Raw genomic sequence first — 144,179 nt, forward strand, 5'->3', positions numbered from 1 at the left:
AGCATTTTCAGGTCGACGCTTTATCCACTGTGCCACCACAGGTCAGGCAGGGACTCAATATTATACAGATATAAAATTCTCATCTTCAATACTCCTTATCCTATGGGGAAACTATGTTTACGCCTAGATTGGAACAGCCAAGAAGCTCTGTGCACCAGTGAAAATAGTCTGCCCTTTAGGTTTCCACATGGATTTGGGAAATTTAGAAAACTTGTTGGGCTAGGCTCTTTACAGAGTCTAAATACAGGCCCTGCCTGGACAGTGGACTCTCCAGACTCTTGGGGAAGGCAATATGAGGGTTCATCAGAGAGGGTAAGCCTGGTATTAATGTTCTTTGGGTTACAGGTAACAAAAAGATGACTCTCCTTACCTTGTATGAAAGAAAATATATTGGCGTATAGTAACTGGACTATCCTAGAGCCTCTTTACTCAAAAGTGTGGTTGATCCTTGGACTAACAGCATCAGAATCATCTAAGAGCTTGTTAAAAGTGCAGAATCTCAAACCTCACCTTGGAACTGCTAAATGGCAATATGTATTTTAACAAAATAGCCAGGTGATTCATCTTCATAGCAAAGTAAGAAGCATTGACATGGGGTGGGGGTGGGGGTTTCAAGGAGCTGGAAATAGCTGCAAACCAAGACTTAAGAAGCAAGAAACAGGGTGGTTCAGGAGCTGCAGAATCACACAACACTTCCTGTTAGGTTTATCATTAACACAACTCAGCACAAGTACTACCCAACTCTGGTCTCTGAGTTCAAAATTCTCAGTTCCTAGTGAAGTAGATTCTGTTGGTATCCCACCCATGGCCCTCGGCCCACCTCAGAGATCACCTGACACAATTTCCCTATACAGGGGGGTCCTTGGGTTACAACAGTCTCGACATTCGACATTTCGAGTTTACTATGCTCACGTACTGTGTAAGTGAACTAGTTTGGTTGTGTGTGGTGGAAGAATGCACAGTGTTCTTTTTCTGTGGCTTAGTTGTGTTTTTATGTTCTAGATTATGATTCAACAATTGTGTTAGGATAGGTAAGTGACTTAGGCTAGGGTGTGGTTTGACTTACACCAAAATTCGGGTTATGTCACTGTCGTAGGAATGGAACTGTGTTGTAACCCAAGGACCCCCTGTATGTTCATGGCTTTCTACACCCTGTCTTTGCCCAGAGGGATTCTCTGGCCACTGCTTCATGTGGGGCAAGGCAGCTCATTTGCAAAGTTTATGCCGTAGGAGCAGCTTTGAAAGGATAAGAGATGGAGTTAACCAATAAATGCCTTGTCAGGACAGCCTTGTGTTCTACACAGCCCTTTGGTGGGTCCCAGTAAGTTTGACCCCCGCTGACCACAGCAGTAACTCTGTTTTGTGTGGCATGCTGGAGCTGCCTGATACTGAGCCAACTCTTACAAGAGCCAACTGTTACATTTTCAGAAATTTTGCAAACCCAGAGCTAGAATTAAAATAAATTATATTAAAAACAAAGGTAATCAATACTGAAAACCCATTTCCTAATTGCTCTTGAGGTTATTACACCTATCATATGGAAATTCTATATAATGGTGTGCAATTGCGCATTTCATCCTAATTCAACATTCAATAATATCACATTGAGAGTTGAAAAATGGCCATGATAGGAGTCTTTACACCATAGAAACTGGCACATGCTACCAATCAGATTTTTTTTTTTTTTCTGGAGAGCCCATTGTTTAACATTTACTCTTAAACCATTAACTTACATATTTTTTACTGGTTTTTCTCTCTCCTCTGTCCCCGTCCCTCTCCCTCACAATACTTTCTGAGATTGCTGCACAAATAAACTATTGGCATATAAATCTTTGTCTCAGAGTTTGCCTTGGAGAAATGCAAACTAAAAGAATAAGAGAGAGAGGCCCTGGCCGGTTGGCTCGGTGGTAGAGCATCGGCCTGGCGTGCGGGGGACCTGGGTTCGATTCCCGGCCAGGGCACATAGGAGAAGTGCCCATTTGCTTCTCCACCCCCCCCCCTCCTTCCTCTCTGTCTCTCTCTTCCCCTCCCGCAGCGAGGCTCCATTGGAGCAAAGATGGCCCGGGCGCTGGGGATGGCTCCTTGACCTCTGCCCCAGGCGCTAGAGTGGCTCTGGTTGTGGCAGAGCGACGCCCCGGAGGGGCAGAGCATCGCCCCCTGGTGGGCAGAGCGTCCGCCCCTGGTGGGCGTGCCGGGTGGATCCCGGTCGGGCGCATGCGGGAGTCTGTCTGACTGTCCCTCCCCGTTTCCAGCTTCAGAAAAAATAAATAAATAAAAAGAAAGAATAAGAGAGAGAAATGTGATTGTTCCAAGCTATCACTCTTTCTCACCTCTGGATCCGTTAGCTTCAGCCAGGGAGGCTGGGTCTCTGAGCACAGAGCTGGCCAGCTCTTATCCACCCTTATAGATGAACAGAGTTTCCCAGCCAGGAAGAATTGCTGTGAGCCCCACAGTCACTGCAAGGGAAGCCAGAAGGAACTCTCAGCCTGTGAACATTTATATGAAAGGAGACATCTGAGTGGCAAGAAGCTGTGGTGGAATCAAAAGGAATTGCGTCTCCTACTCAGAAAGGCTTGTGGGTGTGATGTGTGTGAAACTCATGGGCTTTAGTGTGCTTAGGTCAGTGATTTTAATCAAACAAAGTAAATTATTTTTACTTTAATTTTTATTTTTTAATCAATTCTGTAGAGAGAGAGAGAGAAACATTGATTTGTTTTTTCACTTATTTTTGCAATCATTGGTTGCTTCTTGTATGTTGCTTGATCAGAGATCGAATCCACAGCCTTGGCATATTGGGACAATACTCTAACCAAGTGAGCTACCCAGCCAAGGACAAAGTAAATTTTTTTAAAATTCTGGATCTAGACATAGGATTGCCAGCTTTTATTTATTTATTTTTAAAAGATTTTAGTTATTGGTTTGAGAGAGAGTAAAAGAAAGAGAGAGAGAGACAGATAAGAAGCGAGAGAGATGAAAAGAATCAATTTATAGTTGTGGCACTTTAGTTGCTCATTGATTGCTTTCTCCTATGTGCCTTGATCAGTGGGCTCCAGCTGACCCAATGACTCCTTGCTCCAGCCAGCAACCTTAGGCTCCAAGCCAGCGACCTTGGGCTTCAAGCCAGCGAGCGACCTTGGGCTTCAAGCCAGCAACCACAAGATCATATCAATGATCCCATGCTCAAGCTGGAGACCTCAGCATCCCAACTCGATGCTCTATCCATTGCACCATCACCAGTCAGGCTACCTCTGTAACTTTCAAAATAAATTTTTTAAGTTGAAAAAGAAAAGAAAATTACTAATCTGGGTTCTTTATTGTAGTAATGGGCAGGTTAAAGATATTTAAAAAAAATAAAAAGCATACATCAGCACCTGAAGGTGTTGTGTGTTTCCATATCAGACTGAAAGAGTTGAAATACAAAAAAATCTTTCTCTGGAGTTTTGTTTTGTGGGTTTTTGTTTTTGTTTTTGGTGGGGTTTTTTTGTTTTGTTTTTTGCCATTCTTGAAATTCCTTCACACTTCAGCTAGGAAAATAGGCCTCAGGACTCCCAAAGCTAAGTTATAAATTATTACCCCAAAATAAAAAAAATAAAACCTGAATTTGAGCCAGACCAGTAAATCCATTAACTTTCGGTCTGGGAGCTGTGATGTGTTTGTTGGTAAATAGTCAAAAACTGCTTCTCCAAGGGGAAAGGCCCTAATTTGCAGTGTTGGCTGGATTTTGACTTCATGGCTAATTTCAAGTTACCAACCTGAGGACAGTGAGCTTGAAGTTGGAAGGAGAAGTGCACAACTGACACTCAAGCTAGCTTCTGCACGTTACTGTGCAGGCGTCTGTCTTAATAGACACACTTGACAGCTGTAAAGAACTTAAAAAAATTGCTTTCTTTTATGCCAGGTGTTTCACACAAGATCTCCTCGATAGTTGACATTCTTTTGTAATCCTTATACTTGACGAGGTAGATATTATCTGAATTTTATAGGCCGTAAAATTGTGAGCCTAAGGAACTAATTGCTTTGTGTAAAATAAAGTAGTCAAGCTGAACTAGGCAAGTTATTTTACCTGAATAGCCTTTGTTTCTTTCTCTGCTAAGTGGGTTATAATGGTACCTCAAAGATGGTTGGGAGGATTTAATAAAACAATGCATGTAAATTTCTTAACTCATTGGCTGGTATGTTGTTTTCGCCAATAAATATTCATTGTAAAATATTAGAAAGTACTAATACGCAAAAAAGAAGAAAATTTTAAATACTTCTGACTGCTAACAATCTTGATGCAGAATTCTGGATCTAGCTTAATTAGATTTATGAACAGCCGTCCAAGGCATATGAAATAGTTTTTTTAGTAATGAAGTATTTGAGCAATTGTTGAATGCAATTCTGTTTGGATCATGATTGGTTGCATACTAATGTATGTAAATTACTTTTAAAAATAAATTAGAGCAGGGATAATATGTCATTGTTGCTCCGTGTGCTATGATGTTCTCTCGGAGTGGGAGTCCTGAAAACGGAAATGCAGTCAAGGCCCAGGGCATTTAATAACCATAATGGGACATCCCCGGGGACCCATGGTATCTGTAAATTATACCTCTCATGAATGCTACGAGACAGATGGAGAGAGAGCTGAGTCGGACAAATTCACAGTTAGGGAGAGCTAATGTGTTCCTTGCAAGCCTAGTCTGTTGTCAGTGCTCCCTGTAGCACTGCGTTGAGAAGGGCAATGAGGTCTGTCCTCTGGGGCAGGATGGGGGGTAGAGGGGTGGGGCTTGGGAGGCAGCTACAGAAGAACTGTGTGTGCATCACGCCCACACTGGCCAGAGGATAGGGAGCAGGGGTTTGAATGCCAAGTAGATACTATTTTCAGTAGATGGATATATCCCTACCTGGTGTGACCAAAATTTTCAGTGGATACAAAAAGTGATTCTTTTCTTTTGAAATTTTCATATACTCTTGTTTTATTTTTCTATCCTTTGTTACCATAATTCAGTATGTCTAAGATGGGCTTGTAGTTTCGCCTGTTTGTATACCAAAAAACAGCTTTTTTATTGAATTAATGAGGTGACACAGGTTAACTAAATTATACAGGTTACAGGTGCACAATTCTACAACACATCATCTGCACACTGTATTGTGCATTCACCACCTCAAGAAAAGTATTTTCTATTGTTCTCAGAGACAATTAAAAAAAATTAGCACATATTCACATAGGATATTTGAAAAATTAGAAAAAAAGAAAAGCAATAACTTCATATATTCCTGCTACCTTTTCATGCATTCATTCACCCTTTTAAAAAAAATGCTATATCAACATATAACTCTATAAATATATACATATATCAACCTAGACTTGAAAAAACATGGGACACTATACACTCTACCATTTACTTTTTGTTTTTTATTTAACAATAGACTGTGGATATCTTTCCAAGTGGGTATATAAAAAGTAAACACATTCTTTTAGTGGCTGTGTATTTCTGTGTAAATAAATGAGCATCATTTGTGTAACCATTGTCAAATATCACATTGAGGGATGTTTACATTGTTTTTACTTAAAAAATTTTTTTTTTACAATTTCAAGCTATGCTACATGAATATTCTCGGTATACCTACATGACTATATTAGTATTGCTATAAATACACATTTTTAGAAGTATAATCTCTGGATTGAAAGCTATGCACACTTAAATTTTTTATAGCTATGATCCCAATATTCTCCAAAAAAGTGGTTTGGGTTTTTTTAAAGATTTTATTTATTCATTTTAGGGGAAAGAGAGAGAGAGAGAGGGAGAGGAGGAGGAGGAGAGGAGCAGGAAGCATCAACTTCCATATGTGCCTTGACCCGGCAAGCCCAGGGTTTCAAACCGGCAACCTCAGCATTCCAGGTTGACACTCAAAAAGTGTTTTTTGATAAACACGCTTAGCATAAATGTGCCAGATAATTCATTTCCTCATATCCTTCCAAAACTGGGTGTTATAAATCCTTGCTTTTATCATTGATAAGTTTCTGTGATTTCCTCCTTGATACGGATTCTTGGAAATTCAGGAGACTGAAGTCCACTAGAGACATGGTAGAGCTGTTTGCTCGAATGACTGCTATTAGAGGTCTTTGGAGTGGGAGTCTAACGGGACCTTTCTGGGGTCTGGGCAGGAAAGATTCATGCTTGCCCTTAGACCTGAGGAACCAAAGACTACACACAGCGTAAGCCTGTGGTGGCAGTCAGGGGCATAGTAAGATGGCACCTTCATTTTGGCTCAGGGCAGCATCTTTTGTACTGGAAACAAGATCGGAAGGACTGCATCACCAAGGATAGTTTAGAGCTCAGCGCTGTGCAAATTTAAATAATAGTGAGATTAAAGATTTGTGATTTTGAAATCCCTCCAAGCTCTACCACAGATTAGAGCAGGGGTCGGGAATCTTTTTGGCTAAGAGAGCCATGAACGCCACATATTTTAAAATGTAATTCCATGAAAGCCATACAACAACCTGTGTACGTTAAGCATTAGCCAATAAAAATTTGGTGCTGTCCCAGAAGACAGCTGTGATTGGCTCCAGCCACCCGCAACCATGAACATGAGCGGTAGGAAATGAATGGATTGCAATACATGAGAAAGTTTTATATTTTTAACGTTATTATTTTTTATTAAAGATTTGTCTGCGAGCCAGATGCAGCCATCAAAAGAGCCACATCTGGCTCGCGAGCCATAGGTTCCCGACCCCTGGATTAGAGGATCTTTCAGGTTGCTGAGACTAATTACAAGAGAGGGTGGGCTTTAGAAGTTAATCTTTTATTTCTTCAGGCATCAAAATTTGTCAAATCCATTTGGCAGGCATTGTTCCAGATGTTGGGGTTTCAAGTAGAAATATATTTCATCATGTCCAGGAGTTTATGATATAGTTGGGGAGGAGAGGAGAGATTGAGAACCTGAAACCAGTACTTTCCACAGAGTTGTTTTTTTGTTTTGTTTTTAGAGAGAGAGAGAAACAGTGATTTGTTGTTCCACTTATTTATGCATTCATTGGTCAATTCTTGTATGTGCCCTGATCAGAGATTGAACCAAAATCTTGGTTTATCAGGATTACGTTGTAACAAACTGAGCTAACTGGCCAGGGCCACAGAGCTTAATCTATCTAGATGTTCATCTAGATGGAATGAACATATTCGTCTGTGAAAATTTACTCATGTAAATCGTCACACCCACAAAGGAAGAACTAAGAAGGGAGGAGGGTGTTTGTACTGAAACGCTTCCAAATTGAATTGCAGATCACTTGACTGCTTCTTGGAGCTAATTTTAAAGCAGTAGGTGGGTGGGTAGCTGGTGGAGAAGGGTCTTCTAGAGCAGATCTTCTCAAACTTTTCAGTTACGTGAATCCCCTGGAGATTCCGTTAAAATGCAGGTTCTGCTTCTGCAGGTCTGGTATCAGGCTTGAGATTCAGCTCTTATAACAAGTTCCCAAGGAATGCCAATGCTGCTCGTTCAAGGACCACACTTCAGCCAAGTTCTAGAATAAGGAGCCCTAAATCCTTGAGCATGGCTGGGAAGGAAGGGGTGACTTGGGTCAGAGTTAAACTTGAGAGGTAGGTGGGAGCTAGCTAAAGAATAATTGTCTAGCCCTGGCCGGTTGGCTCAGTGGTAGAGCGTCGGCCTGGCGTATAGAAGTCCCGGGTTCGATTCCTGGCCAGGGCACACAGGAGAAGCGCCCATTTGCTTCTCCACCCCTCCCCCTCTCCTACCTCTCTGTCTCTCTCTTCCCCTCCCGCAGCCAAGGCTCCATTGGAGCAAAGATGGCCCGGGCGCTGGGGATGGCTCCTTAGCCTCTGCCCCAAGCGCTAGAGTGGCTCTGGTCACGACAGAGCGACGCCCGGGAGGGGCAGAGCATCGCCCCCTGGTGGGCGTGCCAGTGTGGATCCCGGTCGGTTGCATGCGGGAGTCTGTCTGACTGTCTCTCCCTGTTTCCAGCTTCAGAAAAATACAAAAAAAGAAAAAGAATAATTGTCTAACTATGAAGAGCCAAAGGGGTGCTAAAAAAAAGGAGTGATTAATTAGGGGAGGTGGTAGAATTTAATCCAAAGAGGAAGACTATGAAGAATAAATCTACCCACTTCCTTTTCTCTGCCTAGGCAGAGGTCTCAAACTCGCAGCTGCGGGCCGCATGCGGCCCGCCCACCAATTTTGTGCAGCCCGCAGACTGGCCCGCAGATTAATCCACGAAGTTTGATTAGTCTGCGGGCAGCACAAAATTGGTGGGCGGGCCGCATGGCAACGAGTTTGAGATCCCTGGCCTAGAGTATCCCTGGTCAGGTTACATACAAAAAGCAACCAATGAATGCATAACTAAGTGGAACAATAAACTGATGTTTTTTTTCTCTCTGTCCCCCTTATTCCCTCTCTCTCTAAAAATCAATAAATAAAATAAAAAATAAAAAGGTGGAGGCCAAGCAGTGGACCCGCAGCAAACGAATCCCTGCTTCCCCGGTGGGCACATGCAACTTTGCTTATTACTAAACACTAACATTTAGAACTGTTACGTAATACTTTTTTCTGAACATTTTAGTGATTTCTAAATATAAGCATTTCTATACCTGCTGTTTGCCAGGTAATGAGCTGGGATGTGAAGATTAATAATAAATATATAGTCCTTGCCCTTTAGGACCTGGTTACAGGAGGGAAAGATGGAGCTATAACAGATAAAAGCAAAGTGTTTGTTCTTTCATTTTCATTTCATAGGTATACTAATCAAGGAATTGGGTGAGCCAGCCAATCAGCAGCAGAACAGAGAGCAGGCTCACTGCCTCTAATCTCCTCATCTAAATTATTCACATCATAAATACACCACCATTGCCAAGAACCTCTGCTTTCCTGTCTCCAGTCCCAGCTCTCTGGCCCACTGCCAGCCTGCTGTGAGCAGCTGGCATCTCGAGCCTGGTGTGTGATAGCACTGCTGTTAGAATTCTTTTGTTCAAAGTAAGGATATACCCTGAAAACAGCAGCTCATTCTGCAGTCATTGGTATTTTCACTGAAATGATAGAACGGTAGGCAATTATTAAACAGTTTGAGCAGTAAAGGGAATTCCCCTAGGGAATTCATATTAATGCAGAACGCACAAGACTGAGAGGCATCTGGAAAGACAAAATAATAAGTGCAACAGGCTGAAAAAATGGTTCAGTTCCGTGTTTTCCAGTATAACTTTTGTTTCTTAGTTTGACAAGATCTTGACTCCTAAAGAGTCCGTGGGACAGACATGTTTCAGAGTTGCCGATATGCTAAATTATGTCACATGGTGGGCTTTCTTTAGAGACTGCTTCGTGGTGTCCATTCTCACCAATACACTAGTAGTTTACAGACAGTATCTCACTAGTCAGGATGTTTCTTTAGAGTGCTGCACTAAGTAGACATCAAAATTTGCACTAACACTAACAAAATTTGTACTGACACTAACAAAAATGGTGGTCCAAAAATGACTTCTTTAAAGATGAAAAGTTGCTTTAGTCAAAATTAAATAAAGATTTTCCCAATCAGTTATGAAAAATGGTTATTCTACTATCCCTTTTTGTGGAGGTTACTGTATATTGTAACTGACAAATCTTTCTAGATTACTTTTCCATTAAACAAAAAAAAATTTTTTTTGAAGCTCTCCCCTTTTAATTATATAGATTTAAAATATGGGCAAGGAAATTGAATGGAGAAATCACTGTAGATTGATTATCTATCTATCTATCGATACAATTAGTTTAATTGCCACACGTCAGTGAGTTAAGGTGAGTACGACTTAATTCACTCACTCTAAGGTCTCCCTCTTATCATTTTAACCTCTGAAATCACTAGTGGACACGCAGCAGTCCTGACATACCCGTCATCCCTGGGCTCTCTTGAGTGCAGTTGTTTTTTCCTGGTGACATGACTAACAGCTATAACCCCTGGGTGTTCAAGTGTACAAACCATTTGAGGACCATTTGGAGATAGTGGTGGAGTCCTGGCTCGTTGTCGGTAGACTTTCACTGATAATACCTTCTCTTCGGATCAAAAATAGTAATGGCGCCCTGGCCGGTTGGGTCAGCGGTGGAGCGTCAGCCTGGCGTGCAGGAGTCCCAGGTTCGATTTCCGGCCAGGGCACACAGGAGAGGCGCCCATCTGCTTCTCCACCCCTCCCCCTCTCCTTCCTCTCTGTCTCTCTCTTCCCCTCCCGCAGCCGAGGCTCCATTGGAGCAAAGATGGCCCGGGCGCTAGGGATGGCTTTGTGGCCTCTGCCTCGGGCGCTGGAGTGGCTCTGGATGCAACAGAGCGACGCCCCAGATGGGCAGAGCATCGTGCCCTGGTGGGCATGCCGGGGGGGTCCCGGTCGGGCGCATGCGGGAGTCTGTCTGACTGCCTCCCCGTTTCCAGCTTCAGAAAAATGGAAGAAAAAAAATTAAAAAAAAAAAAGTAATGGCATCAAAACATGGTTATCAGTGGCTTGAAGAAAATCCCAGGGATATTATTTGAAAAAAAAAAAAAAAAGCTGCATCACTAATGTTACCGGATAATATTGTTTAGATAATCAAGAACATTGCGGTGTTATTCAGGGTTGAACTATAAATGTGAAAAAGATTGAAGAATACCTAAACAATTTATTTCTCTTATATTTTCTGTTGTATGCATGCATGCACAAGAATGATCTACAATAAAATGTAGGTCTAGATAGGTTTAAAAGAATACTTCCAGAAAGTAAAGTGAAACATTCTAAGTTATAAGGAAGTATTATGGCACAGTTAAAAGGGCAGCACTTTTTTTTAATTTTAGTATTATCTTCCAAAAGACTTTTTAGATTTGATAAAACTGGTAGTTTCTTCATAGAGCTGTTGTTCAGTGAAGGCCTGGGAGGGTCGTAAACATTAGGGTACAACCGGTACTGTGTTAGGTGCTGGGTGCCTTCTCAAACTCCATCTGCAATGACCAGTGGTGTTTAAATTCCCATTGCGCTGATGAAGAAAAAGGTCAGGGGTGACATGTGAACTCTGCCATTTGAATCCTTTCCGCTCCAGACATTTTGATTCTATGATGTGTTTGAGAGCTTGGAAATCAAGACACCAGAAAAGCTGCAGCTAACCTGAAATTAGTTTAAACTTTAAACTAATCCACGGGCTTACTTAATTTTATCCAAAATATTTTGAACTTCGTGGATTAGTCTGCAGGCCGCACAAAATTGTTCGGCGGGCTGCATGCGGCCCGCGGGCCGCGAGTTTGAGACCCCTGGTTTAAAGGCTCACCTTTGAGGCATCTAAATAGCTTTGGAAATCAGCAGTTTCCTTGGTTTGCTCCATATAGGATTGATCTTTATATGAAAGAAAAGTCAATTGCAAAAACTAAGCTATAACAATTATGTCACCTACGTGAAGAATAAGTGGTGCATACTGTACTAGTGCATACTGTTCATGGATTAACACAGAGGGAATGAATGAAAGGTGTGGAGAGTATTTTTGAGGAGCAGGGCCACTAGTGAGGTAAATGAAACACACAAAAATGACATGTTTTGAGTCTGACTATAGAGCAATTATGGAGTATCTCAGGAGAATACTTACAATATTTTCATAGAATGATCAAAAGATAAGTACTGTAGAAGCTGTGGCCGGATAACTCGGTTAGTTAGAGCACCATCCTGAAACACAAAGGTGGCAGGTTCGATCCCTGATCAGGGCACATACAGAAACAGATTAATTTTTCTGTCTCTCTCTCCCAATCTCTCTCTCTAAAATCATTAAATAATTTTTTTAAATATAAGAACAAATGATCAGCCTTTTATCCAAGTCACAATAAATATTTCTGGAAGAAGGATCAGCCCAAAACAAAGTTGGTGGCATCCTTCTAATATATATAATACTTCTGTCATTTCAATAAAATTTAGGGAAGGAGCATGAATTATGTCCATCAGTTTGACCTATAAACATTAGACAAGTAATTGCTTGACCAAATGATGATTTCAGGAAAATAAAGATTTATAATAAGCATTTAAAGGAAGTAAACTTGTATGAAAGAAATTCATCACTGTAGTATGACTAACAACAAAGGAATGAAATAAACTCCAAGCAATTAGAAAATGTACAACAGTAGAATTTTTTTGTGTGTGTGACAGAGACAGAGAGAGTCAGAGAGAGGGATGTTACATCCCAGGAGACAGGCCACAGCAAACCCAAAGTGAATTTTATAAGTTTTATTGCAAACCTGCATAGGGACTGCAGGCAACCCACGCAAGGGAGCACTGCAACCCCGAGCTTCTAAAATGGCTCCTTTTTATAGGGTGGCTATCTAGGCTGAGCAAGCATTATACAGAAGCAGATGTGGCAGTTAGCTATTCGCTAGGGAGGTCACGCACAGCATAGCAACGGGGGGGGGGGTATAACTCAGTGGAGAATTTCAAACATAAACTTCTGATAAGGGTCTCTGACTCATAGAATACAGGATGTTCGGTCTACATTTCTAACGGTTGTTTATCTTTTTTTTTTCTTCCTCTAGCCATGTACTGGATGTACTCAGTTTTCATGGCTGGTGGATGTCACAAGGGACAGATAGGGACAGACAGACAGGAAGGGGGAGAGATGAGAAACATCAATTCTTCTTGCGGTTCCTTAGTTGTGCATTGATTGATTTCTCATATGTGCCTTGACTGTGGGCCTTCAGCAGACCGAGTAACCCCTTGCTCAAGCCAGCAACCTTGGTCTCAAGCTGGTGAGCCTTGCTCAAACCAGATGGGCCCGCACTCAAGCTGGTGACCTCGGAGTCTCGAACCTGGGTCCTCCACATCCCAGTCTGATGCTCTATCCATTGTGCCACCACCTGGTCAGGCACAACAGTAGAATTTAGCAGATAATGGTACATAATCAGGAGGCAATTTTAAGTCTTTAAGAATTGTGGGATTAAAATGAGTGCCATTGCACCCTGTGCCTATCACAAAGTAGGCACGTAATAATTATTTATTAACTGAATGGATAACACTGTCAGAAATGCCCTGGGATCTAATCCAAGCTCTGATATCAAATGTGGTCATGAAGAATCTGATTTATAAAACTAGAAGCTATGGCTAAAGCCAAAGTTCATCTAATTCAAACACCTCCTCAGTAGGCTTATTCCAACCAATTTACAATTCAAGCTATCTCTACTATGCACCCTTCACATTCCCTACAAAAGTGGTTCTTTTTAATTTTCAGTATCTCATTGACTTTAATATATCTGATTAACATAGTTTTTATCTCAGCAGTAACAGAGGTTAACCTTGATGCTGGGAAGATAACAGTTTAGTTAGGTACCTAGCAAATGCTGATTGATTTTCCTAGTGTTCTAAAGTACTGCAATCAGCGGGTTACATAGAGACACCAGCCAGGTTGCAGAAGAAATTTGAGTTTATTAATTAATCAGCTATCTAGCTACATGGGCACGGTCCCAAATTATGTAGAAAGTCCCTACCATTCTGTGGCTGATTTTATAGATCAAATCACATACCGATTGGGGTGGGTAAGGAGGGAGCATGGTATAATAGTCAATTACTAACAAGATTACAACATCTATCTATAGGATCTATTAAAAGGAAAAAGTATTCTTACAATCAAGACCACAAGAGAACACAGTAGTGGTAATTGTTTTACATACCTGGCAAAGACATTCCCAAATCTTCTAGTGTCTACCACCCATCCTTGTTGCCACAATGAAATGGTTAGCTTAGGACAGGGGTCAGGAACCTTTTTGGCTGAGAGAGCCATAAACGCCACATATTTTAAAATGTAATTCCGTGATACAACGACCATACAACGACCCATGTACATTAAGCATTATCCAATAAAAATCTGGTGTTGTCCCGGAGGACAGCTGTGATTGGCTTCAGCCACCCGCAACCATGAACATGAGCGGTAGGAAATGAATGGACTGTAATACATGAGAATGTTTTATATTTTTAACGTCATTATTTTTTTTTATTAAACATTTGTCTGCGAGCCAGATGCAGCTGTCAAAAGAGCCACATCTGGCTCACGAGCCATAGGTTCCTGACCCCTGGCTTAGGATAAGGAAAGAAGCTAAATGAAACTTCCTTTGCTAAAAGTGAAAGGGCTAGCTTATTTCCCACTTGTTTTGTTTCAAGTTTTTATATAAATACATATAAAGGATTTCAAAAGGAATGATTATTAGAAAGCATATAAAATGTTACAGAATGCAGGTTTTTCCAGCAAGGGGAGTGGGCTCCTGATTCCTCTCTCTAGAGGTATAAGTCATTTTCAGGGCTCCAGGAGGGGAGGAAGAGTTAGAATCAGTGTAGGAATTTTTAATTAAGATATGTAAACATTGTTTCCTAAAGGATCTTAAGGAGGAGGAAGAGGAAGTTTCAGATAAGTTTTATCCTCTTTGTTGTCTAGCAAGTAGTAGCCTCAGTCCTTCCAGAGAACTATGATTAGTTACTAAGTAACTTTTGCCCCTTTAATCTCTTTCTCTGCTTTTTTTTTTCTTCTTTTCAGAGAGGCGGGGTAAGGGGGCCTGACTCTTCCTTTTAAAATACTAATGTTAACAATTTTTGCAATTTTTGGCACCTTATCACACTAGGACCATCAAAGGAGAGGAAAAAACTCCTGTTTTAGTTTTTTTTTCTTTTTTCTTCCTTTTTAAAATTTTTTGGGTAGGGACGATTTTTTCCCCCTTAGAAAATTAATGAGTACAACTTTGGCATAGAACCTTCCTAACCTTTAGAAAAGTTCCTTCAAACTTTAATTTGCATAAAAATACCCTGGGGATCTGGCTATACAGATCTGATTATCCTCAGAATGCAGTTCTGACCGCTGCTAAGCGATCAGCTGGCTTCTACACCAGACTTTCTATCGCCATAGGTATAAACTACCCACCACCTTAAGTCACCTAATTCTCGCTTTCAGCATTAAAGATGTGATCCAAGCGTGCTTGTTGTTGTGTTTTACGAAACAAAGTTTTCAGAAAACATCTGGCCTGCTGATTTCCCTCACTTTTGAAGGTGAGAAAAAAACAATTCAATATTGCATCACCAGCCTCCACACATAGTTGTCCTAAATAGTTTTGGGGACCAAGGTACGCGCCTATGATCACCGGCCAGGTATCCTGTGTCACCGCTCGGGGCGGCTCCAGGCGGGCGGAGTAGGCAGGCGGCGGAAGCCCCGGGGATGCCGGGCCACCCTCGGCCGCTGAGGCGATCCCTTTCCAGGAACGCAGGGCCCGCACCCCCTCGCGCGGCCGCCGATTGGTCCGGAGGGCGCCGGGCGTGACGTCAGGCCCCGCCCCGCCGGCCCGGCGGCCCCGCCCCGCGGGGTGGCCTGGCGGTTTGGTCTGGAGCAGCTGAAACCGGTTTGAGCGCAGGCGCTTCCTGCCGCTGGGCGCCGCCGCGGGCCGCTTTGGGCAGCGCTGGTGAAGCGCAGACGGCCGGAGCCCGGCATCCCGGCCCGCGGCACTCGGTCTCGGGCGCGGCGGCGGCGGCTACGGGGACGCGCGGACCCGGCAGGTGAGACGGGCACCCGGGCGGCCCGGACGCTCGGTGCGGGGGCCTGGACAGCTGCTCACGTGGCAGCCGAGCTGTCAGGACGGCCGGCCGGGCCCGGGACGCGGCGGGGCGGGGGGCGCCGGGACCCGCGGCGGGGCCGACGGGGGGACAGTGTCGCCAGCCCGGGCCGGGCGCTCCCTGCCGGGGAAGCCGCGGCCTGGACGCTTTCTCCGGCACTTCGGGGGCTGACATCTATCTAGGACGACTTTTATTGTTTGCTGTCACGTTTCCGCGGGGCTGCCGGGCGCTTCGTTCCCCGCTGAGAAACTCGCGAAGTCTTTCCGATAAGCCAGGATGCAGAGGGAGTGAGAGCCCCCCGCGTGGCCGGAGCCCCGGGTCCGGGAACGGGGTGCAGCTGAAGTCGGCTGCGCACCCCCGCGCCCCTCGCCGCCACCGCGCGCCCCATCTGTCCCTGAGTCGCGGTGTTTTGACAACCGCTTATTTGGATGATGTTGCCTAACCTCGTAGTCCAGGACTTGCTTAGATGATTAAATTATTCCGAGAGACCAACGTGTCTCACTGTCCTGTCCTGGGAAAAGGTTCCGGGAAAAGACATCGATGCCCTCCATCCAGTGTTAAGACAGCAGCTCTTCTCTCCAAAGCTGTTACTTTTTCCAAAGCGCTTCAGTTTGCCTTGGGCTCAATCAGTTCGATGCTTTATCAGCCCCTCCTCTGACCCCCACTGCCCGCTTATAAAGCAGCTCGGCCTGAATTGTAGAGAAGAGTCCTGTCACCTCGAGGCAGCTGTGGAGTCCGACCCAGCGCCAGCACAGGGGAACTTGGAACCAAGCGTCTTGTTTGGACCTGATGATGTCTTCTTTATAATACTCTTCTGTCACCTTCCCCATTTTACCCCAGCTCTTACCGACTACTCCTCCCCTAAACGTTTCTCCATCTTGCTACATTTCTGACAGTTGTGACTTAGCTGAAAAGTAAATACAGGCTATCTGTCAGCACTTTTTCCAACTCCTAATGTTCCAGCTACAAAATAACACAAAACAAACAGGTAAAACTGCACGTGGCCATATCTGTTCCTGATTTAAGAACTAGGGAGAACCAATATCCTAGACAAAAAGAAGACTCAGAGAAATAATGACCACAAAAGAATTCTCACAGTGGCAGAGTGAGAAAAATTTTATGTATGAAAAGTAGATGGGTGAAATTTTTGTGTGTAACTTAACCAAGGAAAAATATGTGAGAATATGTAAAAAAAATAGTATCAAGATAATATGAAGTGGAAAACATTTGGAAAAACTTGACTGCATTGTTTACAAAGTGGTTAAGAAATTTACTTGGCTTAATGAAATCCAGAAATGCTTTCTTAATAAAAGTCCATTCATGTCTACATACATTTGATTCAAGTATTGGCACAAAGTAGCCTGGGGTCATAATGACCCTCCACCAGAATGAACAGGAATTAACTCAGGTAAGTGGAGGCATTTCATATATTCCTTTCTTACAGCGGGGTGTGAACCTCAAAGGTGTTGGAGTCTAGGAAAGAGCAGGGAGGGTTGGAAACAGATTTTTCTTTGGAAAAAAATTGGAGAAAACAGTGAGAGATGTTCTTTTTGGCCAGAGAAACATGTTTTAGCTAAAAATATCTATGACTTCAAGTTAGCTCTAAACTAAATGTTCCTGTACCTTGGTTTGCTTAAATCTCCCTTTTGTCCCCTAAGCTGGTAAATTAGTAAGATCATGTATTGGATAGTTGCTTTGAGAAAGAGTGAAATTTATTTTGCCAGGTAGTGTAAACTCAGAATTTTTTTTTTTTACAGAGACAGTCAGAGAGAGGGATAGATAGGGACGGACAGACAGGAACGGAGAGAGATGAGAAGCATCAATCATTAGCTTTTCGTTGCGACACCTTAGTTGTTCATTGATTGCTTTCTCATATGTGCCTTGACCATGGGGCTACAGCAGAGTAACCCCTTGCTCAAGCCAGCGACCTTGAGTCCAAGCTGGTGAGCTTTTGCTCAAACCAAATGAGCCCGCGCTCAAGCTGGCAACCTTGAGGTCTCGAACCTGGGTCCTCCGCATCCCAGTCTGACGCTCTATCCACTGCGCCACCGCCTGGTCAGGCGAAATATTTTTAAGTGTAAATTATAATGTCATGCTTTGCTAATTGCTTAAACCTCTTCTTTTTTGCTTACATCTTTAAAAAGTATTAAAATAGTGTTAAATCCTACTCAGAATCTCAGATGAGAATGCTATGTAATATGTATCTTCAAAAAGGACAAAATGGAGGTTATATTTAAAACAAAAAGCAAAGCAAACCTGTTTCAGGAAACAATCTGTATGTGAGTTAATAATTGAGTTGGTTAAATTACATATACAATCAGCTCATCTTGTTTTATGTGTATTTGGAAAACAACACACACACATACCCATTCAAGTTGACTTGTTTTGATTTTGGGGGGAGTTGCTTGTTTGTATGAAGAGGAAGTGTTGGGTGTGTAAATTTCACGTTCCACCACAGAACAGTATTTTACTTCGTCACCGCTGTTTTGGTGATAGCTGGGTGCTGCAGTCCTGCACCAGAATTTTGGCCTCTGTCCACGATCCAGTGAACTGCTGCAGCAGCAGCTCCCCCCAGCTTTTGTTTGAATGGTATTAAAGTGGGAGAGTGGGGTGGAAATTAAACCAAATTTTAAGACTTTTGGCAGTCCAAGTGGAAGATGATGCTTTGTTGACACTTGGGAAGTTTTGTGGGGGTATGTTTGTGCTTTTATAGCTTTATGTAGTACATTTACTGCAGCTGTGTCCAGCCAAGTTACTATAGCCATTCTTATAGCAACCTTAAGAATAAAAGGCTCAGTTTTAAAAATCAATTGATTTCCCTTTTATTAAATTAAATTTAGATAATTTTCTCATTTAATGCAGTAAAGTTGACAACTGATTACCTAAAATTATACAGGTTTCAGGTGCCTATTTCTACAACAAATCTCTGTACACTGTATTGTGTGTTCACCATGCTAAGTGACCTGATAAAAAATTTTAAGTGGAAGATTACAGTGCTTCTATGAGCCACTTTAGTTATTAGAAAAGGAAATATTTGTACTCAGAGTTATATATTCAGATTTATATCATGTCATGTTTAAAAAACTATTAAGATATTTGCATAATAGGTTATTTGGAGAGTAGTGGAGGTAGAAAGGGGTGAAAGGGAGGAAAGGGTGATGAGGCGGTGAACACAGTGCAGTGTACAGATGATGCATTATAGAATGGCACCCTTGAAACCTATGTAATTTTATTAGCCAATGTCATCCCAGTAAATTTAATTTTAAAAAGTTTTAACATATCTCAACAACAAAATCTAATCATAAAAAGTAATAGGTTATTTTGTGGGGTCAACAATTGAGGCATTTTTAGATTTAGGAGATTCGTTAGCGGTACTAGAAGTGGATGTATGTGCTTTAAATAGATCATGTGTAACCTTAGAGAGTAGATTAAAATATTTTAGAAATGATTTTGATCAAGGACAGATTTTTTTCAAGTGCTGTTGGGTTTTCTAACTGAAATGATAAAGTTGCCAAATAGGGAAGTTGTTATTCAAGTGACGTGAAACCACATTGACTGATGGTCTTGTTTATATATATATTCAACATGATATTTTGTAATTGATATAAATGGGATGATACATAGTTTATAGCTAACAATGAGCCTGAAGCCTTGATCCCCACAGCAGCTCTCTGTGGATAGTATTAGAGATCAGGTTTCTCAGTCTCAGCCCTGGACAGTTAAAGTGATATGTGGAGAGCTATCCTGTGCACTCCTGGGCTAACATCACCCCCAATTGTGGCAATCAGAAAAATGTCTCCCAATGTTGCCAAATACTCTTGAAGGGCAGAATTGCCTCCAGTGAGAACAGACTGATGGTTGCCAGGTCGGAGGGGGGATCAGAGGCTGGGTGAAAAGGTGAAGGGGTTAAGAAGTACAAATTGGTAGGTACAAAACAGTCACAGGGAGGTAAAGCACAGCACAGGGAATATACGTAGTTAATAATACTGTAATAACTGCACAGTGCCAGGCAGGCACTAGAGTTATGGGGGGGATTATTTCATAAATTATATGAATGTTTAACTATTAAGCAGGCTGTACAGCTGAAATAAATATAACACTGAATGTTAGCTGTAATTGAAAATTAATAAAAATTGATAATAAACTATCTGTTCATTTCATTTTTTTTTTAACTGCTTCCAGTGAGAACCACTACTATAGATCTATCTACCTTGACTTAGAAGTGTGGTTAACAGTGTTCATTAAATGGCCATTGCTCAGTAATGCATGTGTTTGCAGGGAGCCATGGAAGAACAAAGGGGAAATTAAAAAAATGTATAACTATGAGAGTTTCTTTAGGAGTTTTTTTTTTTTAATATAAAATAAGGTGTGAAGTAAATGCAAATAATTTAAAATAGTAAGTTAATAGAAATGATTTAGAATAACAACATGATTGGAATTTAAAATTTTTTATTGATTGATTTTAAGAGAGAGAGAGAGAGGAAGAGAGAGAGAGAAACATTGATTCGTTCCACTTATTTATGCTTTCATTGGTTGATTCTCATAAATGCCCTGACCGGGAATCGAACCTGCAACCTTAGCATAGCAGGACAGTGCTCTAAACCAACTGAGCTATCCAGCCAATGTTGAGCTAAGTCTTTTTATATCCATAAGATTTTTTTTTTCTTTCATCATAACATGGACCTGGTCAGGAAAGGTAGGTTGAGGTCAGAACAGTTGCTTATCAGAAGAGAAAATATGTGACAAGAGAGAGAATCTTGCATCTTTAAAAAAATTTGGGGGGAGGCACACTTGTTTTGCAGTTTTTATGGTCCATACATTTCTTACAAAACAGGTTTGTAAAATTATAGGCTCTAAAATGCACTAGGTACTTCCCAAGTAATTCAGTCTCTTCATATAAGGTCTCTGAAATATTTTGCTCACAATTAACATTCATTTTGGTTTTTGTGTAGCTATCTAAAGCTAATATTTTCCTATACTCTAAATGACATCTTCTCTTTTTCTTCCTAGCACAGCATCCTAACATAAATCCATCAGAATGACACCTTCTCAGGTTACCTTTGAAATAAGAGGAAGTCTGTTACCAGGTATTATAAAAGAGCATTTTTCTTATCTGGCTTATTTTAAATATGGAGTTGTTATTAGAATGGGTCTAATTTTTAGGTGAAAATATCTTTATGGCTTACCCAATGTCACAAATGTGTTTGGAGCATAGAAAACTCAAGGAAAAAACAAACAAACAAAAACCTCATATTTTCCAAGAAAGCTGTGATTTTATTTACTTTTGTGCATGATAAAGATAATTGGGCTATGATTTTTAAGTAGCATGAAAATGAGGGAAATTTTACTAGTGCAAGACATTGGCAAAATATTTGACTAAAATACCTTTTTTCCCTATGTGTAAGTTTTTATTTTTAGCTTTATAATTTTTTGCTGTCTACTTAAGCAGTGTGAAGTAATTTTGATGTAAGATAGAATGTCAAACAGTATCATCCCTGAGTTATATACTTTCTTGTTTGATATACTCTGGCCACACTGGCCAGTTCCTCAAATCTGGCATTCCTTCTCTACAACCATTTGGACTTTCTCAAATTATTTCCTCTGCCTAGATCTGTGTGCCCCCTTAACTCTCTTTACCACAGTCTCCCACTTCCAACTAAGTGAAGGTCCCTGTGAAATTCAAGGTTCCAGGACTTCAGCATATTTTACAGACTTTTATGGAATTACTTGAGTAATTTTGTTTGTGGATAGATTATAAATTCTATGAAAATGTTACTTTGTTTTGTTCATACTGAATTTCCCACACCTTACACAATGCCTGCCTCATAGCAGGGGTACATATGTGTTCAAATAATGAGTGAATGATTGATTTACTCTATATGTCTAGCATTTTTGTTTTAGAAGCTGTCCCTGCAGTTGACAGAGTTGTGTGTCTTAAGTGCAAATTTTTAGCCAACATAATTTGGTACATCTCCAAGATTCTACAGATTGAAGGTTGCTAATCAGCTGATAGGTGAACCCCCTTGGGTGATGAGGTCAGGTGCTCACCTCCTGTCTCATGTGCAGCCTTCTCTGTGGGAGAAGACTGAATGAAGAACTATATATATCATCCCCTTTTAGGGAATTGTACAAAGGCAGGTTAGCTAGAAGGAGCTGGCCATGTCAAATAGACCACACAGTTAGCCATAGAAGGGTCAGCTTGGCAAGAGGGGACTCATATTCTCAAGGACTAGGGAAGGTAATGGTGGATATGAATGCAGATGAATATGTAGGTGGGAAGGATAGGCCGTAGAGGGACAGGGAGGGGATGTTAAGAAAAACTCCATCTCCTCCAACTCTCTCCCATCACATTGATTTCCTTGTCAGGGAGGAGGAAGTGTTCTCTGCTGAATGTTGAGAGGGGTGAGGTCAGAGGGATCAGTGAAAAGAATATGTGGGGGTGCTGTTCGCAAATTCCTTTACAGTCTTTATAAATCTTTTATAAATGAAAGCTAATTAAAATAAGAGATCTGTTTAATGTAGTAAAAATTGTTCCCTTTCCCTCATAGAGGTCATATTCAAAGGCAGTCAGCAGAAACACAGAAACGTAGCAAGAGGGAAACTGGTAAAAATAGGAGCGCTTATAGGAGGAAAGAGTGAACTGACAGATTGCCTAAGTTTTACTTTTTCTATTTGGGGTCTCCATGTTCTTTCCAGAGCAAAGAGTAGCAGCTGTTTTGTGTGGGGCCAACATATAACTGACTCCGTGAAAAACTTTGAATGAGCCTCTCCTTTCTAAAGGAAGTATAATGGGCCAAATCAGTGATTTTCTGGTACTCTGTACTTTAGCTAGGAGCCACAGTATGTGCTGTGATATGCATAGCAACATATACAATCTTGGGAATGAATATTTGTGCCTTTTGTTTAGCAACAGTGTTTATCCTTTAAAAAAATCAGAGAAGGTATGCTAACCTAAATTAATTGTAAAAACTCTGGTTACTTTAAAGAATTAAAGTATTTGAAATATTTTGGCATAAAATCTTCATATACAGTTGCCCTGTGCATTATACACATGTATTTAGAACTCTGAAAACTTGTAAATGACTTTCCTACGTACAGTTTTAGTTAAGTTTTATAGTCCACGCTTACAAAATGCTCATGCAGGGGGCTAAACCAACTAGCTGTAATTCTAGTCTTAACCAGAGTAGTGCCTAAAGCTGAAACCAGGCTACTCTCAGAATGTGAAGGAATTTGTCTTGAACTTTATCGTTTGAGCTCAGTTCATTATCTTTTTCTTTATGAATTTTAATTATATTAATTCAGAATATGTTGATATAAAGTGAAAGACTTATGCATGTTTATATCTAGGAAGGTGTAGGCTTTTGCTAAATATATGCAATTTAGCAAATAGAGATGATAGCAGTATGTTGGTTTGTCTTACTGATGAGAAGTGTTCTGATGAAACAATAGTCATTTTTTTAAAGATGTATTACGTATTTCAGTGTTTTGTGGGGTTTTTTGAGGATTTTTATTGTTGTTACATTTCCCTTATCCCATTGATAATTTTTTTTTTTTTCATTTTTCCGAAGCTGGAAACGGGGAGGCAGTCAGACAGACTTCCGCATGCACCCGACCGGGATCCACCCAGCATGCCCACCAGGGGGCGATGTTCTGCCCCTCTGGGGCGTCACTCTGCTGCATCCAGAGCCATTCTAGCGCCTGAGGCAGAGGCCACAGAGCCATCCCCAGCACCCGGGCCATCCCCGCTCCAATGGAGCCTCGGCTGCGGCTGCGGGAGGGGAAGAGAGAGACAGAGAGGAAGGAGAGGGGGAGGGGTGGAGAAGCAGATGGGTGCTTCTGCTGTGTGCCCTGGCCGGGAATCGAACCTGGGACTCCTGCACGCCAGGCTGACGCTCTACCACTGAGCCAACCGGCCAGGGCCGATAATTATCTTGATCTTCTCTTTGTTAATAACTACTGTTTGAGCTCCTGAAATATATCAATTTTATTTTTTTAGAATACTTATATGCATTTAGTGATTTTCCCCTTTAAATTGGAAGCTGCCTTGAGCAGAGACAATGGTTTGATTACTTTGTCTTCTTGGTGCTTATTATTGGCTCAATAAGTATTTGAATGAGTGAAGAAAACAACATTCCTCTACATCGTTTTTTGTCTCTGGCTTTTGTTCTGTAGAAGTGGGTCAGCGTAATAACACAGGTGTTAGTGTGGTACCCTTGGTCCAAACCCTTGTTTCCAGTGAGGATCCTCAATCTCCACTAAGGGGACTTTGCATCTGGTTGAACTAATTCAGCTGGCTGCTCTTTTCTTGCTCTCTAAAATTAAATGTGAAACTTTTCTATTTATGCCGTTGTCACTTGTGTTTCTTTAGGAGAAGTTTTTGCAGTATGTGGAAGCTGTGATGCCTTGGGAAACTGGAATCCTCAAAATGCTGTGGCTTTTCTTCCAGAGAATGAGACAGGAGAAAGGTAAGCATGGGAATGTCAGCTTACAGAATCATTGTGACATGCAGATTATTAATTTAGGGGCTTCTGAGATAGCTTGGTATAAAGTGTGAAGTAGCTTTAAGAGTTTGTTGTTAGGAAAAGTCCATCTGTTCTACAGTTCCTGTACCTCTCAAACAACCATTTTCTTTTTCTTTTTATTTTTTCAAATAACCATTTTCAATTTTTAGTTGGTTTTTCTGGTAGTTACTACCACATTTCTAAATAATAGGCTTATATTGTTTTTGTTTTTTTTTTTTAAAGAACCCTTTTAGGCAGGATCTTTTGGTTTCTCAGTACATGTTCTTGATAAAAGATCTAATTTTTGCTTTAGCCTTTATAATTTTTTCAGATGTTTGTATAGTATTAACTAAAAGTAACAGGATGGACACATACTTATTTAGATATCTTAGCTAATATAACAAAATGAGTTCACTGTGCACATGAAATAACCACATTAAACTAAGCTTGGGTGTACTGATGCATTGGGCTGGAGAAAGGTAGGTCTGGGTGCTGGTTTCATTCAGTTTTGCAGTTAACTGGGATCTTGGGCAGAGCTCATATAACTAGGCCTAGGTTACCTCATCTGCACAGATAGGGTAGAATCAGCAAATGTCAGCGTACTTCTCCACTTGGGGATACTTAGAAGTCTTACAGGTTGTTACGATGTATGTGTGTGTAAGGGTAGTGAGGAAAGATGAGGAGATTCTAAATAGAATATAAATACATGTAATCCACCTAAGAAGAAATGCCATCTTTGCTGGTTATGAAACTCAAATTCTGCCCAGGTGGTGGTGCAGTGTATAGAGTATCGACCTGGGATGCTGAGGACCCAGGTTCAAAACACCAATGTCGGGGTCACTGGCTTAAGCATGGAATCATAGACATAACCCCATGGTCACTGGCTTGAGCCCAAAGGTTGCTGGCTTGAGCAAGGGGTCAGTGGCTCAGCTGGTTCAGCAATCAGTGAATAACTAAAGTGCCACAACGACGAGTTGAGGCTTCTCATCTCTCTCCCTTTCTGTCTGTCCCTCTCTCTGTCTCTTAAAAGAAACAAATGAAACTCAAAATTTGTTTTCATGTGGAGCAATGCTACTAAAAATGTGGCCTATGGACCAGTGCTAGACAAAACCCATTTATTAAATCAGTGCATGATGTAAGAAATACAAAAACATTGAGAGCAAGGATTTAGAAACGTTTATCACAGTTTGACATGTAGGGCATCCATGCGTGTCACCATGGACTCATCTTGTTGAACTGGGTACGTCGACCAGACATTCAGTTGCAAGACAGATTGGATAAAACAAATAAACAAAAACTGGGCCTTCAAAGCACATAATTTGAGAAGCACCGATGACAAAGCAAAAGAAAATAACAAGGAAATGAAAATAATACCATAATGGAAGCTAAAAAAAAAACCACCCTTTTTGCTATTTGTTATTAGTGTGGCAATTTTCTCAGCCACAAGTCAAGTTCTATTTTTTTTTTTTTTTTTTTTGTATTTTTCTGAAGCTAGAAACCGGGAGAGACAGTCAGACAGACTCCCGCATGCGCCCGACTGGGATCCACCCGGCACACCCACCAGGGGCTGATGCTCTGTCGCGACCAGAGCCACTCTAGCGCCTGGGGCAGAGGCCAAGGAGCCATCCCCAGCGCCCGGGCCATCTTTGCTCCAGTGGAGCCTTGGCTGCGGGAGGGGAAGAGAGAGACAGAGAGGAAGGAGAGGGGGAGGGGTGGAGAAGCAGATGGGCGCTTCTCCTGTGTGCCCTGGCCGGGAATTGAACCCGGGACTTCTATACGCCAGGCCGACGCTCTACCACTGAGCAAACCGGCCAGGACCTAAGTCAAGTTCTATTGACAGATCATATTAGAATCACAGAGTAATGAAATGTTTATTCCTTTCAAGTGGCTATTTTTTCCTCCATGTTCGAATCAGCCACTCCTGTGAAGTGAAACCCCATATCTTTCTAAACTTGTTCCCAAAACACTTCTCTGCTCTGAACTTTTGGGCTGCCCTGTCACCTGTCTTAAGTAACATTTTGTCCAGCCTCGTCAAAACCATGTGGACAGAATGAGGTAACGAGCTGCCATTTTCACATTGTGACGTACACTGAAATGTAATGGATTCATATATGGCAGATCAACAGTGCTTCACAAGCAGGAAGGAAGTAGATGATACAAGAAGATGACACAAGCTGATACAAAAGGCAAGCATGTGTCACCTTTGGACACCAGCTTTATGTTTTAGGGTTGAGTTTCTTTGGGATTTCGGTCTGCATCTAAGTCCTCTGTACCCATTCTTCACAAAGTCTCGTAAGCCTCTCCATCCCCACAAGCCTTTGTGGTAACAAGAGCTCTGTTGTATTTTTTTTTTCTACTAACAGTTAATTTGAAGGTCTTGGTATTGTTTACTAATAATGCAGAAAATGTAGGTCACTTGTGATTTTACTTGCTCTGCTTGTGGATTTTGGGGAAGGACATGAGGACAATTCAAAATCTGCCAGGAGCTCTAAACCTCACTGATCTTCCTTCCTGGATTATCTTGAGTTTCATCAGGTTCTGTTCATTCTTGACATTACTGAGCAGTTCTGGCTCATCTTTAACTTTGGTACATGTGCGTAGAGAACTGGAATAGAAAGACTCTTTGCTTGCTCTTTCCATCTCTTCTCTTCATTTCGTTGTTCTTAACCAAGAGTGCACATTAGAATCGCTTTTAGGGGTTTTTAAATATACATCCCTAGAGTTTACTCCTGGAGGTTGAGAAATAGTGCATTAGAGAGGGACCCCAGTACATTTTCCAAAGCTTTCCACTAATTCTAATGTACACATCTGGTGCTCATTTCATACTCTAGCTTACTATTTTATAAATGAAATAGTACTGGGAATTTGTTGTATGTTTGTTTTTTGGTAGCAATGATGGGAAATACATTTCACCTTATAGTTGGTAGAGTTTGCCTAGAGTCCTGTGTTGAAAATGATTCTGAGGCCTATCATGGAAACATCATACGGGCACAAATGCCAAGCATTTGCTATCCTTGTATTATAGTAGTGATTCTCAACCGATGATACATATCCAGTGCCCTGTGGAGTTTTATGAAACGCCTCCTGATCAGGCTCCACCCAGACCTATGAAATCAGAGTCTTCCAGGGTATATGTATTCTGTTACTACCATGTTATTCTGATTGCTGAAGGTAGGACCCTGGCTGACAGCTGGTTGTGGTTATTTCTTAGGAACCACACAGTTAAGTCAGAGTGAGGATAAGATAATGCCCTAAAGCCTGGCAGAGCCAGGTGGGGAGCAGTGCAAGCCATCTGGTGTTGTGGAAGAACATTTGGAGCTGCCATTTATTCACTGAACTGTTCATGAAGAATTAATGTTTGGGTCCTGGTCTGTAACAGTGGCTCTCAAACTTAAGTGTTTGTCATCAGAGTCACCTGCTAAATTACAGATTGTTGGACCCCACCCTCAGAGTTTTTAATTAGGTTTAGGTCTAGGTGTGGCCTGAGAATTTGCATTTCTAACCAGCTCCTCCCAGGTGGTACTGATGGTCCTGGGACCACACTTTGGATAATGCTAGTCTATGATTTGAAGCTAAAAATCAGTTCTAATCATGAATTGTAGTGCATTTTTTACTTTGAGTCAAAGTTTTAGAATAGTATAGGTCAGAGGAAGACATTGGGTTGAGACAAATGAGATACAGATACTGATTGCTTGGCTAAGGAAATAGCCCAAGGCTAGGCAGGACAGTTAGAACAAGGGACACTTGGGAACAGGAGTGATTTACTGGCTTTGCCCTAGAGCCTCTTAGCAGCCATGCAACATCTTTAGCTAAGTAGAAAGTCTGACTCTTGCTCCCATCTCTGTACAACTTGCGTTTTCTGCTGGGAATACTTCTGGCTCTTGGTATGGCTGGTTCCTTCCATTATTTACCATTTCGTCTGAGCTCAGACAGTTCTTCTTCATTGAGATCTCCCATCCAAAAGCCTCCTCCAAAACTTCCTGTCACATCAGAAAGGTTAGATAGCCCTTACTATGTATGGTGGTCAGCTGTTGGTTTCTCTACCCACACAAGGAAGCAATCTCCTGGAAGATGGGCTCTTTCTACCTTATTCATCTGTATGTTCCCAGGACCTGGTACAGATTAGACTGAGAATAAAATTTTGTGTAGGAACAGATAAGTGGTATGGGTTACAGACCTTATTTGAGGGGTTTTATGAATTATGATGTCTCTTTGCATTTTAGTTTGATATTGATGCTGCTGCTTTAATTTTTTTCCCCTCACAGCATGTTATGGAAAGCAACTGTTGTACTCAGTAGAGGAGTATCACTTCAGTATCGCTACTTCAAAGGGTGCTTCTTAGAACCAAAGGTATGTTTTCTTCATCTAGTTTCCAGTTTCTTTAGCAGACTGATTTCTTTCAAAAGTAACCAATTTGTTTGGATACATTAAAAGTAAAATGAGTTTGTTTTGATCAAATAAGGAAACTAGAACTTTAGATTAATAACATTTTAGTACCAAAAGGCAAGGAAGTAACCACTTCAGAGGTAGAATGAAATTTTTAAAAGACTAATAGTAAGTATGTTGCAATATTCTCATGAAATAGGTTTTAATGGTAAATAAATGTCCTTGATAGGTAGGTATGCATTTTCTGGAACTTTTGTAAAGTACTAGTAACCAGTTGCAAGGGTTTTTCTTTTTGTTTTTTAATCCTTATGTTGTATAAGTACATTTAGAGGAGTATGTAACCAGCTTTCAGTGAGTAATTATTTTAAAAAAAAATTTTTATAGCAGCCATCTTTCAGCGGCTGCATTGTTAAACTTCTGTCAAAACTGAAGTCGTTTCTTTTAGATTTTCTCAACAGTGGTGTTGCTAGACCAGGATCTTTCCTGAAGGCCTTTGGAGTATCTGTTAAATCTAATCTGCTTGCTCACAGTGCTTTATTACTTTGGGATTGTTTTCATAGAAGAAAAAAGTTGATTCTTTTCCTCTTATTTTAAAGATACTTACTTGCTGAAAGGATTCTTTTCCTTCAGAGTTTTATCTTGGAACACAGTTGGGCTGCATGTGAACAAGGGCTTAGGCAGGACACTAAGAAGCAAAGCATGGATAGAACTTTTTAAAAATTTTCTTTCCCGTTTGGGTCATGAATACTTGTTACACATGAAAAATGCAAGCAGCCACTGTTAGTTATTTTCTTAGCCACCATTATAAAACAGAAAAAACTGACAAACCCACTTCAGCTGTCTTTTGCACCTATTACGTTTCTTATTCTGAGAATATATTGTAAATACTCAGTAATTAAACTTAAATTACATTATGGTTGATAATTGTGTTGGCTTATCTTGACAAGAGTCTCACTTTATGACTTAAGAAAAGACCATTTCTTTAGTGTAAGGGGTATGCATCATGACATAGTTCTTCAGTGTAAATTGAACAATTGTGCATGAATACATAGGTTGTATGTAGCATTCATGGCGTTGAAAGCTTACTTATGGATCCTGATATGTGAAATTTGTAATATGTGAAATCAACTATATTTTACTTAAAGGGATGTTTGGACAAGAAAAATTATAATGAGTCCTTTGGGCACAGTTTTCTAAAGTAAGACTATTGTCAACAGGTTAAATTAAGCCAACCTATAGTATTTCCCCTCTTAATTAAAAATGTAACCAAAAGCAGCAAATCAGTACAAAAGGCCATTTTGAAAAAATTGGCAAGAAGTCTGCTTACAGTAAGAAACAAGTTTTTCCCCCTTGTAATACTTGCAAAAGTTTACAGTATGTGTTGGTGAGTGTGTTTCTTTAAGTAGGTGCTCTGTATCGTGTACACATGTACCGTGTGATGCAGGGGCTGCTATGGTAAGTATGTTTTTCATGGAATAGAGTAAATAGCTACATAAAATCCCAAGCATATGGCTGGAAGTGTTCTTTTCTTCATATGCCAGCTTAAAGTGACACTTTTTTTTTGTAAGTTGGTGGCGCTTTTTAAATGAAACTTAATTTTTAATAGAAATGGTTATGAAACTTTGTCTTAATTGTGCATTGTCAAATGATAGAACTAATATACAAGGAATCTTAAATCATGAAATGATATAAATTGTTGGAATATATATTTTATGAATATAAAGAATAATAGAGAAGCAAAGTAATTATGAAAACAGTGAAAAGCTGAAATAGGTAATAAGATGAATTTTACTGGGTCAAAGTTTTAGGAGGTAGTCTACCCAAGTAGTTGTAGAGCCTAAGCTAAAAGTCTTGTGGTCTCGTCACTGACCTTCAGACTTCAGCTTCCTCCTCTTTAAAATGAAAAGTTTGAACTATAAATTTCATAGGTCCGTTCCATTGCTAATAATTTACTGTAAGTAATGTAAAATATTACCATTCATATTCTCTTTTATATTTTGCTCTTTCTGGCATATTTCTTTTAGGTTAGAAGTCAAGTCTTGATGTACTTTTTCTCTTAATTTTTCATAGCTACATATTCTCTTACACTTTGTAGAATTAGAATAAGGTGCTAATATGTTGAATATTAAAATAATTTTACCGGTGATAAATCAAAATATGAATTTATATAAACATAGAAAACAGAGGTAGTCTATATTCCTGGAATGAAAACATTGGTGTGAGCCTATAGATAGTCCATTAATTTCACATTCACCAAAGTAGTTTTTGAGTTAATATGCAATTTAAACATTTGTTTAATCCATGTCCACTCCTCTGTAATTATGGCTAGAATTAGGGTAGCTACATCATACTGAAATGTTAGCCAATTTTTAATTATGTTGTCTTTGAAATATTTTCTTCATCTTGGTGTAAGTAGCTCTTTATTTTTCAGTAATGTATCTGTTTCTAATTTTTATAGATGTTAACATTCACTGATAATTAGATTCATTACAAACTTTTACTTTATTCTTAATCTCCCTTGATTTCCATTTAAATCTTTTAACAAAAGAATCAGCCATCTGTGATAAGCAGATAATGGTTTATTTTTAGAATAGCCCAAGGGTGTCATTCTGTACAGAGGTTTCTTAATATAATAAAATTCTTCTAAATACTACATTCCCATAGCTGTTGACTTTGCATTTGAGCCATCTCATAAATCTCTGTCCACCTAGCTTTCTTTGTTTTACTCATTCCTTGGCAACCATTTTTCTTAATGGTCTTATTAAAAATAGTGATTTTTAGATAACTATGGTCTGGCCTTTGACAGCATAGAAAAAAATTTTTCAGAGACCCTTTCACATGCATATTTTTTCTAAAATTGTGGAAGAAAATAATAAGTAAAATTTTTAAAGTTCATATTTACATTTTTCATGATATTGAAAAGCAATAATTTTGCTTGGTGGTTTAAACAAAGCAAAAACTCCAGTCTACATGTTGAATAATAACTGTTTATTTCTCACAGTACTCGATGTAGCTGAGTGATGTCAGTAACTGTTAAAGAAAGCATTAAGACTGTGTATATAAACATAGATTTAAAAATTTTTTTTATTGGTATGCATGTTTGAGAATATTCCAGCAATCATCTGATTTAATATTTGCTAAATTATGAAATAATTCTACCAGTACTGCTAACTGTCTTGGACTGATATTGATGCTATTCCTTTTTTTCTCCAAAGACCCACCTTCTACTTGACTCCAAAATGTTTACAATTGTGGCAGCCTCTTACAGAATGGAACCATTCTTTTTTTTACTAAGATGTAGAAGATTGTTTTAATGGAATAGAGCTTTGAAAAGGATTGCATGTTTTGGAGTCATTACCAAGATTTTTAATATCAATGCTCTTAAAATTTTTTTTTTTTACAGGGACAGAGAGAGTCAGAGAGAGGGATAGATAGGGACAGACAGACATGAATGGAGAGAGATGAGAAGCATCAATTATCAATTTTTCGTTGGGACACCTTAGTTGTTCATTGATTGCTTTCTCATATGTGCCTTGACTGTGGGCCTTCAGCAAACCGAGTAACTCCTTGTTCGAGCCAGTGACCTTGGGTCCAAGCTGGTGAGCTTTGCTCAAACCAGATGAGCCCGCGCTCAAGCTGGTGACCTCGGGGTCTTGAACCTGGGTCCTCCACATCCCAGTCTGACGCTCTATTCACGCGCTACCACCTGGTCAGGCTTAAAAAAAATTTTTTTAAATGAACTTCAGTTAGTTAAAATTTAAGATTACCTTCTAAAGTTTCAATAAAGTTGTCATAAAAATTTTGGGAATTCACCGTATGTTAAAACTTGGTTCCTTTTCCCCCATTATTTTAACACTTTGTACCAAACAGCATGAATTTATAGTGTGAAAGCTAGTAGACACAATTGTAAGTCATCTGTTGAATAAGCTCTTTGGACTGCTACTCAAATACTCCATTCTGTTCTATCCCAAATTGTTTTATGCTGTGAATAGTGGGTTTGTAACTAAAATGTATGAGAGTGGAGTTAAAATTACCACTAAAATACATTTCCTATCAAATATTTAATTTGCAAGGCTATTATATGATTAAGTATAGATACTATAATCAGCACATGGTAAACTGTTTTTTCCTCTGTCTACTTTTTATCCTTGTTGATCGTTAATATATTCATGGCACCCTTTCAAGTCACCTTTGATTAGTAACTTCAATGAGAATATAGATCCATTTCATCTTTGTAGTGGGGAGAATGTTCTTTTTTGTTTGGGATGGTGGGGGACATGGGTGAAGTTGAGGAGGACAATAGGTTCTTTTTTTTCTGGCTGCTTATTTTTGCTAAGAAACATTCCTATTTCTATTGCATACACCATATCTCTCAAGGATTAGAAAGTTTGATATTTAAAAAAAATTCAGAAAAATGTAACGGGAAAAGTTGTAGTAAAAAATATCTAGGAGATGAAGGATTTAAACGCATCTCCTTCTTTTAGTTGTAATGAAAATTAAATTTACATTTTAAAATAAGCAGTTTCACATTTACATTTTTGATAACATCTACCCAGTCTACCAGTTTTTAAGCAAACCCTTTTAATAAGGAGGTATTTGTCTAGAGAAAATGAGCATTTTCTTTATTATCCCAGGATAAGTGACTTAATGATTATCTAGTGCTGTTTTAGTTTTCAAATTTCAAAAGCTCACAAGTTTTAAAAAAGATTTTAACCTATGATTATTTTAAGTGGCAGAATTATCTCGTGTTTAACTACTTAATACTGTGCCTGATTTATTACCTACTTATTTGTTATCATTTGTACATTCATTAAATTTAATCAATATTGAAATCCTGTAACATGTTCTAGGACAATATTTACTTATTTATATAAGGTATATTCTGGAATGGAAGTCTCCTTATGTAGTTGCAGGAAAGCTTTGTTTAACTTTTCTATTTTATTGAATTTTTGGGGTGACATTGGTTAATAAAATTACATAGAGTTTCAGTGGTGCAATCTATAATACATCATCTGTATATTGCATTGTATGTTCACCACCCTTAGAAGAGAGTATTTAATGCTATATAAAGATAACAATAGAGAAAAGCTTATATATTTAAGGCTTTTTAAAAGTATATTTAGCATATGCTCAGAAAAGGCCTTGAGGATTATGAATGAAAACGTTTGTAGTGATTAACCCTAAGTGGTGTGCAAATGGGTGACTTGTTTTTGTTTTTTTTGCTTCCCTGTATTTTACTACATTTCTTCAAAATACATGTAAAGAGCAAAAAATAATAAAGTAACTTATAAAGTTACAGTTAAAATTTTGCCTTTAAAATATGTATTTAAGGGTTCTATTTTGGCATGTAAGTTTAATTAGTGATTTTTTTAAATAATTAAGGGAAAATTAAGAAGAACTTAATATTTCAGTCTCTTAGGTTTATGCTGGGAACCGTTGTTGATAGGTTCATTCTTGTTTTTAAATTGGTGTAGATCAGGGGTAGTCAACCTTTTTATACCTACTGCCCATTTTTGTATCTCTGTTAGTAGTAAAATTTTCTAACCGTCTACCGGTTCCACAGTAATGGTGATTTATAAAGTAGGGAAGTAACTTTACTTTATAAAATTTATAAAGCAGAGTTACAGCAAGTTAAAGCGTATAATAATAATTACTTACCAAGTACTTTATGTCGGATTTTTGCTAAGTTTGGCAGAATAAATCTTTATAAGACAACTTACTATAGTTAAATCTATCTTTTTATTTATACTTTGGTTGCTCTGCTACCGCCCACCATGAAGCTGGAACACCCACTAGTGGGCATAGGGACTAGGTTGACTACCACTGGTGTAGATGTTACCGACAACACAGAAAGCTTGATTTTCTTTTTTAGTAAGAAAACTTGATAACAGGATACAATATCAGGAGTTACCACACTGTATGAATTTATAAACTCAAAGCACTAAGAGTAAAACTGGATGTTAGTTCTCCTTTCATCAAACTTGTTCTTCATATTTACCCATGAGTGTGTCCTTTCTTTACGGTTTCCTGTGTCCTTAGAAACACTGATTATTGTGATGTGAGAAATCTCATGTTCTTCCTATTATCTTACTATTCTTAAATGTATATAGTAAAGAGCTTTATTATGCCCTCAAGTTTCTAGATTAACATGCGATAATTGATCTTGAAGTACTTGTTCCTCCTATTCCTATGATCATAGAGTTTCAGCTTTTTTCAAACACTTCATGAGTTACTTAAGATGAAATACTTTATCCAGTAACACCCCATTGACTGCTGACATACCATACATAAAGTGTATTTGCAGTTAACTTTAACTTAGGACAGAGTACCAGTTAAAGATTAAAATTTCTTGGAAAAAAGTTGAATATTGTAGGTAAATTTAAGAATGGGTTTAAGACGGATTTATGTGCCAGTTCATTTTTCTTTGTTTACTGTCTCATCCTCATTTTCTTCCAGCACTCACCATGATTTGTGACCTGGTACATTCCTGATTGGGGGCATATAGTATTGATAATTAACAAGATGAATCTCTTGGTTTCATGTTTAGTATAAACTTAGGCCACAAACATCTAATGGAGTCATGAGTAGAAAATAAGATAAAAGAAATTATTGCAGACATTTAACTTTTAAATTGCAGACTATCGGTGGTCCATGTCAAGTCATAGTTCACAAGTGGGAGACTCATCTACAACCACGATCAATAACCCCTTTAGGTATGGGCATTAACTGCATCTGTTTGAGGCATATGCATAAAGTTACTAATATGCTGCACATGGCTTAGTGGGATTTAATACATTTTTATTTTAAAGTTTAAGGTCACCTTTCACTTAGCATATCATGAATCTTTCAAAACTAAATAATTCTTACTTGCCTTTCTTTATAAACTTTATTAGAAATGCTTGCCTAGTTATTTTTATTTTCTTGGGTTAAATTAATTTATTATAGAATATTTTCATTTGGAGTAATTACAAAGTAATTTATAAAGTAACATTCTCCTTTGCTGAGCATCCATGGCTTTATTTGATTACTTGCTCAGAGAGCTTAGAAAACATTTGAGGAAAGAATTAATTCAAAACAAAGATTCTTAAATTTTTAACTTTCAATAGTAAGAATAGAACAAGTTATTCTCTACTGCTCACAAAAATTAGGGGATATTTTATTGCTTCATATACACTTTGAAATATCCCCTAATTTTTGTGATCAGAAGATTTGTTCTGTGTGTTTTTTTAAACTAGTAAATACTTGAATAAACTTGTATGAATAAATTCAAATTTCTTGGTTGTAGCAGACATTTTTCTCCTAATTTAGTTAAATACCTTGCTGGCTATATTAAAATTGATATTCAGATAGTTTTTTTTAAAAAGTTACTCAGTTTTCTTATGTCTAAAACTGGCATTTCTCTTCATACAAATATTTTCAATTTCTTTTCCATGCTAAGATTAGAATTTGAATTTCATTTCACACACATTGAATTATCCACTTGAATTCATCTGTAAATTGACTCAATGCTGAGAAATGCACCTTTCAGTTTCTAGTGAAAATTAGAATGTAAAGGTAATTAATGGCTTTCTAGTTACCAGTTTAGAAAGTAGTGAGAGATTCTGCTTTATCCTGTAGTATGGACGCATCTTATTTAAACATATCTCATTCCATCCTCTTTATTGGATTTTCTTTTTATGTGTTATATTTTTGATAGTGTATTAAGAAGTTTTCTGATAGCATCTTCAGAATTATAATAGTTCTGTACTGAGGTTGGAAATTATTAGGTATTGAATATTTAAAAATAATTTGCATTTTAAAGTATCTTGCAGTTAAGTATATTTTATTGTGAGAAGTGGGATCATTTTGTTTCTGATCTTTTAAAAAGAAATTTATACTTTTGGAAAAATAGAAGTTCTAGATTTAAGAGCTGCGTGAAAACTATCAGAATCTTCATTTGGGAACTATCACACTTATTTTGACAAATATTTCAGACTTATGTTTAAAGTAAACTGGGAAGGGAAAGAGCAGAGAATTAGTATGTTAGTTAGCAGGTAGGGCTTAACAGCCTAACTCATTCAGTTGAACTTTCTGTTAGAAGGGCATGTGCTAGAACTTACTCTTTTGGTAGTTCCTCACAGCTCTGAGTATACAGGTAAGTTTACGTTGTTTTTAAAGCTTTTAGCTGGCAATGGAGAATAGTTGAGATTTGAGGAGAATTGCATTTTAGATAAGTTCAGAATATATACTACATAAGAATAAGCATTTTAATTGTGCCAAGACCTTTGGTTTGAAAAATGAACCGGGAGATATTGTTGTCTAGCAACCTGTCAGTCTCACACATTGGTGGGTGTAGAAGTTTGTCCCAGTTGCCTCTAGAGCACCTGTCTGAGGAGTTTTCTTTCTCTTCCTTCTAATGTCATGAATAATTACAAAATAGGTAAGAACTGTTAGTGTTTGATAGCCTTCTTAAAAGGGAATTCTTTATTGAGGGCTACAATAATTATGCTTATTCATTTTGGGCTGCTTTTAAATTTTAGATTTCATATTTTAAAGAAACACTTAAGGTGGGAAATCAATTGTTTATTCTTTATATATTATGAATTTTAACTAGGTTTTCTATTTTCCTTCAATTCTAGAAAATGAAATTATTATTGACGACGGACAATTTGGAATCCACAGTAAGTAAGACCAACTTTTAAAAATTTTTAATGATATGGTTGAACTGTTACATAACATTCATTAGAAACAGATAGCATAGGAAACTAGAATAGGGAAGTAAGACAGTGTGATACTAAAAATAGAGGCTAAATGTAAGAAACAAATAACATTCCCTTAAATAATAGTTTCCAATACAGGGTAAAGCAAAAGTAGGTTTACAGTTGTGAGTACGCAAAACAGAGTTTATTCTTGTTTTATTACTTATTAATTATTGTATTATTTCCATATGAACAAGTGTGAATCTACTTTGCCCCACCCAGTGTAATTCTTATGTATTAAAATTTCAACCTTTTGGTTTTTGACAGGTAATTTTAGATATGTGATAAAATCATATTTTAACAGTATTGTGTCTGAAAATTTAAGGTGTGAAATGTGACTATTAAGGTAAATTTGCTTATTGTGTATGTTTATGTGTATACTTAAAGTAAAATTCAGATTAAGCAGAATGTTTTAGTAATTCTGGCTCAGTTGGTAACATTTACTTACACTATATTAGAAAATCCTTCTACCTCTGAATATGTTGAAAATGTTACACATTTGTATAACACTTCTGCTTCAGTGAACACTTTATTTTGAGAATTCAAGTTTTCAATGACTCGAGTACTTACAGTTGTCAGCGTTATCAGCGTTGTGCTAAACTGCATTTTCACTTTGAATACTTTACTGTAGGAGTCGGACAGTGCAGAGGGGTGGGCAGAATGTGTGCTTGTGCTGACCGAACCAGAGATAAATTGCTGATAACCAGTTTGCTTTCCTGTCCAGAACAGGAAGGGACAGGTCTGAATGTTTGGGCTGTGGTTTTACTAGGGACATATGTTAATACACTTTAGTAAATGTACATGCTTTGGCAATGTTTAGATAGGAATTTGGATTTTATTGGGGGTTATTTGTATTACACCATAAGATAATCTAAAATACTTGAATAGCTTTAATGTTTAGTGTTTTACAGTCTTAACCTCTTTTATTTACAAAAGATGATATTTATGCTACATGTTTTGGAGAGCTTTCTTTATGGAGGAATAGTTTTCTCATTTCTTCCACTGTAATGCTTGACATTGTATGCCTCTATTATATGTTAATTACTATGTATGGTTATAAATGCATGGAAATTGTTGTTCTAAATCGGGTCGGGAACCTATGGCTCACAAGCCAGATGTGGCTTGATGGCTGCAGCTGGCTCGCAGACAAATCTTTAATAAAAATAATAATAATGTTAAAATATAAAACATTCTCATGTATTACAATCCATTCATTTCCTACTGCTCATGTTCATGGTTGCTGGTGGCTGGAGCCAATCACAGCTGTCCTCTGGGACAACACCAAATTTTTATTGGATAATGCGTAACATACACGGTCATTGTATGGCTCCCACGGAATTACATTTTAACATATGTGGCATTCATGGCTCTCTCAGCCAAAAAGGTTCTCGACCCCTGTTCTAAATTCAGCTTTAGTTAACTTTTAGGATGGAAAGCCATTTCTCTAACTTTGTCCATTTCTGAAAAGAGATGATAGTGGTGTCTCATTATTTTTATAATTTGCTAATTATTAAGCATTTTTAAATTATATTTCTAAGGAGAAATGTTTCTTGATTTTTTGTTTGTTTGTTTAAGTCCTATTTAGAAAGTTAGGTCCTAAACAATCAATAGCTCTGTAGTATTATGGGAAATGTATTACCTATGTTAGTAGGAGACTTCAAGTTAAATAGTAATAATACAATGTTATCACAGTTGTGCAATTTATGGCAGAAGATGTAAATGTGAGAAGATAGAACTGACTCACAACTTTATTCTTACAGTCTCATATCTCATTCCTCAGCACTAGTGTTATAACTATTCAATAGTTTCAGCTGAATAAATATTTCATGTGAAGCTTTGGAAGTTTAACAGTAATCTACAATGAAACAACTATAGGTTAGAAGCCATGTTGGAATGTGTATTCTTTCTGAAATGGATTTATGTTACTTTGATAATGAATTTAGTAAGAAAATTCTTATTTACTTAAATTGTTAAGCTATGGTTATTGTGAGCATTCATTTAATTTTTCCTCCTTCATATAAAAGTTATTTTTCAATGACAAATTTAAGACTACCTATGTATTTGTCTTGGAAAGAAATACCAGTGACATATAATTGGAGTGTATTAAAATCTGAATGTGAACTAGAATTGTTAGCATATATTGTACTTACTGGATTGTTTATAAAATATGTATAATAATTACTGTTCTTCCCTATTTACTTGCCAGATGGTGTTGAGACTTTGGATGCAGGTTGGCTGACATGTCAGACTGAAATAAGATTACGTTTGCATTATTCTGAAAAGCCTCCTGTCTCAATAACCAAGAAGAACTTAAAAAAATCTAGATTTAGGTATGACCACACGTATTTGTTATTTAGGCCAAGCTTATATATCTGTGTAGTTTATTATACCATTTAAAATTTCTTAGTGTAGCAATAAATTGCTTGTATTAAAATTGATAAAAGAGAATGGTTTTGTGCTACATGAGGGCAGAATGGCATAAACAGAAAATGATTGTTGGAAATACCCTTCAGTGTCCTAAACTTTTTTGTAGTTTAAAAATGAAAACCTTTCCATGAGGAAAGGTAGCAGTTATTATAGCAGCTCCATCTTAGTTTCTTTTTAATCCTATATTAATTTAAGAAGTAGATGCGAGGCTTTGTGTGAATAGCTAAATAGTAATTTTATTTTTCTGTAATGCCATCATACGGTATATACCTATGAGTGAGCTGGCTTCTCAGTGCCCAAGCAGCTCTGTCACTTGGATGCAGTTCATAATGATACTGCAGTTCAAAAATCCATAACTATTTTACCATAACTGCTTAAGTAATATACTACTTATCCCAGTCATAAAATGTGTAAGGGAGAGGGGATGTAACACTTCATAGTTATTTGCATTGGCTGTTCTGAAAGTGAGTAAAGGATTTTGGGTGTACCTTGTCTCTGTGCATTTCTAGGCCTCTGCTTGGCTTCAGAGAAACCGAGGTAATTGGACCACATGGTTGATCTGCAAGATCCATTTGACTGCAAAGATTCTCTGACCAGTTAGTCATATATAATTGAATATTTTATCTAAATGTTAAAAGAAGCAAATAAACTCTGTAACAGCTATAAAGTGTCTCATTAGTGTAAGACTTGAAATAAAAATAGCAGTAGGAGATAAAGCCTTGGTTGGTTGGGCTAATTAGGATTTTTCCCTTGACTGTAATTAAGAAAGTAACAGAAAGTAATGGTTGGGGTTCTGATTGGTATGCAAATATATAACTGAGTCTTATCCTGTTCTTGTTTATAGAAATTACTGAGTGTTTGTATATATTATAGTATTGTTTAGGCTTAAGTTGGAATATTTTTGTATAACCATACTTAGTTGGCCTCTACAACTTAGTAACTGATTGCTATTGAAATAATCATGCGTAGCTAGAAACTGGTCTTCTTTTCCTTTCCCTAAATTTTTATTAGTGATAGATTATTAAACCTTCCTGGGGTAGGAAATAAATTTATCTAAAAGGAGATAAGGACTTCCAAATTTTGTAACAGCTTATCCATTTGAAATAAAACACTAAACATGCTCTTTCATCTTATTACCATCAAATTTTAAACACAAGTTTTCCTTTCAGTTGACTCCAGCAGTAAGTGGAAAGCAGTATCTCTTAATGATAGACTATAACATTTATATAGCTGTTTGAAGGAAACTTTTAACAAATAAATTCTTTCATAGATCTCTTTGAATGTGAATTTTCTTCTTTTTTTCTTTTTTGGTAGGTGCACATTGCCGTTGACAGAATAGCCTTTTTATCCCGTGCCTTTCTTGTCTGTTCATTGTTGTCCATCTGTGGTCTTTCTTCATATACAGGGGGTCATTGGGTTACAACACAGTTCTGTTTTATGACAGTGACATAACCTGAATTTTGGTGTAAGTCGAAACACACCTTAGCCTAAGTCACTTACCTATCCTAACACAGTTGTAAAATCATTAGTCGTGGATTAGTCTGCGGGCCGCGAGTTTGAGACCCCTGACACAACTAAGTCACAGAAAAGGGGAAAGGACATAAATATACTGTACTGTAGTAACAAAGAAAATGACAAAAAATGAGTGTAGGAAAAAAAACCCCTTACCTTTATTCCTGTGGTTGGCTTGCACATTAGAAGGGGCATTGCAAGGTGGGAGAGAGTGACCTATTGGGAGGAGGAAGCTGGAGAGGCAGGAGAACCTGCAGAAGGTGCTGGAGATACTGGGTCAGGTGAATCAGGATTGCCTAAGGACCATGCAGGAGATGCTGGAGATGATTCTACCTGTACTACAGGTGTTTCATCTCAAGAAGCAGCTGATGTAGAGGGTGCAGGCCTTTCTGCCTTCTTAGAGAATTGTTCCAGGCTAGTCTGGATGTTTGATGACTTTTTCTCTTCCAAAATCTGCCTATAGCATTGCAAGACATCCATAACAGCTCTATAGACCTTACTGAATCTGTCATCGCTGGGGTCCTCAGCCTGAAGTTTTGCCTACCCATCCTCTACCGTAGTAAAACCTCCTGCTAAACCCTTGGTAGTAAATTCTCTTGGGTTCTGGGGTTCCTATCTCTTCCTCTTTGGTCAGCTGCTTCTCCAGCTGAATGAGGTACTCAGCAGACAGCTCCTCTCCATGTGATGCCAGTAGCTCTGACTTTTGTTTAGGAGCCACGATAAGGGCCAAAAAGTCGCCATACAAAACAACACAAATGGAACACTTGTGCTTTTAATAGTCCAAAATGTTGTGGGTAAGCGTACTAGAGGATGCCGACTCCCTTACTCGTACACTGTGTTACTGCATATTCTTTGGCTCCTTGCAAACTATCGGTAGTTTGCCCACATAGTCTGTAAGTAAGACGCTAATAGCGTACGCCAAAATACTCAGGTCTCAATTTTTTAAAGTTTTTATGGGAGTGAGCATCATAAACTCGAAACGTTGTATGTCGAGACTGTTGTAACCTGAGGACCCCCTGTATCCTGGTAGAGAATGTTTCTTCCTTCAGCTTCACCAACAGAATCAGTTGTTTAGAGCTATTCTTAAGAGCTTGATTTATGAGAAGAGATGATGATTTTTGTTTGGATTATTGAAGTACTACTTTTGATTTTATAGTATAGTTACAGAACAGTATTACTAATTGAATAATCTATATAGATGTTCCCTCTGGGAGACCTCAGAATTATGTGGGTATGAGACAAGGCTCAACAATAGTTGGAGGCAGGAGGTCATGCAGAGAGAGCTGGCCCCACTAATACAATTTCATTATTTGTATTATGAATCAGATCCCATTTAAACCTAGAATAGAAAGTTTGTAGCTCCGCTGTTACTCTATCCCAGCAATTTTCAACCACTGTGCCACAAGAATTTTTAAAATATGTAATACCTTACTATTTTAAGATTGGGGCACTGATCTCTTTTCTCTTAGACTGTCAAATTAAAAAATGACAACAGCCAACACAACAATTGCCATCTGGTATGAATGAATCAAAATTATAACTATTTTTGTGTGTGTGAGATTGACAAAATATATTTTTGTGTGTGCTGCTGCAGAATTTTAGTATTTAGCTTATGTGTGTCATGCAATGAAAAAGGTTGAGAGTCACTGCCCTGTGCACTAACATTGCTTCCTACATTAATAGTGTTAAAATCGTTGAAGCACATTTCAGTTGGTGCAAGAAATTTCAGGAATTGAATGTTTTTTGGCATTACAAGTGCTCTGTGCAAGTAATTGCCTTTCATTGGGAGTAGACTAGTCTCTATGCCCTATGGCTTGGGTAATTGGTCTTTGTTCTCATTGCTGTGAGGCTTATAAGAGTTTAGATACTCTTAGTTTATTTGTTGTTTCATTTAAAATGCACATTTATATAAATATATGCACGCACGCACACACACACACGTAAGAAGATGCATACTTAATACAATGTTTTTCTCTAATGTGCTTCTCACAAAGTACCCTGACTCACTATGTTAAAGTAGAAGAAGAAAGGGGTCATTTTTGAGTTTACAACCTTCAACTAACAGTCTTTTAATGCACATTAACAATTGGTTCAGTTTGGGGCTGATTTTATATATATGTATCTGTAAAACTTCTCAAAAGAAATTGAGGCAGCCAGTTATAAATAACATAATAAAAGTACCTTTAACTGATTTTTTTTACCTCCCCCACCTTTCCCACCATCTCCACCTCTACCTCCACCACATCTGCCACCTCCTTCACCACCGCTTCTTAACTCATTTTTTAAAAACCAAAAAATTAAATAAAAACAACCTTAAGCATAATAAGCATTTATCTCATTTTAATATTTTACAGAACTCTATGTAGCTTAAAACATCAGTATTTGGTAAAATATAGCTAACGCCTTAACCTGTAGTATGTATAGTCTTTAAGGGGGGCAAAAGTAGGCTTACAGTTAGTTGTCCATATGGAAAATAATACAGTAATTAATAATAACATAAGAATAAACTGTTTTGCATGCTCACAACTGCAAACCTACTTTTGCCTCACCCTGTATTTTGTTATTTGAAGATTTTGCATATTCAGGGAGCACTTCTAACATTTAGGTAACACTTGTATGAGTTCCTTCTGTTCCACTTTGTGCATCTCATTATTTTTTACTTTTGTTTAGGGTAAAACTGACACTAGAGGGTCTCGAGGAAGATGACGATGATAGGGTGTCTCCCACTGTTCTTCACAAAATGTCCAATAGCCTGGAGATATCCTTAATAAGTGACAATGAGTTCAAGTGCAAGCATTCACAGCCGGAGTGTGGGTATGGCTTACAGCCTGATCGTTGGACAGAGTATAGCATACAGACAATGGAACCAGATAACCTGGAGCTAATATTTGATTTTTTTGAGGTGAGTAATTCTTTAACTTGAGGGGGTTGAGAAAGTATGCAGGGATGAGTTTATTTTCACACTGATTTTTATTATAGTCTAATTTGTGTAAACCATGATTTGTACAGGATTTTAGATGTTTTAATCCTATGCATTTTAGCAGGCTTAAAAAAACTTAGTGTTGATGGATTCAAGTACTATTAAGAATATCATTAATGCTTGACTGGTGGTGGTGCAGTGGATAGAGCAGGTAGTCAACTTGGTCCCTACCACCCACTAGTGAGCGTCCCAGCTTTCATGGTGGGCGGTAGTGGAGCAACCAAAGTATAAGTAAAAAGATAGATTTAACTATAGTAAGTTGTTTTATAAAGATTTATTCTGCCAAACTTATCAAAAATCCAACATAAAGTACTTGGTAATTATTATTATATGCTTTAATTTGCTATAACTCTGCTTTATAAATTTTATAAAGTAAAGTTACTTTCCTACTTTATAAATCACCATTACTGTGGAACCGGTTGGCGGTTAGAAAATTTTACTACTAACAGAGATACAAAAGTGGGCGGTAGGTATAAAAAGGTTGACTGCCCCTGGGATAGAGCATTGACCTGGGACCCTAAGGTCCCAGGTTTGAAACCTCAAGATCTCCAGCTTGAGCATGGGGTGGCTGGCTTGAGCACAGGATCATCAACATGATCGCAAGGTCACTGGCTTAGCTGAAGGCCCCCGCCCCCAGGCATGTATGAAAAGCAATCATTGAACAGCTAAAGTGATGCAACCACAAATTGATGCTTCTCAACTCTTTCTCCTTTCCTGTTGATCTCCCTCTCTTAAAGAAAAAAATATGGGGGGTATGTGTGTAAAGAAAACCAAATAAAAGGTGATGGTGGACAGTTTGACTTTGGGTGATGGGTATACAATATAATCAAATGTAATACAATATATACAAAATGATCTAGAGATGTTTTCTCTAAATATATGTACTCTGGTTAAACAATGACCCCTCATTAAAATTAATTGTCTTAATAAAATTATAAAATTAAAAAAATAAATAAACCTGGAAAAATATATATAATTAAGAGAACTTAAGCAGAATTAGTTTCAGATCAAGACCAGATGTCTTAATGTTTGTGTCTGTTCTAAATATAAATGAATTCTATCGAAAGGAGCCTCCCAGGACAAGTAGAGGGACAGACAGGCTGTGTAACTCCTTGTGAGCAACCTAACGTAACCAGCATGATTGAGTCCTCTTCATGGCTGAAGTTTTTTGTTTATTGAGGCATTTTATTGTAAGAATTCACTGTAACAATGGACTCATTTTCACTTTACTTAATAGTATAAATATATAATAAAAATGAGTTGCTGTAAAAATTATGCCCGGTTGTTCAAACTCTGTGCTGCCAACTTTCTGACCTACTTGTGATACTTCTACCCGAGCTCTCCAGCTTACTGGGCATTCAGATGCTCCCCACACTGGGCCCTCCCTGAGGGCCTTGCTCTGTTGTACTTGGCTCATGCATACCGCTTTCCTTAGACTCTTGTTCATGGGCACTTCCACTCACATTTTCACTAGATTAAAGTTTCAATCTTTGCCTGACCAGGCGGTGGCGCAGTGGATAGAGCGTAGGACTGGGATGAGGAGGACCCAGATTTGAGACCCCGAGGTCGCCAGCTTGAGCCCGGGTTCATTTGGTTTGAGCGAAAAAGCTCACCAGCTTGGACAGTCAAGGCACATATGAGAGAGTAGTCAATGAACAACTAAGGTGTCGCAACGAAAAACTAATAATTGATGCTTCTCATCTCTGTCCATTCCTGTCTGTCCCTCTCTCTGACTCTCTCTGTCTCTATTAAAAAAAAAAAAAAAAAAGTTTCAATCTTTGAGGGCAGGGAACTTGCCTTGCCCAGCAGTAGCAACTAGCCACAGTTTATTGAAAATGGCAGAATTCAGAATGGATTTAATCCCATTGAGTAACACTTGTTGCACATAATTAAAATTATCTTTGAATTGTTTAATTTGATGTATCCTTTAGACATAGCCTATGTGAGTGGTTTTTTAGCTTCCTTGCATTGGATGGAATTTAAACCTTTTTTTTTTTTTCAAAAAAACTATTTTAAAAAACTAATTAGATTTCACCTAAGTAATGAGATCTAGGTGATTTTATTGTAAAAATAAGATCTGTGTGTTGAATGTTTCTTTGTTCTTTAAAGTCTTACCTTTTAATCTCTTGAACAGCTTAACTTCCCTTTTATTTGGTTAGCAGTTTGGGAAATACTATTTTGTTCATAAACTAGGCTGATAAAGTACCTAGTATAATCTCAGAGCATTCAGTTTCCTGGGGAGTTACCATACCTGTATACCCTCTGTGTGGGTGTGTTTTTAAGGAATAGAATATACATTAAAAGCTCACTACAGGTGTATTTTAGTCTTTGAATATAAAAGTGCTTAATTTTCAGTCAGTGTTTTAAATTCACTTATTAATAGGATCAGAAGAAGTGTAAAGCAGTAGAGTTATGATTAATAAAGTAACACAAAGTCTTAAAATAGTATATACAAAAAGTGTACTATTTATTACCAAAAAAATGTTCTCAAATTACATGGATACAAAGTTGATTGTATTTCCTATTGATCTTCCTTCCTCCATAGAGTTTTTCAATCTTTAAATGGGAAATATTGAAATATAGGAATTTGAATGATTCTAAACCTCATTTTTTCAGGAAGATCTCAGTGAACACGTAGTTCAGGGGGATGCTCTTCCTGGACATGTGGGTACAGCGTGCCTCTTGTCATCCACCATTGCTGAGAGTGGGAAGAGTGCTGGGATCCTCACTCTTCCCATCATGAGCAGAAATTCCAGAAAAACAATTGGCAAAGTGAGAGGTAAGCCTGGAGACACAGGGTGGCCCTTTACAAATAAGCAAAGATTAAGTTAAAATTTTTATTAGTTTCAAATTGAGCTTTTGAGAATGGTAAAGATTAGAGATTTGTTTTAGAAAACTAATGTAATAACAACAAAGATATATCTGTTGAATTTTCTGGAAGCTTCCCTTTGAATCAGTTTTGACTTGTTGATTTTTTCCTACTTGATAGTGATTAATAGGGCTAGTTTGAGTGGTATTTAAATGTAATTGAGCTCATTATGGTATTTTTAATTGTGTTTCTTTTTGTCCCTCCCCTCATTTTTTTTCCTGCAAAAGTTGACTATATAATTATTAAGCCATTACCAGGGTACAGTTGTGACATGAAATCTTCATTTTCCAAGTATTGGAAGCCAAGAATACCATTGGATGTTGGACATCGAGGCGCAGGGAATTCTACAACAACTGCTCAGTAGGTTCAGTATTTGAGTAGCATTAGCATTTGGTAGCTCAAACTTGATAATGTTAAATTGATTTGACTGAAAAAAGGTCAAATGATTCTTTTATTATTACCCTGGAATTTAAATTTAATTTGATAATTTGAGTTTCCAGTTCAAATTAGAGACTAGCTCTCTTATAAGATTCTGGTTAGTGTTTTTAATATTCTACTGAACTGATGATGAGAGAGGTTAAAACTAGAAAGCCACTCCCCAGAGGGGAGGAAAGTAGGGAAATGGGCGAAGAAGGTCAGGAGGGATAAGAGGTACAAACTTCCAGTTACAAAATAAGCCATGAGAAAGTAGTGTACAGCAGTGGTCCCAACCTTTTTGGGCCACGGACCGGTTTAATGTCAGAAAATATTTTCACGGACCGGCCTCTAGGGTGGGACGGATAAATGTATCACGTGACCGAGACAAGCGTCAAGAGTGGGTCTTAGATGGATGTAACAGAGGGAATCTGGTCATTTTTTAAAAATAAAACATCATTCAGACTTAAATATAAATAAAACGGAAATAATGTAAGTTATTTATTTTTTCTCTGTGTACTGGTACCAAATGGTCCACAAACCAGTACCGGTCTGCGGCCCGGGGGTTGGGGACCACTGGTGTACAGCACAAGGAAGATAGTCAATAATATCATAATAACTTCGCATAGGGACAGTTACTAAACTTATTGTGGCAATCATATCAAGAGATACATAAATGTTGAATCATTGTGTTGTACATCTGAAACTAATATAATATTGTAGGCCAACTACACTTTATTAAAATTTAAAAAAAAACTACTACTAGAAAGCCAGGAGAAAAAGCTTAATGCTTAGCTTGATGACATCAGCGTGTCTGTATTGCAGTCCTGACTGAGCATGTTGCCCTCTCTGGGTGTCAGTGTCGTCTCCTGTTCTCAGTATAGTTTCCATACTTCCACCCATTGGTGTGTCAGCCTTTTTCCCAGTCCCCAGTCTGCCAGTGTTAAATCATCTGAGGCTTCATTACAAGGAGCAAGTTTCTGTGTCTACTACCTCATGCCATTGCAAAGGTTCTTTTCCTGAATTGGTCACCTCACTTGGGGAGGTTGTGTTGGTATACAATATATCTGTATTCAGCCTGTAAATACTTATAATTTATGGAATAAATGCATACACTGACCAGGTGATGGTCATAGTCTTTTGGGGATGGCAAAATTAGTCTCAGAATAAAAAATAAGTACTATTTCTATTGTTCAAAATATAGCTGGCTTTATCACATTTGTTTTATTTTTCCTATAGTTTATGATAACAATATTTATATATATTTCTTTCAGGCTTGCTAAAGTTCAAGAAAATACTATTGCTTCTTTAAGAAATGCTGCTAGTCATGTAAGTAAACCTCTTTTTTTTTTTTTTTTTTTTAACAGCTTTGGGGTATTGGTCCAAAGGTAGAAAATACGTAGAGAAATGTGAATCTGGAGTCTTCTCCAGTCTACATTAATAAGTTAAAAAGGGAATTATTTTGTTTCTGAACATGTTTCTAAGTGAAGATGAAGTATCTTTAGAGGTTTATATTTAGATTCATGGTGGAATTATAAGCCTCCTTCTTTTTAAAATAACAAATTTTGAGTGAGGCAAGAAAATGTTCCCCATTATGCACTGGTTTTCATCAGCTGAATAATGTGCTCATTCAGATGCTTACTTTGGGAATAATGCTTATAGAAGAATTTGATAGTGATTTTATATAACACTTTTAAAACGTCTTGTCAGTTAACATCCTGCATACCAGTTTATGTTAAATTTTTTTAACTCTCTTTATCTAATTATAACGGATTAAAGTCTTTTTATTTTAGCTTTTAGCTTTTTTTCAGCAACGGCAAATTGACATTTTTAATTCAGAACCTGAGATTCCCCTTTTCTCCTCCCATTCCTCTGCACCTGATTAAAAGCCTCATGTTTCAGTTAAACTAGGGGGATATAGAGTAACTCAGTCTTTTATTTCCACTTTACCAGTGTCCTACACATGCTCTAAACTTTGCTTTTTAAAAATAGTCCAGAAAGAAAACTTGATTCATCAGATGTTTAACTTGATCACTTATAAATGAGCAAACGTCTATTCTAAGACATACTTTTTTCATATTTTAGAATCTCTAAAATTGGGATGGGTTTTACATGCTTCTTTAGCTTTTCATCATGGTTTGATTGGCAGCGGTATTTTTTCCTTCGTGATACATAAAATGATGCATTTTATAATTCATGACATCTTTGATTATCTGAATTATTGAAATGTTTTTAAATATTAATAGTGGATAGGCCCTGGCTGGTTGGCTCAGCGGTAGAGCGTCGGCCTAGCGTGCGGAGGACCCGGGTTCGATTCCCGGCCAGGGCACACAGGAGAAGCGCCCATTTGCTTCTCCACCCCTCCGCCGCGCTTTCCTCACTGTCTCTCTCTTCCCCTCCCGCAGCCAAGGCTCCATTGGAGCAAACATGGCCCGGGCGCTGGGGATGGCTCCTTGGCCTCTGCCCCAGGCGCTACAGTGGCTCTGGTCGCAACATGGCGACGCCCAGGATGGGCAGAGCATCGCCCCCTGGTGGGCAGAGCGTCGCCCCATGGTGGGCGTGCCGGGTGGATCCCGGTCGGGCGCATGCGGGAGTCTGTCTGACTGTCTCTCCCTGTTTCCAGCTTCGGAAAAATGAAAAAAAATAAAAATAAAAATATTAATAGTGGATAGTGTCTTTGTCTTGAAAGGATGATACTAAATCTTTATGTTGGGCTATAGTTTATTTGGAACGAGTTTTAATTCATTGTAGCTAGCTAATCTAAATCTTGTTTTATTCACATGAGGACCCCTGTAAGAGAACTTTTATTGTAGGGTCACTGCATTTTGAGAGAGGATTTCATTAAGCCTTTTCCTTTCACAGTCTAATGAAATCCTTTGTAGCTCATATGGATCACATTTTAGAATGTTTTATGCTAGTTACTAATGGCTGGTTTGTGTGCTTTGTTTTAATGTTAAAAACATCATTGAAGAGGTTTTGGTCTAGTATTGCCTTATTTCCTACACTCACACATGAATTTTGGGATCAGATTTTATCTCTTAGTAAAATTATTTCATAAAATGTAATGAGCATGTCAAATTAAACATTTAAACTAGAAAGCTATAATTTAATATGTTTAATCATTACAATTATTTGGAGATGGTATGGTTTGTTTTCTTAGGTAGAAATGGTTTGTGTCATTGTCTTGTTTATAGTAACAGAAGGAGCTAAGCTTATTTTCTGCTTCAGAAGTCAAGGAACCCCTTGAGTCTGTTATCCATGTTTACTCTAGAGCTGAGCAAGGGGTAGAAACAAACCACCCATTCTTACCCAGTAGTACTTCTCTGGGCCAGAGCAACATCACGGAACTCACAGCCTTTGTTATCGTTGATCCCAGCTGGCTTCCTTCCAGTGAACGTGCAAATTTGTATGTCAGATTACGCTTCAGTCTTTACATGGATTAATTCATGTAGCAGAATGGATCTGACTTTTCAAAATATATCCTTAACTCTAATTCTTGTCCTCCTTTTTCTGTCTAGGCTTCTATCAGGAAGTTTGTCATGTGCGTCATTTGTGTTTCCCATTTCTGCTTTCTCTGTCTTTTCAGCAGCAATTGGGGTTTCTTCTTTAATCTGGTTACAGAGGTTTTGCTATGAAAGGCTGTAGTGTTATGCTCTGTTGTACAAAGGGGCAGATCTAAGAGGCTTCCACTTATTCTTTTCCCCACCAGCAACAGTCTATAAAGGCAATCAGGTGTAAGGAGCCTGTGCTCCAGGCCCCTGCTAAGCTCCGTTTTTGCTGATAGCAGTAGCAGAAGTGACAGCCAGACGGAGGCCTTCACAGAGGGCCCCAGGGCATGTTCAAGTGGATCAGTGCCCATTTTTGCCAGGAAAAATTGCTGTGCCATTACAAAAAGAAAAATACTTATAATCATTTTAAGAAAGAAGAAATTACTTTTTAGGATAAAGCCTAAAGTATAGCATTAAATAATTCATGAGGAAGTTTTATGTTTTTGTGTACAGGTCTATGATTTTACATAACTATTCTACATAACAAATTTCTTAGGTCCTTATAGTTTTATATGTATTATAAGCCACTTGTTTTATTTATTTCTGTCAGGGTGCAGCCTTTGTAGAATTTGATGTACATCTTTCAAAAGATTTTGTGCCTGTGGTGTATCATGACCTCACCTGTTGTTTGACTATGAAAAAGGTATGTTGAAATTCTTTCATTAAAAAAATAGATTCATGCTGAGACCAGCTCAGCAATGGGTATGCATGAAAGGAAGGTGCTGCTAGACTTAAGAAAAAATACTCAAGACACAACATAAAGAAAAGATGGGTACAGGGGACTCCCAGTCTCTAGGACTGAGAGCCCAGATTTCTGCAGCCTCATCATATTTATTCGTTTCTTTACTCATCAAGCAAATTAGCAGAGCATGGGGCCAGGTGCAGAGAAGGATGATTAATACCTTTCTTGTATGCAGGAAATGGCTATAGAGATCAGCTGTTTCCTTTAAACAATCTTATCAGTGCTTGCCAGGGCAGCGTTCTGCCCCCACAGGACTTGGCGTTCCAAAGTCCACACCAAAGACTTGTCTCAGGGCGGCATCCTAATCTCCGGCCGTTTTCCTACAGATGCATAGACACATAGGTAGGTAGGTAGTTATTAAACAGAGTTGGCCGATTCATTTTCATGGTAAGTTACTGCCTTTCCTCGCCTCACTCAGGTTCCTACAGCATTGAGTTTCATTTAGTTGTGTACTCATTAGTCACTTTTCATACATATCCTGACCAGGGACTGAACCTGTGACCTCAGTACACCCAGATGACTCTATCCACTGAGCTACCCAGCCAAGGTTGTATATATTTTTAGTTTTAATTTTTAAGGTGGTATTTTTCAGTAAAACAAGTAGTTCAGAAGATTATGAGATAAATATAAATTTTCCTTTCTCCTTGGCCCCGCTTCTTACTCTTACTAGTTTCTTACATATTTTCCCAGAAAAACTTTATGCATATACAGGATCATGCCGTAAGTACATGAATAGTATAAAAGTAATGGATTTTAGTATACTGTATAATGTAGCCTAGATATGTGGTAAATAAAACATGTGTAGGATGACAGAAAATAGAGGAGGTCGCTGAACCCCTGGCTATGTTTTCAGTGTGTCCTCACTGCCATGGCTTGCTCCCAGCTGTTGATTTCTCCCAGGCACTACCACTTACATTAAAGACAAAAGGCAGAATATAAAAGCTGAGGGTGGTAAGTAAGAAGGATTCCTCTACATGGCTCTCTATAGTCACCAGACAGTTGTTCTTATCATGCAGTGAATTAAGATACTAGGTCTGTCTAGGATAAACATTCAGTAATAATTTGGGGCCCATTTTTCTCTTTATTTCCTGTTCAGAAATTTGATGCTGATCCAGTCGAATTATTTGAAATTCCAGTCAAGGAATTAACATTTGACCAACTCCAGTTGTTAAAGGTAGTAATAATAAGCATAAAATGTAAATTCTCTTTTAATTTTAATACTATTTGTACTTGTCTGTAAATGGTAACAGTCTCTTTGCACATGGAAATAATATATTCAGCATGTGTAGAGCATATTCTTTGGTTGTCTGTTCTATTAGGAAGAATAGGTTTGTGCTAATCCATTTCTCTGTTTTCACGGACCCCACTGGTTTGGACATACATAAAAGGGCTGGACTGTATAAGCCTTTGGAGGCCATAGGAGCTATCCCTTCTCATCCATAATCTTAAGTTGCCTCTGGTCTGCTTTAGCTCTTCTTTATATTACTCACTATTTTACAATTGGCCTTTTATGCTATTGTTGACTTTATACTTATGTTCCTATCTAATACACAAGATCTTTGTGTATTTTGTTATACCATGTAATTTTGTATGATCCCTCTTTCTATTCCAATTAGATACCTAATAAATGGTTGATTGAGAATAGATGGTTTCCTAACTTAAGAGTTTTTGTATTCTTCCCTACTTGGGTATTTGATTATGATCTTGTGTGTGCATGAACATATAAAGCATATACAATGGTTAGTGCTTATTCTTATTAAACTTATAATTCTACATTTAATAGTTTTCTCTAACTCTTCAAGTTGTAGTTCTTCATAAACTATCTTCATAAACTAAGCCTTATTTTAGTAATTGCATTTGTGTGTGTTTTCCAGCTTTCTCATGTGACTGCACTAAAATCTAAAGATTTAAAAGGTATGTACAAATATGGAAACCCTTTCATAGTTAGCACATGTATGGTATTTCCTTATCCATTTTGGGTTCCTCAGAGCTTGTTTTGCTACAAAATCCATTTGTCATTCCACCTACTTTCTACTCATGGACTTAGTAGCATATGCTATTCATTTGAGGCTGGATGTATTCTTTTTTAACCCTTTATTTTTGTGTATGTCCTGTCTCTTCAACTAGACTGTAAACCTCTCAAAGGTGGTTTACAATACTCAAATACCATTTACAGTATTCTGCATATAGTAGGTACTCATTAGATGTTTATCTGCTTGTGATAACAGCATAGTTGGGATGCCTGTATGAAAAAATTGTAAAGGGCTTAAAGACTCCAACGGTTGTCCCCAGAGCACAGATATGACCTAATAGGCTTATAACTATTTTATAACTATTCATAATAAAATGAATTTCACCTTTATTCAACTGAAAAATTTTATATAATTTTCTTTGAATTTGTAGTACATTTGGCTTTTTTATATTTTTTATAAAATGAAAGGTTTGATATTAATTTTTTTTCTCTTTTGGGAAAAAAGTTTTGCGTGTCTCAAGATGGAATCTATTTTGGATTAACATAATGGTAACCAAAGTACATTACTAGGTATAGAGTCTCTTAATTTCTAACATTTGAGCTGATTTTTGTATTTCAAATAGGCTTAGCAAAATAACATAGCTCTTACTTTCATTGAAAAATAACAAATCATTGTTTATAACTATTTTTAAAGTAGCATTACAACTTTTTAAAGAAAATAATCACTGTTGGGGTCACAAACTATAGTGTTTCTATTAAATGTTACAAACTAGTCTTCAAAAACGATGCTTATTTTTAAAAATCACGTGTTTACTGGTTAAAAATAATATAAGAGCTTTCAAATATTACATACGAATTACATCCAAAAGGATTTCATAATTACTTAAGCATGTCATTTTTTGCCTTAAGAATTTAGGAAAAAATCTTAGTGATAAAATAGTATTTTATCTGCTGAGTTTTTATAATTTAAATTTTCAGAATGTGTGGTTGAGGAAGAAAATTCGTTTTCTGAAAATCAACCATTTCCTTCTCTTAAGACGGTAAGTTCCTTAGGTAAATTAGGGTAAGGCTATCTCATTAATTGTTATATCCAAATAATTAATTTTAGTCTTTTAAATGGGCACTAAAAAGGTAATATTAATATAAACTTGTCATCAATGCTTTTTAGTGAAGTTAAATTCTTATGTGGTGAACCTATGCTACCTTTTATAAATATATATATATATATAGATTGATTGATTTTAGAGAGAGGGAGGGAGAGAGAGAAGCATCGATTTGTTGTCCACTTCTTTATGCACTCATTGCTTGATTCTTGTACGTGCCGAACCCCTGACCTTGGTGTATCAGTACAATGTTCTATACAATTGAGCTACGTTTTTTATTTTATTTTATGTTTTGCTACCTTTTTTAAAAAAAGAGTAACTCATCTGCTTAAATGAATAAAAACTCCCACCTCAGTTGGTTAATTTGGTAAGAATAGCAAACTTACGTATTTCTGTACATAAACAAGAAGGAGGGGCATGGCATGGAAAAAGGGATGGGAGGGAGATGTGATGGTGAGGAGACATTTTTACAATATTTTTAACTATTACTTAGCTTTTGGAGAGACATGAGATTCTCCAAAGAAAATAAGTACATTGGTTACTTGAAATGAGACACAGATTTGAAGAATTTACTCTGAAAAGTATAACAAAAATTAGTATGAGGATTTAAAAACTGGACCCAGATTATACAGAATTCATCTGACAGCGTACAACAAGCCCTCACATGGACACCAGACATTCTTAGCCATGCTGGGTCTGCTTTTTATCCTACTGGCTCCGTTTCCTAACTTCTACTCTTCTCCCTTGTCTTTTCTTGGTGATACCATCTATAGCAGATTTCTTAGGCAAAAATAGGTCATTTCAATTTATCACGATTATTCACCTTACAAAAAGGATGCTACAAAAGCTCCTAAAATGGATGTTGTCCTAGTGCATTTAAAATACGACTTGCATAGGCCCTGGCCTGTTGGCTCAGCGGTAGAGCGTCGGCCTGGCGGGCGGAGGACCCAGGTTCAATTCCCAGCCAGGGCACATAGGAGAAGCACCCATTTGCTTCTCCACTCCCCCCTTCCTCTCTGTCTCTCTCTTCCCCTCCCGCAGCCAAGGCTCCATTGGAGCAAAGATGTCCCGGGCGCTGGGGATGACTCCTTGGCCTCTGCCCCAGGCGCTAGAGTGGCTCTGGTCATGGCAGAGCGACGTCCCGGAGGGGCAGAGCATCGCCCCCTGGTGGGCAGAGCGTCTTGCCCCTGATGGGCGTGCGGGGTGGATCCCGGTCGGGCGCATGCGGGAGTCTGACTGACTGTCTCTCCCCATTTCCAGCTTCAGAAAGATACAAAAAAAAAAAAAAAATACAACTTGCATAATTTTTCAGGTATTTATGAAGCCCAGTGAAGTAAAGTCATTCTTTCTAGTCCACAATTCTGAACATTTGGTTTCTTAGAAATCTCGATTCCTAGACTTGTGACATCCTAGACCAGAAAAACAGTTTTTAAAAAAATTGTGAAAGGTTTGACATTTGCTTAGCCAAACAAGTTAAACACACACACTCATTTATTAGCTCACTTTGCCATCATTTTAATTAAATCACAGATAAATTTTAAAACCAAAAAGGTCCATATGCAATCTTAGTATGAAAGAGGATCTTTCTGCACATATACCATTGTCCTTATTTTTCTAATTTTGCATTAGTCCATTAAAAAATGTAACAGTAAAAAAAAAAAAACGTAACAGTCATACTAAGTAAATATGGTTAAAAATATCAAAGAAAAAAGTCAAAGCCCCATATGAAATTGAATACAAACTCTTTTAGGTCCTGTGTACTTCTCATGTAGCAGTTAGTATAGACCCAGGGCTAGATCCCAGGTCACCAGACTTCCAGGCTATGTTCTTACTATTTGTTCTGTTTGTATGCTTTATTTGCTGTTATAAAATCAAATACCATATACATGATAAATGATTTCTAAACTTTCAAAATAAATTGAAGTTGAAAACATAATCTGTTTCAAATTCACTTTGCCCTGAGCATTTTGATGTATATACCTGGCCTTCATGTTTGAAGACTAAACAGTCAGGTAGGTTTGAAGACTAAACAATAGGTTAATAACCAGGCTTTATATTGTCAATTTGATTTCCTGGGTACAGTGCCAAAATGGTCTCATTGCAGTGTCTTGATAACTTAGTTTAGATAAGTTGACACCACATTATTTGTTTATTTATATAGTCATGGACATATTTATGAGCCTTGGCATAATTTTTTATTTATTGATAATATCTCTTCAGGAAATTATCAACATGGTATTGTTAAACATCACCACCTTCAAAAGAAGCTAGGAACCATGGTTTGCCATAAAACCATCATAGTATAGTAGATTGGTATACTTGAATGAAATTCAGAAAACATGACAAATGTCTTTAATCTTTGAGATCGCCCAAATTATTACAGCTCACTTTGGAAATCTAATAGTAATGGTGAAAAGATTAAGACTACTGCTTTTGCTGTTTAATTATATTTGACTCTCTTTAATTAACTTAACGAGGTTGTCAGTTTGAGTATGAGAAAAGATAGCGGTTTATGCTGGAGGCACAAAACATTTTACCCTTACTAGTGATATGTTTTCTTACAGATTGATTTTTGTAGTAATTTGGTTTTCCTTTTTTTTCCTCTTATTCTGTCGTTCATCTCACCGGGAAAAAAACCAAATTTCACCACCAACAAACAAAACTCTAGGTTTTAGAGGTTTTGCCAGAAGATGTAGGGTTTAACATAGAAATAAAGTGGATCTGCCAACAAAGGGTAAGTAATTCTCTATGTAACATGTTTTTCTTCCCCACCCCCCTTTTTCTTTTTTTTCTTTTTTTTTTTTTTAATTTTTTTTTTTTTTGCATTTTTCTGAAGCTGGAAACAGGGAGAGACAGTCAGACAGACTCCCGCATGCACCCGACCGGGATCCACCCGGCACGCCCACCATGGGGCGAAGCTCTGCCCAACAGGGGGCGATGCTCTGCCCATCCTGGGGGTCGCCATGTTGCGACCAGAGCCACTCTAGCGCCTGAGGCAGAGGCCACAGAGCCATCCCCAGCGCCTGGGCCATCTTTGCTCCAATGGAGCCTTGGCTGCGGGAGGGGAAGAGAGAGACAGAGAGGAAAGCGCGGCGGAGGGGTGGAGAAGCAAATGGGCGCTTCTCCTGTGTGCCCTGGCCAGGAATCGAACCCGGGTCCTCCGCACGCTAGGCCGACGCTCTACCGCTGAGCCAACCGGCCAGGGCCCCTTTTTCTTTAAATGTATTTATTCCTGTCTCACTCTTTTAATGCAGTAAGTGAAACTGAAAACTCATTGTGGCTTCTTCCAGTAAGCACAGTGCATTTAGACCTTTTTAATAAAGTATATACTTATGCCAATATGTGAGTACTTAAAAGCAGTGATGAATGTATTATAGTAGAAATGTCCATTTACATGTGTCTCGGCACATGTACATGGGTGGTTTCTGGACATACTTATAGGGTGAGCAGTGAGAACACAGAACACCCTGGAGAGTCAGACCTCTATAACTCTGATTAGTTTCTGTTTTATCCCCCTCATTTGGACACATTTATTTTTCTAGATGAAATGCATGTTTATTTTATTTATATATTTACTTACTTTTTTAAAAAAATCTTAAGTGAGAAGTGGGGAAGCAGAGAGACAGACTCCCGCATGCCCCCCAACCCGGGATCCACCTAGCAAGTCCCCTACCGGGCGATGCTCTGCTCATCTGGGGCCATTGCTCCATTGCTTGGTAACAGAGCTATTTTAGCATCTGAAGTACAGCCATGGAGCCATCCTCAGCACCTGGAGCCAACTTGTTCCAACCATGCTATGGCTGCGGGAGGGAGGAAGAGAGATAGAGAGAGAGATGAGAAGGGAAGGGGTGGAGAAGCAGGTGGTCGCTTCTTCTGTGTGCCCTGACCAGGAATTGAACCGAGGCCAACACTCTACCACTGAGCCAACCAGCCAGGGCTGATAGTCACATATTTTAAATAATTTCCTAAACAGTTTTCTGTTAAGTGCTATTAGCTAGTAATAACCCCCAAAAAAGAAATTTCTCCAAATTATTTTAAATCATTTCTGGGTTTAGTCCTTTTATTTGACTTATATATTGGAAAGCTGCTATGGGCCAGGCATTTTCTGGGTACTGGGGTCAAGTAGTGAACAAAACAGAATAAAGCCTCCTCTTCTTGGAATTTATATCCTAGTCAAGGAGAACAACTATTGAATGTATCAGATGAGAATATGTATAAAAGGGTGCATGGTAAGAGGGTTAGTTGGGGTGGGGGCGTTAGAAGTACCTCATTCAGGTATCATGATTGAGCAATCAGAATAATATTCTGGAATTTGTTTTGGTCAGAAAAATCGTAACTGCCCTCAAATAATGCCTTCTAAGTAACCAGTTCTTATAAGCTGGTCCTGGTTAGTGTAGCAAGTGCTCAGCTAAAGTAATTTTTAGTTTTCTGAGCTTTTTTATTTTAATGCATAAATTATTTTTATTTTAATGAATGTTTTAATTAGCATTTAATTAAAATATTTAATATTTGAATAGCAACAAGACTCTTGGTATCTTAGGTATATCTAGAGAATTATTTTTATTATTTCCTCAGGGTACTTGATATGCCTGAGAGCCAAAGAATGAGATCTTTTTTTTTTTTATATTTTTCCGAAGTTGGAAACGGGGAGGCAGTCAGACAGACTCCCACCGGGATCCATCCGGCATGCCCACCAGGGGGCGATGCTCTGCCCATCTTGGGGGTCGCTCTGTCACAATCTGAGCCATTCTAGCGCCTGAGGCAGAGGCCACAGAGCCATCCTCAGTGCCCCGGGCAAACTTTGCTCCAATGGAGCCTTGGCTGCGGGAGGGGAAGAGAGAGACAAAGAGGAAGGAGAGGGGGAGGGGTGGAGAAGCAGATGGGCACTTCTCCTGTGTGCCCTGGCCGGGAATCGAACCTGGGACTCCTGCACGCCAGGCCGACGCTCTACCACAGAGCCAACCGGCCAGGGCAAGAATGAGATCTTTAACTAATAATTCATAATTAACCAGGGTGGTTTGTTTTGTTTTGAATGAGTTAGCAAACAAAGTGGAGTCCTTTTGTCCTAGTTTATGAAGAATATATAAAAATATTTCAGTAGTCACAATTTCAGTTTCCAGAATTTTAGCTTTTATTTTGTTAACTTAATAAAACAAAAGCCTATTGATGGTATAATTGCTTTGTGGATGTGTGTCTATTCCTGAACTGTGATAGCTGCCCTGTCTCAGAGTAGCTGCGTGGTCATGGGCAAGTCACTTCATCTTTTTGGCCCTTTGTTTTTCTCATCTGTAAAATAAGAGTCAAACTAGATGTTCTCAAGATTTTTTTTCTAGCACTGGTTCTAGGGTATTTAATGGTTTTTGTTTTCTTATTTATTCTACATAGGATGGAGTGTGGGATGGTAACTTATCAACATACTTTGACATGAATCTGTTTTTGGATATAATTTTAAAAACTGTCTTAGAAAATTCTGGGAAGAGGAGAATAGTGTTTTCTTCATTCGATGCAGATATTTGCACAATGTAAGTAATACTCAGTTTTTTCTCCAATGCTCTTAGATTATAACTAAGACTTAAAGTACAAAGATTGTGGTGGGGTTGCCCAGATTTCACCCTTGACTTGTCCTCTTGGTCAAGTTACGTATATTCCCACTTCCCTTCAGGACTGTCTGCTGGGGTGAACCTCCACTCCTGTGGACGCCACACCCACTGGGTCCTAGTGCCTCGTGCCCTATGTTGAATGTAACATATTCTTTACCAGGTTGTAAGTCCTGGAGGGCTTTTCTATTGGTCATTTCTGAGAAAATTTTAGCTCTTGTATAGAATAATTCAAATTTTTAAATTTTTTATTGAAAGGCAATATGTACATGTTAATAGTGGTTATATCTCAGTAATGAAATTATGCTTTGGGGGAGTTTCTTTATATATTTAATATTTTCTAATGTTTCAAAAACAATATACTATAATTATTTCCCCAATGAAAGGTATTTTTTAAATTGTTTCTTTTAGGGTTCGGCATAAGCAGAACAAATACCCCATATTATTTTTGACTCAAGGAAAGTCTGATATCTACCCTGAACTCATGGACCTCAGATCTCGAACAACTCCTATCGCAATGAGTTTTGCACAGTTTGAAAATCTACTAGTAAGTTATGTTTTAATTTCTTAATTTTTATTTCTGAAAAAATGTATTTTAGAGCAGCAGTAAATAAAGTTTTGTGTTACTTAATTTTGACCTATGTATAACAAGCAGAAAGTTCTACTTAAAAATGAAGGTATTAGATCTCAGAATCAAAAGCAGTTACATAAACCAAAAATATATTTCTTTTTGGCCTAGGTTAAGTAAGTTTTGTAGTTTAGTTTTGTAGTTGAGTAGATTTTTTTATGAGTCATCTAAAATGGCTAGACTGTAAGCTTGCTTGGCAAAGTTAAGATGTGTGAGAAAAAACTGGAACCTTTTCTTCCCCTGCCCACTCTGCTTTGGAGAGCGCTGATGTAGAGTATGACCATTTAGCATTTGCAGTTAATCAGTTACTCATTCCTGAATCACTTATTTTTCTTCCATTAGGGGATAAATGCACATAGTGAAGACCTGCTCAGAAACCCATCCTACATTCAAGAGGCAAAAGCTAAGGGACTAGTCATATTCTGCTGGGGTGATGATACCAACGATCCCGAAAACAGGAAGAAACTGAAGGAATTTGGAGTTAATGGTCTGATTTATGATAGGTATTTTTTTTTCATGAACAATTTTCATGGACTGTTAGGGAAAAAGTAGCTTTTAGTTTATAAAATTATAAATAGTATTAAACTTAAGTTAAAATTCTGTAGTTCAACCTGAGGTTTATCTTAACATTTTTCAAACTTTAGAATATACCACAATCTTGAGAAGCTTATTCAAGTGACTGACCCTAAATCACGTTGAGGTGGGAGGACTGTCTGCCCCAGACCTCTTCTCTATCTGCACCAACTTTCTTGATGATCTCATCCAATTCTGTGGCTTTTCATTCCTGTGTATGTCACTAAATTTTTGTATCTCCAACTCAGACCTTTCCCTGACCTCTAAACTTTTATATCCAGCTATCAACACCTATTCTTCCTATAGGCTTCCTGCTCTCTTTTTTTTTTTAACTTTACTGATTTTAGCAAGAGAGGAATGGAAAGAGAGAGACAGGAACATCTGTTCCCGTATGTGCACTGACAGGGATCAAACCCACAACCTCTGTGTTTTGGGATGATGCGCTAACCAATGGAGCCATCCGGCCAGGGCTGCTTCCTGATTTCAGTGTAAATGGCAACTCTGCCTTTCCAGTTTCTCAAGGCAAATTCTTGGAGTCTTTCATGACTCTGTTCTTTATCTCATTCCTAAATTCTGTCAAACAAAATCTTGATTTTGAGCTACCTCATTTTTCACGTGGGTTACTGAAGGAGCTGGCTCACTGACCACTGCCTCTACCTCTCTGCTGTCTGTCCTCTGCACAGCAGCCAGCGGGAGCCTGTTAAAGCCGAAGTCGGGTCATGTTACTGCTTAAAACTCTCCCACTGTTTGTGTGTCACCTAGGGTAAAATTCGAGATTCTTACCCACACCCTACACCCCTCCCACCCCCATTGTCACCATCTCAGCAAAGCTTTCCCTGAATGTATTCGGAGCACATCCTCCGCTCACAGTGCACTGTGACTTTTCCCCGTAGCACTTACCCCATCTGACATGGAATATTTCACTTGTGCATTTTCTCCCTGGCTCCCCATTCCCAAACACCCAACACAGACGCTCCATGAGGGCAGGGCTCTGCCTGTTTTGTTCATTGCTGTAGCTCCAGAGATTAGAACAATGTATGGTACAGTGTAGGACTTCAAATGTTTGTTGAACAAATCTTTTTTATAAGCTCCCTGAGGGTTTATGTTGTAAGTATAAGAGTCCATAATCTGAGAAATGGAAAGGTTCCTTAGTATAAAGAAATGTGGAGTTAGACAGGATGTCATTTACTGTGCTTGCTGATACTTGAGCAGCATTGTGCAAAGAGTAAGTGGTGATACTCTTACCAGGCCTGCTTTATTTTATTATTTTATTGATTGATTATATGCAGAGAGAGAGAAAAAAATAAATTATTTATGCATTCATGGGTTGCTTCTTGCGTGTGCCCTGACCAGAGATCAAACCTGCCACCTTGGCGCATCAGGGTGATGCTGTAGCCAACTGAGCGCCCGGCCAGGGCCTACCAGGCCTGCTTTAAAACTACTTCCTTCACATTTAGTTCATATTGTTGCTTGTCCTACAAAGTTAATACTGTCTTAATAAAGCTTTTTTTTCACTATTCTGTCTGAATGAGTCTGGTTTTAAAATTACAGCCCAGATAATGCCTTCTTAAATATATATTTGGTTAACTTTGCTGTGTGCAACATGGAATTAAAGAAAAATTAAAGTTTTAAATCAACAATTTGAAAGAAGAGTTTGCTTTAGTAAAATTTTGAAGAGTATGCCCTTGTTTCTTTGAGGAAGAGGAAAGAATGATTGCAAGTAATTGCAGGCAAGAAAGTGTGCTTTGAGGCTATACCATGGACAGCCTGTAGGGGGTACAGATTAGAGGCAGGTGCTCGGCTCAGGGAGCTGCCTTGCTGGGAGCCGAGCACTGCGTGGAGTGGGAACAGGAAGACGCTGTGTGCTGGAAAAGGCCCTACAGCGAGTGGGTCTTTCCTGGCCTGCGGTCAGTAAGAATAATTTTAAGGAATAGTTGGATTTCAGGTGTGATTAAATTTGCTTTGACAGGATTTGCAGTTTAGTCAGAGGCTAGATCATGAATCAAGGCAGGACTGTGTGGAAGGTGGGGAGGATTTTGAGTAGAACCCAGCACTGGACTGCTAGGGTCTGATGACAGGTGAGGTGGAGCATGTTCGAATTGGGTTTTACCCTTGAAAGGTTTTTATTTTTATTTTAATCAAGTACATATGTATGTATAAGTATATGTGTATATATGTGTATGTACATGTATACATATATTCATACACATATATAACTTAAAATTACATTATATATAGTTTAAAAATTGAAATAAAATTTTTTCATTTTATTTTTTATTTTTTTTATTAAATATTTTAAGATTATATTTCGAGCCCAGGAAAAATTGAAATAATTTTTAAAGCAGCAGTCCCCTGTTTTTGTCCCTCTATCTTGAGTTCCTGTGCCCCATTTTTTTTTGCTCTTTCTTCTGGTACGTACTGTGCTTTTGCTGTAATTTTTCATTATTGAGTTCAGAGAGTATCCTGAAGGTTTTGAGTGATGAATGACTCAGACCCTTCTGTCCATCTTCCCTGGGGAGAGCTGTGCGGGGGAGGGAGCTCCGTTTACCGGAAGCTAATCTGTTCTCTTCTTTTACAAAGGCTTTAACGTGCAGTAGATTTCCATTTCATCATGGTTTTGTGATATATTATATAAACTGGTACGTTTTATTTGCTGATATTTGAAGTTTTTGCATTTATGATAACGACTAACATGGCCTTTAATTTACCTTTCCTGAATGATTTGATTTTGGTGTGGAGATAATACTAGCTTCATAGAGTAAATTGGGCAGTGTCCCCTCTTACTAGATAAAATTGTCATGCCTGCTTAAGTAATTTTTAAAAATACAGTAACAAAATATATATACATACAGTAACAGACACCCATTTTTAAATTTTTTTTAATTTTTTTATTCATTTTTAGAGAGGAGAGAGAGGGAGAGGGAGAGAGAGGAGAGAGAGACAGAGAGAAGGGGGGAGGAGCTGGAAACATCAACTCCCATATGTGCCTTGACCAGGCAAGCCCAGGGTTTCGAACCGGCGACCTCAGCATTTCCAGGTCAATGTTTTATCCACTGCACCACCACAGGTCAGGCCAGACATCCATATTTTAAAGAACATTATTGGATTTGGGAGTCCCCCACGTTCCTCCTCCTAACTCTATTCCCTTATCTCTTCCCTCAGATACAACTGCTTATCAAATTATTTTTCTCTTTCAAATTTCTTTTAATTCTTATTTCTGTCACTAAACTGTATCCCATTTAGGGGTTTTTTTTGTTTGTTTTTGGGGTTTTTTTTAATTAATTTTAATGGGGTGACATTGATAAATCAGGGTACATATGTTCAGAGAAAACAGCTCTAGGTTATTTTGCCATTTGCTTATGCTGCATTCCCATCACCCAAAGCCCATTTAGTTTTGCACGACTTTAATCTTTATTTGTCTTTTTGTTGCGTGTAGCTATAACTTGTTCATCTTCGTGGCTGTATCATATTGATGGTTGCATGTGTCCATGTCCACCACAATCTATCTATTTCATAACATTTTGGTGGTTGCCAAGTTTTTGCTGTCACAGTATTTACTGTAAACATCGTCAACCAGGTCTCCTAGAATGCATGTCTATGGTTTCTCCAGAGCAATGACTTTCAAACCTTTTTGACCCCAACTCAATTAAAAATGCATTTCACATTGCAACCCAGTGCACACATAGGTAAGTGTATGGACAAGCATTTCCTTTAGAATTTGAAAAGTATGTATTTCTCTATGTCACAATTCCAGTGTCACTATTGAGGATCATGAAACCATTTTAATTCTTATTCCCTCACATGTGGTTTCGTTTCCTGTCAGGAAGCTTGGAGAGTCTTTGTCACCAGTGCTCTAAAATTTCATAGAGACAGGTCTCAGGGGTCTGGTTTTACCCAGTGTGCTGGACCTTTGGTAGTCCTTTTAGTCTGTTCATACATGTCCTTGAAAATGCATAAAATTACATGAATTATTTCTTCAATTTTTATCCCTTCCATTTTTCTGAGGGTTTTTTTTTTCCTTTATAAAATTCCTTTTGTTTGCATAGTATACACTGTATAGGACCAGACTTCTAATTCTAATCATTTTTTTTCTGTTATTCGTATTTCCTGTCTTTGTCTTTGTACTTGACTTGGAAAGATCTCTTCAACCTTTCACCAATTCTGTTGAGGTCACCACATCTGTCATTGTAGTTTTAATTTCCAAAAACTGTCTTTTCAAAATGCCCTTTTATTCTGTGTAACATCCTGTCTTCATTTGAAAGCACTATTTCTCTGACAGCACAAAGGACTCTTCGTCCGCTTTTTTGGAATTTTCTTTTGCTATCTCACATGTTGAAAGTTTTTCTTGGATACTTGGAAATCCTTGGCTGCTTCTCAAGAAATGACTATCTAAAAAGCTTGCTGGAAGCTCGGAGTGTGTTAACTTGGATTTCACTGTGGGTGATGTGAGTGGCCAGTTTGGTTAGACCTCCGATGTCACTAGATTTAGAACTTGACCTTTTGGCTGATCCGATTGCTCATAGAAGAATCTATATAAGCTTCCTAGAGGCTCAGGTCTGACTGCCAGGGTTCTTGGAGCCAAGTGAGGGAAGAGAGCAGGGAAGGGACGCATGCCCTGTGGGCAGCACTGGTTATATGTATGATCTGCTCTGATCCCTGGTGCTGGAGGAGGTTTTGTAAGATGTCCAGACCCTCACCTGGTCTTATCCTCCATTCCCGGAGATTTTCTGTTTCGTTCTTGAAATCCCCTCGCTCAGGATGGGGGATGAGCAGCACCCAGGGCAGGGAATTGGGAGAAGGGAATTAACTGCCTGCTGCCCAGAGCCTTCAGCCCAGCCTCCCTGTTTCAGCCCCTTCCCCTCTCTCCTGTTCTGGGGGAATTTGGTCCTGCTTTTAACTCAGCCTTTTCCTTCTTTTCTCTGCTGGCTTGTGATGTGGCCTTTTCTATTCTGCTAACTGAAACACTTGCTTACTTGCCCATATGTTTTTCCGCTTCCAAAGGTTTGTGGCTGTGTCCCTGGTTTTCTCTATACTCATGGATTATTTTGTTTTTTAAGTCCCTTTGCTTTATTTTTAATGGGATATGGGGGAAAGTGAAGTCAGGGGTTTCTGTTCAGTCTGATACCTTGATATATGCCTTCAGTGAACAGAAAGTCTGGTTTATAATAGTCAAGTATTTAATACAGTCTGCACATATTTTTATCGTTTATGAAAGTCTTCCTCACTGTGATGTCATAAAGATCCTCTGTAATGCCTCATCTAAGTTGCCTGGCTTTCACATTCAGGTGTGAAAAGCCATCTCTGCTGATCTGCAGGGTCAGTGCTGCCGACCTCACAGGGGAACAGCTGTAATCCACACGGTAGCATAGTTCTCGCCCAGGTGAGAAGTTCTCAGCTGGTCTTTGTGCTTTGAAGTCAGAACTGGGTATTAATTCCAACTCTGTCTCTAAATAGCTTCCTGTCTGTAAAAGGCGTTGCCAAGTAATTGACTTGGAGAGAAGATACTTGAAGAATCACTAGTAAACTACAGATTTCATTTTTTGATTCAGCTGCTTTCTCATCAGCTCTTTTTGTATTGAGGGTCAACAGGAAATTCTGCTCTTCTAGATTGTCAGAAAAACAGAGAAGAGAAATATTTTTAAATAGAATCAATTCTTACATCTTAAAAATAAGAGGAATTATAATTGGATGTTCTAGACATTCTGTAAATGAGTTCTAGAAAGAAATCAGGCTGGTCTTAAGTAAGTCATAAAATTGCCCTATTTTATATGTTTTATGTTTGTTTCATCATAGGATATATGATTGGATGCCTGAACAGCCAAATATATTCCAAGTGGAGCAGTTGGAACGCCTGAAGCAAGAATTGCCAGAGCTTAAGAGCTGTCTGTGTCCCACTGTTAGCCGCTTTGTCCCCTCGTCTATGTGTGGGGAGCCGGGCATCCACGTGGATGCCAACGGCATTGACAGCATGGACAGTGCCTAGTGTGTGTTGGGCAGAGGCCGTCGGGGCATGCGCCGTTGTTCTAGGCTTCACTCTCCACTCTCTTCACTCTCCATTGAGCACTGTTCATTATGCCTTTAGGTTTCTCAGTCCAATGAAGCAATAATGAAGTATTTTACTGTTTCACTGCAGTTCTTGCTAGAATTTCAAGTATGCTATTTAAATCACTTGGCCAGGTATAATTACCAGTCAGCCTTTTTACAATGAGAAAATTTATTGGTTGGTAAATATTTTAAACTAAATATATAAATGGATAATATTAAACAGATGTCCATTAAAAGCATAGCACTTTGAAATTAACTGTATAAACATCTCATTTTTACTCTTACAAGTTTTCATTCAATCAGGTCTGAATCATTTAGCACTTGAGGAGCATGACTATGCATAATTATACCTGACCACGAGAAAATAAGTACCTCAAATGCATGCATTTGCACTGGTGATCCAACTGCACAAGCTTGTGCCATCTGTGTATATATGTATTTTTTACATGGGTTGACATGCACATATACCATTTTCATTCAGTATGGACTTGAGGCTGCTGCCATTTTCCCACTCAACCAACCCAATGCCTGTGTAAACCTGGGGGTGATCCTTGAAAATTTGTTTCAAAAGTTGTTTTGCATAAATGTTCAGATTTCAGAATGCTGCAGGGTAATTTGATGTCTAAAATAGCAGTATGTATTGCAGACTTAGTAGCATAGATCATTATGTATTATTCTATTGAATGCATGCTTTCGGTTTCAAGCATGAGATTGTACTCGTTTACTTTAAGTCCTTGCATCTGTGGTGCTAGGTGAGTGTGAGAAGGTGTCAAGGACTGAAAATATTTTGTTGCCTAAAAGGAAAGCCCATTTGTGGGCTTTCTAAATATTATTTTAAGTCTCTCTCACTACCTATTACACACTGTTGCTTTATGGGTTTGTGTGTGTGTGTGGTACAGAAGTTAAATCCCCATGCAGAAAAATAAATGTCCTGAATTCTCATGTTGTTATTCTTTTATTGGTTAATGTATATCATACATGTAATTTATTTAGAGATGCAGAGGATCTGACTAAATGTATATGTATGTTTTGAGTGTTACGCTAAGGTTTCTTTCATTAGAACAGATTGTTTTGGCATAACTGTAATTTAAGAATGAATGTTAAATAAAATACACAGATTTATTTTCTTCATTATAAAATGAAGTTGCAAGAAGGTATTACTTTTGCAGAATTTGTTCAATAATATCATGAAAAATTGGAATTCAGAGTCTACCGTGAAGCAGTTGCTTATTTCATCTCCCTTTACTGCATGTTCTTCATTGGACAGTTCATTCATGTATTGACCTTTTGGAAGTAGCTGAAAATGTAAGGCTTGGAATTACACATTGTATCTTTTTTTTTTTTTAAGCCAAGCAGTGCAGTTTGGTCAGATCTTAATTGTGTGAAGATAGGCTTTGAAATCCTATGGTATTGTGTTTAACACTGATATTTAATGGAGTTTTGGAAATTGAGTCTTCTGCCAGGGTTCTGTATATTTTTTCCACATTGAATGAGATTTCCCAACACTTTGGTGTGCATCAGGTACTTTTAGAAAACTCTTGAAAAAGAATTAGTTCTCTTCATCTGCAAACCTGCACAATACAGTATCATTACCTCCGGTAACATGATTAGCCAAATGTGTGCATTTCTAGTCCTGTTCATTGGCTCCTCCCCTATGCCTTTCAAGTTCCAGCTCCATTTTGAAAACTTGCAGATCATGAAGGGAGGAAGAGGAGGAGGAGGTGATGGGCGTGGGCTTCCTTAACATAGTAATTTGCTGAGAAGAGCTTACAGCCTCTCTGCTCACTTGCCTGTCTCTTCCTGACCTTATCAACCAGGTTTAGCAGATGATTAAAGCGCAGCAAGCAGGGTCTCCCGTTTCTGTAGGACTAAGCCCAGGCTTCCGTATCACTTGTGTTTCTGCCCTGTGCACTCTGCTCCAGCACACCACCTGTGCGAGGCCCTTGCCGCCCTGTGCCCTCTGCTCCAGCACACCACCTGTGCGAGGCCCTTGCCGCCCATGCGCCTACCCTGCTCCCTGTCAGTAGCCATGTGCCCTCTGGAGAGGAGCCCTCAGCTTCCCACAAACATTTTCTCCTTGCCAAATTCATTTCTCCTTGAGCCATTGACTTCTCTCCCCTGAGCCTTTGCAAAACTCCTTCGGAAGGGTTAACTTTTGTACTTAGAGAGAGCCGTAGGGTCAGACCCTGATCACACCTTCCATCACACACATTCTTTGTAGGCAGAGTGGACTACCAGGGTGCGGGCTCTTCAGCGGCGGGGACCTTGTCTTACTCATTTTTATTTCCATGGTAAATGGAACATAGTAGAAAATGTTGGCATTATTGAGATAATATTTATATCAAATATCCTTTTGAATTAAGAGATTCAGTTATATTTACTAAGAACGTAAACTTTGAATTGGTTTACATTTTGACAATTGGAATAGTTTATTGATGTCACAGAGGTATAATGTTAAATTATTTAATATTCTCTAGAAATTGAGTGAAGTGTTTGATGAGATGCCGCTCTTTGGTGTTTGCTCCTCTCTGGAATTATGTCCTGTAGCTGGGTGTAAGTGTGAGGGACCCACTGCCATGGCCACCCTGTACCTCAGCCCTGTTGTGCCTCATGCTGCTTGTCTTCGCCCCCCACCACCCCATGCTTACGCCTACCTCAGCCCTGCTGTCCTTGTCTGAAACGCCTCTGTCTTCCTCCAGTGTCCAGCTCAGGTGCCACCTGCTCCATAAAAGTGCCCTCAGCTTTTCATCAGAATCGCGATGCAAACAAGCGCAGACAACCTCTAAATCTCACGGCTTCGTTTTGCAGCAGCTGCTGTAATAAACCCAGAGAAGTTAACTGACCGTGTTGGGACTAGACCTGGGTTTCATGATGACACTGGTTCTTAAACTAGGCTGCCTTCTGAATTCTTGTGGCATTTGTTAGCATACGGTTTCTTATAGTCCATCTTCTTCTGTGCCTGTTATATTTCCCTAACAAGATTGTAAGCCCCTTAAGGGCAAGGGCTTCTTTGCATTTGGAGCACTACTGTAGTATTCTTTACTTAGTTCTGAACTAGATAAATAAATGGTGGTGGCAACAATCCTAGTTTCTTAATTTAGATTGTTTCACAGTATATAATTTTGTATGGCATGCTTGGCCACATTGTAGTGTGTGCGCTCAGGTGTGCACGTGCGTTCCTGGTGTTTGTGTGTTTACACATGGAGCTCTCTCTCCACCCCGGATGGTTGAGGTCACATATTTGATGGGTATCTATAAACCAATCTTCTGCTTCGTGCTGAACGAGAACCAGTGTGGGAATAAGTGAAGACAGTTACAGGACAGGGTTTGGTTTCCTCCCAGGCCTGGTTGCCCCTGGTTGCAGTACACCTCAGTCCTGCAGCTGGTGGCCTGGTAGTAAAGAGAGTCTGCCATGGGTGACCTGTGGGCTGGCTGTCTCATTAGTCCTGATGGACTGTCATGCCCTTTGTGCCTTGCTGCTTTCTTTTCGCAGCTTGACTGCATTTTGTCTTTCACATTAACGCTGGTTTGGTGCTTAGGTTGACTGTGGGGTCCTGTTCATTTAATTTGGATAGAACTGACTTACGTTCACATTTTAGGTTCGGGTCATGTACTTTTGGTATAGAAAGCAAAGTATATTGGAAATGGTGCATTATTTTGGTGTTCCTGAGTGGAAATTAATGCACATATAATCTCTTAGTGGGTTTATATAGTTTGAGAAATAGATTTGAATATTTAAAATGCAAGAGAGCATGTGATTAAGACCTTATGGGCATGTTGCAATTGAGGTGAGAGCCTGGGTTGGAACAAAGATTCATGACCCTCTCAAGCTCCTACAGAACAGGGTAGAGGTCAGTTGCTGTGAAGGCCGTTTGGGGCATAGCTTTGTAATCTCAGAGGCCAGGGTAGGATTCATGTCTGCTCAGGGAAAGTGAAGCCAGCCCGACAATGAAGAGGGTATTTGAATGTCAGAGGCTTTACATCCTTGTAGGAGGTGGACTGTATCTACCTTACCCTATTTATAGCATTTTAAATATTAGGCTATATTCCTCATTTTCATTATTTCTAATTGATTAATTATGTCCATCTGATTTTATTTCATTCCTTTTTATTAAGTTTATGGGTGTGTTTTTTTTAACAGAAGTGTAACTTTCATTTATCTCTTTAAATATTTGCCATATAATTTCTTTTATCCTTCTCAGACTCATGGAATGAATTCTGTTCTGATTTTGTTGATTTTATTGGCTGTCTTAACTCTGAGGTTCCTTGTGTATTTGGGGGTTTCAGTATGCAAGATCATGTTTTTGTTCCTTTCCCTCTTTCAACCTCTCCGATGGTCTGTGGTTGCTTTCTTTATGAGCCTCAAGCTTCCAGGTGTATGCTTACACCTGATAATTAAAATGCCCATAAGGACACTTCAGATATTGCACCCCACCCCTGAGTCACTGGGTGGCATCATTTTGATTTCTGGTTCAATGAGATTGTGTGTTTGTATATATACATATGCACACTTCCACACACATTATATATATAGCTATACACATACAGGGGGTCCTCAGGTTACGTGTTGTAGGACACAGTTCTGTTCCTACAACAGTGACATAACCTGAATTTTGGTGTAAGTCGAAACACACCCCTAGCCTAAGTCACTTACCTATCCTAACACAGTTGTAAAATCATAATCTAGAACAGAAAAATACAATTAAGCCACAGGAAAAGGACAAATTACTGTACACTGTACTATAGTAACGAAAATGAGTTTTTAAAAAATCCCTTACCTTTATTCCTGTGGTTGGCTGGCACACTGGAAGGGCCATTGCAAGGTGGGAGAGAGTGACCTATTGGGAGGAGGAAGCTGGAGAGGCAGGAGAACCTGCAGAAGGTGCTGGAGATACTGGGTCAGGTGAATCAGGATTGCCTAAGGACCATGCAGGAGATGCTGGAGATGATTCTACCTGTACTACAGGTGTTTCATCTTGAGAAGCAGCTGATGTAGAGGTTACAGGATCTGTTGCAGGCCTCTCTGCCTTCTTAGAGAATTGTTTCAGGCTAGTCTGGAAGGTTAACAATATCTTCTCTTCCAAAATCTGCCTTAACACTCATGCCTCAATTTTTTTAAGTTTTTATGGGAGTGAGCATCGTAAACTCGAAACATATGTCGAGACTGTCATAACCCGAGGACCCCCTCTATCTACGTCTGTATATATCTGTAGTTTTCTCTTTTTGTAGTCTGCTCATTTTTCCTGTGTGTTAAAAATCCCACCATCCCAGAAGACTGTGTTGTAGGTTTCTCCTGGGGGGGGGGGGGGCAGGTTGCAGAACTAGTGAGGTGTTTGTAGTGGAACAGCCCACCCCCTACGTTTGGGAGTAGCATTTCCTTGTTGGGAATTTACTCCTCCCTGTCGGGTGCAGTCTTATGGAATGTAAAATAAAGTATATTCCTTTTCCCCAGCTAAGAGCTGGGCACATGAACAAAGCCAAATTGTCAAACTGTCTGACTCTCTGGACCCACTCCTGGATCGTTACATATTAATCAGAGCAAAGAGAGGACAGAACAAGTGTTTAGCCTGTTTATATTACAGAGCAACTTCAGTGGGTTCTGCAGTGAAGCCCATAGCATCTTTCTGATTCTTCTTCTTTCTGACCTGATTCTTGGTCTTTCCCACGTCCTTCTAGTAAATTCCTTCTAATGTTAGAGGCCATTCTGTTGCTTACACCCAGGAAAACCTGATAGAAGATGTGTTATTACAGATGTGTGTGCATCGACAAGCATGTAAGTTTTCAGATACAGTTTTTATATTCCATGCTGACAGTTCAATGACTTGCATTTTCTTAACACGTAGCATCAAACAAGAAGCATTTATTAAGTAATTCGAGTTGGTAGGAGCCCAGTCTTGGTGTCTTTGTTTTCACCCTTTTTATCTATCATTATATTTCTCCTTTCTGCAAGACCAGCTCAATGACCTTTTGTGAATACGCCAGCCTCCGGGACCGTGACTTCCTCACCCCCCTGAGCTCCCAGAGTAGCTGCCTACTAGTGACTGACAGTTCCTTGCCTGTTACTTAGGAGTCAGAGTCCAGGGTCTAAGGAACAATGAGATGTCGCTTTGGGGGCATGTCGGTGAGGCTCATTTCGGTGCCTCACAAACACACCCGCCTTCTGTCTTCTGAGTGCCCGTGGCAGCATTCTCTCCACGCTGTTTGATCCGGCGAGGGAGCAGATTCCACACTCACACCAGAAACTTATTTCATTACCCAGCACCAGCGATGGTGAAGAACACAGCTGGCCGAAAGGGGTTCGACCCTGCTTCCTGCCACAGGGAGCGTGTACCTATTCCCCCAGCACTAACCCTAACCCTACACATTCTCTATGTGCCCCCCCCCCCATGGCCCTGGGAATCTTTGTTGCCCCTCTAGTGGCTGATCGTTGGAGAGGGGACAGCACCATCTATCTTGGTTGGGTGAGCTAATGGATGACAACTAATGGCCATTTTCTTCTATGACTGGTTCTAGTTCTTAAATGGTCAGAAATTTTCTTGGGAGTTGCATAGTGAAGAGCCCAATGCATGTCTGTCCTCAGCCAATGGAGCCTGGTCTGTGGTCACAGATTTGGCCGTATGGGTGGTGTAAGGTATTTTTCCCCACCGAGAAGGAAGGAAGAGGGCCGGAGCTGCAAAGTGTGGAATAAGTAAACGGCTTTATTGAGTACAGAGCGTGCATCCCACCCAGCAAGGTTCCTTGGCCCCGAGGACAGAAAGATGGAGGCTAGGGAAGTTGCACAGATTAAACTGCGTGGGAGATATTTAAAGGGTCCCTTTAGGGAAGTGGAGCTACTATGACGTGGTGAAATTTCACTGGCTGGCAGATGATTGCTTCTTTCCAAATGGTTCCTGGGAAGCTTCCTTTTGCGCGCTTGGTTATGGGCGGTTCCAGCCAAAGTTTGAGGGCCTGGGTTCCCCACGTGACCATCCCCCATTATCCACTGACCTTACAGGTGGCCCCTAGAAGTGCCGGGTTTATAGCATATGTAGCATACTCAGAGTACTTGGCGTGAGTCTTCCAATCCCATAGCTTACTATCAGCAAGTGAAATAGGTGAAGGGGAATAAGACGTACAAAATTCCAGTTGCAGAAGGAATCAGGCATAGGGAAATGGCTGTGGGGAATCACCCACTTAACCTGGAACCCTCTATGACGTGGATTGGGGAACTTTAGTTAAAAGCCCCGAGTGAATGTCTCTTAGATGCAAACGCCAAGAAAGTGTGAGTGGGTGACCTTTGTGCAGACACAAAGGAATGCAAGTGACAGGGCTTTAGAAAATTAGCCTAGAGGTTCTGGATTGCCCCTTCCTTTGTGCTTGTTAATTAGCAAAAGAAAAAGACTATTCTGACCAAATCAGCCCTTTCTCCATGTCAGCAAAAAGTCCATTAGTTATTCTTCCCCTGTCACCTGGCCTCCCTCCCTTGTAACCCTGTTACCTCTCTTCTATTTCAGATCAATAAAAACTGAGGGAGAAGGAGATTCAGGAGGCCTTCTTTGCCTCCCTTGGCAGGCCTCCCTCACCCTTCCTCTTGACATAAGTTTGTGTCTTGAGTAGGTTTTTTCCACATGACACCGGTAGTTCCCAGCTGTTGGGGACCAAAAGCCAACAGGGTCTTTGCAGTTTAGATTTGGGGGGGGCAGAGGTGTGGGAAACTGGCAGTAAGCGGACAGTCTGCTCAACCCCCCACCTCACTTGCTTTGTGAAGTTGCTAAAGGCTATTTTTTTCCACGCCTCTATGTTAGCTATGGTACTGGATTGTTTATACTTGTCCTAGCTCCCATTTCCCTCAGAAAGACTGGAGGCAAGTTTCTTTTATCCCTTGTCTTGTGAAGTTAAAATATTTTGTATGATGGGGGTTTTCTGCACTTGGTAGAATTCTTGGGTTGCCTTGGAAATGTGATCAGAGATCTCTTTGATTTGCCTTACTTTGCCCTATAAATAAAGCAGGAAGCGGGTGTTGGAGCGTGCTCAGTTCTTGCCATCAGCATTGCAGAGGCCTCCCGAGCCCATCCTTTTACTCTAAGCTTATTTTCTTAATTCTGCGCTGTTCCCACTCAGGTCCTAGAATTACTAGCTGAGCTGGTTCGCGGCACCCGGTGGGCTGGAGTACTACAAATGGTGATGGGCAGATCGTACATCTCCAGTCCAGGAGACTTGGTGAAAGCAGGGTCATCAATAGATAGCTGCTTACTGGTGAGGGGAGAGTAAGGTCCTGGGAGAAGCAGGAGTCTGGCCAGGTGACAGGTGACGGTGGGGACCTTGTCACTCCCTCCCAATAGCACAAGTGGAGCACATGTACAAATGTACCCACAATCAATCCCTAGAAATGGAATTCTTAGTCAAAAGCCACATGGATACTGTGGCTGTGTTTGAAAAGTTCTTGCTGTTAAAAATACATAAGGAGGCCCTGGCTGGTTGGCTCAGTGGTAGAGCGTTGGCCTGGCGTGTAGGAGTCCCAGGTTCGATTCCCGGCCAGGGCACACAGGAGAAGCGCCCATCTGCTTTTCCACCCCTCCCTCTCTCCTTCCTCTCTGTCTCTCTCTTCCCCTCCCGTAGCCAAGGCTCCATTGGAGCAAAGTTGGCCCGGGCGCTGAGGATGGCTCTGTGGCCTCTGCCTCAGGTGCTAGAATGGCTCTGATTGCAGCAGAGCGACGCCCAAATGGGCGGAGCATCATCCCCTGGTGGGCATGCTGGGTGGATCCAGTTGGGCACATGCGGGAGTCTGTCTGACTGCCTTCCCATTTCCAACTTCAGAAAAATACAAAAAATAAATAAATAAATAAATAAATAAATAAACAAACATAATGATGTTATCACCAGTAATGTTACAGATTTGCTTGAAAATAATTCAGCCCAAAATTAGGAAGTGAATATTGGGAAGAGGCAATGTGAAACAAGAATGGCAGAACTCTTTGAATTCCTAATCTCAAATTTCTCATCTTCCTGTACCTACCAACCCTACACTACTCTCTCTCTCTCTCTCTTTCTATATATATATATGTAAAGAATGGCAGAACATTAATCACTGTTGAAGCTGTCTGGTGGGTACTGTGTGTGTTTGTTAGGGTTGTCATAACAAAATGCCACACACCAGGTGGCATTACCACAGAAACGTATCACTCACAGTTTTGGAGCCTGGAAGGCCCAAATCAAGGTTTTATTTCACTTCTCAAAGGGAAACCCACTTTCAGCAATATGGCAGATAAAATACACTGAATCAACTTCCCACCACAAAACAAACACTTATTTAAAATAATAGACACACTCTCAAGAAAGCAAGAAAAGTCCACAGAACTCAAAACCAAAACTAAGGCCTGCTATTTCAGAACGTTAGAGATTGGATTTCAAAGGCCATGTGGAGATGCTGTTCTGGCCCATACGAGGTGGGAGAATGGAGCCGAGAACCCACGAGGTCACAGTTTGTGTGAAAGTGTTATTTAGAAAAAAATAACACCAGTAACTCACTGTCTTGGGCTTCTGTTCAGTGTTAAGGGGTAGAAAGACACCCCTAAAATTTCGAATCATAAGTCTGACCTCACACAGGTTCCAGGTTTCAATTTACACTACCACGTGATAAAAAAAAACCCTCCAGGGTGAAATAATTTTCAAGTGCTTCCCGGTTGGTTGTAGTCTGAAGCACCTTGCAGAAGCAAGTGCAAATTCTACTTGGAAGGAGTCGCTCTCACCCAGGCCCCTGAGAGTCCTTGAAGGTCAGCCAAATATTAGCACACAATAAAAGGTCGCCGATATGTACAAGTAAGCCTCAGGAGTGAGTGAGTCAGCAGAAATGCCAAACAGCAGATCTGGACCCTCAGGACTCCAGGCAGGAGGTTTACTCTCCTGGCTGGACCTGGAGGAGTCCCAGAGGAGGCAGAGAAGCAGTGAACTGCCGTGGGCTGACCCTTCAGGTCCAGACTCCTTCATTGGAGTATGTATGGGCTGCATCAAATGGGCTTTCATGTGCGAGACCAATCTGTTCACTGCTAATGGCCCATTAGGTCCCCATCTCTCCTCCAAAATTCTTTCCCAGTTCCCTTGGATTGACTCAGCCGCTGCTTCCTCTGTGGTGTTTCCCTCCCATGGTTTCCATAGAGACGTCTACCTGAGCACCTGGCACCTCCATCTGTTTTCTTGTGTTCCCTCCATTAGACCATGAGCCCTTTGAATACACACAAAATATCTACTCTGACCTTAGGACCAAGGCGTAGGATCTTGGCTTACAATCCAGTACCAATAGAAGCGGGAATAGGTAAGACAACACTGACAAAATGTTGCTCAGGCCAAACCATGGAGTCACCCCTGACTCCCTCTTACTCCCGTGCCCCATATCCAATCTATTGGCAAATCCTGTTGGATGCTTCCTCCACAATATTTCTGTTTCCCTGCCTTCTCCTTTGGCAGAGTATGAACTGGGGCCCCTGCTGAGAACTGAGTCATCTCCTTGCCCTCCAAAAAGTCACAGCCCCGACATCGCTTCCGCCTTGAGAAAAACAAGACTCTGTGACTTCTGCCTCTGCTTATTCCAGGCACCACAAGAATCCCAGGGTGCCCTGGGGCTCCCTCAGCCCAAAGACCCTTGTCCTCCTGCGGCTGTGCATCTGCCTCTCTAACCCTGCCCACCCCGGAAGCCTTTCCACCGAGCCTTCTAGAACACTCGCTTGGTCAGTTGTCAGCCAAGTGCTCTGTGTCCTCCAGCTCTCTCGAGGCGTTCCCCTCATCGTGGTCCTTCTCTACCCCAGCACTGCCCGGAAAAAATGTAATGTGAGCCACGTACATCATTTTAAATTTTCTAGCAGATTAATATAAGGAGGAAGAAGCAAGTAACATTAATTTGAATAAAGTATTTTACCTAACATAATAGCTCCAATATGCAAAACCATGTTTAGGCAAACTCAACATATTTCAACATGCAAAAGTATAAAAATATGAATGAGAAATTTCACATTTTTTGTCATGCTGTCTTTGAAATCAGGAGTATATTTTATACGTAGAACCTATCTCAAGAATTGGATAAAGAAGATGTGGTACACATTTATATACAATGGAACACTACTCAGCCGTAAGAAATGATGACATATTGCCACTGACACCAACATGGATGGGCCTTGAGAACATTATATGAAGTGAGATTAGTAAACCAGAAAAAACTGAGAACTATATGATTTCACACATACCATCCACGTGGCTGGAAGTGGGCTATACAAAAACAGCTCTATGTGCTTACCTGTAACCTGCTACTTCCAGAGCCATTTTCCAAACCACCGCAATTGACTGCCAACTTCTCTCCCGGTTAAAGAGCTTTCAATATTGTGTGCATGTGCTGCTACCTAGTGGCCATATGGGAACATGTCTCTGATGTATTCTGGAGCTCTTAGCTGAGCTGGTGAATTCTCCACTTTCTGAGCAAGATTTCTAATTTGATTGCTGGTAAGGTGACCAACTTTTTTGCAAGGAGAAGGAGGAAAAAAATAAATTGAAGAAAACAATATCGTAAATAAAAGAAACATTTTATTCATTGCAACAATAATACACTATAATATGATAAATGCATAATAAAAACATTTGTAATATTTTGTTATTATGCTTACATGCCTATTAATTTTTAATAATAATTGTAAGAAAAAAGTATTCATTTAGATACAAATACATCACATCACATGCAATGGATCGACTCTGCATCGATCGAATACGGACATTTACAGATTAGTCTTCCAATATCAAAAAGGAGGATACTGTTCGAGAGATGATGAAACTTAGAAAAGAAGGACTGTCCTCCCTAAAGGAGGACAATTGGTCACCTTATTGCTAGGCAACTGGCCTTGCATTCCCTTCCCCTTCGGAGCCCTCCTGCCCAATCCTCGCTCCCCTCCTGGCTTGTGGGCACGTGTTACAATGGGGCCCTATGACATCACTGCCCCTCCCTTGGTTACTTGATTCTGGGAATTGCCTCTCAGCTTGCCCCATCCCAACTCCCAGTCTCAGAGGGACTCATTGGTGACCGTCCTTCCTCCTTCCAGCAACTGCTTCCTTCTATCCGTGTCCATCTCCCATCTGTCCACAGTGCAGTCAGTTACGCATCCCAAGTTTGCACTAGAAAAATAACTGAAGTTCAGAGAGGAACACCGCCCAGTGCTGAGGGCGCAGGTGGCAGAAGCCGTGAACCCAGAGATGCAGAGCCCCAGGTGAGTGGCCTGGCCTTGGGGGTCAGGAGATGAAAGATGAGGCACTAAAGCCTGGGTGTCTGGACCTGGAGATCAGGGTGGCAGTAACCGGATCACAGAAACCAGGGTCCCAGCAACTTAAATTGGGGAGCAGGAGAGGAGGTGTGGCTGAGGGGTGCTCCCGGGTCTTTCTTGGGGGCCAGCACTAGGACCAGCCTGAGGAAGACACATCGGGACAGGTAGGAAGGGCTCTGTGTATGGGAGTCATTGCAAGGGGCCAGCCAGTGGGCGGTGGCTCTCCCAGCTGCTTTTGTATGAACAGAGGCCTGAGACTTGCAAGAGCACTGTTAGTAGGTCAGGACTGGGCGGTGGTCAGAAATGAGGCTCCCTTCAATTAGCATCTGTTTTTTAAGTGAAATTTGTCCACTCACATGGATTGAACAAATAACTTTGAAGAGTTTTATTTCAGGAAACAGCAACCTCCTCCCCCGGCCTGTCCCTATTGTCTGCCCCTCAGAAAACCATTTTCTCCTCTTCAAGATGAGCTGCAAACATCTCTCATAGGCGCCCCCTCTCCCCACGTCCCCACAAGGCCAGCTCCGTCCAAGACGTCCTGCCGTCTCCCTTCTGTTCTGTGGGCGGTTAGATCTCACTCACCCTGGCTGCGTTGTAATTAGTTGCAACAATGTGGGTCATAGCTGTCTTTGCTCTGAGGCCGTGGTTTTCTGGTGCATGTTCTCAGTATGCTTTGCTTTCCTTTTTTTATTATTTTTCTCTTTTTATTTATATTTTTGTAGTGTTTCTGTACTTCTCCTTAGCTCTTTCTTACTTATTTTTTAATGTAGTGAGTGTTTCCCAGATCCATCTTCAGCAGGAAGTTCGTCTGGAGGAAGAGGGAGCTCTGTGGTTCTGGTTCCCAAAAATTACCGTTGGAGCCAGGTTTCTGTGTTAGGGTGTTTTTCCATCTTAAAAAACAAAATGTAGTTGCCAAACACGAAAGAACATATCAATTGTGTATATGACGCAGAAAGAAAACGCGTCTCAGAATCGCCGCCCCTGTAGCTGTTCCCCAGCCCAGAAGCGCCCCGTGGTGGCGTTGGCAGGCCTCTGCCCCATCACCTGTCACATCCTGGAAAGCCAGCCTTTGCAGTAATCTGGGTGATTTACATCTCTTGATATACACTCAGCACAGAAAACAGTTGTCTCGGGGGGTCGGGGAAGTGAGGTCCTGGCGGCAGTAACTTTGGGGACGCTCCCAGGTGGGCCCTATGTGCAGCCAGCGTGATAACCACACGGTTACAGCAGGGCCCTAACCTTAAGTTCCAGGCCAGAGACCCGAGGAAACGACCCTCCCATCGGTACCAGGGGCCGGCGTTGGAGGGATCCTCGTGAGACTCTCTGGGGGAAGCGTGTGTGATGTCAAGGGCCCGCTTGGAAGCAGAGACCCTGGCACCTGTGCCCTCCTGGCACATTAATGATCACAAGCAGCGTTCCCGATGAAGCCTATGGAGTTTTAGAGAAGGAGGGTCGTGAGGTCTAAGGCCTCACCTCAGGGCACAGACCCCACAGGTTCTCAGGGACAAACGGGTCACAGGGACATGAACACGCAGTAGTATCAGCTAGACTGTGTACGCAGACGTCCAGAGACTTTCACGGTCACAGACGCATCTGGGCTCCCACCTTCCTGCCTGCACACAGGTGCATGGCCCCTGTTGCCCCAGTGAAGCAGGTGGGTATCTCAGTTCAGCAGAAGGGGCCTCGGGCCTGAACGAGGTGGGAATTCTCCACTGTGTGGGTGTTTCAGACCCAGAACAAGTGAGACTTCCCCGCTATGGCACGCCGCCTAGGCACAGGGACCACACTGGAGGGAATGCTGAGCAAAGGCAGCCTTCAGACGTCATCCGCACCGTTGGCCCTCCTGGCTCTGCAGCGGCATCTTTGGACTAGAAGTGGAACAGCAGCTGTCCTGGGTGCCCACCTGCTGGACTTCACACTGGAGCTGTCCATTAGCTCTCCTCTCTCTCTCTCATGTGTCCATGTTCAGACCAATGCTGTGAGATTGGTTCTCTTGGTCTCGAGCCTGCAGACTTAAGACTCACCAGCTTCCAAAATCATGTGAACCAATTTTTTTTTTATCATAAATCTTTCATATATGTACGTTCCTATTCCGTCATTCTGGTGAACTCTGACTAATGCAATATCCTCAGTCAATCTACAAAGTTCAACAGCATACCTTTCAAAACTCTCGCTGGCTTCTTTATGGACATTAACAAGCCGATCCTAAAATTCATGTGGAAATGCAAGGACCAGAATAGGCAAATAATCTTGGGAAAGAAAAAGTTCCTGTTCTCAATACCTATCTCAGAGCTGCAGTAATCGAAACAGTGTGGGGCTGGCAGTAAAGATAGACATAGAACAATGGAGTAGGACTGAGACCACAGAAATAAACCCTTGTATTTATGGGGAGTTGCTTTTCAAGAAAGGTGCCAGACAATTTAATGGAGAAAGGACAGTCTTTTCAAAAATGGTGCTGGAACAACTGAACAGTCACAAGCCAAATAATAAAGTTGGACCCCTACCTTACACCATATTCAAGAATTAATTCAAAATGGATCAAAAATTTCAATGTAAGAGTTAAACTATAAAACTTTTTAAAGAAGACATAGGAGTTAATCTTTGTGACCTTGGATTACGCAATGTTTTATTAGTGACCTTGGATTAGGCAATGTTTTATTAGTGACCCAACACACAAGTGACTAAAGAAAAAATAAATTGGACTTCATCAACATTTAAAATTCTTGTGCTTCAAAAACATCACCAAAATGAAAGTACAACTCAGAATGGAAGTATATATTTGCATATTATATATCAGATAAGAGACTTTCATCAGGATAACATAAAGGACTCTAATAATTGAACAAAAAGACACAAAAAACCACAACTTAATATGAGAAAAGGATTTGAATAGGTATTTCTCAAAAGATGATATACAAATGGTCAATAGTTTATAAAAAGGTGCTCAACACCATTAATCACTAGGGAAATGCAAATCAAAACGACAATGATACCGATCCACACCCATTAGGATGGCTGTAATAAAAAAGACAGACAATGACAGGTATTAAAATGGAGGAAAATGCAGTGGTCATATGTTGCTGGTGAGAATGCAAAATGACACAGGCACTTTTTTTTTTTTTTCCTGTATTTTTCTGAAGCCGGAAACGGGGAGAGACAGATAGACTCCCCCATGCACCCGACCGGGATCCACCTGGCACGCCCACCAGGAGGTGACGCTTTGCCCACCAGGGGGCGATGCTCTGCCCCTCCAGGGCATCGCTCTGTTGCGACCAGAGCCACTCTAGCGCCTGGGGCAGAGGCCGAGGAGCCATCCCCAGCGCCCGGGCCATCTTTGCTCCAGTGGAGCCTCGGCTGCGGGAGGGGAAGAGAGAGACAGAGAGGAAGGAGAGGGGGAGGGGTGGAGAAGCAGATGGGCGCTTCTCCTGTGTGCCCTGGCTGGGAATCGAACCTGGGACCCCTGCACACCAGGCCGACGCTCTACCCCTGAGCCAACCGGCCAGGGTGATGCAGGCACTTTGAAAAACAGGTTGGCAGATCCTCAAAAGGTTGACCGTAGAGTTCCACTTGACCCCAAAATCCTAGACTTATGTATCCTCAAGAGAAATGAAAATATATATCTACCCCCGAACTTTACACAAATGTTCATAACAGATTTCTTCAGAGGGATGCATATTGGAAACAGTCCAAATGTCCCTCCACTGATGAATAGGTAAACATAGTGTGGTTTATATATATAACGGGATACCTTTAGCAACAAACAAATGAATTTCTGATACATGATTCAACAAGTACAAACTTCGAAAACATACTATCTGAAAGATGATAGTCACAAAAGACCGCATTCTGTATTTCGTTTATATGAAATGTCCAAATTGGCAAATTTATAGAGACAAAGTTGATTAGTACTAGGAGGTTGCAGAGAATGGAGATGACTATTAGTGTACACTGAATTTTTCTTTGGGGGTCATTAAAATGTTCTAAAATTAGTTTGTGGTGATTGATGTAAGACTCTGTGATATACTAAAAACCAGAGTGCAGTTTAAATGGGTGAATTTTACAGTATGTGAATTATCTCAAAAAGCCAGAAAATGACCTTAAGAGCAAATTCCAAGATGGCAACGGAGTAGGCAGACGTTCCAACTGCCACAAAAGAGGACCAAAGTGGATTACAAATTAACTTAAGAACAATTATCTTGAGCCTGACCAGGTGGTGGCGCAGTGGATAGAGCGTTGGACTGGGATGCGGAGGACCCAGGTTTGAGATCCCGAGGTCACCAGCTTGAGCGCAGGCTCATCTGGTTTGAGCAAGGCTCACCAGCTTGGACCCAAGGTCGCTGGCTTGAGCAAGGGGTTACTCGGTCTGCTGTAGCCCACAGTCAAGGCACACATGAGAAAGCAATCAATGAATAACTAAAGCACCACAACAAAAAATTCATGATTTATGCTTCTCATCTCATCTCTCTCTGTCCCTGTCTGTTCCTATCTATCCCTCTCTCTGACGCTTTCTCTGTCTCTGTAAAAAAAAAAAAAAAAGAACAATCATCTTGAAAAACCTGGGACTAAACTAAGAGGAGTCTATAACCAAGGATCACAGAAGAAGCCACACCGAGACGGGGAGGAAGAGTGAAGATGCGGAAAGCCCCCAGGAGCGAGGGGCAGCTGAGGGTCTGGAGGGACTCTTTACCTGATTGGTGTGAGTGCTCAGCCCCAGGCCCGAAGCCCCAGCCTACAGCCCCAGAGCCTAGAAGAGACACCCAGACAGCATTTGGTGGTGAAAAGAGCAGGGTTTCTGTCTGCGAGAAAGAGCACTCCGAGAGGCAGCCTCCATATTAAAGGACCCAGAAAATCTCGTTCACAGCCACTTACCCGAGGCTCCAGGGGAGGGAGAGCTGAGAGGACTGGAGTTGCATGAGGAGAGTGTAAAGCTGGAGGCCCAGAGAGAGACACTGTGGGGAGGTCACCAGAACCCCTGAGTCATTCTCCAATACTGCAGTCGCCATCTTTCTTGGGTGGAGCAGTCCCCTCTGAATGGCATCAGCCTGGGGAAAAGCAGCTGCTCCACCCTCAGGAGTCTCTCCTACCCCAGTCATAGAGACTGGGTCTTTCTGAGAAGCCAGGAAGCAGGGTCACGTCATCTGGTGTGGAGGCCAGAGCTATCCTCCCCAACCTCCGGAGTCTATTGACTGGTGCTTCTGCCTCACCAGAGACAGTAGAAACTGTCTGGACTGCGGGCAGACCACACCTCTGGGTCTCAGAGGCCACACCCACTGAACTCCTGGTGGCCACACCCTACTGAGGTTTGTGAAAAAAAGTCTGGACAGATTGACACCCAAGGCAGAGAGGTAGAGCCACACCCACCACCCTTCCTAATCCCTGAATTGCCACAGGCTCTAGACTCTACCAGAGGTTTTTTTCAGCAGCCAAACCCAACAAGCAGCCAGCAGACAGAGGCTGCAGACCGAAGGACTCAGGGAACCTTGGCCTTTTAAGCAGACCTTCCCCCAGGCCCAATGTAGGTAAAAGCCAGCCTAGGTGTGCAGCTTGGTATTTCCATGTGCACCTGGGCCCAGCAGAGGTAGCCACAAACTCTGGATTGCTTGTAGCTCCAAGAAGGTTGCTGAGGGTCAGTAATGGGCAGTGTCTCCCACCGGTCTGTGCCAGGTTCTTCCAGGGAGGCCCAAGGCTGGCACATCCAGTGGCCAGCTGTGGAGAGCATAGGTTCAGAACATAACAACCCTTGCTAGTGGGGTATCCTAAGGAAGAGTTCCTCACACCTGGCCCAGCTGAGGCGAGTTCCACTCTGTGATCAGCACCTGCACAGCTGCTCATGTGCATTGGATAGAGTAGAGCTTCACAGTCAGCTGGCCTGGGTGCTGGATATCCTGCCCTGCTGGGCTAAATACCGTAGGGGGGAGGGAGAGAAGCTTAGAGCATGGCCATTTACTGTGTGGGTCCCTGAAAGCCTATTGTTTTGCCTGGTCAAGGGGCGTAGCCACCTTCTGGGAGGTGCAGAATGTGGGGAAGCTGTGTTAGGCTTGCTTGCTGTTTGCGAGCTGCAGGCCCTTTGACTGATTGGTGCATGAGCACATGGCAGAGACACATGTGCATAGCCTATATAAGGCTACGGGTGGCTTGCACTCGAGAGAGATTAGAGATGGGGGATTGTGGATTGCCTGCCTACCACAGTGAGGGGCCATTTTGCTGTTTGTTTTCCTGAGAGGTGGTTCCCCTTGCCTGTGTGCTTGTTCACCATTGTGAGACTTTATTAAATGAAATGGCCCAACGCTTTCCAGCTCCACAGTTTCTCTACCATCTGCCCAATACAATGTGGACCTATGTGGCCACCAGCATTACACACAGTCAGTCCCAGGAGAGGACTCTCTCAATCTTCCTCCGTGAGACCAGGGTCTCACCAGTTCTAAGAACTTCCGCAGAGGGGACTGTTGGCCCCATTTGATCTGAACCTGCTACATACCTTGCTAGGGAGAAATAAAATTTGAGTATCCAGCAGTGGTTGAGGGATCAAGCTCTGGAGTAGGGGCCATATTCCCTGTACTGAACTCCTGACCAAGAGATCCCTGAAGTAGGGGATCCCACAAACGTTGTAGTCACAACCTCAGCTTCCCTAACCCACCAAGCTTGCAACCTGTAGAGAGAGGGGTTGGTTGGGTGAGGCCAGACTGAGCCTACCCTATAGTCTTGCTACAGAAGACTCTGTGGGGAGGCCAGGCAGCTGCAAGAGGAAGCAGACAGCTGAAAAGTGGAGGAAAATCTTACAGAGCTTGGGGCTTTTACAGAGCTCTTATCATCTCTGAGCAGGAAAAAGTTGATCCTTTTACACAGGTTGGCACCTCCAACACTACCCAGGCACAGGAAACATAGTCCCAAATAGTGAACAGAGCAGTAGCTCCAGAAAGGTAGCCCACAGCAGGTTACAAACAATGCCTGACACCAACCCAAAGAGACCAAGAACCAACATAACTGCTAGTGGGTAGCAGACAGCACCAACCCTAGAACCAGCTAATTACACAAGCAGCACGCACAAAGGACATGTCCAGCAGGCATCAAACACTGTGGAGAATAAATATGCCCAACAGGACAGCCGCTGCACAGTGTCTAATACACATGATCAGGGTTGACCTTTAGAGCCAGCCAGCCTGAAGGGATAAACACACCCACATAAAGGACCAACTGCATTCAATACTCATATAAAACAGGAGGGAAAATACTACCTTCAAGAAGCATTCCTAGAGCCTGATCAGGCAGTGGCACAGTGGATAGAGCGTTGGACTGGGATGCCGAGGACCCAGGTTCGAGACCCCAAGGTCGCCGGCTTGAGCGTGGGCTCATCTGGCTTGAGAAAAAAAAAATGCTCACCAGCTTGGACCCAAGGTCACTGGCTCAAGCAAGGGGTTACTCGGTCTGCTGAAGGCCCGCGGTCAAGGCACATATGAGAGGGCAATCAATGAACAACTAAGGTGTCGCAGTGAAAAACTGATGATTGATGCTTCTCATCTCTCTCCGTTCCTGTCTGTCTGTTCCTATCTATCCCTTTCTCTCTCTCTGTCACTGTAAAGAAAAAAAAAAGAAGAAAAAGCAGCATTCCTAGAGCAAGGAAATCATGTGACCTGAAGATCAGTACCACCCAGCCCATTTTCTTCATAAAGACAACACAACACATTGCAAAGTCCGATAATGCTACTCAATACACAGACAAAAAGGACAAAGAAATATGACCCAAATGAATCAACAGGAGAAATTTCCAGAAAAAAGAACTAAATGAAATGGAAGTAATCAAACTACCAGACACAGAGTTTAAAATAATGAATTTTAGGATATTCAAGGATCTTACATAGAGCAACAATGGATGGTCATAATGAGTACCTAAATAAAGAGATAGCAAGTATTAAAAATGACTTTGAATCATAAAAAAAAACCCAGTCAGAAATGAAAAATACAATATCAGAAATGAAGAATGCACTAGAAAGAATCAACAGCAGGCTGGATGAAGCAGAGCATCAAATCAGCAATTTTATAGGACAAGATATAAGAAAGCACAGAAGCAGAGCAGCAAAATGAAAAGAAGCTCAAAATCATAGAGGTTCCTGAAGGAGAAGAAAACCAAGAAGGGACAGAGAACCTGTTTGAAGAGATCATAGCTGAAAAATTTCCTAAACTGATGAAGGAAAAATTCACACAAGTTCAAGAAACACAGAAAGTCCCCTTAAAAAGGAACCAAAGGAGGCTTACACCAAGACACATCATAATTAAAATGCCAAAGTTAAGAGACAGAGAAAGAATACTAAAAGCTGCAAGAGAAAAGCAGTTAATTACCTACAGAGGAGCTCCCATAAGGATCACATCTGACTTCTCAACAGAAACATTTGAGGCCAAAAGGGATTGGCAAGAAATATTCAAAATGATGCAAAACAAGAACCTATAACCAAGACTTCTTTATCCAGCAAGGTTATCATTTAAAATTGAAGGAGAAATAAAAACCTTCCCAGACAAAAAAAGACTCAAGGAATTCATTACAATCAAACCAGTACTGCAAGAAATGTTAAGGAGCCTGCTGTAAAAAGAGCAAAGAAAAAAGAAATAGAGAAAGAAAGGATTGTAGATTTAAAGAATAAAATGGCAATAAATAAGTACATGTTAATAATAACTTGAAATGTAAATGGACTAAATGCTTCAATCAAAAGAAATAGGGTAGCTGCATGGATAAGAAAACAGGACCCATACATATACTGTCTACAAGAGACCTACCTCAGAACAAAAGATACACATAAACTGAAAATGAAGGAATGGGAAAAAGTATTTCATGCAAATGAAAATGAAAAAAAGCTGAAAAAATAGCCTTTACAACAAAGGCTATAGTAAGGGATAAAGAAGATCACTACATAATGATAAAGGGAGCAATAAAACAGGAGGATATAACCATTGTAAATATTTACGAGCCTAATATAGGCACACCTAAATATATAAAGCAGATTTTGATGGATATAAATGGCAAGACTGATAGCAATACTATAATAGTAGAGGGTTTTAATACCCCACTATCATCAATGGATAGATCCTCCAGACAGAAAATTAACAAAGAAACCTCATCCTTAAATGACACAATAGATCAACTGGATTTAATAAATATCTTCAGAACTTTTCACCCCAAAGCAGCAGAATATACATTCTTTTCAAGTGCTCATGGTACATTCTCTAGAAGAGACCACATGTAAGGACACAAAATGAGTCTCAATAAATTTAAGAAGATTGAAATCATATCAAGCATCTTCTCTGATCACAATGGCATGAAATTAGAAATCAACTACAATAGAAAAACTGAAAAAACATTAAAACACCTGAAGGCTAAATAGCATGTTATTAAATAATGAATAGGTTAACAATGAAATCAAGAAAGAAATAAAAGATTTCCTTGAAACAAATAAAAATGAACATACAACAATTCAAAATCTATGGGACACAGCAAAAGCAGTCCTGAGAGGGAAGGTCATAGCATTACAGGCATACCTTAAGAAGCAAGAAAAAGCTCAAATAAACAACTTAACCCTGCACCTAAAAGAACTAGAAAAAGAACAACAAATAAAGCCCAGAGGAAGTGGAAGGAAGGATGCAATAAAGATCAGAGTGGAAATAAATGACACAGTGACTAAAAAAAAAAAAAAAAAAAATACAAAAGACCAATGAAACCAAGAGCTGGTTCTTTGAAAAGGTAAACAAGATTGACAAACCTTTAACAAGACTCATCAAGAAAAAGAGAAAGAGGACCCAAATAAATAAAATTAGAAATAAAAGTGAAGAAGTAACAACTGACACCACAGAAATACAAAGGATTGTAAGAAAATACTATAAAGATCTATATCCCCCAAAATTGGACAACCGAGGTGAAATGGATAAATTCCTAGAGACATACAATCTTCCAAAACTTAATAGGAAAGAATCAGAAAACCTAAACAGACTAAATACAACAGATGGGCCCTGGCCGGTTGGCTCAGCGGTAGAGCGTCGGCCTAGCGTGCGGAGGACCCAGGTTCGATTCCCGGCCAGGGCACATAGGAGAAGCGCCCATTTGCTTCTCCACCCCTCCTCCGCACTTTCCTCTCTGTCTCTCTCTTCCCCTCCTGCAGCCAAGGCTCCATTGGAGCAAAGATGGCCCGGGCGCTGGGCATGGCTCTGTGGCCTCTGCCTCAGGCGCTAGAGTGGCTCTGGTCGCAATATGGCAACGCCCAGGATGGGCAGAGCATCGCCCCCTGGGGGGCAGAGCACCGCCCCTGGTGGGCGTGCCGGGTGGATCCCGGTCGGGCGCATGCGGGGGTCTGTCTGACTGTCTCTCCCTGTTTCCAGCTTCAGAAAAATGAAAAAAAAAAAAAAATACAACAGATGAAATTGAAGCAGCCATCAAAAAACTCCCAGAAAACAAAATCCTGGACCGGATGGCTTAACAAGCGAATTTTACCAAACATTCAAAGAAAAAATAACACCTCTCCTTCTCAAGCTATTTCAAAAAATTCAAGAGGAGAGAAGACTTCCAAACTCCTTTTATGAGGCGAGCATTGTCCTCATTCCAAAACCAGGTAAAGACACTATAAAGAAAGAAAATTATAGGCCAATATCCCTGATGAATATGGATGCTAAAATTCTCAACAAAATATTAGCAAACCAGATCCAACAATACATCTAAAAGATCATACATAAAAAAAAAAGATCATACATCATGATCAAGTGGGATTTATTCTGGGGAGGCAAGGCTGGTACAATATTCACAAATCAATAAATGTGATTTATCACATAAACAAAAGGAAGGATAAAACTCACATGATTATATTAATAGATATAGAAAAAGCATTTGATAAAATCTAGCACCCATTTATAATCAAAACTCTCAGCTAAGTGGGAAGACAGGGAACATACCTCAACATAATAAAAGCCATCTATAACAAACTGACAGCCAACATCATACTCAATGGGCAAAAATTAAAAGCAATTCCCTTAACAAGGCAGAGGTGCCTCCTTTCACCACTCTTGTTCAACATAGTTCTGGAATTCCTAATCACAGCAATCAGACAAGAGGAAGAAATAAAAGGCATCCAAATTGAAAAAAGAAGAAGTAAAACTATCATTTTTTGCTGATGACATGATACTATACATAGCCCCCTTCACTATTGCAACAAAAAAAATAAAGTACCTAGGAATAAATTTAACAAAGGAGGTAAAAGACTTGTACTTGGAAAACTACAAGACATTGAAAAAAGAAATCAAGAAAGATTCAAACTAGTGAAAGCATACACCATGTTCATGGATATGAAGAATAAACATCATTAAAATGTCTACACTATCCAAAGCAATCTATAAATTCAATGCAATTCCTATTAAAATACCAATGGCATACTTCAAAGCTATAGAATAAATATTCCAAAAATTTATGTGAAACCAAAAAAGAACCCAAATAGCCTCAGCAATCTTGAAAAGAATAAAGTGAGAAGTATCACACTTCCTGATACCAAGTTATACTATAAGGCCATTGTACTGGCATAAGAACAGGCATACAGATCAATGGAACATAACAGAGAATCCAGAAGTAAACATACGCCTTTATGGTCAATTGATATTTGACAAAGGAGATAAGAGCAGTCTCTTTAATAAACGGTGTTGTGAACATTGGACAGGTACATACAAAAAAGTGAAACTAGACCACCAACTTACACAATTCACAAAAATAAACTCAAAATGGATAGAAGACTTAAATATAAGTTGCAAAACCATGAACATCTATCTTGGAAGAAAACATAGGCAGTAAACTCTCTGATATCTCTTGTAGCAATATTTTTGCTGATATATCTCTACAGCCAAGTGAAATAAAGGACAAAATAAACAAATGGGACTATCTCAAACTAAAAAGCTTTTGCACAGCAAAAGATATCATTAACAAAATAAAAAGACAACCCACACAATGGGAGAACATATTCACTAACACATTGGATAAGGGGTTAATAACCAAAATTCATAAAGAACTTCTAAAACTCAACACCAGGAAGGTAAACAATCCAATTTAAAAATGGGCAAAGGAACTGAATTGATACTACCCAAAAGAGGACATACAGATGGCCAATAAGCATATGAAAAAAATGTTCAATGTCACTAATCATCAGAGAAATGCAAATTAAAACCACAATAAGATACCACCTCACTCACACCTGTCAGTATGGAGCTCATTAACAAATCAGCACACAGTAAGTGCTGGCAAGGGTGTGAAGAAAAAAACCCTCCTGCACTGCTGGTGGGGATGCAGACATGAGCAGCCACTGTAGAAAACAGTATGACCTTTCCTCAAAAAATTAAAAACAGAACTGCCTTTTAACCCAGCTATCCCACTTTTAGGAATATATCCTAAAAATACCAAAACACTGATTCAAAAGAAGATACGCACACCCATGTTCATTGCAACATTGTTTACAATAGCCAAGACCTGGAAACAATCCAAGTGTCTGTCGGTGAACAAGTGGATTAAAAAGCAGTAGTACGGCCCTGGCCGGTTGGCTCAGCGGTAGAGCATCGGCCTGGCGTGCGGGGGACCTGGGTTCGATTCCCGGCCAGGGCACATAGGAGAAGCGCCCATTTGCTTCTCCACTCCTCCTCCTTCCTCTCTGTCTCTCTCTTCCCCTCCCGCAGCCGAGGCTGGGATCCACCCGGCCGGGCGCATGCGGGAGTCTGTCTGACTGTCTCTCCCCGTTTCCAGATTCAGGAAAAAAAAAATACAAAAAGTAGTAGTACATATATACACAATGGAATACTACACAGCTGTGAAAAAGAAGGAAATCTTACCTTTAGAGATGACATGGACGAACCTGGAGATTATTATGCTAAGTGAAATAAGACAAGCAGAGAAACACAAATATCATATGATCTCACTTATATGTGAAATCTAATGAACAAGGTGAACTGAGGAACAGAATAGAGGCAGAGATGGGGTACCAGGGACCAGAGGAACAACTGTCAGAGAAAGGGGAGATGAGGGGACAGAATCAGAGAAGATGAAGAGACTAGTTGAATTATATATACATAACACATAGATACAGAAAACAGGACAGAGAGAAAAGGCGGAAGGAGTCAGGGGGAGGTAGGCAATGGGGTGGTGTAATTGGGGCATGTGGTTGGGGAGTGAGGGTGTTATATTGAGTGAGACACTTGAATCCATGTTAACACAATAAATTAAAATTAATAAAATAAAAGATATAGATAAAAGATAGATATAGGCAGTGTTTCTCTTTTATTGTGATAAAATATACACAATAAAAATAAAATGTTGCCTGACTAGGCGGTGGTGCAGTGGATAGAGTGTCGGACTGGGATGCCGAGGACCCAGGTTCGAGACCCCGAGGTCACCAGCTTGAGCGCGGGCTCATCTGGTTTGAGCAAAAGCTCATCAGCTTGGACCCAAGGTCACTGGCTTGAGCAAGGGGTTACTCAGTCTGCTGAAGGCCCACGGTCAAGGCACATATGAGAAAGCATCCAATGAACAACTTAGGTGTCGCAATGCACAACGAAAAAAAACTAATGATTGATGCTTCTCATCTCTCCATTCCTGTCTGTCTGTCCCTGTCTATCCCCCTCTCTGACTCTCTCTGTCTCTGTAAAAAAGAAAGAAAGAAAGAAAGAAAGAAAGAAAGAAAGAAAGAAAGAAAGAAAGAAAGAAAGAAAGAAAGAAAAATGTTAGTATCTTGACCACTTTTTTAAAAAGAAAATGACCTTAAGAGCCCGTGGGTGAGCCCTCAAGCATTCCTCACAGAGGCTCCCCTCTCTCTAGTCTGTTTGTCTGTCAGGCCCTCCTGGTTCTCTTGTCCTGTCTGTATCACAGGCACCTGGTGGGCAGGTAGTTGGTCATCAGCTGGTCAGGTGGGCCATGCTTCTCAGCCAATCAGGGTCATCGGCAGTTGGTTCCTAGGAAACAGAATCAGTTAAATTGACACGGCCTCCATCAGACGGTCTGGGAACTCAGAGTCAGGACTATTTCTTGATCCAGGCTCAGTCAGTCAGGACGGAAGTTGCTGGAATGTTCCCAGTCAGGTAAGTGGCAAATGGTCAGCAGGTCAGGACACACGGGGACCAAGTGTGAGCCTCTGTGGGGCCCTGGAGAAGGGCAGGCACCTGGTGGCTCATGAGTGAGCAGAGGAGCCTGTGAGGATGAAGAAAGTGACCGTGTGCCTGTGAGGGGTGACAGGACACAGCAGGCCCGCCTCCTGGGTGAGCGGTCTCCAGGGGTCTGACTGCCTTTTGTGAGCTGAGGGCAGGCCTCCGTCAGAGCAGATGGGGGACGGGCTGGGGACCTGGGAGAGGGCGGAGGAGGAGGCCTGGGCACAGGAACTGGGTGAGGATCGGAGAGCTGAGCTGCTGGGTGGAGAGGGCTGCCAGTCCCCTGGGCAGTGAGGAGAGCACCCTGCACGGTTGGTGTTGATCACGGTCTGAACCCTGACTCTGGTTACCCAGTTCCTGCTGGGCACAGACGAAGCTGGCGTGAGGCCGCAGCCCAGCCAGGACGGGCCCCTGGTGGTGAGCTCTTTAGGACATAAGTGCCCTCACCTGCTGACCACCAGCCTGTCCTTGAAGGCTGTGCTACAGGGGCCATAATACACATGGGCCAAAGCCCAGTTCTGACATGACAACAAAGCCGCCCTCTGCAGATGCTATCACCTCCTCGTGCCTCAGTTTCCCTGACTTTAAGTGCGAGAAACAGCCCCTCCATGGGGGAGCTCGGGCATTCAGGATGGTTCCTATCTGAGCCCCAAGCCTGGTCCTTATGAAGGGGCTGCCCCCCGGGGACCGGACAGCCTTCTGCTGATCTGTCAGGGCTGGTGTCTCAGGAAGACACTGCCTCTTCCCTTACAACCTGAGGCCCTGTCACCTGCAGGGGACTAGTGAGGGGATCAAACTCAGGTTCCCAGGGCTCCCTGCTGTTCCTGTCCTGGGGTCAGCCACACCGTGTGGTGTTTTGAGTGACATAGAGATGGTGTTTTGGGTGGGCAATGGGACCAGAGCGGCCAAGCAGGAGAGCCTCTGGGGTAAGAGTTGGGTCTGGGCAGGGATGAGGCTCCACAGATGCAGGAATGAGATGCAGAGGACGGGTCAGGCCGAGGTCCAGCTGTCGCCCCAAGCCCAGACTGATCCTGGTAAAGGTGCTCAGTCTGCTCTTGAAGTGGCTCTAATGGTCCTGACAGAGGACCAGGGCCGTGGTGTTGGAAAGTGAGCTCTGGACCAGATGAGGAACTGGCTCCAACACCGGCTCCCCCATTACGAACCTCGAGGCCTTAAGCACTCAGGACACTTCTCTGGGTTCCACTTCCCCATCTGTAAGTGGGGGTGATAACAGCGTCTCCCAGCGGAGCAAGTCAGGACCTGCAGTTAATTAATGCACAGACTTAGAGCGCAGCCTGGCCTCTAGGAACACGGCCCACGTCAGGGGCTGATAGGGTTTAAGCAGCGCAGAGTGCCCGTGGGCAGGGCAGACACATACTGATCAGTGGGACCTGAGCGCCATCCCGGCACAAGGAGATATTGGGCCCTGTCCTCCGTGCACAGAGACCCCACTGGAAAGGTCTTCAGGCAGAGTGGGAGGATGACAGGACCGCAGCCACCAGTGGGTGGCCGGGCCGCTGAGCCCGGGGCCTGGTAAGCATGGTGCCCAGGGCCCCAACTTCATGGAGCCCATGAACACAGTCTCCGGAGCTCCTCAGAGGAATCACTGGGCCTTCAGGTGAAGGAGAGCTTCTAAGCAAGTGGCACACACACAGGTGGAGGACACATACACATGGATGAGGGCCACACTGATACACACCCACATTCAGACACAGCCACACACTCCTCCCTGCAGCCCAGAAGCGGTGTAAATTCCAATGGAGTCGCTGACAGTAGGCGTGTTTTCCGAGTATGAGCGACCAGCAACCTCCTCCAACGCGTATCAGCTCAGCACAGACAGGGACAGACGCCCAGTCCACAACCACTATAAAGACCACAGCCAAACAGAGAGCCAGACACGCACTTCGCTGGGCCTGGGACAGGCCAGCTCAGAGGAGGAGACAGGAAGGAAGGATCGGGTTACCAGGCTCAACACACGCAGGTCCGCCAGCCTCCACCTACACAGCCCACTCTGCTGAGGGTCTTCCGTGGACAGGTAAGGCCTGAAGCACTCACCAGGGCTCCCCCACGGTGCAGACTGGCAACCACTTCTGCTCTAGGGACCCACTTTCCCATATACAATACCTGACTTCCGCCACCCCAGGCTGCAGTAAGAGGCACAGCCTGTCCCCAGCCCACCTGGGCTGGACCCTGCAAGAAGATAACAGGATATAGTCACTTGCTTTACTGCTCCTTAGGGGACCACATCATGGAAACAAAATGAAACTTCTATTAACCCTTTAATGTGATATTTTTTAATTTTCCCTTTACATTTGAAAAACCCCATTCTAAGAAGAGTGGACGAACTGGAAACATAGGCATCAGCAGGTAGTCCTTGGAGCTGAGTGTGTCCTGCTTGCTGGTTCTGCTATGGCAGGTCCTCGGCTGTGCAGCAGGCGGTCAGAGTCCTGGGGGGGACTATCAGGGAGCGCCTGGACCCATGTGACTGCCCAAGCCAGTGGCACTGGCCCCTCTGCCCAGGGAGGGGAGGAAACACAGGGCTGGGCTGGATCTGCTCTCCCCACCACCAGCCCTGTGCATCTTAGCCTCTCATTTTGAACAGAAAGTGAGGGACGCAGAGAGAGACCCAGAGAATCACTGACATAGGGGTCATGGAAGCCCACGGGCCTTTCATTCCCTTCTTTCGCTGATTACAGGTTGGATGCTTATGGAGCTGAAGGAGCTGGACACAGGCAGGCTCCCTCCTTCCAGGACGGGACCCACATCCCTCTGTGGGCTCAGGTTCAGGCGCAGTCTGAGGGAGACCATGAATGACCCACACCACCTCCCACCTGGAACAGTACCGGAGTTGGAGATTCCGGGACTTTCCGCACCTTCTGGCTCCCCCTGGAAACTTCTGCCCAGCAGGCTTCTCTCTGCTGTCACCGTGCTCTCAGCCCTCCCTTCTGCCAGGAAAGGGCCTGGACTCAAGGGGAATCTGCACACAGCCCCGGCCCTCAGGCTGGGTCCCTTTGGAGATCAGGCCTGTTCCTCCCTCCTCCAGAGCAGTGAGGCCTGGGAGAAGGGGAGAATGGGTGCAGAGCACAGTCTCGGAGTCCAGAGCAGTGAGGCCTGGGAGAGGGGGAGAATGGGTGCAGAGCACAGTCTCGGAGTCCACAGAACCAGGACTTACCAGATGCCTTTCCTGTGATGAGTTTTCCTGTGTGAGAAGTATGTGAAATACTTCAGATACAGGAACAGCCCAAACCATTATTAGTGAATTCGCCTTGTGAACTCAACCTACTGACCATGTTCATAGGAGTGTGATTGGCGGGTTCATAGGAGTGTGTGCTCTTGGGCAAGTTATATGACCTTCTGGTATTTTCAGTGTCCCCTCCACGTGGTAGTGAGAAAACTAGCTCCACTGACAAGTTGGGGTCTCTACAGATCTATGTCCACACCCCCCCCTCTTAGGGCACTCTTTGGGCTCCTTATGATGGTTTCTCCTCCAATTTGCTGCTGGCGGAGACTGGGACAGGATGACCTCCCAGAGGCTGCCCCCTTGCATACCTCATGCCACTGTCTCTAGGGTCAAATGAGGTCAAGGTCTAGGGCTCTTCTCATAGCCTCCCACCTGGGCATGCTTAATTTTCTGCACACCCGCCAATCACACTCCTATGAACATGGTCAGTGGGTCGAGTTCACAAGGCGAATTCACTAAGAGCGGTTTGGGCTATTCCTGTTTGGTTTTAATTGCAGGGAACAGAAGTATTTGAGTGTATTTCATTTAACTTGTAATTAAGTTACAATCACCTAGAAGTGAAGTGAATGCCCATCTTCAAACCCAAGTCCAATTTAAGCCAGTCTCTCATTAACAGGGGTGAAGGTCCTCTGCACCCAGAATATGACTGGGGGGGGGGGACAGGGACATGGCCTGTGTCTGACTCTTGGTCCTAACAGGGAATTTGGGTTTGAGGACTTCTCTCAGGAAGGGTTTTGTGATCAGATCATCTTGGAGATGGTATAGATTTTGACCACAGAAGTATTTTTCTTACTTGACTACTACTTTCCTCTGCTTACTCATTTCTCTTCCATTCTTGGTCTTGCATTTCCTTGGCTGGTTGTGCACAGGATGCTACTGAGGAACTGTCCCCAGTGGCTGGCCTCCCAGAGAGCTGGAGCTCGCCTCCTGCCATTCTTCTCTGGAATCTGCTTCTTTGGATGAACCATATGGTGTTTCCCAAAGGTGTCCTGCTGATTTATATCTTTATATAATTTGATAGCATACTAATACTATTTATATTTGAGCTTATACTCATCTGTTCTTGAGTCACTACCTTCTCTTTATGGTGAGTTCTGGAAGAAAAATAATGACTAATATAGTCTCTCAGAACTCCTCAAGGACACAGGCTGAATCTCTGGTCCTCAGGCCACATGGCCTTTAGGACTCTATCTTTGAAAGAACTGCCTTCTTCAATCTCCCTGCAGATGGTGTCTCCATGGTTTGGTGTTTCTCAGCTTAAGCGGCGTGCACTGAGGTCACTGGGAGCTGGAGAATCTTCTCTCCTGTACAGTCTGCTCCATGGTCCTGGAGCAGGCTAAACCCTTCTCCCCACAACTACCTGGCCAATACCCAAAGCTCCTGCCGAAGGTGGGGCTCAGTCAGACCTTCGCGTTCTCCCCTATGCTCTCACTCCGTAGCTCATCCTCAACACCTCCCACGGGCTGCACATCCTCCAACAGCCTGCTCCAGAGGGAGCTGTCCCCACAACAGTCCTTTCCTCTGGCCAGCTCTGCCTCCTGTCTCATCGGTTCTCTGACTGCCGTGGACCTGTTGGAGTCTGGAGGTGATTCATATTTTGCAGGTGGAGGATAATGTCCTTAGAAGTTTTCACTGAGGGCACAGCTGCAGTCTGAAGTGGAATGGACCTTTGAGACTGAGCTCCACGGGGCTGCCTTTCCCTCCCGGATGCTTAATGCCCAGGAGTCCAATGGACTGGATGAGGAGGGAGCCCAAGAAGGGTTGTGGAACCTGCCCCCTCCTGAGCCCCACGTAGTGTAGAAAAACAGGTTTTCATGGTGATGGTAAATGAACCTCTTCCATTACTGTCCTGTCCCCTCTCATCCTAGTCCGTGCTGAATGTGATCAAGAGAACCAGAAGGCATGGGGCTTGGAGGTGAGGAGCCAGCCGTCAGAGCTCAGCTTTGGAGTCACAATGGGCTGAGGTCTCTTGGGCTCTGCCTTCAGGGGCTTCAAACCTGGGGAGCAGAGAGCAGCAGCACCCAGGGAAACAGGGGACTGAGGATCAAAGTTATACTGAGCAATGAGTATAGGCATGACTTAGAGCAGTGGTCCCCAACCCCCGGGTTGCGGACCGGTACTGGTTCGTGGGCCATTTGGTACCGGTCCGCAGAGAAAAAAATAAATAACATGAAACGTTGTCAGAATAACAAATTTAAATACAGCCTGAATAATGAGTACATGCTCGTTCCTCCTTTAACTTAGCCCAATAAATATCGTAAGTTTGACAATTATATTTAAAAATACCACAGTTTTTACGCCGGTCGCATAATTTTATTTTGTGAATTTATCCGTCTCACCCTAAAGGCCAGTCCATGAAAATATTTTCTGACAACCGGTCCGTGGCCGAAGAAAGGTTGGGGACCACTGAATTAGAGAACCCTGACTTTCATGTGATCCCAGCACACGGAGCCTGGCTGAGGGCAGGCGGAGTGCTCGCAGGCTGTGAGCAGGGCAGACACTGGATTAGCATGGGGCTCCCAGGCACCGGAGGCCCAGTGACTGCTGCAGGGACAGGTGCCAGGGACTCTCACATGGGCTACGGGTAAGAAAAGGTGCTTGTTATCATTTTTTAAAATGCTAGTGACAAAGTCACAGGCTTTTAAGAGGCAGATGGCTCTCTGAGGCGCTCGAAGAACCACCTCCTTCACCCCTCACTGCCAGCTCTTGTTAGTAATCCCACCTTCCTCCTGTTGTTTTCATCTCCTTTGGCGCTCTTTTCATCTCATCCTTTACCCCTGATATTTGTCCAGGCCTCTGGCTCCGGCCTGTACAGATGATGACCTCATTAACTCTGCAGCTTCATCCAACCTCTGGTCCTCCTTTTCGTCTGCCTTGTGGCAGCATTTTTTATTTTTCACATTTAGTTTTCTGTCCTGCTTTTTCTGATGCCATCTTTGATTACATCGTGTGATCTTCCTCTGTTGAGAACTCATATTTGAATGAGTTGAGTTTACCTGTACTAAATTTTTGTGCAAGTTTTTGTGTGGGTTGTGTTCCAGGCTCTGATATATTTTATTGTGGTTCAGGGTTTTATATGTAGTTATTTTTACCCACCTGAAGGAAACTGAAATCTATAGTGTATATGAGAGATTTCATAATATGTATAGTAAGCTATATGTATAATAAATTAGCTACATGCCCACTTCTCAGCTTAAGCTATAAACCACCATTTTCCTGGAGGGTCTGTGTGCCTTCAAACGTCATCTCTGCCTCACACCCAAGCTAAACACTATCCTGAGTTGTATGTTTATTAGTCACTTGTTTATAGTTTTACCATACTTTTTTTGGTATATTCACAGAATTTATTAACTTTATCTGCATGTTCGAACTTCTTTATAAATGATTTTAGTCTATTTTATGTAGCTATTCCTTGATATTACAACATAACCAAGCACCCCAAATCTCAGTGAGATGTCACAATGAGCATTTATTCATGGCTGTGTGACTGGGGGCCAGTGGAGCTCAGCTGGCCCCACCCCCATACACACACACAGCAACAGGCCCAGGTGGCAACCTGACTCTCTGAGAGCTCAGGGCTCCAGGGCTTGTGGGCTTCGACCTGATGGTGTGGAGTGAAAATGTCACCCTTTCTAAGCCCTGAATTTTTTCTGCACACTTGGGACAGATTCTGAGTGGCACGGGACAGATAGGGGCTGGATGGAGAGGGAGGGAGATAAGAGAAGAAAGGGAGGTTGATAAGAGCTAGAAGAAAGTTCCCACCTTAGAGCTGTACTTCTCCGAGTCCCTGCTCTTGCATGTCTGGACTATCACTCTTGATGACAAAGTTACACTGGGGGCCTGTGGTGCCCTGGCAGAGGCGGACCAGGCGGTAGAATCTTGCTGGGATGATAGGTCCCTCTGGGACCGGGAGTAGGGCAGGGGCAGCCCTAGGGGTTGTCACGGGAAGGAATGCGGAGGGGCTGGGCTGCAGGGACGTCACAGGGCCCCACTGTGACCCCGCCCCTGGCAGAGCGGGGATTGGCAGAGGGAGCTGAGGGGGAGCGTTTGGTTGCCAGGGCCTGAGCCCGAAGGCAGATGGGCACGGAGAGAGGGCGCCCCGTCGGCTCCTGCGGGCCTCCTTCTTCCCGACCCTTCACAGCCTCCTCTAACAAGGACTTCGACTTCCTCCCCTGTCGGCCTCCAGGGTCTGGCTCCTGGCGGGCGCCCGAGGTCCCGGCAGGCCCGCAGACCAGTGGGTGGGCCCGGTGGGGCTGGCTGCACGGCGCGAGTGCGAGTGCCGGCCGCCAGCGAGGGACCCGACAGGGGGCGAGCGGCCATGCGACCTCTCCCTCCGCGCAGGACGCGCCGCCGTCCCGCGGCTTCTGCCCGGTCTCCGCCCGCCAGCTCTCCGCCTGTTGCCCGGCAGCCTCCGGGGTCTCCCCTTGTTTCGGTCTTGCTCTCGGATTTCTCTAAAAGTTCCCCTGCCTCCAGGAGGCTCCCCTTTCGACCTTCCTGCTCACCAGCCCCTGAGTGTCCGCATCTGCCTGCGGTCACCAGGGCTGCTTCGACGTCCAGGTGAACACGCGTGGAGGTGGCACCGCGCTTTCCCCGGGCCACAGCGCAGTGAGAAACGCGCCCTCGCTGGGCCAAAAGGAAGAAGCTCATCGCTTGGTCATTTTGAAGCTGGGTTCAGAGAACACATGTCCTTTAAATCCAGTCGACGGTGGACCCACCAAGACCATACTGTGAAAATTCCAGCAGAGAGGTTGCAGGGGTTTGGGGGAGAGGCCTGGAGAGCAGGACCATCTGCCGGCACCCTAGATATGCTTCCTGGACCCCCGCTGTGTACACACAGCCGCGGAGGATTGCGCCGCCACTCCGAGGGCTGCAGCGCTGGTGACGGCCGCTTTCACCGGTGCCCACCTGGGGAACCCCAAGAACGGCTCTGCGAAGGTGCAATTTGATGACCGCCCGGCAAGGACAGTTTGTCCCCTACTGTACGTCTGAAATCATTCACCTCCGGGACATATGTAAATCTGTCTTCTGTGGGTGACTCCCTTATGTGCCAGATATTAAGGATGCAAAAACAAAGGTTAAGACAGTTCCTTTTCTTTAGGAGCTCACAGTTTATTGGGTGAATCAGAAAAGGAAGCAATTGATTCTCATCACAGGTGGTGAGCACACAGGTAGGTTTTCAGAGAAGAAGGACATCAAGACCATTGAAATCAGTGTAGCCTTTGTAGGGAAGGACACCTGTGCTGAGCTTTGAAAGAAAAATGGGATTTTTTTTCTTTTTCTTTTTTTTTTTTTTTACAGAGACAGAGACAGAGACAGAGAGTCAGAGGGCTAGACAGGAAGGAAGAGATGAGAAGCATCAATCATTAGTTTTTCGTTGCGCATTGCAACACCTGAGTTGTTCATTGATTGCTTTCTCACATGTGCCTTGACCGTGTGCCTTCAGCAGACCGAGTAACCCCTTGCTGGAGCCAGTGACCTTGGGTTCAAGCTGGTGAGCTTTTGCTCAAATCAGATGAGCCCACGCTCAATCTGGTGACCTTGGGGTCTCGAACCTGAGTCTTCTGCATCCCAGTCCAATGCTCTATTCACTGCGCCACCACCTGGTCAGGCAGAAAAATGGGATTTTTAAAGACGGTGAGGAGAAGAGTGTCCAGGAGGCATTGTGTGGCGAGGGCCCTCTTCCTTGGTCTTCTTCCTGCTCCTTGGATGATCTTGGACTGTATCTCCCTGGATGTTCATGGGCTATATCTCCCACAGGTGGCTCACATGCCTTAGTGGAGGTAACTAACATACTTGCTACTTAATGCTCATCAAATTCAATCGGTACTTTGTCAATATGGTGGACCAGTGATGTTTGGTGGGACACCAAGAAATCATTACGTCTGTAGACTGTATTACAGCAGAGAACAAAATAAACCTAGCCCTGTGGCAATGTTGTAGAGGTGTAATATTACCACTGCTAGTAGAATCAAACATTTTCTGATTCGTGCAAGTTAATATGAAGAACAAGACATCAACCTGCTCAGTAGCTGCACACCAGGTTTCACAGGGGCGGTGTTGATTTGCTCCAGTGAAGTTTTTATATGTGAGCTAACAGTCACAATTAGAACCCATGTCTGAGTTTGTTGATGATAGCCCACAGTCATGCTCCAAAATTCGCCTGAATTCTGTACAGGACAAACTAGTGAGTTAAATATGGTAAGTATCACCAGTTTTGTTTCTTTCAAAGCTTGGACTATGGCATTGATCCACACACTTCCTTGAGTGATGCCATTTGCATCTGGTTTGCTCTTGGTAGGGAAGGGAAGTTGCAGGGTCTTCCATTTGTCTGTCAAGCACATGCAAAAAAAGGCAAACGTGCCTGACCAGGCGGTGGCACAGTGGATAGAGCATAGGACTGGGATGTGGAGGACCCAGGTTCGAGACCCCAAGGTAGGCACATATGAGAAAGCAATCAATAAACAACTAAGGTGTCGCAGTGAAAAACTGATGATTGATGCTTCTCATCTCTCTCCATTCTTGTCTGTCTGTTCCTGTCTATCCCTCTCTCTATCTCTCTCTGTCTCTGTAAAAAAAAAAAAAAAAAAAGGCAAACGCATGACTGATGTGGCCGGTAGAGATACAAAAGCCACTTTTAGATTCAGCTGGTACATTATGCACATAGACGTGAAAGAAAACTGAATAATAGCCAATGGTGTTAGCTCTCTGTGTCTTTGTCCCCCATATATGAAAGACACTGAAATGAAAGGGGCCAGAGGATGGTAACAGGCTAGGGCATACCCACCGCTGACAAGCCAGCTCTAGATTGCAGCTAAGCACTTTTATATTCTCCACCTCTGTTCTGAGGGGGAAAGCCTTCCACCTCATCAGAACCCCAGAGGCACTGGCAGCCGTTCAGGGAACATAGGGAGTTAAGTGGGTAATGGCCCTTGGGATAGCTTCCCTCCAGAGGCAGATTTAATGGCAGGTGCACTGGGTGTGAGCCCTGGGCCCGACTTCTGAAGGGCCTGCAAAACCCCAACTGTACACTTTTTTCTAATGTAAGGGGCCCAATATTTTCTTCTGCGCCCAGAACCTCAACCGACCTTAATCCGCCGCTGCCCCCATCCTCTTGTGTTCCTGGAGGATCACAAAGTGTTCTGCCAGGAGTCGATTACCTGTGATTCAAGCCTTTGCCTGTGAGGCCTATGTGTGTATGTGCCAGGTGCTAGAGTGCCAAGGCAGAGCCTTTCCCAGCATGCCCAGCCACCCCCTGACCTTTCCTATATCCCGCTAAGAGTGCTTGTTAACTTAGGCCATCCCATCACATGCACTAAGTAATTGCACTGATAGGGGCTTAGACCAAATCTATTGTTTGTCTTGGGCAACATTGGGTGAGAGAGTCCATGCTATGATTCCCATTATTGTGATCCGCTTTCTACTTGACAGCCCACAGCCAGACCCTTATCAGGGCCGCGTCAGTTAAATGTGTCAGTAGGCCAGGTGCAGAATGAGGGACGGGAAACTGTACACACCCCACACTGACTGGCCAGCAGGAAGTCCAGGACGACGTGAGTGTCCGCTATCACTTGTGCTATACAGTTTACAGCACAATCAGTAATTGGTGAAAAAAAAAACAAAAAACATCTAACAATATCAGTGCCCACAAAGTTAATTTTGTTCGACAGATCAAGTGGAGGCTATTCCTTTCTGGAGTTCAAACTCTTGGGAGGTTTCTGATGAGGATTCTATGTTGGCCAGCAGTTGAGAGTGGGGGTGCAGTCTGGGTCCAATCAGCCAGATGCTCTGCGGACAAGAGCTTAGAGTGAGAATGTCTGTCCTCCCCTGACATTCCAGGGTCTAAGGTGTTCTCATCTACTGGGCTTGTCTGTCTCCTCCCACTGCCAGGCTGTTGGTGTGCACAGTCCTTGCATCATACTCCATTGTGTTCGCCATCCTCCTCGGGTCACACCGTGTCGTACACCCAGACTCATACCAACATGGCTCAGCAGTTTTTTTTCTTATATACTTTGCACCACCCTCGAAAATCTCTCCAACCCCCTGCTGTGGGGTCACACCGGGACCTCGTTAGGAGTCGTCACCTCTCATTTTTGATAATTATCATGTCTGTAATTGCCTAAATTTAGCAAGCAAAGCCAGAGAGCAAAAGGCACATCAGATTAGCCACCACCAGGGTCTTCTGCTTCCCTGAGACCCCAATAGCCCGGTCTCCCAGAGGCAGGCGTGGCAGGCAGAGCAAGACGGCTCAGTGATGTGGTCTGAGAATCCTACGAGCAGTCTAGGAGTACGCCGTCCCTCAACATTTTACTGATTTGTAGGAGGTACCATCTCAGGGGCTTGCTTTATTTAGAACCCAAAGTGCCTTTATGAAGCATGTGTTCTGCCGGGAGCTGCGCCTCTATGGCCAGTTATCCTGGTTAGTTTCTCCTTTCGAAGGGTCCCCTTCCATCCTTCAGGGGAATCTACTACCTGTATATAATCTACTATATACAGCATAGGCCCGGGCAGCTTGCGCATGTTTAGCCTTGAAAGCCTTTCTCTTTGGCCTCCACATGGGGCACAAACTGGGCGTTTGCATCTTGTACGATATGCTGCCATAAATGTCCCCAAAGAAGATGAAACTTTTCCATCCAGTTGTCCCACAAAGCGGCAATTGCCCAGGAGTCAGGAATATGTAACAAGATTTCTGGGGCAAGCCTCACAGTCTGTCACGCCTCACTTTGAGCAGAGGTCCCTTTCCCATAAACAGCTTTAAACACTCTCCTTTGGGGTTTTCCCAGTGAATCCCATCGACCTTTAACTTAGCCAATCAATTTGTGATCCAGGCCTAGGTATCTTCAGGAAACTTTGTGGACCAAGGGTTGGCAGATGCTGCATCTGAGATAGTCATATTTGAGGGATGAGTGGGTGCTTTTTCATGTAGCTGTCAGGTGTCAATGATTCCTGTTTTACTTTCCTGCATATACCACTTTCATGAGTAGCAAATGCTGTTGGGGAATACCCAGTTTGTTGGTATTCTTATTTCTGACCCATCCCAGGATAAGGATGTGAGGGTCTACCAACACCTGCTGATACTTCTGTAGCTTATCAGTATCCATCAGAATCCAATAGTAAGCAATGATGGTTTCTTAAATGGAGTCTTCTGGGTGTCAGGTACACATACGGAAAAGTGGCATTCTCAAATTGTTAAAAGGTCCTGGCCGGCTGGCTCAGTGGTAGAGCATTAGCCCCACATGTGGATGTCCCAGATTCTATTCCCAGTCAGGGCACAGAGGAGAAGCAACCATCTGCTTCTCCACCCCTCTCCCTCTCCTTTCTCTCTATCTCTCTCTCTTTCCCTCCTGCAGCTATGGCTTTGTTGGAGCAAGTTGGCCCCGGGTGCTGAGGATGGCTTCATGGCCTCACCTCAGGCACTAAAATAACTCAGTTGCCAAGCAACGAAGCACATTGCCTGGTAGGGAGCTTGCCAGGTGGATCCCAGTCAGGGCACATGCAAAAGTCTGTCTCTCTGCCTCCCCACTTCTCACTTAAGGAAAAAAGTTGTTTTAAAAAATGGTTCTCATGCAAATAGAGAGTAAGCATATGTCAAAATTTTAATTCCTTAAAGAAAGAAAAGAATGACAATGAATTTATATGAGACAGTGGATTTATATAATCGAAGGAAAAATTGCTAAGGATAACACAAAACATTGTTGTACCACAGAGCAATAAAACTGCAACCTGTTGGGTTATCGTCTTTACCCAAATCAAAGACCATCAGGAAATAACAATTTTCTTCAAGAGCCCCTCTATCTACACTGAGTTATATATATCACTTCATCTATAAGACATTATAAAATTAATTGTGAACAAGTCAAAGTTACGTCCCTGACAGAGTTGAAGGATCTCCAAGGGGCTTGATGAAAATGTCTCCAAGTGCTATTTAAAGGTCATGTAATCATCTTTTTGCTTTATTTCAAAGTTTTGGTCATTTTTCTATACAGTAATTTAATCCTGAGCAATTCTTACACACTGACCCCAGTAGACACATACAAGCATGTTCAAAACACCGTTGTTTGTATCAGCAAAACTCAAATGTTCCCGGACAGAAGCATGGAAATGTAAGTTACATTCATTACAGTGGAGCACTGTAATGAATATAGTATAACTACATGCTCCCAGATGGAATCATGTAACAAATATGATCATGTCATTGTGGTGGGCCGAGTTGTAGCCTCCGTCTGTGACTTCCTGTTGTATTACAGATCCATACCCTTCCAAGGCCTCATGAGAACAGAGGGAAATCCCCCTCCTCTGGATTTCAAGCTAAACCATATGACATGCTTCAGCTATTGGGATGTTAGTGGGCATGACACAAGCTAATGCTAATAATATGCTTGCACGGTTGGGCTTCCTCTCTTGTGTGGGAAGAGACTACCGCAGACAGGCACTGGTCTTACGAGGTTGGGAGATACGTGGCACGGGTCTGAACGCAAACCACAAACCAGCCGAACTTCGCTCAGTCAAACCCAACCAACACCTACATGTGTGAATGACTGCTGCTGTTGTATGTGAATTTGGGGACTGTTATACATCAACATTGGATAATAGTTCACGAGAACAGACACATGGTATATTTATGAATGCATTCAAGGACATGTAAAAGTATTTAATTTTTTAAGCATAAGAACAATTTAAAAAAATATCTATAAAGCAAAGCAAGTGATCAACAAAATTCAGAATAGTGGTCACCCTCGGGTGAGGGAGATGTGATTGTTGGGAAGCACACAGAACAACTCAGAGATAATGGTAGTGTTCCATTTCTTATGCTGAGAGCCTGGTATATTGCTATTTATTAATATTCTCTATACATTACCAGTACAACTTTATAAACTCATTTATAACGGATTATTTCATTTTATTTAAACTAGGAAATAACTGCGTGCCCAAATCTTAAATAATAAGACACATAAAAGCCTAAGACATAACCCTGGGCTGTCCCCAACATAAGTCTTAAAAAGACAGGTAGAAAATGAGTTATCAAAGAGGAACAGGCACAGGAATTGATCAAAATTACTAAGAAAAGGAAAAGAAAAGAATGGCTGAGAAAGTAAGCTCAATAGAATATCAAGTCCATGAAGCAAGTAAAAAAAAATAATTAACAAAAAATTTTAATCAGATTAGAAAGATTAATGAATTAATCATGCCTATAAACAAGAGGCAAATGTAGAGCTATAAGAGCTCAGGGTGGAAGCATGAAATAAATGGGTGAAACTCAGGTAAAATAGCTCAAATTGTTGAAAATGGGTTCTGCCAGGAGCAGGCAGAGTGGCAATACAGAGTTCGTCGCTAAAGAACTACAGTGTTTGATGCTCCAAGCCAATACACAATTGCCATATTTTCTTTTTTTTCTTCTAGAGGGAGAGGGAAGAAGTGGGAAGCATCAACTCACAATAGTTGCTTCCCGAATGTGCCATGACCTTAGCATTCCAGGTTGATGCTTTATCCACTGCGCCACCACCACAAGTCAGGCGTGTAGACTGCTTTCTCATATGTGCCTTGACCAGGGGGGCTCCAACTGAGCCAGCGAGCCTTTGCTCAAGCCAGTGACCTTGGGCTTCTAGTCACTGACCTTTAGGCTCAAGTCAATGACTGTAGGGTCATAGCTATGATCCCATGCTCAAGCCAGGAAACTTAGGGTTTTGAGCCAGGGTTCTCAGTGTCCCAAGCCAACACTATCCACTGTGCTACAGCCCAGTCAGCCATATTTTCAAAAATATCCCACTTTACGTGTGAGTCCATAGGACCCTGTCCTTGCAGCAATCATTGGGCCTCCAGTGCCTAGGAGACCCATGCTAATCCAGTGTCTGACCTGCTCACAACCTTCGAGCACTCAGCCTTCCCTCCAGCCAGGCCCCGCTCCATGTGCTGGGATCACATGAAAGTCAGGGTTCTCTAAGTCATGCCTTTAATCATTGCTCAGTGTAACTTTGATCCTCAGTCCCCCATTCCCCTGGGCGCTGCTGCTCTCTGCTCCCCAGGTTTGAAGCTCCTGAAGGCAGAGCCCAAGAAACCCCAGCCCATTGTGACTCCAAAGCTGAGCTCTGACGTCTGGCTCCTCACCTCCAAGCCCCATGCCTTCTGGTTCTGTTGATCACATTCAGCACGGACTAGGATGAGAGGGGACAGGACAGTAATGGAAGAGGTTCATTTACCATCACCATGAAAACCTGTTTTTCTACACTACGTGGGGCTCAGGAGGGGGCAGGTTCCACAACCCTTCTTGGGCTCCCTCCTCATCCAGTCCATTGGACTCCTGGGCATTAAGCATCCGGGAGGGAAAGGCAGCCCCGTGGAGCTCAGTCTCAAAGGTCCATTCCACTTCAGACTGCAGCTGTGCCCTCAGTGAAAACTCTAAGGACATTATCCTCCACCTGCAAAATATGAATCATCTCCAGACTCCAACAAGTCCACAGCAGTCAGAGAACCAATGAGACAGGAGGCAGAGCTGGCCAGAGGAAAGGACTGTTGTGGGGACGGCTCCCTCTGGAGCAGGCTGTTGGAGGATGTGCAGCCCGTGGGAGGTGTTGAGGATGAGCTACGGAGTGAGAGCATTGGGGAGAACGCGAAGGTCTGACTGAGCCCCACCTTCGGCAGGAGCTTTGGGTATTGGCCAGGTAGTTGTGGGGAGAAGGGTTTAGCCTGCTCCAGGACCATGGAGCAGACTGTACAGGAGAGAAGATTCTCCAACTCCCAGTGACCTCAGTGCACGACGCTTAAGCTGAGAAACACCAAACCATGGAGACACCATCTGCAGGGAGATTGAAGAAGGCAGTTCTTTCAAAGATAGAGTCCTAAAGGCCATGTGGCCTGAGGACCAGAGATTCAGCCTGTGTCCTTAGGGGTTCTGAGAGACTATATTAGTCATTATTTTTCTTCCAGAACTCACCATAAAGAGAAGGTAGTGACTCAAGAACAGATGAGTATAAGCTTAAATGTAAATAGTATTAGTATGCTATCAAATTATATAAAGATATAAATCAGCAGGACACCTTTGGGAAACACCATATGGTTCATCCAAAGAAGCAGATTCCAGAGAAGAATGGCAGGAGGCGAGCTCCAGCTCTCCGGGAGGCCAGCCACTGGGGACAGTTCCTCAGTAGCATCCTGTGCACAACCAGCCAAGGAAATGCAAGACCAAGAATGGAAGAGAAATGAGTAAGCAGAGGAAAGTAGTAGTCAAGCAAGGAAAATACTTCTGTGGTCAAAATCTATACCATCTCCAAGATGATCTGATCACAAAACCCTTCCTGAGAGAGGTCCTCAAACCCAAATTCCCCGTTAGGACCAAGAGTCAGACACAGGCTATGTCCCTGTCCCCCCCCCAGTCATATTCCGGGTGCAGAGGACCTTCACCCCTGTTAATGAGAGACTGGCTTAAATTGGACTTGGGTTTGAAGATGGGCATTCACTTCACTTCTAGGTGATTGTAACTTAATTACAAGTTAAATGAAATACACACATACTTCTGTTCCCTGCAATTAAAACCAAACAGGAACAGCTCAAACCACTATTAGTGAATCACCTTGTGAACTCAACCCACTGACCATGTTCATAGGAGTGTGATTGGCGGGTGTGCAGACAATTAAGCATGCCCAGGTGGGAGGCTATGAGAAGAGCCCTAGACCTTGACCTCATTTGACCCTAGAGACAGTGGCATGAGGTATGCAAGGGGGCAGCCTCTGGGAGGTCATCCCGTCCCAGTCTCCGCCAGCAGCACATTGGAGGAGAAACCATCATAAGGAGCCCAAAGAGTGCCCTAAGGGGGGGTGTGTGTGGACATAGATCTGTAGAGACCCCAACTTGTCAGTGGAGCTAGTTTTCTCATTACCACGTGGAGGGGACACTGAAAATACCAGAAGGTCATATAACTTGCCCCAAAACACGCAGCCAGCAGGTGGCCCAGCTGGCCAAACTGGTCATGAGAAAGGCATCTGGTAAGTCCTGGTTCTGTGGCCTCCGAGACTGTGCTCTGCACCCATTCTCCCCCTCTCCCAGGCCTCACTGCTCTGGACTCCGAGACTGTGCTCTGCACCCATTCTCCCCCTCTCCCAGGCCTCACTGCTCTGGAGGAGGGAGGAACAGGCCTGATCTCCAAAGGGACCCAGCCTGAGGGCCGGGGCTGTGTGCAGATTCCCCTTGAGTCCAGGCCCTTTCCTGGCAGAAGGGAGGGCTGAGAGCACGGTGACAGCAGAGAGAAGCCTGCTGGGCAGAAGTTTCCAGGGGGAGCCAGAAGGTGCGGAAAGTCCCGGAATCTCCAACTCCGGTACTGTTCCAGGTGGGAGGTGGTGTGGGTCATTCATGGTCTCCCTCAGACTGCGCCTGAACCTGAGCCCACAGAGGGATGTGGGTCCCGTCCTGGAAGGAGGGAGCCTGCCTGTGTCCAGCTCCTTCAGCTCCATAAGCATCCAACCTGTAATCAGCGAAAGAAGGGAATGAAAGGCCCGTGGGCTTCCATGACCCCTATGTCAGTGATTCTCTGGGTCTCTCTCTGCGTCCCTCACTTTCTGTTCAAAATGAGAGGCTAAGATGCACAGGGCTGGTGGTGGGGAGAGCAGATCCAGCCCAGCCCTGTGTTTCCTCCCCTCCCTGGGCAGAGGGGCCAGTGCCACTGGCTTGGGCAGTCACATGGGTCCAGGCGCTCCCTGATAGTCCCCCCCAGGACTCTGACCGCCTGCTGCACAGCCGAGGACCTGCCATAGCAGAACCAGCAAGCAGGACACACTCAGCTCCAAGGACTACCTGCTGATGCCTATGTTTCCAGTTCGTCCACTCTTCTTAGAATGGGGTTTTTCAAATGTAAAGGGAAAATTAAAAAATATCACATTAAAGGGTTATAGAAGTTTCATTTTGTTTCCATGATGTGGTCCCCTAAGGAGCAGTAAAGCAAGTGACTGTATCCTGTTATCTTCTTGCAGGGTCCAGCCCAGGTGGGCTGGGGACAGGCTGTGCCTCTTACTGCAGCCTGGGGTGGCGGAAGTCAGGTATTGTATATGGGAAAGTGGGTCCCTAGAGCAGAAGTGGCTGCCAGTCTGCACCGTGGGGGAGCCCTGGTGAGTGCTTCAGGCCTTACCTGTCCACGGAAGACCCTCAGCAGAGTGGGCTGTGTAGGTGGAGGCTGGCGGACCTGCGTGTGTTGAGCCTGGTGACCCGATCCTTCCTTCCTGTCTCCTCCTCTGAGCTGGCCTGTCCCAGGCCCAGCGAAGTGCGTGTCTGGCTCTCTGTTTGGCCGTGGTCTTTATAGTGGTTGTGGACTGGGCGTCTGTCCCTGTCTGTGCTGAGCTGATACGCGTTGGAGGAGGTTGCTGGTCGCTCATACTCGGAAAACACGCCTACTGTCAGCGACTCCATTGGAATTTACACCGCTTCTGGGCTGCAGGGAGGAGTGTGTGGCTGTGTCTAAATGTGGGTGTGTATCAGTGTGGCCCTCATCCATGTGCATGTGTCCTCCACCTGTGTGTGTGCCACTTGCTTAGAAGCTCTCCTTCACCTGAAGGCCCAGTGATTCCTCTGAAGAGCTCCGGAGACCGTGTTCATGGGCTCCATGAAGTTGGGGCCCTGGGCACCATGCTTACCAGGCCCCGGGATCAGCGGCCCGGCCACCCACTGGTGGCTGCGGTCCTGTCATCCTCCCACTCTGCCTGAAGACCTTTCCAGTGGGGTCTCTGTGCACGGAGGACAGGGCCCAATATCTCCTTGTGCCGGGATGGCGCTCAGGTCCCACTGGTCAGTATCTGTCTGCCCTGCCCACGGGCGCTCTGCGCTGCTTAAACCCTATCAGCCCCTGACGTGGGCCGTGTTCCTAGAGGCCAGGCTGCGCTCTAAGTCTGTGCATTAATTAACTGCAGGTCCTGACTTGCTCCGCTGGGAGACGCTGTTATCACCCCCACTTACAGATGGGGAAGTGGAACCCAGAGAAATGTCCTGAGTGCTTAAGGCCTCGAGGTTCGTAATGGGGGAGCCGGTGTTGGAGCCAGTTCCTCATCTGGTCCAGAGTTCACTTTCCAACACCACGGCCCTGGTCCTCTGTCGGGACCATTAGAGCCACTTCAAGAGCAGACTGAGCACCTTTACCAGGATCAGTCTGGGCTTGGGGCGACAGCTGGACCTCGGCCTGAGCCGTCCTCTGCATCTCATTCCTGCATCTGTGGAGCCTCATCCCTGCCCAGACCCAACTCTTACCCCAGAGGCTCTCCTGCTTGGCCGCTCTGGTCCCATTGCCCACCCAAAACACCATCTCTATGTCACTCAAAACACCACACGGTGTGGCTGACCCCAGGACAGGAACAGCAGGGAGCCCTGGGAACCTGAGTTTGATCCCCTCACTAGTCCCCTGCAGGTGACAGGGACTCAGGTTGTAAGGGAAGAGGCAGTGTCTTCCTGAGACTCCAGCCCTGAGGCCCTGACAGATCAGCAGAAGGCTGTCCGGTCCCCGGGGGGCAGCCCCTTCATAAGGACCAGGCTTGGGGCTCAGATAGGAACCATCCTGAATGCCCGAGCTCCCCCATGGAGGGGCTGTTTCTCGCACGTAAAGTCAGGGAAACTGAGGCACGAGGAGGTGATAGCATCTGCAGAGGGCGGCTTTGTTGTCATGTCAGAACTGGGCTTTGGCCCATGTGTATTATGGCCCCTGTAGCACAGCCTTCAAGGACAGGCTGGTGGTCAGCAGGTGAGGGCACTTATGTCCTAAAGAGCTCACCACCAGGGGTTCGTCCCGGCTGGGCTGCGGCCTCACGCCAGCTTCGTCTGTGCCCAGCGGAACTGGGTAACCAGAATCAGGGTTCAGACCGTGATCAACACCAACCATGCTGGGTGCTCTCCTCACTGCCCAGGGGACTGGCAGCCCTCTCCACCCAGCAGCTCAGCTCTCCGATTCTCACCCAGTCCCTGTGCCCAGGCCTCCTCCTCCGCCCTCTCCCAGGTCCCCAGCCCGTCCCCCGTCTGCTCTGACGGAGGCCTGCCCTCAGCTCACAAAAGGCAGTCAGACCCCTGAAGACCGCTCACCCAGGAGGCAGGCCTGCTGTGTCCTGTCACCCCTCACAGGCACACGGTCACTTTCTTCATCCTCACAGGCTCCTCTGCTCATTCATGAGCCACCAGGTGCCTGCCCTTCTCCAGGGCCCCACAGAGGCTCACACTTGGTCCCCGTGTGTCCTGACCTGCTGACCATTTGCCACTTACCTGACTGGGAACATTCCAGCAACTTCCCTCCTGACTGACTGAGCCTGGATCAAGAAATAGTCCTGACTCTGAGTTCCCAGACCGTCTGATGGAGGCCGTGTCAGTTTAACTGATTCTGTTTCCTAGGAACCAACTGCCGATGACCCTGATTGGCTGAGAAGCATGGCCCACCTGACCAGCTGATGACCAACTACCTGCCCACCAGGTGCCTGTGATACAGACAGGACAAGAGAACCAGGAGGGCCTGACAGACAACCAGACTGGGGGCGGGGGGCTGGATGGAGAATGTGTGGGGGCAATGTCCACAGGTTTAGCCACTGTCTGGATTCCAAACCCTGTCAGGTTCAACACTCCAGGGCCTGAAAATATTTATATATTCACCCTTATAGAGTGGAGATGCAGCAGCTGTCTAGCAAGAAGTCAGAAGCTACCTCCGTAAGAAAGGCGCCAGCATGAAACCAGTCATATCTTATTGTCCTGCTTCTCCCAGAGATCCGAGGGGCACTGGAGAAATGCCACCTGAGAGAATGCCAAGGATTATGATAAATGGTGCCCTTCAAAATATATATTTTGAATCCCTAACTCCCAATGTGATGGTGTTTAGAGTAGGAGCATTTGGGCAGTGATTAGATAAGATGAGGTCATGGAGGTTGAGGCTCATGATGGGATTGGTGCCCTTGAAGAAGAGACATCAGTTTCCTCTCTTTCTTTTTTATATGGGGGTACAGTGAGAAACCAGGAAGAGTTTTCATCATAAAGTGAGACTTTGATCTTGAATTTTCCAGTCTCTGGAACTGTGAGAAATAAATTTCTATTGTTTGTGTTATCTAGTCTTCGCTATATATTTTTTTTTACAGTGGCCGAAGCAGACTAAAACCCCTTTTCTTCCTGTATGTGCTAAAAATGGAAGAACGGTACTTTCCCCCCACTAATGCACTCTAATTCATACATTGAGCAACCAATTAGTTTTGGTCAGGCATTGTGGTTTTCAGTAATTAATTCATATAAGTTTAAGGTGTCTCAAATAATTCAGTAACACTCATTTTTTAATAATAGGTCTCATTTTCTGAGACCCTGGGTTAAGGGTTTAGTACAGATTACCCCACTAGATCTTACAATCATCCTATGAAGCAGTTCTCTGTATTGCACCCATTTAGCAGATGAAGAAACTGAGCCTCGGAGAGGTTAGGTGATTTGCCCAAGTTGACCCAGCTGGAGAGATCTGGAGCCAAAAGAAGATTCAGGACTGCTGGGCTATATTCTCCCCCTACCCTTCAGAGAAACTAGATGCCAGTGGCTAATGGCTGTGACTTGTTCCCTGAGTAAATGAGTCCATTGAATGAGAAATTAGGGACAGTCTTTCCAAACCCCTTCTTATTTGGCTTCCTCCCATTGGAAGAGGCCCAGAGACCATCCCAAGCCTGTCCTGGAAGGTGGACGTTAGGGGAAGTCTGATTTGGAAAGTGACTGGGACCATGGTGACTAAAGGGAGAGGAAAAAGATCAAGGCCCCAAGCGAGGGGAAGCCGGGAGGAATTGGCTACACGTCTCCTTATCCTCTCTCTCCATGAAAACTCGGACACTGGCTTCCCCAGAAAGGCCCCCTGGGTCTCTGGGGTGGACACTCGTCCCTTTTCCCCTCTGTATCCCCCAGCCCTTTGCTCACTTTCATCCAGTCTTGGCTGCTCGCTCTGGCTCTCAGTCCGGTCAGTTTGTGTGCCTGGCCTTCTTCTGGGTTCCCACGGCTCCAGACACAGTGCCAAAAACACTACTGGCCGGGAGTCAATTATTCCAGGGACGCAGTATGGTAAATATGTCTCGTACGTAGCGCATACCAGGGCTCATTAATGAGGGGAGCAAGTTCCCAGAGGAGCAGTGAGTGAAAAGAACACTGCATTTCAAAAGGTGAATTAGAATGGTTGTTATACAGTCGGCCACCAGAGGACGCTCTGGGCAAAATGATCTTTCAGCCCTTTGACTTAAATCTTCCCCTAAATCAGGGATCGGGAACTTTTTGGCTGAGAGAGCCATGAACGCCACATATTTTAAAATGTAATTCCATGAGAGCCATACAACGACCCGTGTACATTCACATTATCCAATAAAAATTTGGTGTTGTCCCGGAGGACAGCTGTGATTGGCTCTAGCCACCTGCAACCATGAACATGAGTGGTAGGAAATGAATGGATTGTAATACATGAGAATGTTTTATATTTTAACGTTATTATTTTTTTTAATTTTTTTATTCATTTTAGAGAGGAGAGAGAGAGGGAGAGAGACAAAGAGAAAGAGAGAGACAGAGAGAGAGGAGAGAGAGACAGGGAGAGGAGCTGGAAGCATCAACTCCCATATGTGCCTTGACCAGACAAGCCCAGGGTTTCAAACCAGCGACCTCAGCATTTCCAGGTCGATGCTTTATCCACTGCGCCACCACAGGTCAGGCCAACATTATTATTTTTTTTATTAAAGATTTGTCGGCCCTGGCCGGTTGGCTCAGCGGTAGAGCATCGGCCTGGAGTGCAGGGGACCCGGGTTCGGTTCCCGGCCAGGGCACACAGGAGAAGTGCCCATTTGCTTCTCTACCCCCCCCCTCCTTCCTCTCTGTCTCTCTCTTCCCCTCCCGCAGCCGAGGCTCCATTGGAGCAAGGATGACCCGGGCGCTGGGGATGGCTCCTTGGCCTCTGCCCTAGGCGCTAGAGTGGCTCTGGTTGTGGCAGAGCGATGCCCCAGAGGGGCAGAGCATCACCCCCTGGTGGGCAGAGCTTTGCCACTGGTGGGCGTGCTGGGTGGATCCCGGTCGGGCGCATGCGGGAGTCTGTCTGACTGTCTCTCCCAGTTTCCAGCTTCAGAAAAATACAAAAAACAAACAAACAAAAACAACAACTGCCGCGGACCAGCGCAGCTTCCAAATAACGGTGCGGAATTAAGGAAACACACTTTGTCAGAACAAAACCGATGGGACCGGGAGGACTCCTCAAACTGCCTGGCAGCATCTGAGTGCCTCACAGCCTCAGTTCGCTTTATTATATGGACCTATGCAAATCAAGGACCCTGATACAAAGTTGCACATCAAAGGCTAAGACAGGAACTCTCCCAAGGCAAAAACAGTATACATTAGTGAATTTTACAAACATCTGAAAACAAAGAGTCAGAGGAAGGGTATGTATATTGCTTCCTGCAACCCAAGGAAGGAAGGGGAGTGGGTGCAAACACAGAGCATCAAAGCCAAATATGGAGATGGAGGGGGTAGAACTTAAGCCCCCTGCCAAGCCTTGAATCTATAATGGCTTTTTGCCATTACCGGTCCACAACAAACAACAACAAAAAAAAGATTTGTCTGCGAGCCAGATGCAGCCATCAAAAGAGCCACATCTGGCTCGCGAGCCATAGGTTCCCGACCCCTGCAAATTCTACAGTCAGTGTCGTCTGGTAGACAGGAGCAGGTAGTGCCAAAGTCTCAGGGCATGGCACTAACAGTTTGCTGGCACTTCCCCTGGGGGAGCAGAGACAAGATCAAATCAATGGCCCATCGTTTGCTGGATGAAGAGAAAGACTCGATAAAGACAATGCAGTTAGTACAAAGGTGGCATGGGCCCTGAGCTGGTTCCTGCTTTACCAATTTCTGGAAGTGTGACATTAAAAAACTCATTCTCGCCCTAGCTGGGTACTCAGTTAGTTAGAGCGTTGTCACAATTCAGCAAGATTGCAGGTTTGAACCCGGTCAGGGGACTGTTAACAAGAATCAACCAATGCACGCTTATATAAGTAGAAAAACAAATTGGTGTTTCCCTCTCAGTCTCTCCATTCCTTTCTCTCTCTCTAAAATTAATAAATAAGTTTTAAAAGAGAAAAGAAAATCACTCTCTGTTCTGGGCTTGGGTTCCCCCTGTACAATGCCTGGGCTTAAGTTACAGCCTGTCCTGGATGTCACCGGCTCTTCTAACCCTTCTCAGTAATGGCCAATTTAGTCCACGTGGAAGCTTAGTCCGCTGCTTTCGGCCTCAATTAGGGAACCGCGATCATGAAAACCAGCAGTTACTGCAGCAGGAACCACCAGTGTCCTGGATATTTCCCAGATCCTTCCCGGGATGACCTGTGAACAACCAAAGGAATGAGACGCTCAGAAAAGCAGGGGCAGCCTGCAGTATCATTCAGAAGTGAGCTTGGATCCAGCAGCAGTGTGCAGAAGGAAATTATTCGTGCCCATTTTCCTAACCACAGAGGTGATGGCGTAGGACGGACAGCCCATTCTTGTGTATGAGGGTAAAGCAACCCACGAGTGAGCGTGGTGCCAACAGGGTGGGACAGCCTCGGGAGGGAGACCAGGAAGGACGGGGTGAGAGAATGAGCTGTTTCTGTCGCATCTCACTTCATAACACAGATGGATGGGTTTCAATCACCTGTGGCTAAATATCAACTCCAATAAATCTGATTGGTTCTTAAGCTGTAATTTTATGTTTGACCCATTTTTTTTAATTGAAAAGGAAAAATAATTCAAAGTGATTTTTAAAATAATAGAGAGCCCAACCACCCCTCAGAACCCAACTTTTTTTTTTTTTTACAGGGACAGAGAGAGAGTCAGAGAGAGGGACAGACAGGAATGGAGAGAGATGAGAAGCATCAATCATCGGTTTTTCGTTGCGACACCTTAGTTGTTCATTGATTGCTTTCTCATATATGCCTTGACCATGGGCCTTCAGCAGACCTAGTAACCCTTTGCTTGAGCCAGTGACCTTGGGTCCAAGCTGGTGAGCTTTGCTCAAACCAGATGAGCCCGCGCTCAAGCTGGCAACCTCGGGGTTTCAAACCTGGGGTCCTCTGCATCCCAGTCCGACACTCTATCCACTGCGCCACTGCCTGGTCAGGCCTTCAGAACCCCTCTTAATCTAAGGTAGTGGGGTTTTTTATCCTTTCGCAGAACTTCCAGAGGTGAAGGCATGTGTCCATAGTATACCTTAGGGTTCCCAGGCCCAGCATGGTTAGGGACAGTCCTAAACATGAAAGACCAGACTCCGCTCTAGATCGAAAAGCCCTGCAGTGCCTCAAATATTCAGGATGCTGCCTTTCACATCTGCAAAATGGGCCGGGGACTTGTCCTAGCGACCGAGTTAAGGTCTCATATATTGGAACATTAGCATCAACAACAAACAACACACGAAGAAATGCAGGGAGGATTAACAAAGCCATATTAAGGGAATTGAGAATCTTTCTGATGAGAGCTGATCCTCCAAGGAAATAGTTGCTCTCCCTAAATCTCAACTCCAGGCCTACCGTTCAAAATGATGAGAATTATTCTGTGAAAAATGATCCCAGCGGTCACTACAATTAGAATTAAGGAACAATATTTATATACCTCACCATAGTGAGTCAACGGTGTTTCCTATGAAAGCCACAGGGCTTCAATGTTGAGTTTAAATAATGAGAATAGAGACACCGCCAAAGAAACACTTATTGGCCTGACCTGTGGTGGCGCAGTGGATAAAGCGTTAACCTGGAAACACTGAGGTTGCCGGTTCAAAACCCTGGGCTTGCCTGGTCAAGGTGCATATGGGAGTTGATGCTTCCTGCTCCTCCCCCCTTCTCTCTCTCTCTCTCTCCCCTCTCTATAATGAATAAATAAAATCTAAAAAAAAAAAATTAAAAAAAAAAAAAAGAAACACTTATTTTTTTGTTTTGTTTTGTTTTGTTAATTTTTTTAAATATAATTTTATTTTTTTAATGGGGCGACATCAATAAATCAAAGATAACAAGTCCATATATTCAAAGATAACAAGTCCAGGTTATCTTGTCGTTCAATTATGTTGCATACTCATCACGCAAAGTCAGATTGTCCTCTGTCACCTTCTATCTAGTTTTCTTTGTGCCCCTCCCCCTCCCCCTTTCCCTCTCCCCTTCCCCCCTCCCCCCGTAACCACCACACTCTTATCAATGTCTCTTCGTTTCACTTTTATGTCCCACCTACGTATGGAATAATGCAGTTCCTGGTTTTTTCTGATTTACTTATTTCACTTTGTGTTATGAAGAAACACTTATTAAGTAGCAATATAAATAAACTGGAAGAGAGAGAGGAAATCACAAAGCTGCCCATGGAGACTGTGCCGCAGACTCTTGCGGATCAACATGACTGGGACAGTTTCCTGAGAACTGGTGAAACCCAGCAGGTGCAGACTTCCCGGGGCAGAAACAGTCTGTCTCTCGTCTAAAATTCTGGCACTGCCTAAGGAAATTCAAAGCTATCAATAGAAGCTTTGCAGGAGGATTGTTAATGGTACAAAAGAGTGCACAGAGACCTTCCGGCAGTTGACACCAGGGACAGCAAAAATCAAAATGTGCAGTGGGTGACAGTTAACTAGCCCCTCCCCACTCTTCTGTGACATGTCCTCGCTTCTCTTACCTTAATCCACGCTCAAGGACCCGGGCTTCTCTGCGTCCGTCACAACATTCTTAATGTAATCAACGCACCTACACCACGCTGCTGCAGGCTGACAGAGATGATTCTTCGGAAGGACCCCAACATTCAAAGAGCTGCTTAGGAAGGGCAGCACAGTGAGGTACAAGGGCTTTTTCATGGCACAGTGCTGGATTTGAGCCTTAATTTCTACATGTGGTAATCCTTCTCCATGGCAGCTCACAGTTTGCCCCACCTTTTGATAGACACGCTCTGGCTAGTTCCCTTGGATACTGACCAATAGAATATGGCGGAAATGACAGTGACAATGTATGAATTCCGAGGCTAGGTCACAAAAGGCTTAGCAGTTTCTGCCTTGGCCTCTTACATCCCTGTCTCTGAGGACGCCAACCACCTCTCTGTGAGGACACTATGCCCGCTCTGTAGAGAGACCCACGTGGGTCTCTAAGACTCCCTGACAGTAGCCAGAACCAGTTTGTCAGCCTTGTCATGAAATTCTTGGAAGTGGGACCTCCAAGTCCAGTTGATATTTGACTGCAACATCATGACAGACCTTGAATTCGAGCCACCTAGGTGAGCTGCTTCTGAATTCCTGACTCACTGGAACCATGAGAGATAATAAATGATTGTTGTCATTTTAAGACCTAAGTTTGGGGGCAATATGTTACATAGCTCTAGTAGTGAGAATTTAACCTTTCTAAGTGTTGGGGGTATTTGGACTAATATTCAGTTGTGAGATACCTGTATGGCTACATCGATAGTTAAAATATTTAACTTTGTAAAGAGTCCTGTGCTTGAATTAATGTGATGTTGAAATGCTAGTTTCCCAAGGTCCTTTGCAAAGGCAAATCAAACCACCTTCAGAGAAAGGCCTAGACCTCAAATTATTTCATCAAATACTTTACAAATACTATGTCCAGCACACAACCAAAGAGCAGATTTTCTTAGGCACCCAGAAGACATTCGCTACTCATGGTTCATGTGTTGGAACAATTAAGCATATGATAAGTAATGGATTCAATGTGTGGTGGGGAGAGAGAAGCCAATTTGGGAGGGGTAGGAGTGGGCTGAAGAAAGAGGCTTTTATTGTATCTGAAGATGAGCTCTGGGAAGAGCAGAGAGCAAGACCTTCTCCTTGCTGTTTTTCAGAGGGTAGCTGGACTTTCAATGAGGGTAGCCAAGAAGCTCATTCTCATATACTTCAAAAACACCATCTCCAAGTTTGGCTGGAGAATGGCAGCTGCTTCTTCAAGGTGGCCCAAACCACAGACCCATGAAAGAAACTAAAGTGTTGAGAAAACCAAAGCATTCTTGCCTGGATGTTCTAGACTGCATGAGACCCACCCAGAGACTTCTAGAAAACATGAGTACAGAAGAATTCACACCATCCAGGAGGGTGAAGACCTGGAAAAGCTTTATCAGATTTAGTGAAAAAGTAATGGTAATTTTTTTGCATCAAGTAATGTAAAATAAAATTAAAACCCACTATAGGATATTAGCAAGACCTGTGACAAGTTCTTCATTTTACAGATGAGGAAATTGAAACCCCGGGGACTAGAGAGCGAGTCTTAGCCTGCTGACCCACACTGTGTGTGATCTTTCCCTACATCCCTCTGCCCCAGAGTTGTCAAACCCTATTTCTACCTTACTCTCTGGCTATTAATGCCCTGAATGTTATAGGCCACCTGGCACTTCTTTCCCAGTAAGCTAATCCTGGCCCACCCACATTGAAAATCTCAATATTTCATCTTTTTTTTTAAATTCAGTGAAAGGAAGGGAGGCAGAGGCAGATTCCCACATGCATCCTGACTGGGATCAACCCAGCAGTCCCACTAGGGAGAGATGCTCTGCTTATCTGGAGCATTGCTCTGTTCCTCAGCAAACAAGCTCTTCTTAGCGCCTGAGATGGAGGCCATGGAGCCATCCTCAGCACCGCAGAGCCAACTCACTCCAATTGAGCCATGGCTGCAGGAGCGAAAAAGTGAGTGAGTGAGAGAGAGAGAGAGAGAGAGAGAGAGAAAAGGGAGAGAGGAGGGGTGGAGAAGCAGATGGGCGCTTCTCCTGTGTGCTCTGACCGGGAATTGAACCTGGGACGTCCACATGCCAAGCCAATGCTCTACCACTGAGAAAACCAGCCAGGGCTAATATGACATCATTTCTAATTTCCTCTTATTTTCTTTCTCAACCAAAATTCCAACATCCACTGCTTTCTCTAGGCAGACATCCACAAAAGGTCTTTCTTCTGACCCAGCCAACTCATCATAGCGTGCTGTTTTGAGTAGTACCATACTTCTCTATGCTTTTGTTAAAAGTTTTATACACTTATATATGTGAACAACTAGGAGCTTCCACCTTCCTCTTTATAAAGTGCTTTTGATTAGTGATTCCTAGTGGAGCAGATGATGGGGTCAGAGTTTGCTACGGGCTCCCTATCTCTAAAGCAGTGATTTTCAACCTTTGTTTCTCACTCACTCATAAACTAATTACTAAAGAAAAAGGGGCCCTGACCTCTTCTTCCTTGGTAACTAATTTATTTGTGCCATGAGATGAAAATGGTTGTATTTAGTCAGGGGCACTGACCTTAGTAATTAGTGTGTGTTTGTGCCATGAAAAAAAAGGTTGAAAATCACTGCTCTAAAGGGATGGGTTGTCTGTCCCTGGAGATGGAACAGAGTGTCAGAGACCCTCTGCTGTTCTTGTGAGTCAAGGAGATTGGTCCAGATAACTTTGAAGGCTTCTTGTAGCTTTAATCATTGTAAATAAAACCTTTTGGTTTCTCATCATCGCTGGGGTGTCTCTTCTGCCTTACTACTGCCCCTCTATCTCCATTCACAGTGACTATGATTCTCTTCTTCTCTGACCTCCCTGGCCTGGCAACGTCGATTATGCTCTGGAGAGATCTTTCTTTTCTCTTTTTCTTCTTTCCTTCCTTCCTTCCTTCCTTCCTTCCTTCCTTCCTTCCTTCCTTCCTTCCTTCCTTCCTTCCTTTCTTTCTTTTTCTCTCTTTCTTTTTAATTTTTATTTTTTCAGAAGCAATGTTATTCTGTGTTAGTCTCAGGTGCACAGCATAGCGATTAGTCAAGCATATACTTTACAAAGTGTTCCTTTTCCCTGATATTTCTAGCACCCACCTGGCACAAGTAGTTATTACAGTATTGCTGACTACTTTCCTACGCTGTACTTTACATCCCCGCGACTATTCTGTACCTACCAATCTGGACTGCTCGTTCCCTTCACCTCTTTCACTGGGCCCCCCACCTTCCTCCCCTCCGGCCACCATCAGTCTGTTCTCTGTAAGTCTGTTTCTATTTTGTTTCCTCGTTGATATTGTTCTTTAGAGTCCGTGTATAAGTGAAATCATATGGCATTTGTGGAGAGACCTAACTTTCAATCCCAACTTGACTACCAACTAGCTATGAGACGCTGAGAAATCTCACTAACTCCTCTGAACCTCAGTCTCCCCGTCTCACCCTGCATCGTGGAGCCGCTACGGGGAAGAGGGTCATGCCTCTTGAGGACCAGCCCAGTGCCCGGCAAAATGCCTCAGGAAACGGAAAACTCTGTGGCCTGGCCGCCCTGTCTAATCATCACGGATTTACTTGTCTTACTTTTCTTCAACCTCCTGGAGGGCAGGGCTCATGTCTTTCCTGTCTGTGTCACCCCCTAGGTCAGAGGCTCATGGCCAGTAGGAACTCTGTGAATTCATTATTCAAGAATTGCTGAGCATGACCAGGCAGTGGCACAGTGGATAGAGCATCAGACTGGGATGTGGAGGACCCAGGTTCGAAATTCTGAGGTCGTCAGCTTGAGTACGGGCTCATCTGGTTTGAGCAAGGCTCACCAGCTTGAACCCAAGGTCACTGCCTTGAGCAAAGGGGTCACTCAGTCTGCTGTAGCCCCCCAGTCAAGGCACATAGGAGAAAACAATCGATGAACAACTAAGGTGCCACAGTGAAGAATTGATGCTTCTCATCTCTCTTCCTGCTGTCTGTCTGTTCCTATTTGTGCCTCTCTCTGTCTCTGTCACACAAAAAAAATATTGCTGAGATAGAGAAACAGGTGCTATGGATACAATGTGGCTCACACAAGATTTAGACTCTCAAGGAAGGGACATCGGAGCAAGCGAGATAAAAACAGACGACAAGCAGTGAGTTCTTAGGGCTGCACTGCAATGGTCAGCCTTCCTTGACCAGCACTGTGACTACTGCTGCTTCCGCCTCTGTCAAAATAATTAACCTAGAGGGACAAAAGGCATTAAATATGGGAGCGCACCAATTAAGGGGCATTTTATTTCCCATGGGGTCTTTGAGAGCTTAAAGAGAAATAGAAGCAATAGTAAAATAATAGTGGGTAGACGGCTGCAGTTAAATGTGATTTTCCACAACTTAAGTATCACTTTCAGATAGTGTCAAATTAAAGCATTTCAGAAAATTGCTGGAAAAAGACTTTTCTTATCTAAGTGAAATGCTGGCACCGGAGGCCTCGGGAGAAAAGTGGCCAGGTGCTGTTTTATGTGCTCCGTGTGTTGGTGCCTAACATCGCCCTAGTGTTTCTGAACTCCACATTGTCTGCAAAATTGCCACTTCACGAAAACTGCCTCAGAAATCCCTTCTTAAGCGATGCAGGTAGCTGTCAATCACATCTGTCCTGCCTGGCTTGCATTTTAAAAATGTAGAATTTATTTTTCAAGAAAACCTTTATTTAACCTTGAATTTTCTGTGTTTTCATTTTTAAAAAAATGCTGGTTTGTCGGCCCTGGCTGGTTGGCTCAGCGGTAGAGCGTCGGCCTGGCGTGCGGGGGACCCGGGTTCGATTCCCGGCCAGGGCACATAGGAGAAGCGCCCATTTGCTTCTCCACCCCCACCCCCTCCTTCCTCTCTGTCTCTCTCTTCCCCTCCCGCAGCCAAGGCTCCATTGGAGCAAAGATGGCCTGGGCGCTGGGGATGGCTCCTTGGCCTCTGCCCCAGGCGCTAGAGTGGCTCTGGTTGCGGCAGAGCGAGGCCCTGGAGGGGCAGAGTATCGCCCCCTGGTGGGCAGAGCGTCGCCCCTGGTGGGTGTGCCGGGTGGATCCCGGTCGCGTGCATGCGGGAGTCTGTCTGACTGTCTCTCCCCGTTTCCAGCTTCAGAAAAATACAAAAAAAAAAAAATGCTGGTTTGTCAAGGAAACCAGAGGTGTGACATTTTAAAATGGATATGGTTCATGTATCTTTTTTGTCTCACCTGTTAGAAGCTAAAAATTCCTGAAGTTTGACCTTTTCTTTGCGATGATTTTGTGCCCTAAAATCTTAGCTTAATTTAGTTGTAGTTTAGACAATAGATACTTACCATTTACATTCAATAGAATTTGCATGTGTGCCATAGAGGCAGAGACAGAGTCAGATAGATCTAGACACAGACACAGAGATGGCAAGGCGGGGGGGGGGGGGGGCACACACACACACACACACACACACACACGATTCGGCGGAGATTCAGCAAATTAGTGTGCTTTGCTCCCAGGGGAATCAAGCCTTAGTGTGGTTCAAGCTCCTAAACTTCATTTCTCAGAAAATAATGTATACATTCAAAAACAGTGATAGAAGATTTTCGTAGATGGCAGAAGCCACGGTGAATTACAGTTAATAGATTGCATGAAAGATATTGGACAAGCTTGATAACAATAAGTAAAAAAAATGTAGAAATTTAATTTAAAAAATAGGTAGAATATGGAAAATTCTATTGATGACAACTTATATTAGATTTTTTATTTATATAAAATTTTAATGTTTCTTTCTTTCTTTCTTCCTTTCTTTTTTGGCATACACAGAGGGACCTAGGGGAGACTGCCTCACGATCCCCTATTTAGGTTTCACAAGATAGCCTATCTTTTTCTATAACTTGTTTTATTATAAGCAAGTGAAGTATGTATATATCTGTATACATATGTATCTATATATATGTTTATTTATATGAAGTTTCTTTTTTATTGATATAGTATACAGATGTTTGTTTATTGGTTAAAAAATTACAGTGTCTCCCTGGCCAAGTGGCTGATTGGATAAAGCATCATCTCAGCTTACTGAGGTCATGAGCTTGACCCCCAGTCAGGGACTGAAAAGAAGCAATCAGTGAGTGCACAACTAAATGGAACAACTAAGTGGAATGGTGAGTTGATGCTTCTCTCTCTCTCTCTCTCTCTCTTAAATCAATGGAAAAAGTTTTTTAAAAATTACAATGTCCAAACTCTCTGAAGCAGGTAGGGGGAAGTGCTGACCTAAGAAACTTTGGAAATGGGTGGTGTCTGTAATTCTGAAAGTGAAAGGAACTTCACCTAGCTGAGAAAGTTGTTTCCCCTCAAATCACAGGGTGGTAACAGTTCTTATACTGCTACACATTTGTATTAAAAGTGAATAATGTAGCAAATAAATGGCAAATAGAGGGAGCTAGATTTCTTACTTTGGGAGTGAGAATCACAGATAAGCAAGAGGGTTAGCACGGTCCAAGTTGTAATAGACTAAGTTGAAGCTATCTTACTGAACATAAGTTTAGGTTATTACAAATACACTTGGTTACATACAGAATTATTTATACATATGTATATATCTGGATTAATATAAATGCATACATCTCTTTGTTGGTAAAGTGGAAGTACTTACAAGAGAAAATGACACTCAGTAACAACCAGCACACATAGCTCCTATACTTGGTTTCTAATGCTATTCTCTGGTAAAGAAAATAAGGCTTCTTGTGAAAATGACTGATTCTAGAACTGAGGCAAGAAATATACAAGGTGAGCCTGCAGCAGCGTGTAGTACCAGAAAGGACAGAAGTGGTCAAAAACAAAGAAAAACACTGATGGGAGTATGTCAAAGGGACCCAGGAACCAAGTGAAAGATCTCCCAGTGCAAAGCTAGAACAACGTTAGCAACAAAATAAAAGAATGTAATAGTATTACATATATGTCCATGGGTCCATACTTATATAAATAATTGAATAAATAAATGAATGGGGGAGAATAGGTAATGCAGAAGAATTACAAATAATTTATGTAGCTACTTTGCCTCAAGGGGGGAAGCATATATTCCTACTCCTAAGTGCAGGCTGTACAGTGACCTCCTTCCAAAGAGAACAGTCTGGAAAAGGGGCAGGAAAAGGAGAGTGACTTTATAGTGGAGACAGCTGACAAACCCTATGTCAGGCAGGAGATCAAGGTCAACGTCAACAGTAAAAGTCATGTTGATAGTAAGTTCCTTTTATATGATGTGATGAAAATGTTACTTTACCTCCATGTTTTTCCTCCCCAACCCCTTAAGGTTAGTATAATCATGAGGGGGAAAAATATAAACAAATTCCAATAGAAGGGCAGACCAATACTCAAAATGATTACAATTGCAAAGTCTGAGAAACTGCTCCAGGCAAGAGCAGCCTAAGAAGACTATGTGATGACTAAGTGTCATGTGGTATCCTCGATGGGATTCCAGAACAAAAAAGGGGGCATTAGGAACCTGGCCTGTGATGGCGCAGTGAATAAGAGTGTTGACCTATCACTGCTTTGAAAGCCTGGGCTTGCCAGGTACATACAATAAGCAATCAATAAACAGCTAATGCCTGACCAGACGGTGGTACAGTGGATAGAGTGTCAGATTGGGATGGGGAAGACCCAGGTTCGAGACCCCGAGGTCACCAGCTTGAGCATGGGCTCATCTGGTTTGAACAAAAGCTCATCAGCTTGGACCTAAGGTCGCTGGCTCAAGCAAGGGGATACTCGGTCTGCTGAAGGCCCGCGGTCAAGGCACATATGAGAAAGCAATCAATGAACAACTAAGGTGTCACAACGAAAAACTGATGATTGATGCTTCTCATCTCTCTCTGTTCCTGTCTGTCTGTCCCTATCTATCCCTCTCTCTCACTCTCTGTCTATCTTGTGGGGAAAAAAAGCACTAAAAAAATAATAAAAAATAAACAACTAATGTGAAGCAACTATGAGTTGATATTTCTCATTCCCCCTACCTCTCTCCCCTCTCTGTAAAAACCAATAAATAAAAATGTTAAAGGCATTATTTGGTAAAAACTAAGGAAACCTGAATAATGCACTGTTAAATAAAACAATGGCCCTGTTCAAAGGAAGACACTGTAAAGATTAGCAGTGCAGTAAGCAGAGGGTGCAGCGCAGAAACACTGCGCCATAGCGTTCCTCCAACAGGGTGCCGCGCAGAGAAAATCTTCTGGAAGCACTTACCGGAAAAATCCATGATAGGGATCCTCATTCCATTCCAGACAAGACAGGCCGAGTCCGTTCTACCTCCAGGGTTTTCCCGGAGTTATCTCCCTGCTCTTCTGTAACTGAATTATATTGTAAAAGTGAAAGCATTCTCTATCTCGGCTTCCACACAGACATTTGAGTTAAACACAAAAGATAGGCAATTCCTGGTTTGTTTGTATGTCTGACGGTTTTGCAGAGTCTGAGGAGAAAAGGATAATTTGGTGGCAAATGAATAATCTACATTTCCACTTCCTGACGAGACGCCCAGCCCCACAGAGAGCACAGTGTCCTCACAGGGCCACCGTGCACATTTTCATAGAGAAATATCCTCGATTCCTCACCTGGACTCTGTCCCGTGCCATAGGACTGTCCTCAAATCACCTGATTTTCCCTCCCAAGGAAAGAGCCATGTACCCTCAGCCCCCTCCCCCCAATGTTATTATATCTTAATCTGAATGTCACCCATACTAGACCAAGTGAATGGTGAGAAGTCCTTGTTCTCATGGGGGTAGGGGGTGGGGGTGGGGTGGGGATAAAAATTGTCTCCGAATTCTTTTTATAGGTAGTGCCTTGGACATAATGTTCACTTCCACTGAAGAAAATTTTTTGATAAGTAGAAATAGTTTTTCAGACAAGAACCTGATGTTTTAAGTTCAATAACCTGTTCCAACTGCATGTCAAGTTTGAGTACAGAGAGAATTTTTACTGCTGTGATTTTTTTCTCAAGTTTTATGAGTTTTAAATCACAACTCACAGGATATTCCATAGTAAACAGCCTCTGATCTCAAATTTCTGCCTAAACAATAGTCTACAAATTAAATGATCTAAAAGAAAGGTCATTTTTAGCTGTTAGTGTTGGTGGGGACAGCATAGAGTTAAGACTGAGTGAGTAGGAGTCATACTTCCCAAGTTCAAATCCTTGTTCACTACTTATTCACTAACTGCTAAAACTTGGGCAAATCATTAAACTTCACTAAACCTCAATTTCCTCCTCTTTAAAGTGGGAATATTAATAGCACATTGATGTTAATAGAGCTTCTGTAAAGATTATACAAGTTTGTAGACATAAGACGAGTATTAAAATGCTGAAAATGTTATCAATTTTTCTTATGTTTTTCAAACTGAGTAGATTATACTTGGAGAATGAAAAGTTTTAAAGCAAGTCAATTGAAACACTTCTCAGACAAATACATTTGCTATCAGTAAGGCAAATCAGTGCTAATGATACTCTTCCTGCAAACTTCCATAGCCTTAGAGTTGCATCTAGCCTATTACACATATCGTTTTATTTATTTATCAACTTTCTTTCTTTTTTTTATTAGTTTTAATTGGTGACATTGATAAATCAGGGTACATATGTTCAGAGAAAACATCTCCAGGTTATTTTGACATTTGATTATGCTGCATTCCCATCGCCCAAAGTCCAGTTGTCTTCCGTCACCTTCTAACTGGTTTTCTTTGTGCCCTCCCCTCCTCTAACCCCCTCCTTCTACGTCCCTCCCCCATAACCCCCACACTCTTGTTCATGTCTCTGAGTCTCATTTTTATGTCCCACCTTTGTATGGAATCATATAGTTCTTACTTTTATTCTGATTTACTTATTTCGCTCAGTATAATGTTATCAAGGTCCATCCATGTTGTTGTAAATGATCCGATGTCATCATTTCTTATGGCTGAGTAGCATTCCATAGTATATATGTACCAAAGCCTTTTAATCCACTCGTCCACTGACGGACACTTGGGCTGTTTCTAGATCTTCGCTATTACACATATCATTTTTTTTTAAGACCTTTTTTTTTCCAGAAAAATTTTAGACTTACAAAAAAATTAAGAAGATAATTAATACCCTATACCCAGTTTCCCCCTGTGGCTAGTATCTTACATTACTGCATTGTGTTTGTCACAATTAATGAACCACTATTGATACATTATTATTATTAGTTAGAGTCCATATTTACTCAGCTTCCAAGGCATGCACACAGTGGAGTAGTAGCGGCTTGGGCTCACTGCATTCCTTCTACTGAAAATATACTCCTGGAAGGAGATAGAGCTGGGCCTGTGAGAAATGCAAAAAGCATTCTTTAGGATAGAGTATGGCTAGGACAGCCAAGCAATTCCAGAGGCTCCACACCTTAATTTTGGTGACAGACACTAGGATGAGCAGTATGTGGAGAAGGGGATAACAGCACTTAGAACCCCGAGATGCCCAGGTGTAGGGACCAGCACTGACATGGCCCTCGGTTCTTCTCCAATGAGAAGTGGTGGGTTGCGGGTGACAGTGACTGGACCGACAGACCCTGTTCTCCCCTCCCTCTTTGTTGCCTTGTGCAGATGGCATGAAGCTTTGGTTTCCCCAGCACTACAATGCTGACTATTCTATCTTCCCTCCCCTTACAAAGTTGCTGTGAGGACCAGCTGAGTTCAAGGGGACTGTGTGTGTATAAGGCACAGACCTTGTCTTCTATGACTTTTGCATTCTTCCCTCACCACTTTTATGGAACTGCACTTTAGCTTTTGGCTGACACAAACTGAATGCAATAAATGTACACATTATAGAAAACCAGAAAGTTATTGAGTGTACGATCACCTTTCCAGTTCAGATTAATGGGAAGAGGCTTAGTTCTCCTCTCCTTCCTTAAAACTTGATAATGTTGCTTAAACTGGGGGCTGTGCTGGAGGTGGCTCCTGCCAGCTCTGTATCTCCTCCCGACTCCCTGACAAAGTTGTCGGTAGCTTGAAATTGGCCTGGCCACGCTGGACATATTTACACCATGGAAATCAGCAGATGCTACTGCGATATTGTGCTGTAATAAAAGAATACAATTTGGTCTTTATTTCTACTTCCTGGCCCAGAACTTTAAAAACCCTTAGAATTTGCTGAGTGATAAAGGTGAGAGGAACACCTTTTGTTATTCATCTTTTAATTATACTTGAGTTTATGCTAATGAGGTGACTCTTAGAGGGCCCCTAGATAGCTTCAAGGGGGGTGCTGGTTGCCAGGTGAACCCAGATGAGTAGAGGCTTTGGGGAGCTTCCGTGTTGGTGAGTGCATGCACACACCAGGAGGGTGGTGCTCCTCAAACTCCACGGAGCCGCCCAAGTTCAGGACCTTTCCAGATCTCTTCAGCTGCTTGTTCATTTGTATCCTTTATAATATCCTTTACAGTAAGCCAGCAATAATAAGTAAAGTTTTCCTCTGAGTTCTGTGAGTCATTATAGCAAATTATCAAACCTCAGGAGGTGGTCATGGAAACCAACTATTTTTAACCAAATTGGATAGAGTTGTGGGTAACCTGGGGACCCAATACTTATGATTGGCATCTGTAAGACCAGTATCCACAGCCACCATCACAGCCGCCTGGCCCATGCAGGTTTGCATTAGATTCGGACAGATGGTAATGAAACAATGGAGCCAAGAACTGGTGGGCCATCATCTTTAATCCTAGCTTGCACCCGGAGGGCAAGTAAAAACACACACTGGGCTCCAAAACCCACTCATTCAGTGCTCACAAAGCTACTGACTTATCCGAGTTTCCTAGAATCAAAGGTTTCTAGCTCACCAGACTTATTCACCTCTATTCCCCATCTCCTTCTTCTCCCTGCACAAACTCTGCGCAAACTGGCTTCTCACTCAGCACTCCACCATCTTGGCTGCTTCTCCTGGCCTCCTCCACGTGGCCTTTCTCTGCTCTCTGCTCTCTAATGCTAATCTCAGGAACTGAGAGAGCAAGCTCCCAGTCTGCCCCACTTTATAGTGCAGAAATCAAAACCTTTAATCCAATATACAAAATAGGGAAGTCTCTGATACAAAGTCCACCCCACATCAAAAACGATGGGAAAGGCTTAGTCCTAAAACCAAGCCCCAGGCTACAAGGATCCTGCCTGCCCACAGCCCGCCCCCAACACATATTAATATCACCTGGTCCACGGCTTCCACGTGGGCAGCACCATCTTTAACAAAGTGAGCATAATATATTTTATCTGCTCAACAGCATCTGAATTGGGAGGGGAGTCAGTCTCTAAAACTGAACCCTTAATTTGTGGGGTGTAAGGCCAGGAGCCACCATCATGGCCATTCACATGCAGGTTCCCATTGGACTCAGATGGTAAAGAAATGGCAAAGTTGGAGGATGGTGGGCCATTCTGTTTACTGGTGTCTCACCAAGACAGGCAAGCCACAAGAGAAGAAGGTTTTCTGCTTTTCCCATGAAGGGCAAGGGATCAGGGAGGTAGGCCCCTACAATGGTGATAGCAGGAACCAAGAGAACAAGCTCCCGGTCTGCCCCACTTAATAGTATAGAAATCAAAACCTTTAATCCAATAAAGAAGATGTGGCACATATACACTATGGAATACTACTCAGCCATAAGAAATGATGACATCGGAACATTTACAGCAAAATGGTGGGATCTAGATAACATGATACGAAGCGAAATAAGTAAATCAGAAAAAACCAGGAACTGCATTATTCCATACGTAGGTGGGACATAAAAGTGAAACTAAGAGACATTGATAAGAGTGTGGTGGTTATGGGGGGGGGGGGGAGGGGGGAATGGGAGAGGGAAAGGGGGAGGGGGAGGGGCACAAAGAAAACAAGATAGAAGGTGACAGAGGACAATCTGACTTTGGGTGATGGGTATGCATCATAATTGAACGACAAGATACCCTGGTCTTGTTATCTTTGAATATATGTATCCTGATTTATTGATGTCACCTCATTAAAAAAATAAAATTATTTAAAAAAACAACAACAAAAAAAAAAAAAAACCTTTAATCCAATATACAAACAAGGAAACCTCTGATACAAAGTCACTTATCTGAGGCATAATGGGATTCCTCATGAAAGTGCACCACCCCACATCATGCAACAGTCAAGGGTGTGGGGAAAAGCTTAGTCTTAAAACTCTAAGCCTTAGGCTACAATGACCCAGCCTTCTTACAGCCTGTCCCCCACACCCAGTACAAACTATAAGCAAGCAAACATATATATCATATTTACAAACTTATTTGACCAACATGGGGTCAGTGCTAACTTTGGGTAGTTAGTGTCAGAATTGAGTCAAAATATAGAACATCCAGGTGGTGTCCACAGAGGACTGGAGGATTGCTTGGTGTAGAAAATCAACATTTTTGATAGCAGTATTCTTTCTACTTTTTTTTTTTTTTTTACAGAGACAGAGAGAGAGTCAGAGTGAGGGATAGACAGGGACAGACAGACAGGAATGGAGAGATGAGAAACATCAATCATTAGTTTTTTGTTGCGCATTGCGACACCTTAGTTGTTCATTGATTGCTTTCTCATATGTGCCTTGACTGCGGGCCTTCAGTAGACTGAGTAACCCCTTGCTCGAGCCAGTGACCTTGGGTCCAAGCTGGAGAGCTTTTTTTTTTTTTTTTTTTGCTCAAGCCAGATGAGCCTGTGCTCAAACTGGCAACCTCAGGGTCTCAAACCTGGGTCTTCCGCATCCCAGTCTGACGTTCTATCCACTGCGCCACCGCGTGGTCAGGCGATAGCAGAAGTATTCTGTGAGCAGAAATATATCATAGTAGAAGTTACATATCAGGGCTTTTCTTTTTCAGAGAGCCAATTGTTAAATAGTTACCAGCATACCACTTCTTCGATTTTTTCCTGTGCCTGTGAATAATTTTGGTTGTAATTATAGACAGGGATAACCATGAACTTTAAGATTTCAGGGACTCCAGTGTGAGCTGAAAGCCGAAAGAAAAGCCCCTAATTTACTTACACGGGCATCTTGGCCACAGTGCTGAGACGGATGTGATCTTAGATCCATCTCCATGAAGTCACCCTGTGTGGAGCTGGGGAGGCCTGGGTTCAAGTTACTTCTCAGCTGTTACTGGCTGTGTGACCTTTGGCAAATGAACTGATTTATCTGACCCACAGCATATTTATTTGTAAACAGGCATAAACATCTACTTCACAGACTTGTTAGAATTGAATAAAATATTGCATGTAAAACATTTATCGTGAGGCCTGCCCCACCGTGATCTCTAAAAAAGGAAAGGCAGCTATCAGTCAAATTGTCATTGTCACCACCACCCTTAGCAGCAGGAGGGGGTTGTAGATAGTCATGATGACTATCGCTCACTGTCGCTTGAGCGTGGGGTTGCTGGCTTGAGTGTGAGATCATAGACATGACTGACACTATGGTCGCTGGCTTGAGCCCAATGTTCGCTGGCTTGAAGCCCAAAGTCACTAGCATGAGGAAGGGGTCACCTACCTACAAAAAAAACGTCTGACATCACAGTCTGTTGATACACAGTTAATTATTTCTTTACAAATCCCTGATAAGTTTAGATTATCTCTTTATAAGACCCAAGAAATCTCTTTAGGTGCCTTTATCCCATGAAAAAAAATAATAATAATACAACCAGGTTCAAGCAGGTCAAGTATTAACATTTTATAAGTTCAAATATATCATCTGGTTAATTTCAAACCACTGCATTTCACTGTCACTGGAGTTATAAATATATTGAGAAATATGTAAAAGAAACAGAAGTTGCAGTCCAAAATATCATGTCATTACTAAGATAGAGGATGTAGTTTAGTGCAAAAATTAAATGAACCTGCTTAATAGAACTCCACAATTGGACAGACTTTATCCACTGTCCCATGCACTGCCACATGAGCTCACCCCAGAGGAGAGGCAGAGAAACATGAGCTCCTAGTTGCAGCCAAAAGAAAGAGGGAAAGCCACCTGACCAGGCGGTGGCGCAGTGGATAAAGCGTCGGATTGGGATGGAGTGGACCCAGGTTCGAAACCCAGAGGTCACTGGCTTGAGCACCAGCTCATCCGGCTTGAGCGTGGGCTCACCAGCTTGAGCGTGGGGTTGCTGGCTTGAGTGTGAGATCATAGACATGACTGACACTATGGTCGCTGGCTTGAGCCCAATGTTCGCTGGCTTGAAGCCCAAAGTCACTAGCATGAGGAAGGGGTCACTGCTCAACTGTAGTCCCCCACCCATCAAGGAACATATGAGAAAGCAATCAATGAACAACTAAGGAGCTGCAACAAAAGCCACAACAAAGAATTGACAGCCTGACCTGTGGTGGCGCAGTGGATAAAAAGCATCAACCTGGAATGCTGAGGTCGCCGATTTGAAACCTGCACTTGTCTGGTCAAGGCACATATGGAAGTTGATGCTTCCTGCTCCTCCCCCCTTTCTCTCTCTAAAATGAATTTAAAAATTTAAAGAATTGACGCTTCTCATCTCTCCCTTGCTGTCTCTCTCTCTCTCTCTCTCTCTCTCTGTGTGTGTGTCTCTCTCTCTCTCTCACACACACACACACACACACAGAAGAAAAAAAGAGAAAAAGGGAAAACCAAGCAGAGCATGCTCAGATCAATCTTCCAGCATTTAATGGCTGTAGAAGTCACTCAACTTCTCTTGGATGGATGGATGGATGCATGGATGGATGGATGGATGGATGGATGGATGGATGGATGGATGGATGGACGGATGGATGCATGGATGGATGGATGGATGGATGGATGGATAGATGGACGGATGGATGGTGTTCTTTCTTAAATATGACACTTTCTGTTTTCTTATCTCCTTGGCACTTAAAGAGGACAACAAAGAATTGATTATGCAAACAAATTGATGCATTTTTCACATATGTTCATTCACACTTCTGAGAAAATAAAAAGGTTGCAAGGGCTTCGGTTCTTTGCAAGAGCCTTTCAGTCATTTAATTTTAAAAGTGTTCAATGAGACCATGCCTGTGTGTTCTCTTCAGTGCTCACACTGGGGACATAATCCCTCCAACCAAGGAGCTCATAGCTGGGTGGAATCAACAAGAGTATAAACTCATTATCACAAGACCAAGTGATAGATGCTATTTTGAAATATGACAAAAAAGTTATGAAAAAATTCTCGACATCTGAAAAGGCTTTGCAAGGGAACTAAGGTTGAGGAAGGCTTTGATATCTCTAATTGGACAGTGATATGGATACATACTGACATCTCTCTGTAATTATATCTCACTGGAAGTTGTGGAGGAAGGTCCTCACTAATCTCACCTTTGCCTTAATTTGCAGCCCCATGTCTTCCGCGGTTCGTCTTATGATAGCCAGTCTGAGATATATTATTAACACTCCCCACACTGAGGCTGATACATATGTTAACTCGAACTTCCATTTCATTGGAATGAAAAATGAACGTTTTAGAAAATCACAAGTGGTCATTGAAACTTTATTTTTACCTACACTATGCTTGCCAACGTGGTTACCATGTTGGTACATGGGAGCTCATTGGAACCTCCCATTTCCTCAGTGATGCAGGCAAGGTTGATCATCCTCTTGCCACCCACGCACACCATGCTGCACAGCTCTGCGGGCACGGCTCACACTGAAGTCGGCGTTGTTTTCAATGCACTCCCTCCCCTTCCGCTTTGCTTCCCTCTCTGCCACCCAAACCCAATTCCCAGAGCCCCCATGCTGCTCTTCTGTCCTCATGACTCCAGGCTCCTAACCTGACACCCTCACCCATTCCTTATACTCCAGATTCTGGGAAAACCTGTCTTCCTGCCCTCCCATTCCTGAAGATCCAGTTCTCTGTAAGAGATGAACAAATGCATGGCGATGGGTTAGTGAGTTATTTATTACAAGTCAGCCCTTTGTGATACCGTGATTTATAATAAAAAATATCTATTTGATCTTCCTCCTGTTCCTGGTCTAGAGTTACTAAAACCTTTGAGATTTACTAAGTGATAAGAGCATTTAAAGTGTCTTTTGTTATTCATAAAAAGCTCCTTTAACCTTGTTACCAGATGGGGACCAGCCTGTAGTGTGTGGGTTCTTGACTTCCTGCAGGAAAGTTGTCACAGCACAAGTCCAGGTGATTTTTAGAGAGCCTTTATTAAAGCCAGGGACAGTGAAACCAGGGAAGGGCCACGGTAGAAGAAATAACAGGAGCAAGGAGGAGGGGCTGCTGTCAGCTCACTGGGAAGTCAGAGGAAAGGGGACCTTGGGGACAGAGTCAGGGGGTGACCCTGAGAGGAGCTGTCACTGCCCGCTGCTCCCCTGGTTGCAGGTCTCATAGGAACCCTTAGCATTTACGGGGAAGTAAAATTCCATGCCTGAGAAGAGGCATGGGCGTGCTCCAGAGAGAAGCGGGCTGGCATCCTTTGTCTTCAGAGTGCGTGTTGAACGTGCTAATACATCAAAATAAGTGTTAAGAGAAGTTCGGGATTATTCTGTGGTTGGTTTTACTGTTTTACTTTTATCTTGGGTCTGTCTGGCTTTAATGAGGTTTTTGTTATTCATTCCCTTGACTTCACCTGTCCTCGGGTTTGACGGGCACAAATGACATTAATTGGGTTTCTGTCCTCTATCTCCCTGGGCTACCAGGGTGATTTGAGCTATTTGTGCTGTGGTCATTGAGGAGAGTTATAAGCCATTTGTTCCCAAGTGTCCTTGGTTAGGGAAGATAAGGTCTGGTGATTCACTAGCTGCCTACATGTAAATTGGTCAAATATTTGGTCTTGTTTATTTATTTTGTCTCAGTTTCCCATTCCATTTGTCCAGGAATTTTCTTAGCTTCTTACTATCCCGCGTCAATCTCACCTGAGTTTATGTGAGTGACTTTAGGAAAACGCTTAAGGATGCAGGCTGGTTGCCAGGGAAACCAACCTGTGATTAGAGGTTTGGGACTTTCAGCCCAAATGACCTCCAGGGAGGGAGAGGGGCCATGGTTGAGTTAATCACCAGTGGCCAACGCTTTCATCCCTCATGTTTACATAATGAAGCTTCCACAAAACTCCCTACAGCAGGAGGTCTGGAGAGCTCGCAGGTTGGGGGACACGTGGATGTGGATGTGCTGGGACAGTGGCATGCCTGGAGAGAGCACGGAAGCCACGCTCCTCCCCACACAGTTTGTCCTAAGTCTCTCTTCCATCTATCTGGCTGTCCTTTTATTTATTTTTTTATTATTATTTATTTATTTATTTATTATTATTATTTTTTTTTTTTGCATTTTTCTGAAGCTGGAAACAGGGAGAGACAGACAGACTCCCGCATGCGCCCGACCGGGATCCACCTGGCACGCCCACCATGGGGCAACGCTCTGCCCACCAGGGGGCGATGCTCTGCCCATCCTGGGCGTTGCCATGTTGCGACCAGAGCCACTCTAGCGCCTGAGGCAGAGGTCACAGAGCCAACCCCAGCGCCCAGGCCATTTTTGCTCCAATGGAGCCTTGGCTGCGGGAGGGGAAGAGAGAGACAGAGAGGAAGGAGAGGGGGAGGGGTGGAGAAGCAGATGGGCGCTTCTCCTGTGTGCCCTGGCCGGGAATTGAACCCCGGTCCTCCGCATGCTAGGCCGACGCTCTACCGCTGAGCCAACCGGCCAGGGCTATCTGGCTGTCCTTTTATAATAAACTGGTGATCTAGTAAAGAAACTGTTTTCCTGAGCTCTGTGAGCTGCTCTAGCAAATGACTGAACTCAAGGAGGATTGTGGGAACCTCTGATTTACAGTCGGTAGGTCAGAAGTGCAGGTGACACCCTGGGACTTGTGATTGTGGGAAGCAGGGACAGTCCAGTGCGGCTGAGCCCTTCCCCTGTGGGCTTACGCTAATTCCAGGCAGTAGAGAGTCTCAGAATTGAATGGAATTGTAGGACATCGGCTGGTGTCTGCCAAGAACTGGAGCATTGCTTAGTGTGGAAAATCCCACACACTGAGGGTACAGAAGCATTCTGTGAGTAGAGAGAACAGAGAAGTGTTTTTCCCCCTTACTCTTCCTGATTCATTTACTGGTGTTTTAGTTGGATCTTGGGGTGGAGGTGGAGGTGGGGGTGTGTGGGAAGGACTTTAACCCAGAGAAATGAGGGGAGCTGGGAATTGCAGGCCGGGAATTGGCAGCCCGGGGAAGGAATGGTGGGAAGGCCATTTTTGACATAAGAGCGTATGTCAGGCATTCGTAGCCTCTCACTCCACATTCCCGCAGAGAGGCTGCTGCCTTGCATAAGGCAACAACCTCATGGCTTTTAGAATGAATCCTCACCAAAGGCAGGCGGGACGCTGGTCTCAGCCCTCCAGGGAGGTGAGACCAGGCATTTCACAGGATTAGTTATTGTTTGGTTCTGTTTATCACTAGGTGAAGGTCAATCTGCCTGCTATTTGCAGAATATATATAGATATATTCTCAATGACAGAAAGATTATATATAATACATAAAAGTGGTTCAAGTGCTGGCGGAAACATAACAGAGTGATATGATTTTGTCTGGCTTTAAAATCGGATTTAATTGCTTATTTGTGCTGAATTTGGATTACAGGAGAGATAAAGACTTGGATAGTCATTGATTTAATTTTAGCCTCTATGTACATATTATAGCAAAAGGGGTGTTTTCCTCTCTCTCTTCTGTTTCTTCCCTTCCTTTGCAAACAGATTGCAGTCATATTAAGGAAGCTCTTAAACGATCTGTCCCATTCCCAGCCTTTGCACTTCCCTAATTATACACTAAGAAAGGACCTAGGTTTGTTTTCTTTTCTTTAATGGTCTGGCTTTAAGTGAAAATATCCTAAAGGGCTTATAATAAAAAACCAGAGTCTCCGGCCCCCAAGTTCTGTGATCACCCTCCAAATCAAATCTTTGTCCATCATCATTTATCCCCCAATACCCTCTTCCACCTCTCCCCCTCTCTCCATTGATTCTTTTCTTTATCTTTCTTTCTTTCTTTTTTTTTTTTTTTTTTTTTTTTTTTTTTTTTTTTTTGAGAATCCTGATTAATGTGTCCCAAAGATGTCTATGCCCTGATATCTGGAACCTGTAAATATGTTACCTTACAATGCTAATGGGACTTTGCAGATGTGATTAAATTTAGGATCTGGAGATGGGAGATTATCCTGAATTATCTGGCCCAATGTAATCTCCAGAGTCCTTATAAGGAAAGAGTGGCAGGAGAGTCAGAGGAAGAAATGTGACAGAGTCAGAGATTGGAGCGAGAACTCTGCAAACGAAGCTGCAAGTCAGGAAAATGGGCAGCCATCTATCTACAAGGTAGAAAAGGCAGAAAAATAGGTTCTTTCCTAGAGTCTCCAGAAAGACCGGGGCCCTGCCAACACCTTGATGTTAGGACTTCTAAATTTCTAACCTGTAAGATAAGGAGTGTGTGTTGTTTGAAGCCACAGCTTGGGGTAATTTGTTAAAGCAGCAACAGGACACTAATGTAATGGTGGTGCTGCTGCTGGTTCTCCGTGTGGCTGTGAGGGCCCAGCTGACCTCTCTCCTCCGAGCCCTGGGAACTGGGGACAACCAGGACTCACACCCTCCTTGACCAAATGTTAGTCAGCCCTCCTCTCCACTAAACCTGGTCCTCAGCCTGCTGAGCCCAATTTTAGTAAAAAATCTTGTACCCAATTTTGGTCAGTTTTTTTTTTTCTTTTTCATTTTAAAGAGGAGAGGGAAGGAAAAAGAGAGAGAGAGAGAGAGAGAAAGAGAGAATTGAGGGAGGGGCAGGAAGCATCGACTCCCATATGTGCCTTGACGGGGCAAGCCTGGGGTTTCGAACCCGCAACCTCAGCATTCCAGGTCGAAGTTTTATCCACTGCACCACCGGAGGTCAGGCTGTTTTTTGGTTTGTTTGTTTTAAGGACAGTAGAATACTCCTTTATTTAATCTTTTGAAAGTCCATTCCACCTTTAACACTGGAGGAACAGCATATAAAAAAATATATGAATTTGAACTCAATTGAACATGAACAATAAGGGTCACAAAAAATGGCTGCAGGAACAACTGAGTTACTCGCTCAGGGTGGGATGAGATGTCCTGCTGCAGTTTCCTGGGAAGTCAGGAAGGATGTTCTTAATCATTTGATTGCTGGCCTAGTTAATTATTCTAGAATTTGTGACCTTTCTCTGTTCCTACAGGCTATGCACAAAAGGCCCTCTTGCAATAGTCCTCAGTCAAACTTTTCCCATAAAAAGGTAAGGTCTCAGACCATGTCTGAAGCTCTAGGAAGTTCTTCCTCATGGATGCTCATAGAGGGTGGCTTCCCAGTCTGATGATGTGTTCCTCCATGGTTTGGTGAGATTTGTACATACTCATAATTCTTTTTCTTAGTCTATTGCTTTAACTAGCTATTACTCTATAGCGCAGGCTGATGTTTCTTCATCTGTTGATGTTGTGTAGCTTTTTTTTTTTTAATTTTTTTTGGGGGGGGGTATTTTTCTGAAGCTGGAAATGGGGAGAGACAGTCAGACAGACTCCTGCATGCACCCTACCGGGATCCACCCGGCACGCCCACCAGGGGGCGACGCTCTGCCCACCAGGGGGCGATGCTCTGCCCCTCCAGGGCTTTGCTCTGTCGCAACCAGAGCCACTCTAGCGCCTGGGGCAGAGGCCAAGGAGCCATCCCCAGCGCCCGGGCCATCTTTGCTCCAATGGAGCCTCGCTGCGGGAGGGGAAGAGAGAGACAGAGAGGAAGGAGAGGGGGAGGGGTGGAGAAGCAGATGGGCGCTTCTCCTGTGTGTCCTGGCCGGGAATCGAACCCGGGACTTCTGCACGCCAGGCCAACGCTCTACCGCTGAGCCAACCAGCCAGGGCCGATGTTGTGTAGCTTTTAACGTTGTGTTGATTCTTATTCTTTATTCTACGTTAGGTTACATAAGTTTAAACCCCTTTTGACTTTGTCTTGATTGTTTGTTTGTTTTATTGTTGTTAATCATAATAAATTCCCCCCTAAAACCCATCCATGAGTAATTGCAGCTCTGTATACCTCCTGCACAGCACAAACATTAACAGTTACAGGTCACAATCGATTTAGAAGTTGTATTTGTTCTGTTTCTACCACTGTTTCCACCAAAATGTAAGTTCTGGGAGAAAGAAACAGATTTTTTTAACCACGGATCTCCAGCGCCTGGGACTAACGGACTCCATTAACTTGCTAACTGACTGAACAAATGACTTCTGTGTTTGTAATGTCTTTGGAACTTGACGTATGTATATATCTTGGCTACCCTCTCTCCTCCCCCCTCTCTTCTATTTCCTTTTTTATTGGTGAACCAGGCTCAGCTCTGTGGTTCAGATGGAACACAGACCATATGTCCCAGGTCCCAGGTGGCCACATGACTCAGGCCTTGCCAATTAGAACAGTCTGGTCCCTGGTCTTTGTGAAAGGGTCTGGGCAGGACAGTTGCCATTTCTGTCCTTTCTTCTTGGACCCTTACAGGTGCAGCCGGTGGAAACTAATATGACCAGTTTTTTCAAAACGTGTTGTTTCTTTTTTTTTTTTTTTTTTTTTAATAAATTTTTATTAATGGTAATGGGATGACATTAATAAATCAGGGTACATATATTCAAAGAAAACATGTCTAGGTTATTTTGTCATTAAATTATGTTGCATACCCCTCGCCCAAAGTCAGATTGTCCTCCGCCACCCTCTATCTAGTTCTCTGTGCCCCTCCCCCTCCCCCTAACTCTCTCCCTCCCTCCCTCCCATGTCCTCCCTCCCCCCACCCCTGGTAACCACCACACTCTTGTCCATGTCTCTTAGTCTCATTTTTATGTTCCACCAATGTATGGAATCATGTAGTTCTTGTTTTTTTCTGATTTACTTATTTCACTCCTTATAATGTTATCAAGATCCCACCATTTTGCTGTAAATGATCTGATGTCATCATTTCTTATGGCTGAGTAGTATTCCATAGTGTATATGTGCCACATCTTCTTTATCCAGTCTTCTATTGAAGGGCTTTTTGGTTGTTTCCATGTCTTGGCCACTGTGAACAGTGCTGCAATGAACATGGGGCTACATGTGTCTTCACGTATCAATGTTTCTGAGTTTTGGGGTATATACCCGGTAGACGGATTGCTGGGTCATAAGGTAGTTCTATTTTCAGTTTTTTGAGGAACCACCATACTTTCCTCCATAATGGTTGTACTACTTTACAGTCCCACCAACAGTGAATGAGGGTTCCTTTTTCTCCACAGCCTCTCCAACATTTGCTATTCCCCGTCTTGTTGATAATAGCTAATCTAACAGGAGTGAAGTGGTATCTCATTGTAGTTCAAAACGTGTTGTTTCAATGAAAGCTATGAGCAGTCG

At 42.5% G+C, this 144,179-nt stretch overlaps 1 protein-coding gene and 1 long non-coding RNA gene across 4 annotated transcripts; one reads left to right on the forward strand and one right to left on the reverse strand.

The window, feature by feature from the left end:
- The first annotated feature begins 15,311 nt into the window (after positions 1-15,311).
- GPCPD1 (glycerophosphocholine phosphodiesterase 1) lies at positions 15,312-68,519 on the forward strand. Of its 3 annotated transcripts, none has more exons than XM_066237189.1 (20): positions 15,312-15,485; positions 20,553-20,629; positions 23,911-24,007; positions 28,309-28,393; positions 35,067-35,142; positions 37,048-37,089; positions 39,374-39,497; positions 43,777-44,008; positions 46,703-46,865; positions 47,183-47,315; positions 48,644-48,698; positions 51,468-51,560; positions 52,756-52,833; positions 53,534-53,573; positions 54,610-54,671; positions 57,403-57,468; positions 60,120-60,256; positions 60,743-60,878; positions 61,302-61,462; positions 67,326-68,519. In XM_066237189.1, exons 2-20 carry the CDS (start codon positions 20,581-20,583, stop codon positions 67,513-67,515), a joined length of 2,019 nt encoding a protein of 672 aa, XP_066093286.1. In that variant the 5' UTR covers positions 15,312-15,485; positions 20,553-20,580; the 3' UTR covers positions 67,516-68,519. The 3 variants fall into 3 exon arrangements, with proteins under 3 accessions (XP_066093286.1, XP_066093287.1, XP_066093288.1); XM_066237190.1 differs by having other exon boundaries at positions 20,558-20,629; XM_066237191.1 differs by lacking the exon at positions 67,326-68,519 and adding an exon at positions 64,113-64,188.
- Positions 68,520-68,900: 381 nt separating this feature from the next.
- Positions 68,901-70,655, reverse strand: LOC136309113 (uncharacterized). Its single transcript, XR_010726228.1, has 2 exons — positions 69,555-70,655; positions 68,901-69,507 (listed from the first exon to the last, which is right to left on the reverse strand). It is a non-coding gene; the product is annotated as an uncharacterized lncRNA (long non-coding RNA).
- Positions 70,656-144,179: the final 73,524 nt, after the last annotated feature.

Source organism: Saccopteryx bilineata, chromosome 6 (genome assembly GCF_036850765.1).
Source record: "Saccopteryx bilineata isolate mSacBil1 chromosome 6, mSacBil1_pri_phased_curated, whole genome shotgun sequence".
NCBI lineage: Eukaryota > Metazoa > Chordata > Mammalia > Chiroptera > Emballonuridae > Saccopteryx > Saccopteryx bilineata.

Bases quoted from the DNA above. Each gene is read 5' to 3' on its own strand.
- GPCPD1 (XM_066237189.1), top strand. From the start codon at position 20,581: ATGACACCTTCTCAGGTTACCTTTGAAATAAGAGGAAGTCTGTTACCA. The intron at 35,143-37,047 runs GTATGGGCATTA...CTTCAATTCTAG, and splicing joins ACGATCAATAACCCCTTTAG to AAAATGAAATTATTATTGAC. The intron at 46,866-47,182 runs GTAAGCCTGGAG...TTCCTGCAAAAG, and splicing joins AACAATTGGCAAAGTGAGAG to TTGACTATATAATTATTAAG.